Source organism: Hyperolius riggenbachi, chromosome 9, assembly GCF_040937935.1.
Source record: "Hyperolius riggenbachi isolate aHypRig1 chromosome 9, aHypRig1.pri, whole genome shotgun sequence".
NCBI lineage: Eukaryota > Metazoa > Chordata > Amphibia > Anura > Hyperoliidae > Hyperolius > Hyperolius riggenbachi.
Genome location: NC_090654.1, coordinates 41,047,227 through 41,169,122, shown reverse-complemented (window position 1 = coordinate 41,169,122; position 121,896 = coordinate 41,047,227). Strand labels below are relative to the sequence as shown.

The following is a 121,896-nucleotide window of genomic DNA, read 5'->3' as shown; positions in this document are numbered from 1 at the left end:
TTTTTTCGATTTTCCTTTTGATGTGCTATCTGCCACTGTTAAAATAAACCTACCATTGAAATGATACTGTTCTGAGACTTTTCATTTCTTTGTCATTGGACAAACTTACAAAATCAGTGAGGGGGTCAAATAATTATTTCCTCCACTGTATGTGCAGAGCACACATACTGGCTGCAATGTGCTGCTCATTATAGGCTGTCTGTTCCGTAGGTGTGAAAAAATGGGAAACTTGTCTCAGAAGCACAGCTCAGTAACTTTGCAAACAGCGTGCTGGGCAAGAATGACAGGCACTGTGATTGCAGGGCAATATGAATGATCCTCCTGCACTGCTCTAAACAGCTGCTCTTCACTTCTGGGAATGCTTTGGTGAATGCTTTCTTTCACTGTGCGACGTTTGCATTCAAAGTATACACATGAACATATAGGTGAAATATATGTAAAGCATATGATTGCAGCATGTGGGTATTGTGTGCAAACAAACATTTCTGCTCTCTGCTCGTCCCTCCTCCCTTCTCTGTCTACTCCCTGCCCTCTGTCCATCTTCTCCCCTTCTCTGTCCACCGCAGGGAAAGTCCTGTCCTGCTAGTCATTTCACCCCCGAATGCTTCTCTAGTAAAATGATCCGAGATTCGGATCAAAGATCCGGATCTTTTCAATGATCCGATTCGAATCATCCGGATCACTGAAAAGATCCGAACTTCCCATCTCTACTACCAACAACATGGACATTTCCACTTTGACGACATTTCCGGTGTAATATTTGCCTGAAGGCTCCCTTACGCACTGAGTATCATCACACATGCTCAGTGGGAAGTTAGAGATTAGTTTCCTGAATTATCTCCGCTTCCGCAGCACGTAGACTCCCGAAATTTTCATGGTAGTGAGGGGACCCCCAGATCTAGCTCTGTGTCGAATTGCAGCCCCGAGCCCCGCTAGTTCCCGAGATAGGTTTCCTGCAATCAGTCTCGGGAACCAGCGGGGCTCGGGGGCTGCAATTCGGCACAGCTTGATCTGGGGGTCCCCTCCCTACCCTGAAAATTTCGGGAGTCTACGTGCTGCGGAAGCCGAGATATTTAGGACGTTTTACGTGGCTGCACTATTAAATAGGACGCAAGCTCCTACTGCGCATGCGAGGCTGCCCAACCTGAGGGGCTGCTCATTCTGACACTACACCGGACATGGTGTAATGTCTGATTGTGCTGCTGCCCGGAAGCTTCCTGCATGCATGCTCAGTGTGAAGTTAATGATGCTGGAGGTAAAATATTAAATATCTTCACTTCCACACCTCTTACACTCCCCAAATTTGTAGGGTAGGGAGGGAACCCCCTGAACGATCTCTATACCAACTTGCACCCCCAGAGCCCTGCTGGTTCAAGAGACGGATTACAGAAACCTATCTCGGGAACAAGCAGGTCTTGGGGGCTGCAATTTGGCATAGAGGTCGTTCTGGTGGTTCCCTCCCTACCCTGAAAATTTGGGGAGTGTAAGAGGTGAGAGAGCGGAGATATTACTATTTTACCACTAGCAGCATAATTAAATAGGAAATGTGGCCGCACAGTCTCCTACTGCGCATGCGGGGCAGCGCAAATCAAACAGGCAGCGTAATCAGACACAACATCGAGAGTCGCACAGCACAGAAAACCACCTAGTACCTATGAAACCTAAGCGTACCCGTTAGAGTCCTGCGCTGTGACTGTCAGCTCGCTGCCCAATCACAGCTAAGGCGGAGTCCTGGGCTGGCTGAGACTGATAGTTCGCTGCCTAATTACAGCTGAGACTGTACTGCTAGGCGGAGTTCTGGGCTGTGACTGACACCTCGCTGCCCAATTAGAGCTGAGGCTGCTGTGCTAGGCGGAGTCCTGGGCTGTGACTGCCAGCTGCCCAATCAGAGCTGAGGCTGCAGTGCTAAGCGATGTCCTGGGCTTTCACTGACAGTTCGCTGCCCAATCAGAGCTGGGGCTGTAATGTTAGGCGGGGCCCTGGGCTGTGACTGACAGCTCGCGGCCCAATCAGAGCTGGGGCTGCGCTGTTGCTACTAGTGATGGTCTTGTGGAGGCTATGGCGGTGCCGGGTGGGGAGGTGATCACGCTGCAGCTTGGTCACTATGCCCACTCTGTGGGGGCGCACTGGTGGGGGCTGCAGGTAAGGGGGAGTAGAGAGGGGAGAAGAAGGCGCTCTTGTCATGTGGGTGAAGTGGAGGCCGCCATTGCTGGGATCTCCTGTCATGCTGATCCTGCAGAGGTGGATTGCCGTGGCAGATGAGCAGCCGCTGTCTGCCATGTGACTAGTCTCCTGTAATTTGTTGTTATCATTGTTTTTGAGTTACAAAGATTATAGATTTGCAGCAGATTCGACCATCAGATAGATTTCTGGCAGTAATGTCTAATCTGACAGGAATCTATCTGATGTGTGCCACACACTAGGAACAGATTTCCAATAGATTTCAGAGTGAAATCTATTGGAAAATGAGCTAAATGCATTATTGGACCATTAGATCCAATGCAACTCTATGGGCCATAAATCTGCTGCCAGCAGCAGATCGGTCAAAAGCAATCGAAATCGTCCGCAAATTGGATCGATCCGGGAATTTGATAGAATACATTTGATTGATCGATTCTATAGAATGGATCCATGGCTGAAATCGACCAGTGTATGGGCCCCTTTATGCCGGCTGCACTCTGTTTTTTTTTATTTATTTTTTTTAAATTGTTCCTGTAATTGCCCAGCATCAACAGATCGAATCTGCCAGAGATCGATGCCACAACGTGGCTGCCTGATCGTAGTTTTGATCTGACATGCTGGAAAGTTGTTGCTCGGTTGGGTGTGTGGCGATTGCGGCGTTCGATATCCGGATGATAGACCCCCTGGCCCGTCTCCCCCTTATGTGTAATATCTACCGCTAGCTCTGTGGCGTGTGTGGAAGTGATGCTCTCACCTGTCCGCTGTCCCCTCCAGGCTGAGCGCTTCCTTGCTGTCCTCTTCCACCACCTGGATTGTCTGGAATCTAGCCCCGAAAGCCCTCTTATGTGGGGCATTCTACTCGGCTGTCACGCTCCTATCGCTGGGAGTGTTTTGCACCTGCGCAGTGCTACGGTGCAGAACGCCTGCGATAGGGGAGCGCGTGGGGCCGAACTGCTTTGACTGGCTAACCTCAACTGGAGGACTTTCAGGGTCAGATTGCAGACGATCCAGTCTGAGGACGACCTGGGAACGATCAGCCTGGAGGAAGCCTTGGGTATGTATAATTTTTCCCTCCCCCGCAATCTCAGGTACACTTTAAACACTGGACAACTGAAGCAAAAAGAATATGTAGGCTGCCATATCTATTTCCTTTTGAGCAATACCAGTTACCTGGCAAGCCAGCTGATCCTCTTTCTATAACATTTTTAGCCATAGACCCTGAACAAGCATGCAGCAGATCAGGTGTTTCTGACGTCATTGTCAGATCTGACAAGATTAGCCACATGCTTGTTTCTGGTGTGATTCAAACACTGCTGCGGCCAAATAGATCCGCAGGGCTGCCAGGTAACTGGCATTGTTTAAAAGGAAATCAATATGGCAGCCTCCAAATCCTCCTTACAACTGAAGTAAGGCCTGGTGCACACCAAAAACCGCTAGCAGATCCGCAAAATGCTAGCAGATTGTGAAACGCTTTTTCTTATTTTTCTGTAACGTTTCTCCTAGCATTTTGCGGTTTTGTGAAGCGTTTTTGGTGTAGTAGATTTCATGTATTGTTACAGTAAAGCTGTTACTGAACAGCTACTGTAACAAAAACCGCCTGGCAAACCGCTCTGAAGTGCCATTTTTCAGAGGGGTTTGCGTTTTTCCTATACTTAACATTGAGGCAGAAACGCATCCACAATCCAAAATCTGCAGCAGCCCGGGAGTATGCGTTTCAGCAAAACGCCTCCCGCTCTGGTGTGCACCAGCCCATTGAAATACATTACCCTAGCGGATCCGCACCCGCAAGCGGATCGCAAACCGCAGCAGAACTGCTCTGGTGTGCACTAGGCCTAAGAGAGAGATATGGAGGCTGACATAACCAAGGTGAAGGAGGTTGAGGGTAACAGGCCTCAAGCCCACAGCTTCCCCCCCTTGCACCTCTGTCCCTCTCCATTCTCTCGTAATAGCAATCAGAAGCTGCTTCTGGGTCGGCCGGGTTGGCAGCAGAGTGCAAGCGATAGGCCTGTCATTGATCATGTGCCTGTGGCCTGGAGTGCTCTGCACATGCGCATTACTAGTCAGGATGAAGTATGCATGCGCAGAGCACCTCCAGCCTTGGGAGTGCGATCAGTGGTGCACACCGCTGGGCCTAGTGCTTGCGCACTACTGCCAACCCGGAAGCAGCTTCTGATTGCTCTTACGAGAGAATGAAGGGGAACTGGGGGAGCCGTGGGCATGAAGACTGCTCCCTGTACATGCCTGCCACCCTCAACCTTCTTCACCTCAGTTATCGTTTAATACCAGTTGCCTGGCTGGCCTGCTGATCCTCTGCCTCTAATACTTTTAGCCATAGACCCTGAACAAGCATGCAGCAGATTAGGTATTTCTGACTATATTTTCAGATTGGATAAGATTAGCTGCATGCTTGTTTCTGGTTTTATTCCGACACTGCTGCAGCCAAATAGACCAGCAGGACTGCTAGGCAACTGGTATAGTTTAAAAGGAATAAATATGGCAGCTTCCAATAGGTCTCACACCTCAGGTTTCTTTTAACCTCTTGCCGACCGCGTCACGCAGATGGGCGTGGCCGCGGCGGCAGCCCCGGGACCGCCTAATGCCGATTGGCGTAAAGTCCTGGGGCTCTGTTTTGCAGGAGATCGCGCGTGCATCTCCTGCTTGGTGGGCGGAGCCGAGCTCCGCCTTCAGTCTCCGAGCGGCCTTTGTCGCGTGTTTACTTGTACAGCGCTGCAATCAGCAGCAGCGCTGTACTGAAGACAGCCGTGTGACGCGGCTGTCCCCCTGGGGGACAAGAGAGCGATCGGTTCTCATAGGCAGAAGCCTATGACAGCCCATTACCGTGCTTGGTCGTCTGGGGGGAGGGAGGGGATTTGGTGGGAAAAAAAAATAGTAAATATTAAAAAAAAAAATTTATTTAAAAGAAAAATAAACGCGGGGGGGTGTTAGGGGGCGACCAGACCCCACCAACAGAGAGCTCTGTTGGTGGGGAGAAAAGGGGGGGGGGGGGGGATCACTTGTGTGCAGAGTTGTACGGCCCTGCAGCTTGGCCTTAAAGCTGCAGTGGCCAATTAAACAGAAAATAGCCTGGTCACTAGGGGGGTTTAACACCATGGTCCTCGAGGTTAAAAGGCAATAAATATGGTAGCCTCCGTATTCTTCTCACTTCACTTGTCTTTTAACTGTTTGCCGACTAGTCCACGCCGATTACCCTGAATGCGGCGGCAGCCACAGGACCGCTCCACACCGATTGGCGTGAAAGGCTTCCTATGGGGCTAGCAGGAGATTGTGTGCGCATCTCCGTTTGGTCTCCCAGCGGCAATCGCTGCTCGGAGACTGTTAGAGGCTGTACAGCGCTGCGATCTAAGGCAGTGCTGTACTGGGGACAGACTGAAGCCTATGACAGCCGATCACGCTGATAGGGTGGGCTGGGAACAAAAATGGGGGGGAGCAATTTTATTTTTAAAAAATCATAAAATAAATATTGATAAAAAGAATATATAAACAACTGAGGGGCAATCAGACCCCATCAACAGAGAGCTCTGTTGGTGGGGAGAAAAGGGGGGGGGGGGGAATCACTTGTCTGCTGAGTTGTGCGGCCCTGCAGCAACCCCTTAAAGCTGCAGTGGCCTATTTCATGAAAAATGGCCTGGTCTTTAGGGGGGGTTTAACACTGCGGTCCTCAAGTGGTTAAGAACAGCTTTCACACTTACCACGGGCCAAGGGGGTACACGATAAAGAGAAAGACCTGGGGAACCCAGCAGGCAGAGGTAACTGCACAAATGTCATGCAGAAATCTGTGTGCGCTACACTGGCAGCAATAGATCCCTCTCGGACTATCTGCGGACAGATCAACCATTGTTCCAAAAGCAATCTGTGATTTGATGCAATGATAAATATTGATTGGTCCTGCGCAGATCCTACTTTGGTCTTATATACTCGTCTGATCGTGTACTTTCTGGGAAATCGGTTGAATAGATTGATTTACTGAAAGATCGCCCTCAGATCCTTTCGTGTATGCTAGGCCTTTGTCTAACGTTTCATAAACAGATATGCACTGAGTGAGCAAATAATTAGACACCCTCTAATAACGAGTTGGTCCACCTCTGATCACAGCCGATATTCTTCTTGGTATGGACTCAACAAGATGCTGATACCATTGCTGAGAAATGTTGCCCATGCTAACATAATGGCAGCTCTAAGTCGGGTCAGATTGGATGGTGGCGTTTCCAAGCTTTGCAGTGATCTTTCCACTTCCTCCCACAAATGCTCAATAGTATTGAGGTCAGGAGATTGAGCTGGCCATGGAAGCAGGTTGAACGCTGATTGATGTTCCTCAGCCCAATCTGAGACTGACTGAGCACGGTGGCAATGGCCCACAACAGTCTTCCTATTTTTCTGTGATACCAAGGGCACTCTGGATGGTCTCCTACTGCTAAAGCCCATCCTTTGCAAAGTCCATCTTGTTGTGTGTTGGGATATGCTTTGTGATGCACCTGCCTTGAATTCAGCTATAATTGGTTGTGTTGTTGCCCTTGTGTTGCTGCAGACTATGCGTGCTACTCGCCTTTCACCTCTCTCGTTCCCCAGCCTTTTTCGACCAGAATAGTCCTTATCGCTTGAAGCTTTTTTCTCAAATGCCACTTTCTAAACACCCGATATAGTGCCGTGAAAGAAAATCCTAAAAGTCCTCTTACACATTTTGGCATTAACTTCCGTGATGACTACATCATCCAAAGCTGAGCGTTCCTTATATAAGCAGCTATGCATTGTTACGTCACTCCACGTCACTGTTGGACTGGTTTACTTTCAAATAAGGAGTGTCTCTAAATGTTTGCCCAATCAGTGTAAGTTTGTGTGGAAGGGTGATGTTTAAATTTGGCAGCAGAGCTTACAATCTGCTGAATGTTTTTCTCCCGTAGGAGTCGCAGTTTGGCCACTCGGACTCTGAGATACGCAGTGATGTACTATTTCGAACAGGGTTAACCCCGAATGGGGTGGAGACATACACGCCGCGCCTTATTGCCCTGGATACAAAAGGTGGGTGGAGACTTGTGATCGTCCTATGAGTGGCAGCTGTGTGATTATCCAATGACAGTCCATGTTACCTTCCAGGGAGTGCTACCGCAGCGAGGGCAGATGACGGCTTATACGAAGATGAAAGATCGGCAAATGCCATCCCAGCCTGGTGAGACTTTATTGCTATGAGTCAGAGCCGGCTCGTGGGACACCGGGGGGGGCAGTTACATACATCATATAGTTAAATCATAGTGGTGAATAGTTGTGTAATTTTTGAGTCTGTTCAGATAGCAGAACTTACAGTTTTGTACACTGTACAGAAGAAATGGCAGCGCATCTAAACCAAGCTGCACCTGACAGACTGGAGCTGCAAGGCCTCTTACAGACACAACTGCACTTGTTACAGCTGAAAAAGGTGCTCAACACCTACACTAATGGAGGATGTTCCCTTCCATAATAATAAAATCATTTTTGTACTAGACCCTTCCACCGTGATGAGGTCAACTATGGGAAGGGACCCTAACCCCTGTTTAAAAAGACCCAAAAACTGACATGCAAATATGAGTGTTAACCTGGGAGCAGCTAGCCACTAAAATGGAAGGAAATGTGCAACGAGGACTGGTTAGGGTCCCTTCCGATAGGATGACCTCATAGCAGTGGAAGAGACTAGAACGAAATCCTTTGCGTGCAAATTATTTTGGAAGCAAAAATCTACCATTGATGATTGGCCAATTCGATCATAATGATCCAACGTGTCAGGTTTCGATACTACCACCCGATTGATCGTTTAGTTCAATTACCGGATGAAAGGATATATTGGGCATGCTGGAAAACCTCGGTTGTAATGGCTTGATTGGGTACATAACGGTAATGGCGTTCAGTTTCCTGAAGATCGCTGGATGGTCTCTCCCCAACTGTGTGTGTGTGTGTATCCATGCTGATCTGTAGAGATTGGTGTGAATTGGGGTTGTTCTATTTCCTCTAGTTGGGGAACTTCTGATGGTGATCTTTGTCATAGTGTAGAGTGTAGGACGAAACAGGTACAGGACTCCACCAGTGTTGTTTAGGGAATATGCAGATTTTTGGTGGTGTGATGCTTTTCTATCAAGATGTCAGCAGCCAGATTATGGGACACTTTGTGATATTTTGCAGGACAGGAAATGTGACGAAGCATGAAGAGGAGTGGTCTCAGCGGAGCCCAGTGAGCAGCACTCAGGAGGTGATGTATGGTGGGGCATGTAAAGGGGCTAAAATACTCGGGGTTACTCAGGAATCAATTGGTTGGGGGAGTCATATAGAGGGGCCAGCACATGATTGGGAGATGTCTAGAGGGGCCAGCACATGATTGGGAGATGTCTAGAGGGGCCGGCACACGATTGGGAGATGTCTAGAGGGGCCGGCACACGATTGGGAGATGTCTAGAGGGGCCGGCACACGATTGGGAGATGTCTAGAGGGGCCGGCACACGATTGGGAGATGTCTAGAGGGGCCGGCACACGATTGGGAGATGTCTAGAGGGGCCGGCACACGATTGGGAGATGTCTAGAGGGGCCGGCACACGATTGGGAGATGTCTAGAGGGGCCGGCACACGATTGGGAGATGTCTAGAGGGGCCGGCACATGATTGGGAGATATGTTGTACGAGAGCTTACCTATGCTCATCTGTACAAAATCTGTTGGCCCCTCATACTACAGGAAGGTGATAAAATTGGTCAGTGTTTGGCCAGTCTAAATATGTGTATGAAAAGGGGGCCCAGCAAACCTGGGCTTTTTTTTTTTCTTTTTGTATTGCCTATTATGTAATTTGGATTTACACGACTTATCTGGGCCAAATCAGATCATAGGAGACGGGGGGGCTTCAAACAAGCATGTCTGTAGGCAAAGACTAGCATGGGAAATTCATTCTGTCATGAAATATATAAAATATATAGTGAAATATGGCCGGTCTCTGTTTTACCAGGGTGGAGTGGTTGATGAAGGTCCTGGGAGGAAGTCTGGTGAGTGATGTGTTTCTCCAGTGACTTGTGAGATATAGAGATGTTATAAGTTGTGGGCAAATACCAGCACCATTTCTTGTTCTCACTAGCTTCCTTCACCTATGTAACCCTCAATTCTGGTTCCCCCAAACCTTATTGGTTTCCTGCACCCATATAACCCTCAATTCTGTTCCCCCAACACCTTAACCACTTACCCTACCACAGGGTTTTCCCCTTAAAAACCAGAGCATTTGTCACCTGTCAGCACTCCTCCCATTCATTCCCCAATAATTTTATCACTACTAATCACAACTAAATGATCTATATCTTGTTTTTTTTCGCCACCAATTAGGCTTTTTGGTGGTAGTATTTGTTTTTAGTAATTACTTCATTTTCTATGCATTTTAAAGAGAAAAAAAATGAAGATACACTATTTCTCCATTTCCATCCATTATAGTTTTAAACTAAACAATGCTATCATGGGTAAAACCCACACATTTTATTTGTTTGGCCTGGTTATCCCAACATTTAAATTTTGTTCCTAGTACAATGTGTGGCGACAGTATATTATTTCAAAATAAAGGTGTATTTTTTTCTGTTAACTTTTTATGAATGATCACTGCCATTGGCTTTGGCAGCAATCATTCACTATTTTGGGCACTCTGGCTGGAGGGAAGAGCCCGGCGGGTGCCCATACGTGCGCACGCGTGCACGATCGCGCAATAAATGTACTTATTTATTATTTTTGATTGATCACAGCCATTGTCTTTGGCTGTGATCATCCTTTACTGGGGGGGGGGGGGGGGGGCCTTCACTGGCTTTAGGAAACACAGTTCCTGTCCACCAGCAGCTTGCCGGAGTTGTGGCCACGCTTGCGCACGCATGCGCGCTCTCAATCGCACCCGCGATCGCTACAAAAGCTTTTTGTATTTATTTTTATGGATGATCGCTGCCGCTCCCTTTGGTAGCGATCATCCTTTAGTGGGGGCACAAATAGACTTTTGGGAACAAAGTTCCCATTTCCCAACAGCTGGCCGACGAGACGGCCCCTCGTGCACGCGCGCGGTCGCCCGCACTGAAGAAAAATAGAGCGGTACGTATATACACGCCCCTGATCTGCAGGTGAACTTTACAGGGGCGTGTATATACGTACCAGAAATCCGGAAGTGGTTAATGTCTTCCTGCACCCATAAAACCCTCAATTTTGGTCCACCGACACCTGGACGGCTTCCTGCTCCTATGTAACCTGCAATTTTGGTCCCCCAAATCCTGATTGTCTTCCTGCACCCATAAAACCCTCAATTCTAGTCCCCCAACACCTTAATGTCTTCCTGCACCCATAAAACCCTCAATTCTAGTCCCCCAACACCTTAATGTCTTCCTGCACCCATATAACCCTCAATTATGGTCTCCCAACACCTTATTGGCTTCCTGCACCTATATAACCCTCAATTCCAGTCTCCCAACACCTTATTGGCTTCCTGCACCCTTATAACCCTATATAAAAAAATATTTGCTTCAGATTCTCTAACTCCTCCTTCGCTTATCCTGCCCAACCTCCTCTTGCAATACCCCAGCCATCCCCCAACTTTCTTATGCCTTCCTTCACACCCCCATACGTAGTGTGATGTTTGATGAAGCACACGTGGTGTTACTGATGGTGGTTGTTTGTGGTTACTCCTATAGATCTGCGTGGCAGGAGGACCACCCTGGAGAGCAGGCAGAAGACCTGTCAAGCTGTTGCACGTGATGGGGTGTGGTCAGATTATCTTAGCTCTCCCCTCCATCCAAAATCTTTGTGTTTGCTGAGTCATCGCAGCCATGGTGGGTGAGTGAGGGTCCTGGCTGGGAGCAAATGGCTCCATATGAGGGGGTTCTCATAATCTGTGGCATTCCATCAACTGAAGTCTGTATTCTGTGTGGTAGGAACACGGGTGGTCTGGAATCCTTCAGTCAAGGGGAATCTCTGCTCAAGGCATCATCTCATCTGGATGAGGTGGAAGACCGCCTCCATTTCTTCTCTGAAGAGTGTGACTACCTGCAGGTTAGCCATGTGGCAGATGGGGTAATAGCTGAGGTTTCTGTTGGGGGAGGAGCTAGGACTGGGGTATTTGCTGGGCTTGGGAAGGTGTCTGAATCGGTACCCTTTTTTCCTCTTCAGGGGTTCCACATTCTCTGTGACATACATAGTGGCTTCTCCGGAGCAGGCGCCAGAATAGCAGAACTGTTACATGACGAGTTTCCTGGGCGTGGCATCCTGAGCTTTGGAACATGTCCAGTCCCACCGGAGGAGAGGGTGAGTTGTGGAGCTGCACCATCCAACTTGTGCTTGTTGATACAAAATGAATTCACTTCAGATATAAATCTGGCAGCATTTCCTTCTTGGGATAATTACTCAGCAGGGGGTGATGGGTAGTGAACAGCCAGCTGTCCACTTTCACCATCCAATCAGGTACCAAGAAATGTAAATATTCTGTGGCTTGCACCATTGGATGTGTGAGTTGATGGTGGTGAAATGTTATTGCTCCTCACTCTCACTAAAAAACAAAGTTCTGTTTGTTTGGTTATTGCCCATGTGAAGGGCTAACTGGAGGGAAGGTTAAGTGGTGTCGATGTGAGAATAAGTATTCAGATCTTCTGTTCCTCATTGTTGTGGCCACCTGGCTGTGGATTCGATTTTGTCCTCCAGTTTGGACTTCTGATGCTGGATCGTTGGGGGTTTAGAAAGAAGTGACTATGAGTTGTTGGAAGGGGACACTTTTGAAGGGGAGAATCTAAATGTAACCCCTCAGTGTCCTTCCCTCTGAAATATCCCTTTGCTTCAACTGACCCTTTCTGTTATCTTGTTCCAACTCTCCGTCCACGTCACCCATGTATAAAATGTGCGTTCTGGTGTGGTGGGCTTCTCTATCTCTGACTGGAAGCAGTCACCATCCTTTTTCCTCATCTTCTTTCCCCCTTTAGAATTTGCAAACCAGCACCTACCAGCTCATGAACTGTGTCCTGTCCCTGGTGCCCCTAACCAATCACAGCTCCATCTTCTCTCCATTGTCTGTCAACTCCAGTTTAGGACGAAGACCTGGATCACCAACACATTTCCCCCAATTGCTGTATGATGTAAGTAATCATCATTGCTTTATAGCTAGCCCCTAATGTGTTTCTGTAGACCCAAATAATTCCCTGTACACCCTTCAAGCCTGTCTCTGGACTCCTGGCTCCCAACTGGTATCTCATCAGGACTGTCAGTGGCTCCTATTTCTCCAAGGTGTGGTCCTGATAACTCTGTAGTCCTGTTCATACTTGTATCCGAAGACAACACCAAACGTTGTTTAGGTGAATGCTTTAATGACCAACTACAAGATTTCTAAGCTTTTGAAACTGCCTGAAGAAGAAACTTAGTTTTGAAAGCTTAGAAATTTTGTACAGTTAGTCATTAAAGGTATCACCTAAACAACTTTTATATCCTTGGATTCTCTCCATGACTAACACCGGACCACACGCAACTGGCTTCATTCGTGTAAGAATCTCCTGTGTGGACTTTTTATAGCCTTCTAAATGTATCTGGCCCCTTACTTCATTTGACCTTTTCATGGCTTCCAGTACTCCCAGTCCTTACCCTGGTAATCCAGTAGCTCTGATTGACACACGTCCATCCTCTAGGTGACTCTTAACATATTCTTCATTGCAGGCCTCTTGGGCTTATCACAGCAGTGCAGTTCTGGCATTAGCACTAGACACGCTGACCACGCCTTACCGCATGTCATCTTCCAGTTTGTCTCTGTCACATCTCGCAGAGACCCTGAGCTTCGGCGGAAGGAAGGTGGGTGTTCTAAAAACGTGGTGTATACTACACATTGGTGGGTTATGTAGTTCAGCAGCTTTCACATGACTTCTGTCCCCTCAGGTGATGACTGTGTCCTGTGACATCCCTTTTCCACTTGGCTCCTCCTCCTTCCTCCCCGATACTCTCCTTTCTGACCACTCCTCCCCTCCATGGAGGTCTCTGTCTGCCTGCACAGGTCAAGCCCCCATCTTCTCGCAATCTGTCGTACTGAGAGGAATTCCCAAAGGGCGACAGAGCAGGTAATACCGAATATGTGCCTGTTCATCCTCTGTTGTGGTATATTAACCATTTAGGCCTTTTGGACGTAGCTGCTACGTCCAAAAGGCTGCTGCGCACTACCGCACCGCCGCCTGTTAGCCCAGAGATCAATTAATGGGAACGCATTTCCCATTCTTTGATCTAAGTCCCCCTTACAACGATCGCTGGCTTCGATGGGACATCCCAAGTTAAAGAATACCTTAACGCTCTGAGAAATTAAAAAAAAACGGGGGGAGCAAGTTGTAAGATGTTCTCCTCCGTCCCCATCAGTTACATTTAATAGCCACCAGAAGCTACTTCCAGGTCGGGTGGGTTGGTGAGCATAGCGCTGGCGCTGCCCGGCAATGCGCATCCTTGATCATGCGCCCACGGCCAGGATTGCTCTGCGCATGTGCACTACCCGTTTGTGACCTCCTGTGCATGCACAAAGAGCGCTCCTGGCCGTGGGTGCACTATTAAGGATGCGCGCCACTTGGCAGCGCCTGCACACTGCTCACTGACTCTCCTGACTAGGGAGTAGCTTCGGGGGGGGGCTAATAAAACGTGACAGAGGAGAATGGGGGGAGCGGTGGGCATGAGAGCAATCCTATACATGCCTCCCCCCCCCCCCCCCCCCCACACACACACACACACCAATTTTTACATTTGTCAGAGCACTAGGGGATATCCTTTGAATGCCAGGGTCTTGGACACAAAGGAATACATTATCTTGTGTAGTCACATACGTTTCTCAGAGGCTCTCCGTTGTTTGTATGTTTCCTAATTCTGGCCCTATTTGCTCTGTGTGTTCTAGGATCAGGGTTAGGACACATGAATAATGGGAAACTTCTACTCGGCGTATGTGACTAGAATGTGTTCTTTTGTAACCAAGATCCTAGCTTTAAACTTGGCTGTAGAGATAGCAGCGGTTCCTGCGTGATTTGCTGCGAGTGTGTACAGGGCTAATTGACTTTGCTGTTTTAGTTGCCACACCTCCTTTAGCACAAGGCACTGTGCAGGAGGAATCTATTCACCTCATGTCCATATACAGTGTGAGGTTTTTAAGTTGGATGAACCGCTTGGCCTTCTTCGAGATGACAATCCAAAGATGAACACAAGTCACTGGAAGGTAATCTTACCTGAGGAGAAACTTGGCTTTACTTTGAGATGTCCTATTTCCTGTCCAAGAGGATTTATGGGAGCAGTACTCAGGTGTATTTTGTATCTGGTATCGTGACTGTCTGTGTGCTAGACTATTTGAATTTAGGTTACAAAATCCAGTTTGCAGGATGACTTGTAAGCTCCATTCCAGAAAAACCTTTGTAAATCAGGTCCAGAGTGAATCAGTGTTGATGCAAAGATCTGCTCCAGGATGGTTCAATGTCATGATTGGGAAATTTAGCCAGGTAAAAATGCTTTTTTGCTGATGTTTTCTCGTCTTCTCTTCCACCAACAGCCACCTTCCAGGTGGGAGGCCGCCGCCGTCTCCTCTCCACGCCTGCACCAGCGGCACGGACGTCCTGCAGTGCTACCTGTCCTCTGTCTATCCCGGCAGCCCTAGGTGCGTGGTAGGGAAACAGGACATGTCTCCTTACACTAGGAGAATGGGGGGAGGAGTTGATAGTTACCCACTCACTTCCACCAATATATATAACCAGACTTACCTGCTCCCAACAGTCATGTAAGATTTATGTCCCAGAGGAGGGCTCACAAGACTACCCGTGTCTGAAATTAGAGCTGTCTTGCTGCAGAAGTTGTGGGGTGACAGACAGCTGGTGTAGACTGTGGCTTGACAACACAAGTGATCCACCAAATATTGGACCATAGATGGGGCAGCATGGTGGCGCAGTGGTTATCACTCTGAGTTCCCAATTCGTATCCCAGCTGGGGCACTAGCTGCACAGAGTTTGTATGTTCTCCCCGTGTCTGTGAGGGTTTTCTTCTGGTACTCCGGTTTCCTCCCACATCGCAAAAGCAGACAGATGTTAATTGGCTTCCCCCTAAATTGGCCCCAGACTACGATGGACATATAAACATAATGGGCATATGTATATGGTAGGGAATAGATTGTGAACTGACAAGACTATATACGCTGTAAAGCAGGGGTCCCCAAATATTTTGGGTAGATGGCCGGGTCAACATACTTCAGACTGCTGGGGGGCCGGAGTATACATAAAATGATGTAGAAGTCTTTGCGGGCCAGACAGTGAAACATACCCATGTGACAACCGGCAGTCCAATTGGATAGCTGTGTCACCTGATGTAGAATGTGATTGGAAACCAGCAAATTACTGCTTTCTGGCTTCCATGTGGATGGGTGGTGCCAGCACTGCTATTCTATATGCGGACCACCAATACTTAAAAATGTAGCAGACTGCATCTATAAGTAATGCATGTTGTGTGTGGAGGGTCGGTAAAAAAGCCTCGGGGGCGCATTCGGCCCGCGGGCCTTAGTTTAAAGACCACTGCTGTAAAGCATTGTGGCGCTATATAAATACTAAATAATAATGCTTCCCATGTCCTCCTGGCCCCCGCCATGGGCAGACCCCCAGAACATATCCAACAAGATATGTTAAGTGGTCACTCCCCTCTTCATGTACAAGCACATCTGTACTGCGCCTGCACGAGTATGTCCACAGGAGTGGCTGTACTTGTGCAGGCACTGTACGGCTGCGCTCATGCATGAAGCAAAGCATGGTCCAAATCTTCAAGAGGGTCCTGAGCAGTGCTGGTGGTCTGGAGGACATGGGCAACCTTTGGAGAATCCTCCCTTGTTAGGCAAGTAGGTTATTTTGGTTATTCCCGCCTCGAGTTTACTTGATGACCACGTTTGTTGAAATCTATGCCGTTTGGGAGCTGTTATCCCTGGCAGGACATGGATTTCACGTTCCTTACCGATCGCACCGCTCTCTCATTGCTGTAGCCCAATTGTCCTGCTTCTGTCGGTTAAGCTCTGTGAGCCGGTCAGGAGCCGATTTAATTGGCTCCTGACCCCCGTGAGCCAATCGCATTGGCTCACATGGATTATAGGGGCAGGAGCCAATATAGTGACGGCAGAGCGATTGAGCTTCTGTGGTGGGTGAACGGCGCGATCGGTAGTAGCGGCAACATGTCTGCCTGATCTGATTTGGTTTTAGGCTAAAACGGTCGAATGCGTCGATTGGACATGCTGGAAAGATCTCAGTCGAAAGTGCTCTATCCGGTGGGTGGCGGTAGTGTAAAATGTTTCCGCCCGTGCAGTGTAAAATCTGTTGTCCCACTGCTTCAACTCTTGGCCACATCCGTTGTTACCCCCGTGTGGCATCAAGCGTGTGTGACACATGGTGCTTGGGGGTGAAAGGAGGAGACCAGGATTCTCGGCAGTGGTACAGGTGAGATTGCAACGGGGCAGGGGGTATTTACACTTGGTGCGGAGGTGGCGTTGCTAGGCCGATTACCGATAAGATGTCATGCTGAAATCTATCAGGAATCGGCCTGCGGTGTATGGACAGGTAATGGATATCTCTGTGATCAGATCTTGGTCGATCTCCCCATACATTGCTAGATGTACGGGCACCTTAACCAGTTCACCCCCAAGGGTTTTTACTCTAACGGACCAGAGCAATTTTCACTTGTCAGTGCTCCTCCCTTTTATTCCCTAATAACTTTATTACTACTTATCACAAGAAAATGATCTATACCTCGTTTTTTTTCACCACCAATTAGGCTTTCTGTGGGTAGTACATTTTGCTAAGAATGTTTTTTATTCTAAATGCATTTTAATGAGAAAAAAACAAAAAAATAGAAAAAAAATCATTATTTCTCAGTTTTCAGCCATTATAGTTTTAAAATTCAACATTCTCCTGTGGATAAAACAAACACATTGTATTTGCCCAGTTGTCCCGATTATTAAACCATTTAAATTATGTCCCTATCACAATGTATGGCGACAGTATATTATTTTGAAATATATACAAGCCGAATTTTTGACCCCCAAAAAGGGGGCCAAAAGTTGGGGGGTCGGCTTGTATGCGAGTCGTGGGTGGTGGTCTGCGCCCTCCGCCCGCCTGCTTGCTCGCCCCCTCCCTCCGCGGCCGCTGCTGCTATTACCTGCTTCAGCGGCCGCTTCCTAATCCGGGTTCCCCTCTTTATCCTGCGGACTCCGTAAGTGTATCACAGCAGCGCGCCCGGCGCTGCTGCTGTGACGATGCAGGGGGCAGGAAAGAGCGGTTCCCCTGGTAACGGCGCATCGCCGTTACCAGGGGAACCGCTCTTTCCTGGCCCCTGCATCGTCACAGCAGCAGCGCCGGGCGCGCTGCTGTGATACACTTACGGAGTCCGCAGGATGAAGAGGGGAACCCGGATTAGGAAGCGGCCGCTGAAGCAAGTAATAGCAGCAGCAGCGGCCGCGGAGGGAGGGAGGGAGCGTGTGGGACAGTGCGGGGCAGGGCACTATACTAGCTATACTGAGCACTATACTAGCTAAACTGGGGCACTATACTAGCTAAACTGGGGCACTATACTAGCTAAACTGAGCACTATACTAGCTATACTGGGCACTATACTAGCTATACTGAGCACTATACTAGCTATACTGAGCACTATACTAGCTAAACTGGGGCACTATACTAGCTAAACTGAGCACTATACTAGCTATACTGGGCACTATACTAGCTATACTGAGCACTATACTAGCTATACTGAGCACTATACTAGCTATACTGAGCACTATACTAGCTAAACTGGGGCACTATACTAGCTAAACTGGGGCACTATACTAGCTATACTGAGCACTATACTAGCTATACTGGGCACTATACTAGCTATACTGAGCACTATACTAGCTATACTGAGCACTATACTAGCTATACTGAGCACTATACTAGCTATACTGAGCACTATACTAGCTATACTGAGCATTATACTAGCTATACTGAGCACTATACTAGCTATACTGAGCACTATACTAGCTATACTGAGCACTATACTAGCTATACTGAGCACTATACTAGCTATACTGAGCACTTTACTAGCTAAACTGGGGCACTATACTAGCTAAACTGGGGCACTATACTAGCTATACTGAGCACTATACTAGCTATACTGAGCACTATACTAGCTATACTGGGGCACTACCTACCCATACTGGGCACTTTACTAGCTATACTGGGACACACTAGGGGAATAAGGCGGCCAGCATTTCCTACCCCCGGCTTATATGGGGGTCAATCATTTTCCCCTGTTTTTTCAGGTAAAAGTTGGGGGGTCGGCTTATATGCGAGTATATACGGTAGGTGTTATTTTTCTGTTCTGTTCTTTTTTGTTCTGGCCATAATTACAAGCCCCAATGTAATAAATTAAAAATAATTGTCCCCCATAAAATATAGATTAAAAAAAGCTGAGTCCCTAAGGCAAGTATTTATTTATTTATTTTAAGCTGATTTTTTTTTTTTTTTACAAGTGTTTTCTTTTGGAGGGGGAGTGTTGGAAGTGGAATTTTATTACTCATGTGTATGTACTTGTAAATGTATGTATTTTGTACGTGTCATATACTTTTTGGCCACAAGATGGCGCTAGTGAACACTCGTTATAGTAAGTGTTCACTTTTTTTTTTTTACACTTTATTTAATTGTTACATTTTCTGTTTTTGTGAATGGACGTAGCTGCTGTTCGCGGTCACGTCCATTCACTCCAGGCACTGCGATTGGGTAGAGGACCATTTGGTCCTCTTCCCCAATCCCTCAGCACGGGATCCTGACGGAAACGGCGGCCGTAGCGGCGCGCACACGGCGGGAACGCGCGACTTATTAATACGTCATGTTGCCGTTAATAGGGTAAAGCATGACGAATTAATGCGTTAGGATGCCACTAAATGGTTAAAGGGAACCTTAACGCAAAAAAAAAGTTTTACTTACCTGGGGGATCCACCAGCCCCCTGCAGCCATCCTGTGCCCTCGCAGTCACTCATGGCTCCTCTGGTCCCCTGCTGCCAGCTAGTTTCGTTGTATGTTGTACAAATGTACTTGTTGATGCACCAGCAGGAATGCGTAAAAACGTATGCATGGCGGCTGGCCGACTCCAAGTCGGCAAAAACGAAACTAGCTGGCAGCGGGGGACCAGAGGAGCCATGAGTAACTGTGAGGGCAGAGGATGGCTGCATGGGGCTGGTAGATGCCCCAGGTAAGTGAAACTCCTTTTTTTTATTTATTATTTTAGAGTTAAGGTTCCCTTTAATGCTGTACTTCTATGTGGTGGTCATGTTATGGAAACAAGTGCGTAGCCATTGCAGCAGCTATTGGGCCCTGGAGCATAGGGGGCCCAGGTGGTACTTAATGTATTCACCATTAACTTGTGTTCTCCACCCTCAAACTTTGTCTCAGTGCTCACAAACTATGTGCATTGTTGAACTGCTGAGAATGTAAATTGCTCAATTAACTCATCCATGGGGTAGGGACAGGTGACATTGCTTAAGAGTGGCTACATCTGAGGGCCCCATGAAAGTTTTGCTATCGGGCCCCATGATCAATAGCTACGTCACTGTATGGAAGTACATGCAGTGAAATGGGAGTTGATGAATTATCAGATGTGGGATCATGATATTGGGCAGAGGATGACCTCTTGTGGTTGATAGAGAAATGGCAGCATGATTGTACTAATGAGGAGGAGGCTTGTCATTTCAGCATAATGATGGTATATTTTCTCTCACACAGCATTTCTCACCTGCTGAGTACACCCTGCAGACCAGGCCCCACATTTCCTCAGTTCTTCTCTCGTTACATCACCAAAGATGGTTGGACGGTGGAGGAGCCGCAGGCGGAGGCACCAGGTGAGCCAGGAGGAAACTATATATTGTCACCATAGTAACCAGTGTGCCATCTGCATCAGGACACTGGCTACTGTGGTTGTCGGCCTGGAGTTCTAACTTATAAGTGGTTTCTGTATAGTATGTGCTATTTATATTGGGGTGGAGGCTACCAACCTCCTGTGTAACTTAACTCTTTGTAATCCGTGCGTGTGTGTAGGGGGACATAGGTAATTACTGGGGGCTAAGCAGTGGGGATCCGGTAGGGTTACTACTGCATCTCACTATAGTAAGAGGAGGTGAACTGGTGAAGGTGGCCACTTGTTTGCTGTAGCTTCACCCCTCCCCCCCCCCCAATTGCACGTGTTCGAGCCTAATTACTCGGCGCAGTCTGGTGAGGGCAATTAAAGTTTTGATCCAATTAGCCTGACATTGTGACAGACTAGATCACTCTCCCCTAGAGGCGAGCCCAAATGTGTGGTGATGCGGCCAAGTATACCCAAGGCTTCATGTGATAAAGAGATAAATGTCTATCTACAGTGCAAAAGATATTAATAACCAGGCTGTTTTAGTGTTTTGGGGTTTTTTTATATTTTGCGGTCTGAAAGAGTTAAAGGGGTTCTCTTACATATATAAAAGAAACAAAAACTGACACTTCCCTGGAGCTTCTATCGGCCCCCTGCAGCTGTAATGTCCCGCGCCATCCTACGATCTTCCGTTCCCCACTGCCGGGACCGGTCTAATTTTTTGTTTAACTAGACAAATAGAACTGCAGCAGCGCGGCCACGTCATCGGGAGCTTACTGTGCAGGCGCAGTACAAGAAAACTTCGTACTGCGCAGTAAGCTCCCGATGACGCGTGGGAGTGTGCACGCGCGGCAGCAGTTCTATTCATCTAGTTAAACAAATAATACCGGCGGTGGGGAACGGAAGATCATAGGAGGACGGAGCAGGACATGATAGCTGCAGGGGGCCAATAGAAACCCCAGGCAAGTGTCAGTTTTTTGTTTGTTTTTTTTATATATAGTGGGATGCGAAGGTTTGGGCAACCTTGTTAATCGTCATGATTTTCCTGTATAAATCATTGGTTGTTACGATAAAAAAGTCAGTTAAATACAGTGGTGTGAAAAACTATTTGCCCCCTTCCTGATTTCTTATTCTTTTGCTTGTTTGTCACACTTAAATGTTTCTGCTCATCAAAAACCGTTAACTATTAGTCAAAGATAACATAATTGAACACAAAATGCAGTTTTAAATGATGGTTTTTATTATTTAGTGAGAAAAAAAAACTCCAAATCTACATGGCCCTGTGTGCAATAACTTAGCAGCAATAACTGCAATCAAGCGTTTGCGATAACTTGCAACGAGTCTTTTACAGCGCTCTGGAGGAATTTTGGCCCACTCATTTTTGCAGAATTGTTGTAATTCAGCTTTATTTGAGGGTTTTCTAGCATGAACCGCCTTTTTAAAGTCATGCCACATCTCAATAGGATTCAGGTCAGGACTTTGACTAGGCCACTCCAAAGTCTTCATTTTGTTTTTCTTCAGCCATTCAGAGGTGGATTTCCTGGTGTGTTTTGGGTCATTGGCCTCGATTCATAAAGCATTACCTCATGCGGTAATGCTGAAAACAGCAGACTCTACCGACCACTTAGCAAAATGTCAATTCATAAAGGCTGTTACCGCATGAAAAGCTGACATTACCGACCAGGGAGATAAATTACCGACTTGGCTGCAGTTACCGACAACACATGTCAGTAAATTGTCAGCAAATGTCAATTCATAAAGCCTTCAACAAGCGGTAAGCCTGGCGGTAGTTACCGACACCTCTGGTGAGGTCTTAACAAGTTACCGACAGCTCTGATTAATGCAAAGTGCAGAGAGCCGAAAGTCTGTTTGATTCATCTGTGAAGAGAGCCAGAAGCCGTCTGTGTGAATCATTTCAGCAGGCAGGGAAAGACTGTGTGACTCATCTGTCTGAGTCATCAGTAGAAAGAGCCGTCTGTGTGAGTAATTTCTGCAGGCAGGGAAAGACTGTGACTCATCTGTCTGAGTCATCAGTGAGAGAGCCAGAGAGAACCGTCTGTGTGATTCATTTCTGCAGGGCAAAAAGGGAATCGGAACACTGCTCTACTCTACCGCTCAATGGGCTGCGGTAATTTACCGACCTCCAAGGGCAGCTGGGGAAATCTTTATGAATTAGCACACAGACCGGGGAAATACCGAGTGCGGTATTTTCCCGACAAGATTTTTTTTATCGCACTGCTGTTTATGAATCGAGGCCAATGTCCTGCTGCAGCACCCAAGATCGCTTCAGCTTGACTTGATGAACAGATGGCCGGACCTTCTCCTTCAGGATTTTTTGGTAGACAGTAGAATTCATGGTTCCATCTATCACAGCAAGCCTTTCAGGTCTTGAAGCAGCAAAACAACTTCAGACCATCACACTACCACCACCATATTTTATTGTTGGTATGATGTTCATTTGCTGAAATGCTGTGTTACTTCTACGCCAGATGTAACGGGACACACACCTTCCAAAAAGTTCAACTTTTGTCTCGTCGGTCCACAAGGTATTTTCCCAAAAGTCTTGGCAATCATTGAGATGTTTTTTCGCAAAATTGAGACGAGCCTTAATGTTCTTTTTGCTTAAAAGTGGTTTGCGCCTTGGATATCTGCCATGCAGGCCATTTTTGCCCAGTCTCTTTCTTATGGTGGAGTCGTGAACACTGACCTTAATTGAGGCAAGTGAGGCCTGCAGTTCTTTAGATGTTGTCCTGGGGTCTTTTGTGGCCTCTCGGATGAGTTTTCTCTGCGCTCTTGGGGTAATTTTGGTCGGCCGGCCACTCCTGGGAAGGTTCATCACTGTTCCATGTTTTTGCCATTTGTGGATAATGAGACTCACTGTGGTTTGCTGGAGTCCCAAAGCTTTAGAAATGGCTTTATAACCTTTACCAGACTGATAGATCTCAATTACTTTTGTTCTCATTCGTTCCTGAATTTCTTTGGAACTTGGCATGATGTCTAGCTTTTGAGGTGCTTTTGGTCTACTTCTCTGTGTCAGATAGTTCCTATTTAAGTGATTTCTTGATTGAAACAGGTGTGGCAGTAATCAGGCCTGGGGTTACAGAAATTGAACTCAGGTGTGATAAACCCTAGTTAAGTTAATTTTTAACGGGGAGGGGGGTGTGATCACTTTTTCACACAGGGCCATGTAGATTTTGAGTTTTTTTTTTCTCACTAAATAATAAAAACCATCATTTAAAACTGCATTTTGTGTTCAATTATGTTATCTTTGATTAATAGTTAACGGTTTTTGATGAGCAGAAACATTTAAGTGTGACAAATATGCAAAAGAATAAGAAACCTGGAAGGGGGTAAATAGTTTTTCACATCACTGTAGTTAACTATTTTTCTGGTCCCTTGACATAGGAACATTTGTTTATAATACTTTTTATGTGGATAAATTTTATGCAGGGTACTGTATAGCTGAGGTGTGCACTCAATAACTGGTCCTTGGTTCAGATGCTGTTTTCTTTCAGTTGTAGGTCAGATCCCGGTACTGGCTGCCCTGCAAGCATCAAGCTCACTCCAGCAGAGTCTGCGTGGCTTGTGTGATGAGGTCACCACCATAGACATCAGACGATGGGCCAATTTTTCCACAGCCGGTGTGGAAGAGGAGGACTTCAGGGAGGCTGTTAATGAGCTGCGCTGCCTTTCCCAGTGTTACCGCGTGCGTGATGGCGAGGACAGTGACGACAATAGTGATTAATCTGTGATATTCTAACAATGGACTGCAGTAAAACCATCCCTGGAGCAGCCAGAGAGTGTCTCCCTGCAACACATACCAACCAACAGCTAAGCCTGTCTGTAATCTCTCCATCTGTGATCTGACTTTACTGCATAGCCAAACCTGAAACTGAACAAAAGGTGTCAGTGCAATCATGTAGATTGAAAAATATTACCTTTGCACATAAACATTTCCCATTGTAAAAATGTGCACCTATTTGTACAGGCTTAAAGCACACCTGAACTGAGAAGTATATGGATGCTGCCATATTTATTTCCTTTTAGACAGTACCAGCTGCCTGGCAGTCCTGTTATGCATCTGTAGTGTCTGAATCACATGCCAGAAAGGGTACAGTATGTGCAGCCCCAACATCCTCAGGTGACTTATTTCCTTCTCTGGGTACCCTGTCCTCTAAAGTGTAAGCGGCTGCCTATGTTTACTAAAGGAAGAAAATAAAGAGCAGGTACCATAGGATCTAATGTTGCCTCCTGTATAAGTTTTCCCTGCCGCTAGGGCTTACTTTTGGGGAGGCCTTGTGCTGGAGTATGCATCAAATTACTACTGGGGCTTACTTTGGGGGGAGGGCTTATGCTGGAGTATGCATCAAATTCCTGATGGGGCTTATTTTTGGGGGAGAGCTTATGCTGGCGCATGCCCCAAATTCCCGCTGGGGCTTACTTTTGGGGGAGAGCTTATGCTGGCGCATGCCCCAAATTCCTGCTGGGGCTTACTTTTGGGGGAAACACTGTACGTGTTGCATTTTTGAATACTATTCCCTTAGGAGGTGTGGTGAATTAGTATTGCGTGTTTTAAAGGAAACACATATTACAAATAATGACCTCTTACTTACATCTTCCAGCCCCAGCATTCTTACAGGTCCCCCGCTTTCCTCCTGGTCATCTAGTTCATCCATGCATCCCAGTAAAGTGCACAAAGGAGGGGAGGGAGAATTGCTGCGGAGGGGGGGGGGCTTCTAGCTCCCCCCCCCCACCCCCCCCCGCTGAACGAAAATAGCCGGCGGCGATCAGACCCCCCCCCCAGCAGGATATCTCCTTAGTGGGGAAAAAAGGGGGGAAAGTCTGGTCGCCCTGGCTGCCTGCTGATTTGTGCTGTGGGCTGGAGAGTCCACGCTGCACAGATCAGCGCAAACAAGCCCGGTCCTTAAGTGGTTAAAGATGCATACCTTTCTGTACCTTGTGCTCTCCTCTTTCATTTTATGCCTGAATCGCCGTTCTACACCAAATAGTTTTCTTTCAATTTCAGTTTAAAAATCATGGCTACCATCTTGGCTATGTTATAACTTCCGGATCACTCCTGTCTTCTCTGTTAGAGAAGTGCATCACTGAATGAAGCAGGAAGAGGAAGTGACATGCATGGCCATTGGAAGAAGCTCCTCCAGAGGGATCATAACATGACTTTGTTGGAAGTCATCTGTCTTAAAGGCATGCCTATGAGAGGTGCTCGGAGTCCCTTTAAAGAGAAACCATAACCAAGAATTGAACTTTATCCCAATCAGTAGCTGATACCGCCTTTCCCATGAGAAATATTTTCCTTTTCACAAACGGATTATCAGGGGTGGTTTGTATGGCTAATTGTGGTGAAACCCTTGTGATTGTCAGGACCATGGTCCTGACTGTTTCTTGTCTGTGAACCTCATTGCATTGTGGGAAATACCTGTTTACAACTGCCAATAAAGCTAGCAACATCTCCTTCCACTGCCAGCAGTAAAAATGTCACCATGTGATGAATGTCAAAATATAAATCAGGGAGAGAAAAGATTTTACAATGGGCAAACAATGAATAAATCATTTATGCATAATTGAATACATAAATGAAAGCACTTTATTACATTATTTTCACTGGAGTTCCTCTTTAAAGAGTGCAAAATAAAGTCAAGTTTTATATTTACCTGGGGCTTCCACCAGCCCCTTGAGGTCACTCCTAATCCCCTTTAGATGACTCAGTACTCTCGCAGAGTTGCTAATGCGCAGATTACTCCTAGCCATGGAGGGAGTGCGCGCAGCCTGGCCAAAGTACCAGGCCGTCCAGCGGGGAACAGGAACAGCCTCAAGGAGTTAGAAGAAGCACTTAAGACTTCTCAAATTCTCTTAAACTTCAGTTAGAAAGAAGAGCACATTTTCAAATAAATAATACACAGCTAGCAATTTTTCATTTATGATAGTTTTATTATTTTGGGTGTCCCTTTGCAGAGTGACCTCTCTCCTCGGCCGGCAGGAAAGCATGACGCCCGGGTCTTGCTGGTGGAGGGGTGAGAGACTTTCCATCATTCCAACTATAATAAATATTTAATCACTAATTTCTAGAAACGGGATAAAATCGCCTCTAGCAGAGACGAGCGCTTCCAGCAACAGCTGCTGGATAGAATACCACAAAACGAGTACCCGCCCAACACACACAACTAATATAACAGTATGTACACAAACAGCCTAAAACAATCTGTACAAAGTGCAAGTATTTATCTGCCTAATCCTCCTCCTCGGACAGGACAGGTTCCGGATCAGACATGTTCTCCTCTGTGATCCCGGCACCTTCATCTTCTTCCTCATCCGAGCTGGTGACGCAGCCAGTCTGGAAGAGAGTGACGAGTTCCCGGAAACGCTGCGCCACCTGGTGGGGAAAACAAGTAGTGCCTCAGTAAATCCTCATTTCTACCAAGGCCCACTCAGACAGCTCATAATGACCCAGATCCACATGGAGCGAGACAGCAAATTGCAGGACAGTGCTACACCGATTATTTGGGAACCACCATAGGCTGTAATGCGAATTATAATTATATTGGTGCTCTGTGACTAATTTGGGCACCGGCATTTGCTGGAGCTAAAATTAGGAAAAAAAAAAAAAAGATAATTTGTTCACCGACAATAGCTAGTGCCCAAATTATGTCAAGCCCATCATATAGAGCCATATCAATCCATGCCATGCACTGATGAGGACCAATAAGGGTTAGTTCATACTTGGGCACTTTTCAATGCTTTGCTGCTCCCCACCGATCAGCAAAAGCGCTGTTGCTTATGTATCCTTAAGAGATCTCTCTTACTGCAGCGTTTGTGTTTTGCATAAATCGCAAACGTGCTGCATGCAGCGCTTTGGGGTGATCATGTGATTCTCATGCTATTGAACAAAAATCACAATGCAAATTGCGGCAAAATTGCAACATCGCGATTCGCATTCTGAATGTCAACTAGCCTTAAGGGCTCTTTCACACTAGAGGCAGCAGTAGAAAAGGCTAAAACACTGGCTTTTGCTGTCAGCGTTTTGGTGCTCTTTGAAGGCGTTAAAGAGACTCTGAAGCGAGAATAAATCTCGCTTCAGAGCTTATATTCAGCAGGGGCACGTGTGCCCCTGCTAAACCGCCGCTATCCCGCGGCTAAACGGGGGTCCCTTACCTCCCAAATCCCCTCGTGGAGTCCCGGGGATCTCTTCCGCATAGAGGCAGGGCTAACCGCCGTTAGCCCTGCCTCACACGCGTCTATCAGCGCGTATCTCCGCCTCTCCCCCGCCCCTCTCAGTCTTCCTTCGCTGAGAGGCAGCGATGCGCCGCTGATGGACAGCGCTGAGAGGTAGGGCTGCATCAGATGGGGGAAGGGATCAGAGGTGCCAGTATGGGGGGGGGGGGGGGGCACATGCAAGCCAGCTCACATCAGATGGTGGAAGGGATCAGAGGGTACTGAGGTGCCAGTATGGGGGGGCACATCAGATGGGGAAGGGATCAGAGGGTACTGAGGTGCCAGTATGGGGGGGGGGCACATCAGATGGGGAAGGGATCAGAGGGTACTGAGGTGCCAGTATGGGGGGGCACATCAGATGGGGGAAGGGATCAGAGGGTACTGAGGTGCCAGTATGGGGGGGCACATCAGATGGGGAAGGGATCAGAGGGTACTGAGGTGCCAGTATGGGGGGGGCACATCAGATGGGAGAAGGGATCAGAGGGTACTGAGGTGCCAGTATGGGGGGGCACATCAGATGGGGAAGGGATCAGAGGGTACTGAGGTGCCAGTATGGGGGGGGGCACATCAGATGGGGGAAGGGATCAGAGGGTACTGAGGTGCCAGTATGGGGGGGGGCACATGCCCTGAAGCTCACCTCAGATGGGCTCTTATTCCCCAGCTGTGCAGAGATGTCAGCGAATGTCTTGTCTTGGGCTCCGCTCTCCTGGCACATGGTGAGGATGACACGGTCGGCCTCCCTGCAGGAAAAGGCAGTGATGTCACAATGTGTACACAGGACACTTACAAGATAATGGTGAGAGTACAGCAGAACACAGAATCCTGATGACAGTCGCTGAGTGCTGGAACCCATAGTGACTTGGCACTGGCTGGAATTTCCAGGCTCGCCAAACTTCAAAATGGATGCCTGAAGAAGCTCCTGCTTTATTCCATGGTTTGCACACAAAAAAAAAATTATCTGGGATTTAAACTAAATAGAGAAATGGGAGGCTGCCACTGCAATTGATTTTTTTATATAGGGAAAAAGATGCCTGCTGTGACAACAGGATTCCTGTAAATACTGCTGGTGTAGGGGTCCAATGGATCTCTCACTAGCAGGTTATCAGTCACTGCTGATGGGGGGCGGGATTTGGGGGAACTTACCATTACTTACCTGCAGGGTGCTGCTCTGCTCCCCCCTCCCCATCTTCCCTTCACACTGGCCAGTTTGCATCTCCTGGCAGTGTTGTGAACGTGTGCGTACCGTAATGCATGCTGGGACATGTAGTCTGGGAGTACTGGGAATGTACTTGTAACTACTGACTACATCTCCCGGCATGCACTGAGGTGTGCGCACACTGAACAACGCCGGGGGATAAAACGGAGGCTAAGTCTTAAATACAGGATTCGTTAGATTCCAGAAAATTGAGAATCTGATTTGGATTCTAGGGAATTTGGGATTTATCCCATCTCTAGTAATACTCATGTTTATATGAGAAGGCGGGACTTGACAATCAAAAAGGAAGTAGGAGGTGACTACTACTAAGACCTCTAACTAAAAAGTGAAGTGGAATATACAGTGGGATGTGAACGTTTGGGCAACCTTGTTTATTGTCATGATTTTCCAGTAAAAATCGGTTGTTAGGATGAAAAATGTCAGTTAGATATATCATATAGGAGACACACACAGTGATATGAGAAGTGAAATGCAGTTTATTGGATTTATAGAAACTGCACAATAATTGTTTAAACAAAATTAGGCAGGTGCATAAATTTAGGCACCACAAAAAAGAAATGAAATCAATATTTAATATATCCTCCTTTGCAGAAATTACAGCCTCTTAACGCTTCCTGTAGGTTCCAATGAGAGTCTGGATTCTGGTTGAAGATATTTTGGACCATTCCTCTTTACAAAACATCTCTAGTTCATCCAGGTTTGATGTCTTCAGAGCATGGACAGCTCTCTTTAACTCACCCCACAGATTTTCAATTATATTCAGGTCTGGGGACTGAGGTGGCCATTCCAGAACGTTGTACTTGTTCCTCTGCATGAATGCCTTAGTGGATTTTGAATGGTGTTTAGGGTCGTTGTCTTGTTGAAAGATCCAGCCCCGGCACAGCTTCAGCTTTGTCACCGATTCCTGGACATTGGTCTTCAGAATCTGCTGATACGGAGTTAAATCCATGCGTTTCTCAACTTTGATAAGACTGGCCACACAACCCCACAGCATGATGTAACCACCACCATATTTTACTGTAGGTAGCAGGTGTTTTTCTTGGAATGTGGTGTTTTTTCCTCCATGCATAAAGCCCCTTGTTATGCCCAAAAAACTCAATTTTAGTTTCATCAAAGCGGGTCTGTTTGTGCTGTGGGCGGAGAAAGGGCTTCCTCTGCATCACTCTCGCATACAGCATCTCCTTGTGTAAAGTGCGCTGAATGGTTGAACAATGCACAGTGACTCAATCTGCAGCAAGACGTTGTTGTAGGTCTTTGGTGCTGGTCTGTGGGTTGACTGACTGTTCTCACCATTCATCGCTTCTGTCTGAGATTTTTCTTGGTCTGCCACTTCGAGCCTTAACCACCCTGGCGTTCTGATTAAATCGCCAGGGTGGCTGCGGGAGGGTTTTTTTTAAATAAAAAAAAAACTATTTCATGCAGCCAACTGAAAGTTGGCTGCATGAAAGCCCACTAGAGGGCGCTCCGGAGGCGATCTTCCGATCGCCTCCGGCGCCCAGAATAAACAAGGAAGGCCGCAATGAGCGGCCTTCCTTGTTTTGCTTATATCGTCGCCATAGCGACGAGCGGAGTGACGTCATCGACGTCAGCCGACGTCGTGACGTCAGCCGCCTCCGATCCAGCCCTTAGCGCTGGCCGGAACTTTTTGTTCCGGCTACGCTGGGCTCAGGCGGCTGGGGGGACCCTCTTTCGCCGCTACTCGCGGCGAATCGCCGCAGAGCGGCGGCGATCAGGCAGCACACGCGGCTGGCAAAGTGCCGGCTGCGTGTGCTGCTTTTTATTTCATTAAAATCGGCCCAGCAGGGCCTGAGCGGCTGGACGAGCTGAGCTCGTCCAGACCGCTCAGCTGGTTAACTTGAACTGAGCTTGTGGTCTTCCATTTCCTCAATATGTTCCTAACTGTGGGAACAGACAGCTGAAATCTCAGACAACTTTCCGTATCCTTCCTCTAAACCATGATGGTGAACAATCTTTGTCTTCAAGTCATTTGAGACCTCCATGTTGCTACTCTTCAGAGAAAATTAAGAGGATGGAAACTTACAATCGACCCCCTTAAATACTCTCTCATAATTGGATTCACCTCTGTATGTAGGTCAGGGGTCACTGAGCTTACCAATCCAATTGGAATTCTAATAATTAGTTCTAAAGGTTTTGTAATCAATAAAATGACAACAGTGCCCAAATTTATGCACCTGCCTAATTTTACTTAAATAATTATTGCGTAGTTTCTGTAAATCCAATAAACTTCATTTCACTTCTCAAATATCACTGTGTGTGTCTCCTATATGATATTTAACTGATTTTTTTTTATCATAACAACCAACGATTTATACAGGAAAATCATGACAATTAACAAGGTTGCTCAAACTTTCCCATCCCACTGTAATTTTGCCTTCGTAAAACAGAAGGTATTTGTTTTAACCACTTGCCGACCGCGCACTCATAACGCGCGTCGGCAAAGTGGTAGCTGCAGGACTAGCGACGCACATCTGCGTCGCCGGCTGCAGGCTAATTAATCAGGAAATAGCCGCTTACGCAAGCGGCTGCTTCCTGTCAATTCACAGCGGGGGGCTCCGTGAATAGCCTGCGGGCCGCCGATCGCGGCTCGCAGGCTAAATGTAAACACAAGCAGAAATAATCCGCTTTGTTTACATTTTTACAACGCTGCTAACAGTAGCAGCGTTGTACTAGATCAGCGATCCCCGGCCAATCAACGGCTGGGGATCGCTGTCACATGACAGGCAGGAGCCTGTTAAGAGGCTGCACAGGACAGATCCGTTCCTGTGCAGCCTCCGATCTCCGGGGCAGGGAGGGAGAAGAGGGAGAGGGGGAATCCTGCCGTGGAGGGGGCTTTGAGGTGCCCCCCCGGCACCCACACGCATGTAGGAGCGATCAGCACATCATCCCCCTAGTGGGGAAAAAAGGGGGCGATCTGCCTGTTTGATCTGTGCTGGGGGCTGAGCCCACCCAGCACAGATCTTCTAAATCAGCGCTGGTCCTTAAGGGGGGGTAAAGGCTGAGTCCTGAAGTGGTTAAGAAGGCAAAATTATAGTCTGCACAGGTACAGCAAAGCAGAGATATAGAATGGGTTCAAAAGTTAAAATTTAGAACATTCATATAACCAACATGTCTGCTATACAAATTTAGTTTCTTCAGTTCTGGGGTTAACTGGTAAATAAAGGACAACTGAAGCAAGAGTGATATTGAAGCTGCCATATATATTTCCTTTTAAAGGAAATGTCCAAGCAAAATAAAAAAAATGAGTTTCACTTACCTGGGGCTTCTCCCAGCCCCATGCAGCCATCCTGTGCCCTCATAGTCACTCACTGCTGCTCCAGTCCCCCCCTGGCAGCTTGGCGACCTCGGAGGTCGGCGGGACGCATTGCGTACATTTTTACGCATTCCCGCTAGTGCAGGAACATTAACACATACATTTTTACGCATTACTGGTTCATTGCGTAAAAATTTACGCATTGAACCAGTAACGCGTAAAAATGCATGTGTTAATGTTCCTGCACTAGTGGGAATGCGTAAAAATGTACGCAATGCGTCCCGCCGACCTCCGAGGTCGCCAAGCTGCCAGCGGGGGACTGGAGCAGCAGTGAGTGACTACGAGGGCACAGGATGGCTGCATGGGGCTGGGAGAATCCCCAGGTAAGTGAAACTCATTTTTTTATTTTGCTTGAACCTTCCCTTTAAGCCATAACAGTTACCCGGCAATACTGCTGATCCTCTGCCTCTAATACTTTTAGCTACAGACCCTGAACTTGCATGCAGCAGTTCAGGTGTTTCTGACATTGTCAGATCTGACAAGATTAGCTGCATGCTGGTTTCTGGTGTGTGCGCGCCAGACACAACTGCAGCCAAATAGATCAGCAGGGCTGCCAGGCAACTGGTATTGTTTAGAAGGAAATAAATATGACAGCCTCTATATTCTTCTCACTACAGTTGTACTTTAAAGTAAATGCGAGACTGGGGGGATGAGAGGATTTATACTTACCTGGGGCTTCTTTCAGCCTTTCTAACCAATCCCCCCCCCCCCCCCCCCCCCCCGTAGTCCATCAGCACCCTCAGTGTCTATTATCCGATCCCCTCCATCAGCCCTGGCAGTCACGGACTACTGAGTATGCATGGCCCCAGCCGCGTGCCTCCTCGATCATGCTTCCATTGCCAGCAGCATTCTGCGTCTGAGCAGTTAATAAGGGCTTGAAATTGCGCAGGCACAGAGCACTCCCGGTCACAGGAACGGGATCAAGGACGTGCGCAGCCCAGTCTGTGCAGTAGTCCAAACGGAACAAAGTCGCTGACTTTACTACATCACAACCAGAGCTGTGCAATCTGTACAAAAATCATCCGATTCAGTTTAACCACTGACTCAGTCTCCAGGTACCCAAAATTGCTCTGACTCCACAGCCTTGGGCACAACAGAGGGAACCAGACGGACACTGAGGGAGACCTCTGACTACAGGGAGCTGGTAAAAGGCCCAAGTATGTATAAATCCTCGTCGTCCCTTCATGACAGGTACACTTTAAAGTTTAGAAAAACTCCATAGAGCCAGGAACTAGAACTACTGTCTACAACATGAATGGTGTCCAACGTGTACAGGAACTAAAATGACACGACATACCTGGTCCATAACACAACCTTCTCCCCGCTGGAACTGACTTTGATGTTCTTGGCACGCAGTAGTTGCTCCTCCCGTTCGCTGCCTTGAAGGGTGGAGCTCTCCTCATCCTGGTCGCACTGCGGGATGGCGACTGCTGGTGTGTGGGGCTGAGTGGAGCCCTCTATTGGAGCGTCAGGGTTCTCCGTAATGCTTGGTGTGGTGGGACTGGAAGGGGATCGTGGTAAATGGTCACTTTCTTTCTCAGTCAGTGGCAGGGACAAGTCCTTTATTGTTTGCAGTCTCCGGGCTCCTCGCAGGGCACAGCGAGTGCTCTCCTTAGACTGCGCTCTTTGCTTGCTGGCGATAGCACTGTCAATTCCACAAAGACCACGTGTGTGCAAGGCTGTGCGAGATCTCTGTGCAGAGCTGGCACTTGTCCGATCTTCTATGGTGCTCCGCGAGAGAGGATACCTGCCGTCACCTGGAGCAGAGGACAAGCTGTCACCATACTGCCCTGACTTGGATAGGCAGGGGGTCTGTAGGGGTATTATTGGGTCGGATTGAAGGAATGAGGGCAAAAGCTGGTTATACCGCTAGGGGTGGCGTCACTTTACTGCTACTGTGGCCACTATATGGTTACCGGGGTGTATTCTGGGGATGACATCAATGTAAAGTTTTGGGGGTGAATTCTGGGGAATGAGGGTCATGCTAGCAGGGTTAGTACTGTGCAAATCTATGGGGTCCGTGCACTGTTCAAATTAATTGAAAGTCTTTTTATTGATACATAAAGTATCATCCGATCAACAAAAATAAGTTTGAGGGCATTGCAGAGTCCCATTTGTTGAGGTATAGTACAGAACGATACATACTAACAATGTGAGACAGCTATAAATGTGATTCCCCATATAAAGCCACACCTCCTCATTAATTGCCAAATCCCTGCCAAGGTTTAATTGAATGGACTGAGTAAAATGCTTTGACATGGTACCCTAAGTTGTAAACCTGATAAATCTGGCACAAAAGTGCCTCTAAATTTGACCCCCAAATGGTTCCCCCACTTTGCACTATGTCTGGCCCACTCTAGACCACCAGGGAAACTATAATGGGGGCGAAGCAAATGATCACCAGGTGCACTGTATTTTTTTTGAGGGGGGGGGTAGAGGGTAAGCATTAGACAAAAAAAACTGTATAGGGGAGGGGGACCACTAGACAACAGGGAACTTTTTGGGGGTGGGAGGGGGCGTACATTCGTTGTGGGCACCCGTCATTTTGGCGCAGGGTGAGCCAAATGACGGCTCACCCGGCTGCCTCACAAATTCCAGGCAGCGCTGATTACTATTCCCCCTCCAAGTCGTAGCAACTTGGGAGAATTAAATCGGGGGTCCAGCAATAGTTGGGTCCCCGAGAAGCCCTGCCTCATTAGAGGGGAACCATTAAACACCAGATATTTGTATAGGGGAGGGAGGCAGCCACTAGACATTGAGGTTGGCCTGTGACTTGGTCCCAGTGTTCAATTTCGGCCGACTTTGTATAATGCTGGGAATACAGGATACATTTTTGCAGCAGATAGATGGGTTCCATAGACAACTTTCCGACATGTCCGATCGTTTTGCCGCTCAATTTCTGATATAAGTGAATGGAAAAAGATAAGAAAAAAAAACAATCGATCTAGAATGACTCACTGATGCAATGCAGTCCATTGTTGTATAAGCTAATCATTTGGTGAATTAATTTGTTAATTAACCCTTGGTCGGACTTTGGCAATTAAGGAGGAGGTGTGGCTTTATTTAGGGGATCACATTTATACCGGTCTCACATAGTGTGTATCGTTCTGGCCTATACCTACAACGATTGCTGGTGATCAGATGATGCATCAATAAAACTTTTGATTGAATTAAACTGCGGACCCCATGGATTTGCATTGTACTTGACGATTGGTCTAGCATAGAGGTGGGCAAACTTTTTCTGCTGCGGCCCGCATGCCCCTCCTCTTCTCTCCCTGCAGTTGCAAGCTGTGCATTGGTAGGTGTAACTCACCCAATTGCACTTTCCACTAGCGATCTCCATGTCGACCTCATGTAACACACTAATATGTACTGACGGTGGGCCGCAGAGATCGCCACTGGAGTTAAACCTACCACTGCAGTCAACTTTGCAGGGAGGGAAGAGAGGAATCTGGCCCTTTATCGGCAGGCCAGATTCAAAACACCGGATATGGCCCACAGGGTTGTAGTTTGCCCATCGCTTTGAGACTTGGAGGGTGGGTGGCCACACATCTGCATTCTACAGTCAGTGCTGGGTGGAAGTGATCATCATCAGAGAATACCACCCACCTGCTGATCCATGCCGGAAGGCCGTCTGTGAACCCGCAGCCTCTGCTGACCTCTGCGCTCGACTCTCGCAGGACTGAACATGAGACAGGAGTCAGTAACCAGCGACATAAACATACACAGCTAAGCCATTTACCAGAGTATGACCAACCTTACTGCTGCAGTGACTGCACAGCCTCCTCTTACAGCGCTTCAGCCTCTGCTCCGAGCCTCCATCATGACAAGAGCAAGGGCAATCCTTCCCACCATCCAGCCAGTCCAGGTCCTGCAGAAAGCACATATTACAGACACGTCCTCCGACTGTCCTACCATACCGCTCAGGCTTTACAGAGAACCTTCACCCTTCAACAGATTATAAACCCCACCATTGTTCCAGAGACAAGCCACACATTCCCCAGCATCATCCTTCAACACAGATTACAAACCCCACCCCAGTTCCAGAGACAGGCCACACCCTACCCACATCATCCTTCACCACAGATTATAAACCCCACCCACCCAGGTTCCAGTGACAAGCCACACCCTCCCCAGCTTCATCTTTCAACACAGAATATAAACCCCACCACCCTGGTTCCAGTAACAAGCCACACCCTCCCCAGCTTCATCCTTCAACACAGATTATAAACCCTGCACCAACCTGGTTCCAGAGACAAGGCACACCCTCCCCAGCCTCCCAGAAGGCCACAGCTTCATCCTTCAACACAGATTATATTCCCATAATCTCCCCAGCCTTGTCTGCCAAAACTCAGGCTATACTCTCATACCATTCCCAGCCTCACATAAAGCCACAGCTTCATCCTTTAGCACAGGTTATAATCCCACATCCTCCCCAGCCTTATTGTTCACCACTTTTGGTTCCTGGATTAAGTCTCACGTCCTAATTAGTTATACTACATGTTCCTGGACGTGAGACTAGCATCCAGCACTAAAAACTGCCGCGATTGTACATGTGCACATGACCCCACTTTGCTCATGCACGTGCAATGATCCCCATTGTGGATGACTGCTGCTAGCAGCAGTCATTCAAATCAAGTTAGAGATTTTTTTTTTTTTATTAAAGTGACAAGGTTTTTTTGCATGACGTTTTAACCCTTACCAAAACTACCAGTAATTAAACCCTTTTGTCACCTATACTAAGCCTTAAGATTAATGGACACCTGTAATGGCTGCCACCCATAGCAATCGGATGAGATTACTATGGCGACAGCTCGGGTACCCAACAATGTATAGATGCAACGGAATGTTGTTGCCTAGCAATGAGACTATACAGCACTGGGGTCCCGCTACAGATACACAGGCTGGTGATAATGGTAGGGTACAGGCCCAACTAGTGATGAAATATGGCATATATTTTATTTTAACCAGGTCAAGCTTAATAATGTATTTTGAGGCGTTTTAAAACTGTGGCAACACAAAAAAATGTGTAATTTTTGCGTTTATGTCTATTTTTTCACAATAAATTGACTGAAGTTAAATAATACTTGGAAAAATTATTACCTAAAGAAAGCAATACTTTGTTCTGAAAAAAAAAATATGTATCACTTTAAAGGGACTCCGAGCAGTGCAGAAACTATGGAAAGATGCACATCATTTTAAAGCTCTCTTTCTCCTCTTTCCAATGATATATAAACCGCCACCCTACGCCTTTTAGCTTTCGCTATTTTCGCGATTGAAATTGCCGCGACCGCGATTTCGATCGCGAAAATAGAGAAAACTAAAAGGCGTAGGGCAACGATGTAGGTGTCGTCAGAAAGAGGAGAAAGAGAGCTTTAAAATGATATCCATCAAGCCATAGTTATATTGTATTACACAGGACGACACTTTCCCCAGTGTCAGCAGCTCCATTCTGCTGAATGCAGCTGCTGACTTTGACAAAACGTCGCCCTGTGTAATACAATATAACTATGGCTTGATGGATATCATTTTAAAGCTCTCTTTCTCCTCTTTCTGACGACACCTAAATCTTTGCCCTACGCCTTTTAGTTTTCTCTATTTTCGCGATCGAAATCGCGGTCGCGGCAATTTCAATCGCGAAAATAGCGAAAACTAAAAGACGTAGGGTGGTGGTTTATATATCATTGGAAAGAGGAGAAAGAGAGCTTTAAAATGATATGCATCTTTCCATAGTTTCTGCACTGCTCGGAGTCCCTTTAAGGGCATAGGTAATAAGTTATTGCTGTATCAAAAGCAACAAAGCTGATATATCTACCCCAGCTGACTGCTACAAGCCAATAGTTACAGAAGGCATAAATTGCCAGTATAGACAGACTGTGGGCTGAAATGATCAGAAGCAATGTTTTCATCTGGCAGAAGTTGAATGTCTGATTGAGGCCTAAATCTTCAGAGGCGTCTATCTCACCTTCTCTTGGCCAGCACTGGCTTCTTTCCTCCTCTTACTCCTCTGTGAGAGGGTCACTTTACTCTGCTCCTCCTCTTCATCTACCTCCGGTAAAGTCACCTCTTCAAAGCCATCAAACTGCAAAGAAACAACATATACAAACCTTATAAAAGCTAGAAGAAGAAGAAGATGATCCACAGGCTCAAACGAATATTAAAACCAGCATCTTTAATGGAAAACAGATGGACACAAGAACTCAATACATGCACAAGAACAACTAAATGATTTTAGTATTCATTTGCGCATGCTGATCACCTTCTTGTAATGTCGATAAATGTAAATTCTTGCACCTTGGGCTATGCCAATGGTAGAGCAACATATAAATACAGCTGGGAATATCAGACTTGGAGAAGGACTTGGGAATACTGGTTGATAACAAATTTAACACCCGTATTCAGTGCCAAGTAGCAGCAGCTAAAGCAAACAAAGTTCTGCAATGCATAAAACCGCAAAAAAACTCACAGGTGCTAGTATACTACTCCCTTTGTATGAATTACTTTTGAGGCCACATTTGGAGTAGTTTTAACTAGAGTACAGGCTAGTTAAAGTAGTGGCTAAGCTGCATGGGCATGAAGCAGAGCCTGTGACAGAGAGCACAGCAGGACCAGGCAGATAAAGCATACACACGGACTCACTGTATACAGACTGTATACAGCACAGTTCTGTTAAAGCCAGTCTAGCTGTCCGTTTACACAGACAGCTCTAGCTGCAATCTGATCTTTGTCATTACTGGTGTCACTGCCCATATATTGCTATCTGATGGGATGTGAAGCTTAAGGGGCCCATACACTGAGCCGATTTTCAGGCCGACGATTGAAAATCGGTTGGCCAATTGACCGATCGATGGCCGATTTCGATGGATTTCTGTCGAACTGGCAGGTTGGAAAATTTAGGTCGATCTGATGAGATTGCTTATCATTTTGCATTGGCCTTAATGGAAATCTGATGGCAAAAAAATGCCATCAGATCGAATTTCAATAGATTTCAAACTGAAATCTATTGGAATTCTATCCTGGTAAAAAATGTTCTAAAAACGCATCAGATAGATCATCAGATGCATTTCTTATCTATCTGCTGCCAATCTGACGAGTGTATGGGCACCTTAAGGATCCTGCCCTTTTGACCTCAAATTGCCAGCAAAGCTCATTACAGCTAAGAGCTGTCTGTAAACGGACAGCTAGAGTGGCTTTAGCAGGACGCTGCGCTGTGTGCTGTATACAGCCTGCGTGTGGTCTAAAGGTGCCCATACACTCGTCAGATTGGCAGCAGATAAATAAGAAATGCATCTGATGATCTATCTGATGCGTTTTTAGAACATTTTTTACCAGGATAGAATTCCAATAGATTTCAGTTTGAAATCTATTGAAATTCGATCTGATGGCTTTTTTTGCCATCAGATTTCCATTAAGGCCAATGCAAACTGATAAGCAATCTCATCAGATCGACCTAAATTTTCCACCCTGCAAGTTCGATGGAAATCCATCGAAATCGATCGAAATCGGCCGTCGATCGGTCGATTGGCCAACCGATTTGCAATCGATTGAACGATCGATCGGGATCGATCGGTCGGCCAGAAAATCGGCTGAGTGTATGGGCTGCTTAACTCTCTCTGCCACTGTTCTCTGGTCCCGCTGTGCAAGAGAGCCTGGGTGACTGTGCCGTGGATCGGAGAAAACCATGCGTGCTTCACCGCAGCCAAGGCAGCTAAAGGAAGAGAGAGCTGGCCGTGCATTCCTTGATTCAGTGCCTCACTCCTCCTTCTGGCCGGAAGAAGGAAGCGCACCTCAGTAACAAGCCGGAAATGTTCGCGTGCAATGCTGGGGACAGCATTGAATGCGGAAATACAGCCGCAATGAAAAAAAAAAAAACATCGCCACTCTGACAATACTGAAATCGTGATGATGCACATTGCGATTTCGATTAAAAAACGATATATCGTGCAGCCCTATTAGGCATCACACTATATGAAGGATCTTTACATACTAGAACAGGTACAAAGAATGGCAACTACATTAATCAGCGGAATGAAAGGTCTCACCAAAAAAAGATTGGACAAACAGATTTATGTAGCTTTGAAAAAGATGGCTAAGGGGTGACCAGATTAACATGTACAGTACAAATATATCAGAGGGTAATACAAAAAGCTTGGCAGATTAGCATTTTATCAATAGCTTGGACAAGGGAAACCGGAGTGACCAGAGGAAATCCATGCAGACCCGAGGAGAACATACAAACTCCGTGCAGATAGTACCCTGGCTTGGATGCAAACCGGGGACCCGGAAATACAAGGCAAGGGTGCTATACAGTATTCACTACGCCACCATGCTGCCCATATGTGCAGGTGCAGGACAGAAAGGTAGCTAATGTTTATTTATTATTCTGGTTGGACTTTATGGACAGATGTCTTTTTTCAACCAAACTAACTTTTCATTCATAACTAGGTATTTTCCTAATCTACTCTCACCTTGTGTTCCTTCTCTGTTCACTTCATGACGTTCTTTTAGTTCATAAACGACAGGCCCACTTTTAAAGGATACCCGAACTGACATGTGATATGATGAGATAGACATGTGTATGTACAGTGCCTAGCACACAAATAACTATGCTGTGTTCCTTTTTTTCTTTCTCTGCCTGAAAGAGTTAAATATCAGGTATGTAAGTGGCTGACTCAGTCCTGATTCAGACAGGAAGTGACTACAGTGTGACCCTTACTGATAAGAAATTCCCCTTTTTATCGCTTTCTTGCTTTTAGAAGTCATTTTCTTCTAGGAAAGTGTTTTATAGTTGGAATTCCTTATCAGTGAGGGTCACACTGTAGTCACTTCCTGTCTGAGTCAGGACTGAGTGAGCCACTTACATACCTGATATTTAACTCTTTCAGGCAGAGAAAGGAAAAAAAGGCATACAGCATAGTTATTTGTGTGCTAGGCACTGTACATACACGTCTATCTCATCATGTCACATGTCAGTTCGGGTATCCTTTAACCTTCCTGGCGGTAAGCCGCGCAGGAGGTTTTCTCAGGCCCTGCTGGGCCAGTTTGCACAATTTTTTTTTCGCTGCACGCAGCTAGCACTTTGTTAGCTGCGTGAGCACACCGATCACCGTCCATTAGACCCCTTGCGCAGCCTGGCCTATCAGTCGGTGACGTCATCCCGCCCCATCGCCATTGCGACAGGGGAAGCCCTCCAGTAAATCCCGTTCTTTGAACGGGATTTCCTGATCGCCGATCGCCAGAGGCGATCGAAGAGGGTAGGGGGATGCCGCTGCACAGCGGCTATCATGTAGCGAGCCCTAGGCTCGCTACATGATTTAAAAAAAAAATAATTACAAAAAGACGGCTGCGCTGCCCCCTGGCGGTTTTTAATAGACCGCCAGGAGGGTTAAGTCAGAAAACCATCTGCTCGCTGTCATCTACACCTTTGTATTCCTTGTCCTATTTCTAGCTCATGTCATTTGAGTCCCCATCCCAACTATTCACTCAAAATAAGGTGCGTTTTCTGTCATCTACTCGCCTTGTATTCTTTGTCCTCAGTCCAGTTCATGACCTCAAAGTCCTCCATGCGGCTGGCTGGAGGCCGAAGCTGGTCGAAGAAGAGGGAGAATTCTTCCTGCAAGTGGTGGTGGCCTCTTAGCAGCTGCCACATCTGAGTTTTCAGCTGCAGGAAAACACAGAGAACAGTGAGAACCCTCCCAAGGTTGAGGGGCCACCTGCAGATGTATCCTGTGTGGCACCCACCTTCCCAATCTCCTGCAGGGGGCACTCTGCACAGCTCTGCAGCAGTTTGATGATCTTCTGGTGGTGGGCTGGGTTCTCCAGGAAACAGATCTCCAACTGCCGCAGAAAGCGGCGGCTCTTGTCAAAGGCTTGCTGCTCTTCAAACTATGAGGACAAGAAAAAAATGGAGCCAATTAAAAGGAACCCCCCCACTTCACAACACAGGAATGTCTAGAGAATTGCTGGCCACAAGAGCAAAGGGTGACCGCAGCTGCCACTCTCAAGGTTTAAACTGTTACTAAGGGTGTGTACACACATGAGTAGTGTTATCTGCTAGGATCAGGTCTCAATCCTCAGGCAAAAGTGCTGTCCTTAGGTTACAGAGAAACTCCGACCAAGAATTGAACTTTATCCCAATCAGTAGCTGATACCCCCTTTTACATGAGAAATCTGTTCCTTTTCACAAACTGCCCATCAGGGGTCGCTGTATGACTGATATTGTGGTGAAACCCCTCCCACAAGTAACTCTGAGGACTGTGGTACTCCTGGCAGTTTCCTGTCTGTGAACCTTGTTGCATTGTGGGAAATAGCGGTTTACAGCTGTTTCCAACTGCCCAAAAAAATGCAGCAGCTATATCACCTGCCAACAGTAAAAATGTCACCATGTGATAAATGTCAGAATGTAAATCAGAGATTTAAAATATTTTATGTATGAACCAAGTAATAGAAAACACATACAAAACTGATGGAAAACTGACAGGACCAGACTGGAAACGTATAGATTTATGTGTGAACCAAGTCATAGAAACTCATACAAAACTGTTGCTAACTGTCAACAACTGACAGGACTGAACTCCTTTATGTGCGAGCCCAGCCTAAGGGTCCTTTAAATGTAAAAAGGCAACTGTAGTGAGAAGAATATGGAGGCTGTCATATTTATTTCCTTTTAAATAATACCAGTTATGTTGCCTGGCAACCATTCTGGTCTATCTGGCTGCAGTAGTGCCTGAATTACACCAGAAACAAGCATGCAGCTAATCTTGTCAGATCTGACAATGTCAGAATCACCTGATCTGCTGCATGCTTGTTCAGGGTCTATGGCTAACAGTATTAGAGGCAGAGGATCAGCAGGATAGCCAGGCAACTGGTATTGCTCAAAAGTAAATAAATATGGCAGCCTCCATATACCTCTCGCTACAGTTGTCGTTTAAAGGGGCACTATTGCTAATTTCGACTTTTTTAGTCCCCTTAACATACGTATGTCTTATTGGAGTTACGCTGTTGCTCAGTATATAGTCGTATCAAAATGTAATTTTACACTTGCAATAGACATTTACAGCCAGGCAGTCACGTCAGTAGTTACACCTTCAGAATAAACCATTCTGTAATAGGAAGGCATCTGTTACTGATCCTTGAGCTGCCATTATTTTCAACCCTTCTGGCCAGCTCATTTATTCTGTTCCATGTTGTAACTACACTAATGTGCAGTTACTGAGCTCACAGCAACCGCCGTAAAGTGCAGGACGCAGCCTCCTTCGTACAGTGCGGGATGTACCTGTACGGCTGTGTGATGATATGCTGCCCAGCTGCCAAGGACCCCTTTTGTGAAGCTGGCAATAAAATGAACACCTATTGTTGTCCGTTTCCATGGTAACCCGACTGGCTTCTGAAGTGTGCTAGGCAGCAGCGACGGCGGCATCAAAGAGCAGACAGCAACAGCTGTGTCCTGCTTGGTATGTTGCCATAGTCATGTTGCCGGTCAGGTTACCATGAAAACGGACAGCAATAAGTGTCCATTTCATTGCCAGCTTTACAAAAGGGGTCCTTGGCAGCTGGGCAGCATATCATCACACAGCCGTACAGGTACATCCTGCACTGTACGAAGGAGGCTGCGTCCTGCACTTTACGGCGGTTGCTGTGAGCTCAGTAACTGCACATTAGTGTAGTTACAACACGGAACAGAATAAATGAGCTGGCCAGAGGTGTTGAAAATAACGGCAGCTCAGTGATCAGTAACAGATGACTTCCTATTACAGAATGGTTTATTCTGAACTGGCGTCGGAAAGGTATAACTACTGGCGTGACTGCCTGGCTCTAAATGTCTATTGCAAGTGTAAAATTACATTTTGATACGACTATATACTGAGCAACAGCGTAACTCCAATAAGACATACGTATGTTAGGGGGACTAAAAAAAAGACGAAATTAGCAATCGTGTCCCTTGAAAGGACCACTATCGTGGAAAAAAGTAGGCAGTTAAAAATCGGACAGTGTCAAATATATAACATTGCATTCTTTCCTTATTTCATTAATTTTTATCTTTTGATTTTCTTTTAGGTCAGACTCAAAATTACTGTTGAAATAATAATCAGTTTTTGTATAACCAGTTTTGTATGTAATGATGTGAATTATTCTCATTTATTCCCACGCGGAGAATGACCTAACCAATAGCTGAAATATTTTAGCAAGCACATTAGCTAATACTTGGCAGAGGTCTCCTAGTATGACTCATAGGTTAGAAAGAGAAACTGAAAGCAGATTACATTCCAGAAATTATTTCTGATGATGTAATTTGCTATGGCATACGCATATGTTAATTAGCAGGAGGAGTTAGTTTCATTTTCTGTTTAACACTATAAAGATAGAGGTAACAACAAGACAGTAGTAATAGGAATTCCGGCTCTTCTCGGAGAATCGGCTCGTCTGAATCGGCTCCCAGTAAAGAGCCGGCTCTTACGGCTCTGAATCGGCTCTTCATTAAATATCACTAAAAATCTGAGTAGAAGCCCCGTCCCCGTCTCCATGACGTCTCCAGACTGCTTCCCTGACTGGGGCAATCCCTCCTGCTACTGCTCCACCCCACCCCACACACTCCTACAAGCTGCAAGAGGAAGACTACATCTTCCAGCATGCCTCAGCGCCCTTTATTACAGAGCAAATCAGAGCTCTGTGGGGCGGCTGAGGCATCGGCTCTTTTAAAACTGAGAACCGGCTCTCGTCGTTCGCAGCATCGTTTGCGAACGACCCATCACTACAAGACAGAACTCTATGCTGTTGCTCTGCTACGGGGTATACGCTCTTAGGAACTGGTATGTATTTCATGCAATATATTTTGGTGGACATTATATGTTAGCAGATATCTTAGCAATAGGTATCTTAATCATATCCTTTTTATATGTAATTTTTGTATCTGTACATTATCACAAGAATACATTATATTTAGTGTTAATTCTCTTGTCTGCGTGTTCTATTTATTTCAATCTGGGATATACTGAAACAAATCTATATGCAAGCTTTCAGTGGCTTAACACCGATTGATATTAACAGTTGGAAGTTGTAACGCTAAATTATGAGTTGCGCTTCTTATCTGTTAGTAATCCTTTATAAAGTATAGGAGCTGGCAACAGAACTGACAGGTTTTGGGCCAGTCCATCTCCTCATGGGGGATTCCCAGGGCTTTTTTTGTTTTCAACAGTATTTCCTGAACAGCAGTTTAACTGCCAACATAGTAAGATACCAGCCACCCTCTCTAGTCACTTGCACACTATTTTGTCAGTTAGACTTTGCAACTGCTGTTCAGGAACTGCTTTTGAAAACAAAGACGACCCTGAGAATCCCCCATGAAGAGATGGACTGGCCAAAAACCTGTCGGTTCTTTCAGATTTTAAACTACCTACTTTTTTTCACGAAAGTAATCCTTTAGCGTGTTGGAGTGTTAGTATACCAACATGGGTTTTTTTTTCCCCTCCATAGAAGTGCATTGTGAAAACGCATATAGTTTAAAGAGACACTGAAGCGAGACTAAATCTCGCTTCAGGTCTTATATATAGCAGGGGCACGTGTGCCCCTGCTAAAACGCCGCTATCCCGCGGCTTAACGGGGGTCCCTTCACCCCCAACCCACCCCCCGCAAATGTTGGTCGGAAAATGGTCGCTGGAGATATCCTTCCTGGAGGCAAGGGCTAACGGCTGCAGCCCTGCCTCCCAGCGCGTCTATCAGACGCGCATCGCCGCCTCTCCCCCGCCCCTCTCAGTGAAGGAAGACTGAGAGGGGGGGGGAGAGGCGGAGATACGCGTCTGACAGACGCGCATGGGGCAGGGCTGCGGCGGTTAGCCCTGCCCCAACCAGGAAGCGCTCCCCCGCTGCACGGAGGGGGTTTGGGGGGACAGGGACCCCCGTTAAGCCGCGCTATAGCGGCGTTTTAGCAGGGGCACGCATGCCCCTGCTAGCTATGAGGTCTGAAGCAAGATCTATTCTTGCTTCAGACTCTCTTTAAACTGAGCCATAGGAAACCATGGATATTACTTTGAAAATCTGTTTTCTTTCAGTAATTACTGAGAGCAAACGATAAAGTGTAAAAGGACCCTAAGGGAAGACTCTACACTAACTAGTTCACACTAGACCTGGAAACGTATCTGTGGCTCCGTTTTCAAAACTGGAGCCACGGATAGCAATGTTAAAAATAGCAGTTGCCTTTATCCAACAAAAAAAAAAACGGATCCATCTGCGTATGTGGGGGCCCGTTTTTAAAACCGTCCCGGAAGGTCCGGATCTGCTGCATTTTCACGCAACGGATCTGGAACCTGATACACGCAGGGGTAGTGGCAGGCAATGGAAAAACGGATCCCTCTCTACACAGGCAGATTTGGACACAGAAACGGATCTGTTTCTGTGTCACAGCCTGCAGGGGGAAGAGGGGGCCGCCATGCCGGAGGGGTATAGCAGGCAGGACGGGGGTGGCGGCGGGGAGGGGGGACGTTTCCACCCCTTCCCTCACCTGGGTCCCCCGTCCCTGCTGCCCCCTCCAACACATGCCACAAAAATGTAATGTATAGCAGCGGCGAGCAGGGAGCTTAACTTATCCTCCTACTTCCTCCGCTCGCCGCATCACTGCCTGCAATGCCACCCTCCGAAGTATAGAGGGCGGCATTGCAGGCAGGAGGAAGTAGTAGGAGGAGGAGGTAAGCTCCCCACTCACTGCTGCTATATATTTTAAATTTTTGCGGCATGTAGCTGGAGGGGGTATTGGGGGCGGGGGACCCAGGTGATCGGAGAGGGGGGACGTCCCTGTCCCCGCTGCCACCCCCGCCTTGCCTGCTACCCACTAGGCAACCAAAAAAAAACACGCAAACGAATCGAAAATGTATGCTGCAAAAAGGCAGCATTGATCTGTTTGCATTCCCTTGGCTAGGATCACGGGCCGCAGGCTCCTTCCTGCAACAGTGCCTAGTGTGGACCTAGCCTTACACAGGATACTCACCATACAGCATACTGCTAGCATTATGCAGGTGTCATGTGAGATCTATACTGCATGTGGGTGAGACACCCAACTATGCGGCGGTCTGTGTGGGATCTATGCTGTATCTACGTTATATACGGGCGTTTCGTATGAGACCTATGCTGCATGCTGGTGACCTGTGTGAGACCTATGTTGTATATGGGTGTCCATGTGTGAAATGTATGCTGTATAGGTTTTCTGTATGTGGGTGTTATGTATGAGATGGATGCTGCATGTGGGTATCCCCACCCCACCACTGACCAGGCCACATTCCAGAGCTTGCTCCGGAAGCAGAAATGCTGCAAAGTCCTTCAGAAGCTGTGGCCAATCCTGAAGAAGATGGCGGAGACGATCGTACAGTTCCACCGCTGATTTCTTATCCCTGCTCGACTCAAATTCATAGATGATGTTTAGAAACTGTTCGTATGTTCCTGGCACAGACTGAAGAGCTTCTCGCACCTGCAGGAAAGGAAACTTTAGCCAATCACACCCATGTACTCCGCAAAAACTTGCAATAAGGCATCCAGGCACCACACGCAACTCAGATCCTATGTAGTTTCATAATCTAAATAGGCGATCCAGTCATCTCCGGTACAATAGGATAGTTTGCTACAAGACAGTAGGGTGCCTTTTGCAACTGAGGCAGCCCTATACACAGGGGTTTAACCTTGATCAGGTAGCTCTTGCCATCTTGTTATATAGAAGTCTCATCCTGGTGTGTCAGCTCTGGGAAGCTTGGTATACAGGGGTCTGCCCAAGATGAGGTAGCTTTGGGCACCTTGTTATATTTAAGTCTTATCATGGTAAGATATCTCTGGGCAGCCACATAAAGGGGACTCACCCAGATGAGGTAGCTCTGGGTACCTCTCGTTATATAGAAGTCCCATCCTGGTGAGATGACTCTGGTCAGCTTAGTATATAGAAGTCTCATCCTGGTGAGATGGCTCTGGGCAGCTTATTATATAGAAGTCTCATCCTGGTGAGATGGCTCTGGGCAGTTTGGTGTATAGAAGTCTCATCCTGGTGAGATGGCTCTAGTCAGCTTAGTATATAGAAGTCTCAACCTGGTGAGATGGCTCTGGGCAGTTTGGTATACAGGAGACTCACCCAGATGAGGTAGCTCTGGGTACCTCTCGTTATATAGAAGTCTAATCCTGTTAAGATGGCTTTGGGCAGTATGGTGGTACACAGGGATTTCACCCTGATGAGGTAAGCTCTGGGTACCTCGTTATATTGAAGTCTCATGCTGGTGAGATGGCTCTGGGCAGTATGGTGGTACACAGGGATCTCACCGATGAGGTAAGCTCTGGGTACCTCGTTATATAGAATTCTCATCCTAGTGAGATGGCTCTGGTGAGCTTGGTGGTACACAGGGATCTCACCCTGATGAGGTCACCTCTTTTAAAAGGAGTCTCATTTTGGTGAGATAGGATTGGACAACTCATTAAAGAGAAGTCTCACACTAGTGAGGAAGAACTTGGCAATTCATTTTATAAAGGATGAAGGTGGCTTATCCTTGTGAGGAAGCCCTGGAAACATTATCATAAGGGGATCTTGCTCTGGCGAAGTAGTACTAAGCACCACATTATGCAGGAGGCTCACCCTGGTAAGGTAGGACTGGGCATATGCCATGTCTTTCTGCTCTCGCAGCGGGTCTTTCTGCAGGATCTTCTCATCATACAGCAGAAGCAGTTTGGAGGCATCTTTGCTGGCTCGCGTGCGCCCCCTTCTGTTCCTAACACGATGGGAGCTCTGACTCTTTGCACCGCTGCGTCTCCTCTCTCCTGAAGAAAAATAAGCAAATAGACTCCTGTTATACTCAGCCGCTATACGACATGCTCAGGCTATGGACTACCATTAGATTTTCAATGTTGGAGCGTGAGTAGAGATGACAGTTTGTGATTGTCTCATGCACAAATCTACAGTCTATACAGCTGTCCAAGAATGCCGTGCAGTGGTTGGTCATCACAGGTTGTCAAACAACAAGTATTATTGTTTCGTATTGTTCTCCCTGCGAAAGGGTAGCGGTCATCATTGCACCTCTTTCTCTCAACACTGAGAAGGCAATATGTAATATTGTAGAATGGAGAGAGCCATGAGGCACTGAAATTGTAAACAATTCACTCAGCATAGTGGGATGGAATACGAAGAGAAGCGTGAAGCACTCACCAGCTGGTGTAGCACTTGTCTCCACAGGGGCAGGAGACGGCACTCGGTGGTGAGGATCCTCCAGTTTCTCACTCTCTTCGCCTGTTTCATCAGTCATGCCTTCTGGTTTGTGTGCGGCTCCTTCTGCAGCATCTTCCTCTTCCTCCTCCTCCGTGTTCTCCTCCTGGGAGTTCTCCTCAGAGTCCCCCTCCTGACTAAGCCGCCTCTCTGAGGCCAACCACGTCAGCTTCTCCATCGTTTCCTGACAACAGAGAGGAGAAGCTGTTACAGACACACCACCTCAGCTTCTCCATCACCCCTGACAACACACAACACCACCTCAGCTTCTCCATCACCCCTGACTGTTACCAACACACCACCTCAGCTTCTCCATCACCCCTGACAACACAGAGCAGCAGCTGTTACCAACACACCACCTCAGCTTCTCCATCACCCCTGACAACACACAACACCACCTCAGCTTCTCCATCACCCCTGACTGTTACCAACACACCACCTCAGCTTCTCCATCACCCCTGACAACACAGAGCAGCAGCTGTTACCAACACACCAACTTAGCTTCTCCATCACCCCTGACAACACAGAGTAGCGGCTGTTACCAACACACCACCTCAGCTTCTCCATCACCCCTGACAACACAGAGCAGCGGCTGTTACCAACACACCACCTCAGCTTCTCCCTCACCCCTGACAACACAGAGAAGCAGCTGTTACCAACACACCGCCTCAGCTTCTCCATCACCCCTGACAACACAGAGCAGCGGCTGTTACCAACACACCACCTCAGCTTCTCCATCACCCCTGACAACACAGAGCAGCGGCTGTTACCAACACACCACCTCAGCTTCTCCATCACCCCTGACAACACAGAGCAGCGGCTGTTACCAACACACCACCTCAGCTTCTCCCTCACCCCTGACAACACAGAGCAGCAGCTGTTACCAACACACCACCTCATCTTCTCCACCACCCCTGACAACACACAGCACCGGCTGTTACCAACACACCACCTCAGCTTCTCCATCACCCCTGACAACACACAGCAGCGGCTGTTACCAACACACCACCTCAGCTTCTCCATCACCCCTGACAACACACAGCACCGGCTGTTACCAACACACCACCTCATCTTCTCCACCACCCCTGACAACACACAGCACCGGCTGTTACCAACACACCACCTCAGCTTCTCCATCACCCCTGACAACACACAGCAGCGGCTGTTACCAACACACCACCTCAGCTTCTCCATCACCCCTGACAACACACAGCACCGGCTGTTACCAACACACCACCTCAGCTTCTCCATCACCCCTGACAACACACAGCAGCGGCTGTTACCAACACACCACCTCAGCTTCTCCATCACCCCTGAAAACACAGAGCAGCAGCTGTTACTGACACAACATCCATGACCAGATCTGTGGGCAGGTCACATAGGCTGTGGCCTTAAAGAAGAACTCCAGTGAAAATGTAATTTAAAAAAGTGCTTCATTTTTACAATAATTATGTACAAACGATTTAGTCAGTGTTTGCCCATTGTATTATCTTTCCTCTCCCTGATTTACATTCTGAAATTTATCACAGGGTGGCATTTTTACTGCTGGCAGGTGATGTCAGTGGAAGTAGCTGCTGTTAACTGTTTACAGCCGTTTCCAACTGCCAAAAAAGCAATTTTCCACAATGCAATGAGGTTCACAGACAGGAAACTGCCAGGGCCATGGTCCTCACAGTTTCCTGTGGGAGGGGTTTCACCACAATATCAGCCATACGGAGCCCCCTGATGATCAGTTTGTGAAAAGAAATGGATTTCTCGTGTAAAAGGGGGTATCAGCTACTGATTGGGATGAAGTTCAATTCTTGGTCACGGTTTCTCTATAAATAGAGCTCGTGGTGGGTTCTAAGAATGCTATAATACACAGAGCCTGGGTCTGCATATACTGCCCAGCCTGTTGCTATACTGTGCCCCCCACAGGCCCCCCTGCGCTCTGCTTGCCCCCCATAAATCGTACGCAGAGCTGATTGGAGGGAAGGGACGCGGGCGGTGACCGGAGCTATGGAGGAGGCGGGTGGAGTGGCGAGACTGACAGATGCAGAGGTAAATAGCCGGCTGCGACACGCTGTGTGTCGACAGCTCGGCGTCTGATTTATGGGGGGCAAGCAGAGCGCGGGGGGGGGGGGGGGCGGGGCGGACGGTATAGCAACAGAGGCTGGACAGTATATGCAGACCCAGCCTCTGTGTGCGGATAGCATTCTTAGAACCCACCTCGGGTTCTCTAAGTAGCAGATTGGCTGGGGCACCATTGCAGCTGATCACACTTTGTGTGTGGTGTTCTTCCACTGTCATCCACTGCCTGCCCACTTATCTCGCCTCGTCTGCACGATGTTAATGGGAGCCATGATCTCCTCCACAAAAGATCCCCTCGCTCGCTGCACTGCATATGTAGATCAGCGTTCAGAGTAGGTGCAGCGGCGCAACAATGATTCCTAAAAATCCAGCATGTCGGATCTTTAGCAATGCCCGGATTAAGCGATCGCATTGTTCTCGCCATTCACGCGCGCACTCATTGTCCCTTTGTACTCCCCACAGGAACATACACGTCAGCTAGAAGTTGATGATGCCTATGAACAGCGTCTTTAGTGCTATGTCGGCCTACAGGGATCGGTACCCCAGCTCTTGGGCGACAGAGATCCAGTAGACATTCTCCAGGTGAGTATGTAGCTTAACTGCCTAATGACTGCCCCACGGCAATTGGCATGAGCAGCGCGGCAGCCCCATGGCCACTCCAAGCCAATTAGCGTGAAGTGCTGAGGGCGGAGATTGCAGGGGATCGCACGCGTGCATCCTTGCTTGAATGACAAGAGCTTTGTTCCGCCATCAGCCTCCAATCAGAGATCGCCGCTAGGGACTGTTAGATGGCTAATAACACTGTACAGCGCTGCGATCTAAGGCAGCGCTGTACTGGCCTGGGACGCACTAAAGTGATTCGCTGTGATAGGCTGAAGCCTATTACAGCCGATCACTGTAATTGGCTGGCAGGGGGAGGAAGGGAGGGAGCAGTAAAAAAAATAAATAAAATAAGTTTATTTATTGTAAAACAAAATTAGATTAAATATTTACAAAAAAAAAAACCAAACAAGCATCCTAGCCCAACAGAAAGCACTGCTGGTGGGCAGAAATGGGGGGGCGTGTTCGAAATCACTTGTGTGCCGAGCTGTACAGCCCTGCAGCGAGCCCTTAAAGCTGCAGTGGCCTATTTTGTAAAAGATGGCCTGGTCACTAGGTTAAGACCACGGTCCTCAAGAGGTTATAAAATGTATCTGAAGCGATATGTGACATGAGATAAATGTGTATGCACAGTACAAAACATATCTATAACCAGGCTGCTTTACCTGTTATATTTTGCTGCCCGAGAGAGATAATTGCTAGGCATGGTAGTGACAGCTTCCGTCTTGTTGGTACCTTGTCAGGAATATAGTAAACATCACTGATGATCAAATTGAAACCTATACGTGGGCATGTGTGACGTGACACCCGCTCATGTTATACCGGCAACCACATGGGGCACGTGTATGTGCACGGAGGATGGAGTGCGGAGCCAGTGGCGGATACTGGCAGATAAAATATACTGTACGGGGCACATTTTACACGGGGGGGGGGGGGGGGGGATGGGGGACAGTGCCGGGAGTGCCATCGCTTTTCAGCCATAAAAGTTTTCCTGGCAGAGTACTACTTCTGATGGCAGGGAGAGATAAAATACATGAACTATTGACCTTTTTCTAACTCTGGGACACTTAATAGGCTGCCACTGATTAGAGACAGTAAAACATCCAACCTACTTTGTGGTTGTTTAAATATAAAAGAAAACCATGGGATACTATTTTTATTTTTAGGAGTAGGAGGATAAATATAATTGTTTATATTATACTAGCAGACCCAAGCCCTTTTAAAAACAGGCTCTAGGTCTGTGTTTCTCGCCGCATGTTTCTGCGCATCCGGCCGCCTGCTCGGTTCCCTGGCCCTGTCCTCCTGTCTCTCTGAGGCTGGGTCCGCGCAGTAGCAAAAAGCATGGACCCAGCTACACAGGGACAGCGTGACGCAGGGACACGGGGGTGTTTTATTATAGAGCATAATATATTATATAATTGTTTACTACTTTAAAGGTGACATCTTTAGCTGTGTAGTTGGTCTACAAATCCCCACTGCTGCTACGTATCAGCCAATTAGGAAGGTACAAGAAACAACTGTACCAAGTAAGCTGTGTAAGCAAGAACTCACTGCACACAGTGAAGGGTGATTGGCTGCTTAGAACTATGTCACTTCAGGTAAAACAAGTGATGACCTCACCTGAAGCTCAGGAACAGACAGAACCGATTCCTCCGAAGCTGATGACATTTCATCCTCATCTTGGGTCAGATCATCAAAGTCTTCTTCCTCTTCCTCCTCTGGGCCGTCCTTGTCATTGGATGCCTCTTGTCCATCAGGAGGACTGGCCAAGTCTTGCTGAGCCACAGTAGGGCTGCTCATATCGCCATTCGTGGAGGAGTCTGCCATCCCAGTGTTCTCCTGGTTCTGCAGCTCATTCCCATCTGCATTACTGTCCTCAGGGTTGTCCTCTGCATCTTCCACATCCATCGGGTCTGGATCAGATGTGTTCTGGGGCTGAGACTCTTCCACCAGCTGCTCCCCCCTTTCCGGTGCTCCTCCAGCAGCATTGCTGCAAGGGTTGTCCATACTGGTTTCAGAACCTGCAGCATCAACGCTAGGCAGTTGTATGACTGTCCTCTCATTGGCTGTGCTCACGTTGCCTTGGTGAGAAACCTGGTTTGGCTCTTGTAGCGGTTTCTGTTCTGGCGGAGACTGCTCTCCAGTGTCCTCCTGTTTAATTTCAACATTTGGATTCCACTGACAAGCACATGGTGGCTTCTCTTCTTCCTTCACCTGGACAGTGACACAGATAATTTCATCATCGCTCTCTTCCTTAATTGTCACCATCTCTGTCTTGACCGATTTATACTCAGAGCCTGCAGCATTTTCTCCTTGACATTGCTCTCCAGCGTTCTCCTGTTTGAATGCCCAATCTGGACTTCCCACCCTGGAACAAACTGGGCTGTCCTCTTCCTTCACCTGCACAGTGATAAAGTCAAGCTCATCCTCCTCCGTCATTGACACACTTTCCCCAGCTTCACTCTGGGAAAAGCAATGACTTGTGCTTACCTCGGTGGTCACAGGTATGAAGGTCTGCTTTATGGGCGGAGGTATAAGTGTCTGGCTCAGTGGCATGTGGGGGGAATTGAGGAGCACGGTTGTGAGAGGAACACCACCACCACTGACCGGCTGTAGGACACTGCATTGAGCCCCCAGATTCACTAGATTCAGAGCTCCATTAGGCACGGCAAAAAGGATGGGGGCTGAATGAACAAGAGGTGAAGCCTTCATAGCAGTTGGACGAAGCACGGTCTTTCTTTTAGGAATACCACCCAGCAGTGGTTTTCTGAATCTGGGGTTGGATGAGGCAGGTATCATCACCTTAGCCTGGGTGACAGGGATGTGAGCAACAGGAGCAGAAGTAGGATTTGGAGCCATATGCAGCGGCCTTTTATTAGAAGAGACTGGAATACAGAAGTCTGAAGGCTTACGGGCCACCGGTACTCCGACTTGCTGAAGGTTGACGATGCTCTGTATTGGCACAGTAGGCTGCATTAGAGGAGGCACCTGGCTGATAATTCCGATGGGGAGAGTCTGGGGTCCAGGTGGTTTAGCAAGTGGTTTTGGAACACAGATGGTGCTGGGATTAGGACGGATCAGAAGCGGCTTCAGAACAGAAGGCCTCTTCTGGCACCATGACTTGCGGTAGAAGCGTCTTGGAAGGGGTTTGAGGGTCAGTGTTATGGAGGGTGGAAGTATTAGAGGGTATTTGGAATCTGGCGATTTGGCATCTTTCTCCACGTAGGACTCAATGGTGCTCAGATTAGCCTGTATGAAAAAAAAAGGGTGGGCGGGGGGGGGGGGTGGGGGGGGGGGGTGGGGGAATCAAATTACGGGGCAGGAATATGATTATTATTGCTATTATCACAAATCGTATTATTACTTTTACTAACACTGTTATATAGCAATATGATATATAGAAAACACAGACTAGAATGATAATCATTGCTGTTCAGAATGATAAGTAAGGTCAAGGTGAACATATTGATGGTGACAGCACTGTGGTCATTTTGTTTTTTGAAATAGTAATTTGTTTAAAGAGACTCTGAAGTCTCTAAAAAAACGTTTTTTATTTCATAAATATGTTTAATGCTTTATCCCTAACTAAACCGCCGCATCCCCGTCGCAGTACGCTATCTAAATCCCCCCAAACTCCCCGGGGGGCAATCCAGGCAGCGCTTCCGTGTAAGGCAGGGCTATGGGCTGCAGCCCTGCCTCTCAGCGCGTCTGTCAGCAGCGAATCTCCGCCTCTCCCCCGCCCCTCTCAGTCTTCCTTCGTTGAGAGGGGCGGGGGAGAGGCGGAGATCCGTCGCTGACAGACGCGTGTAAGGCAGGGCTGCAGCCCATAGCCCTGCCTCACACAGAAACGCACAGGGCAGCAAAATCGACAACCAAGAAAGTCGTGGATTTTGCGGGGGAGAGGGAGGGGGTAGTTTGGGGGAATTTAGATAGCGTACTGCGGCGGGGTTGGGGCAGTTTAGTTACGGATAAAGTATTAAACATATTTATTACATAAAAAAAAAACGTTTTTTTAGAGACTTCAGAGTCTCTTTAAATAAAGCAACATGTTCATTACTAGATGCCCCAGAGAAATATCTGTGCTGCAATGTTCACTGTGAGAATGGAGATCCCAGAGCATGCCAACAGGCAGAGGTGCAGAGTGCACAGACAGCAGATAGCCCAGAGAAGGCTAACAGTCAGTGGTGCAGAGAGCCCAGAGAAGGCTAACAGTCAGTGGTGCAGAGTGCACAGACAGCAGAGACCCCAGAGCATGCCAACAGGCAGAGGTGCAGAGTGCACAGACAGCAGATAGCCCAGAGAAGGATAACAGTCAGTGGTGCAGAGTGCACAGACAGCAGAGACCCCAGAGAAGGATAACAGTCAGTGGTGCAGAGTGCACAGACAGCAGAGACCCCAGAGAAGGATAGCAGTCAGTGGTGCAGAGTGCACAGACAGCAGAGACCCCAGAGAAGGATAACAGTCAGTGGTGCAGAGTGCACAGACAGCAGAAAGCATAGAGAAGACTCTATAATACACTGCACTATACCTTAATCCAATAGGGCAGCCTGTGTTTCTCCCTTTCCACTGGAGGGCGCACATCCTGTGGGGCGACATCTTCACAAAATCTGCTGAGAGGTGGCAACGTCTTGGTCTTCTTGTAATACTGCCAGAAAGAGTAAATCTAGTAGTTGGCAAGAAGATCATTTACAAAGAACAGATGGGGAGCCCAGAATCACCAATAAAACTGCAGCCATTTAGTGATCTGCCAGAGCACCACATTCATTCAACAAGAAATACCGTCTGAACTGCCTATCATGTGACTTGCTTGTGCATGGCTGCACTGCTACAGTATCATCCAGGCTGCACAGAAATGTGGACAGAGGAGCACACTACAAGTACTGTACCTGCCTTAACTGGTGAGACCTATGCTTCCTGTATAAGCTGCTGCCTGATTACTGAGGGAATTGCCTGTCATAAGTGACTTGCCAGTCAAAACAATGTGTAGCAAGCACCTATGGAGGACCGAGGACAACGTGAGACGTGCTCTCCACTCCAGTCACCTGTGCACTGCAGGTGTCTTCACAAATAGACGTTTCCAATGAGTCAGCACCGTCTTCCATAAAGCTCTTTTATTGGTATCAAAGCATAACAGCAAGGAGATCAAGCAATCAGCAGCGACAGCTCCGCTGTTTCGGGCATCTGCCCTTTCTCAAGCTGTTAAAGCACGTGCTTTAACAGCTTGAGAAAGGGCAGATGCCCGAAACAGCGGAGCTGTCGCTGCTGATTGCTTGATCTCCTTGCTGTTATGCTTTGATACCAATAAAAGAGCTTTTATGGAAGACGGTGCTGACTCATTGGAAACGTCTATAAGTGACTTGCCAGTGCATGGCTGCAACATTATCCAGGCTGCACAGAAATGTGGACAAAGCATCACACTATCAGTACTATACCTGAATTAACCGGTGAGAACTATGCTTGCTGTGCAAACTGTTGTGTGATTATTGCATGAAAAACCCTGCATTAAAGGGGCACTATGGCAAAAAAAAATGTAAAATTTAAAATATGTGCAAACATAGACAAATAGGAAGTATGTTTTTTCCAGAGTAAAATGAGCCATAACTTACTTTTCTCCTATGTTGCTGTCACTTACAGTAGGTAGTAGAAATCTGACAGAAGCGACAGGTTTTGGACTAGTCCATCTCTTCATAGGGGATTCTCAGGGATTTATTTATTTTCAAATGCACTTAGTGAGTGGCAATTGCTCTGTCCAACTACCAAAAAAACTGTGTAGGGAGCAGGGAAGCTGGCCAGCATCATTGTTTAAATCCTTTTAGGGAATATCTTTATAAAGAATAAAAACCTTGCTGAGAATCCCCTATGAAGAGATGGACTAGTCCAAACCTGTCGCATCTGTCAAATTTCCACTACCTACTATAAGTGACAGCAACATAGGAGAAAAGTAATTTATGGCTCATTTTACTCTGGAAAAAATGTACTTCTTATTTGTAAATGTTTGCACATTTACATTTTTTTTTGCCATAGTGCCCCTTTAAGAAAAAAATGACTTCCGATTATTGACTGAATGAAGATCCAGTACTATAGCATACTTCATGAGCTCCAGTGTGACAATTTCTGATACAGTAAACCTCTGATATAGTAAATGGCTTTGCCCAGTCCCATGGAATTTACTACAAAGGGATTCTACTGTATATGCAGCTGTAGCCACAAGTCTATGTGCTGCTTCAACTACCCACAATTCTAACCACCATATGCAGCAGCCCCACTCATCCATGTAGAGCCCCCCACTTTTCCATGTGCATCCTGAGAGGGCAACCATTCCCCTCTTCATGTCTGGCTCTTCCATTTTATCCCCCTCTTCCATGTGCAGCTTGCCCAAGTTCCGTCTCCAACCATAGACACAGCTGTCCTAAGCCGTGGCCTATGAGACATAGGCAGAAATCTAGCCCTCTTCCCGAGGACATGTCCATTCCCAGGAGGCTAACCTTTATAATGTTGTCCGGTGCTTTCCCGATAGTCAGGTTTTTCATCCGCACCGTCAGTTGTTGAGCTGTTTTTGCTGTTAAGAGGTATTTGCTGATCAGCTGCTTGCAGTATTCTGTCCCTTCAAAGTGCTTCAGGCCCAGTGCCAACAAGCTGGGAGGAGACACAGAAGAGACAATCGTCAGGTGCTAGACAGTCACACCAAAGAAGACGAGACACTCATCAAATGTGCTACAGGGGGCGCCATCCACACCAGAGAAGACGAGGCACTCATCCAATGTGCTACAGGGGGCGCCATCCACACCAGAGAAGGAGAAAAAGCCATCATGTGCTACAGGGGGCACCATCCACACCAAAGAAGAGGAGACACTCATCCAATGTGCTACAGGTGGCGCCATCCACACCAGAGAAGACGAGACACTCATAAAATGAGCTACAGGGGGCGCCATCCACAGCAGATAAGGAGAAACATCCATTATGTGCTACAGGGGGCGCCATCCACACCAAGGAAGGAGAAACAGTTATGTGCTTCAGGAGGCACTATCCAGACAAGATACGAAAAAGTTGAATGTGCTGTAGGGGGCGCTGTGTACACCAAAGAAGGATCACTACTAAGATGAGTCACCCACACCAGAGATGAACTTACTTGTCCTCAGCCTTAGAGAAGAAGACCCTGTCTCTGGGGGTGGGGGCTCTCATGGCACACACGGGCAGCAGCTCCGGGTAGATGAAGACAGGCCGGGTAGCCATGACCCAGGCTATGTGTTTCGGCAGGCCAGTCACCTCAGTAACTGCACAAAGCATAAGAGACCACATACATGTTCAATACAGACTGACAGGTAAACCAGATTTAGCTGATAAAACATCTACGACAAACAAGTCAGTTCTTTTATACAATGAGCACACATTCATCTTCCTTTTCTAACCTACTCCTAACACCTCACCACCAAATCACTCACCCTTTCACACTACATCAGTTGTGTTGCAGAATAATTCTACATGCCAACTCACTGCCCATTCAAGTGTATTGTGCTGTTCACACTTCTTGCTTGCTGCATGCAGGTTTTATAGTGAAGTCTATATCCAGGGTCCACTGCAGTTCGCAGTCATTATAATGCATGCAAAAAGAAGAGAAAGCCGGCACTGCCAATATATACCCAAATACAAGTCGACCTCGTGTATAAGTCGACTCCTATATTCATCCCTCTTAAGCTGGAATTTTTTATTGACTCTAGTATAAGGCTACCCAGCAAAATTAACAGCTGCACTTGGGGCCCAGGAGGGGTTATTGACTGCACTGCATACAGTATTGCAGCCATTAACCCCTCCTGTCCCTTAAGTGCAGTCAATACCTCCTCCAGGCCCCCAATGCTGCAATTATTCACTTCCCTTTTATGCAGCCCAGTATTTCCCCCCCTGCCCCATTCCTTGTTAATTGTTGTGGTCAGGACTTTCGCACCTGTATTTTCTTGGCATTTCCTTTCCTCAAAAGTATCACTTACCACAGGGTAAATTGCTGCAAATGGGAACGACACTATTACTACACAGACTACTCAGTGCGCTCAGTGCTGCCCGTGACTTGTGTATAAATCGACCCCTATACTTTTATGAAGTGTATCAAACCTTAATTTCTAGACTTATACTCGAGTTTATACAGTGATGTGAAAAACTATTTGCCCCCTTCCTGATTTCTTATTCTTTTGCATGTTTGTCACACTTAAATGTTTCTGCTCATCAAAAACCGTTAACTGTTAGTCAAAGATAACATAACTGAACTCAAAATGCAGTTTTAAATAATGGTTTTTATTATTTAGTGAGAAAAAAAACTCCAAATCTACATGGCCCTGTGTGAAAAAGTGATTGTCCCCCTTGTTAAAAAATAACAACTGTGGTTTATCACACCTGAGTTCAATTTCTGTAGTCACCCCCAGGCCTGATTACTGCCACACCTGTTTCAATCAAGAAATCACCTAAATAGGAGCTATCTGACACAGAGAAGTAGACCAAAAGCACCTCAAAAGCTAGACATCATGCCAAGGTCCAAAGAAATTCAGGAACAAATGAGAACAAAAGTAATTGAGATCTATCAGTCTGGTAAAGGTTATAAAGCCATTTCTAAAGCTTTGGGACTCCAGCGAACCACAGTGAGAGCCATTATCCACAAATGGCAAAAACATGGAACAGTGATGAACCTTCCCAGGAGTGGCCGGCCGGCCTACATTACCCCAAAAGCGCAGAGAAAACTCATCCGAGAGGCCACAAAAGACCCCAGGACAACATCTAAAGAACTGCAGGCCTCACTTGCCTTAATTAAGGTCAGTGTTCAGGACTCCACCATAAGAAAGAGACTGGGCAAAAATGGCCTGCATGGCAGATATCCAAGACGCAAACCACTTTTAAGCAGAAAGAACATTAAGGCTCGTCTCAATTTTGCTAAAAAACATCTCAATGATTGCCAAGACTTTTGGGAAAATACCTTGTGGACCGACGAGACAAAAGTTGAACTTTTTGGAAGGTGCGTGTCCCGTTACATCTGGCGTAGAAGTAACAGCATTTCAGCAAAAGAACATCATACCAACAGTAAAATATGGCAGTGGTAGTGTGAGGGTCTGGGGTTGTTTTGCTGCTTCAGGACCTGGAAGGCTTGCTGTGATAGATGGAACCATGAATTCTACTGTCTACCAAAAAATCCTGAAGGAGAATGTCCGGCCATATGTTCGTCAACTCAAGCTGAAGCGATCTTGGGTGCTGCAGCAGGACAATGACCCAAAACACACCAGCAAATCAACCTCTGAATGGACAAAATAAAGACTTTGGAGTGGCCTAGTCAAAGTCCTGACCTGAATCCTATTGAGATGTTGTGGCATGACCTTAAAAAGGCGGTTCATGCTGGAAAACCCTCAAATAAAGCTGATTTACAACAATTCTGCAAAGATGAGTAGGCCAAAATTCCTCCAGAGCGCTGTAAAAGACTCATTGCAAGTTATCGCAAACGCTTGATTGCAGTTATTGCTGCTAAGGGTGGCCCAACCAGTTATTAGGTTCAGGGGGCAATTTCTTTTTCACACAGGGCCATGTAGGTTTTGAGGTTTTTTTTCTCACTAAATAATAGAAACCATCATTTAATACTCCTTTTTGTGTTCAATTATGTTATCTTTGACTAATAGTTAACGGTTTTTGATGAGCAGAAACATTTAAGTGTGACAAACATGCAAAAGAATAAGAAATCAGGAAGGGGCAAATAGTTTTTCACATCACTGTACAGTAAACTGCTTTAATCCATTATTAATACATCGCATGTGCAAACAAGCTAAGTGCAAAATCTAAATTTCACATACCAGAAAGCGTGTCAAGGTTCTGTGGCGGTGGGTGCTGGGCACTGAAGCCTTACAGCCATGTTCCGCTGTGAGCGCTTCTACGGAGGCTGCCTATATTATAATGCATGCAAAGCACACACTGCGAATCTAGCCTTAGCAATGTGCAAGTGGAAGCTAGTGTGTGACTTGTTGCTAAGGATAACAGACTCAAGCCTGTCGTATCACTCCTGCAGAACTAGATCATTCACAAACACTGTGCTAGCATACCAGTCTTTATTGCTGGTTTGGGGGGTTCGGGGTCCTCGGGGACCTGGCTGTGAACCATGGGGATCAGCTGTAATGCCACCTTCAGGTTGCAGGATTGGAATGCGCTTTGAAAGTTAGGACAGTGTGAATTGGATACAGCGGAGCTCTCGGCAAAGCTGGACAGTTCCACCTACAGATATAGGAAAAAAACAATACTGGATTTAGCTGAACCACATGGGGAGGGGGGCATAATCCAGTTATAAAATAACTGAGGTTAAGAAAGCAGTCAAGCATAAAAGAGAAAAGTCCCAATAGCAATACTGTTTAAAATATACCTGTGGTGAAAATACAGTCTTCATTTAAGTCATAGTCACAAGTTTTACACAGTTGACATCTTCTGTCCTCGCTCCTGCAGACTCTTTCACAAGCTGTCCCTGTCCCTCCCCTCAACTTACACATAGTTCACCCGCCTTGTCCCCCCCCCTTCCGGCCTACACCTTTATATCATTCACCCTCCTGGTCACTCCCTCTGACCGTCACCTTCATATGGTTCACCCTACTGGTCACTCCCCCTGACCTACACCTTTATATGGTTCACCCTACTGGTCACTCTCCCTGACCTACACCTTCATATGGTTCACCCTACTGGTCACTCCCCCTGACCTACACGTTCATATGGTTCACGTTCACCCTCCTGGTCACTCCCTCTGACCGTCACCTTCATATGGTTCACCCTACTGGTCACTCCCCCTGACCTACACCTTTATATGGTTCACCCTACTGGTCACTCCCCCTGACCTACACCTTTATATGGTTCACCCTACTGGTCACTCTCCCTGACCTACACCTTTATATGGTTCACCCTACTGGTCACTCTCCCTGACCTACACCTTCATATGGTTCACTCTCCTGGTCACTCCTCCTGACCTACACCTTCACATGGTTCACTCTCCTGGTCACTCCTCCTGACCTACACCTTCACATGATTCACTCTCCTGGTCTCTCCTCCTGATCTACACCTTCACATGGTTCACGCTTCTGGTCACTGACCTACACCTTCACATGGTTCACGCTCCTGGTCACTCCTCCTGACCTACACCTTCACATGGTTCACTTTCCTGGTCTCTCCTCCTAACCTACACCTTCACATGATTCACTCTCCTGGTCTCTCCCCCTGACCTACACCTTCGCATGGTTCACTCTCCTGGTCTCTTCTCCTGACCTACACCTTCACATGGTTCAGTCTTCTGGTGTCTCCTCCTGACCTACACCTTCACATGATTGTCTCTCCTCCTGATCTACACCTTCACATGGTTCAGTCTTCTGGTGTCTCCTCCTGACCTACACCTTCACATGGTTCACCCTTCTCTGTTCCTCCCCCTAGCCTGCTTCTTTACTTGATTCACCCTCTGTCCCTCCCCTGGGCCTGCTTAATTACATGATTCACCTCTGTCCCTCCCCCTGGCCTGCTTCTTTACATGGGTCACCCTCTGTCCCCTACCCCTGGCCTGCTTCTTTACATGGGTCACCCTTTGTCCCTCTTCCTGGCCTGCTTCTTTACATGATTCACCTTCTCTGCCCCCCCCCCCCCGGCATGCTTCTTTACATGGCACAACTTTGTCCCTCCCCCTAGCCTGCTTCTTTACATGATTCACCTTCTCTGTCCCTTCCCCTAGCCTGCTTCTTTACATAATTCACCTTCTCTGTCCCTCCGCCTGGCCTGCTTCTTTACATGGGTCACCTTCTCTGTCCCTCACCCTAGCCTTCTTCTTTACATGGGTCACCTTCTCTGTCCCTCTTTACATGGCACACCTTTGTCCCTTCCCCTAGCCTGCTTCTTAACATGATTCACCTTCTCTGTCCCTCCCCCTAGCCTGCTTCTTTACATAATTCACCTCTGTCCCTCCCCCTGGCCTGCTTTTTTACATAATTCACCTTCTCTGTCCCTCCCCCTAGCCTGCTTCTTTACATGATTCACCTTCTCTGTCCCTCCCCCTAGCCTGCTTCTTTACATGGGTCACCTTCTCTGTCCCTCCCCCTAGCCTGCTTCTTTACATGGGTCACCTTCTCTGTACCTCCCCCTAGCCTGCTTCATTACATTATTCACCTTCTCTGTCCCTCCCCCTGGCCTGCTTCTTTACATGTTCACCCTGTCTCTCCCCCTAGCCTGCTTCTTTACATGGGTCACCTTCTCTATCCCTCCCCCTAGCCTGCTTCTTTACATTATTCACCTTCTCTGTCCCTCCCCCTGGCCTGCTTCTTTACATGTTCACCTTGTCTCTCCCCCTGGCCTGCTTCTTTACATGGGTCACCTTCTCTGTCCCTCCCCCTAGCCTGCTTCTTTATATGGTTCACCCTCTGTCCCTCTCCCTGGCCTGCTTCTTTACATGGGTCACCTTCTGTCCCAAACCTGGCCCGCTCTCCATCCCTGTCCATTATCGACAATATTGTACATGATGCAACATGCATGCTCCTCAAATAGTGCTCTGTCCTTACCCTTCCTTAACTCTCCCAGTCGCTCCCTTGTCTGTTATTTCATATGATGCACCTCCCCTGCACAGTGCGAATTCAGCAGGGTACATTTCACAATACAGCTTCAAGAGACTGGCTGCTGCAATAACCTGTGATTACTAGAGAGTCCCTCCCCCCTCCCAATATTCCACCCACTGCCGGCCTTACCAAGAACAGGCGCGCAGTCTCGGCTTCCATGCTGAGCCAGGGAGTTCGGAAGGTCAGGAGATGGAGCTGAGTCAGGAGTTGGACATGCTGTGAGAAAAAATATGGAGGGTGAGACAACGGACTTACTGATAACTACAGCTAAAGACTGTGTGCTGAGGTCTCACCGCCTGCATCTGCTGCTGCAGCCTCTTTCTCACCGCTGCATCCATTGTCATGACTGGGGGAGGTTTAGGGGCAGCAGTTGGTTTGGGCAACTCGGGCTCTGGAGGTGGAGATTTCTCCCCATCTGTCTTCACCATGGACTTCCTCATACGCAGATACTCAAGCTGAGCTTTTACTGTACGATGCTGCTCCGTCAGAAGGTTGGCCAGGGGCTCCTCAAACCTGCACAGAATGGAGGACAAGATGATCGACTGCTGTGATAAGAAGGCTCCAGTGATGGCATGATGCACTATTAAAGTGTACCCGAGGCAATTCAGGTAAAAAAGCACCAGGAGGGAAGCCTGTGGATGTACTGGAGGCTTCCTGTCTCCTCCTCGCCGCTGCCACCGGGACCCATCCGGAAGACCACTTCATGCACGAGCGCAACTGTGCTGCACCTGCGCCATCATGGAGCCGCTTGTGCATGAGCTGCTCCAGGTTACTCTGCAGGCGCTCCATTCTCTTATCTTCCGCTCGTTTTTCTTATCCTTTTCCATTCCCTTCTATGAGAAATCAGGGGTAAAACGACCGAGAGTATTCTCGGACATGACGGAATTTATCAAACGCATCTATCAAGTGGAAAACCGTAACGTGTGTACCTAGCATTATAAGATAAGGTAAAATGAAAGGGTTTTTTTTAAATAATAAACCACATTTTTAGAATGCAGTTTTAATTTTGCTATAGAGCTGCCCTGGGAGTTAAAAATGATGTTCGGTTCGCTTTAAGAATGATTCTCAGCCGTCATGTCATTCTTCATTCCTCTTCATTCCTCATTCAAGTGCAGCCGAACCTCGGATCAATAGTTAAATAAATACTTACCTAACAAAAAGGGAAGCTTCAGGATCCTATACATGCTTCCCACGCCGCCCTTTATTTCCCATTGCCGAGCATGAATCCCCCCCCCCCCCCCCCAAAGGAATCTGACAAGAGCTTGTAGGATGGCAAGCTCGCAACAGTTCTTCCCTTCAAGCACAAGCGTAAGCCGGAGCTGTTCTCGGGCAAGAAGAGCGCAGCCACAATGTCCTTTTTTTGCTTCTCTATTCCCCCTCAGACTTAAATAATGCAGCCTGATTGGCTGAAGCCTCTTTCCCTCCTGTTTTCTCCTGCCACACCTCTGTTCCTCTCTGATTGGCCAATACTTCTCATGCTGAGACAATGAACTTTCTATAGTGAAGGACGGGCAAATCAGGCAGAGGAGAGTAAGGGAGGAAATGACATCAGGATTGGCTTCAAAATAGCCACACTTAAAGAGTAACTGTTGGGCATGAAAAACAAAATCAATTCTCTATTTCTATCTGTTGATCATACAAAATGGATGCTAAAAAGGCAATGCATAACTTTAAAATCAATCTTACTTTTTTATTGCAGAGATTAATCCTCATGTCCCCAGCTCCGTAGTACGCAGCCAGTAATCAGCCGCAAAAGAGAAGTTGCAGTGCAGGCGGGGGGAGTTCCTGCACAGACACAGCTAGTTCAGCCTGATTGGCTGTAGCCTGAGTCACTCTCACTCATTTTTCTCTCATTGGCTGCCTCCCATGACAGTCCATGTCTGCCCCCCTCCCCACACTCCAGCCCGACAGGCATCTCCGCTGATTCTTGTGGGCAGTGGCTGCCACCACCGCATCGCATCCACGGGGACCCCTTCCCTGCTACCATTTCCTTAGGGATTCCCTGCATTTACAATGAACGCTCGCTACTGGTGTGGGGAGGAGGGGGGAGTAAGGGAGGAAATTACCTCACCATTGGCTTCAGCTGGAGGGAGTAAACATGGACCCTGCCAGCGAAGAGAATTCTCTCCATTTACTTTTTTTATTTTTTAAAGTTCACTGAAATCAACACTTGGACCGTGCAATACACGTTATGCAAGTAGAGCTAGTATTTATCTACTTATATGTGTCATTTTTTTAACTGGCATAGTATGGCTGTCAGCTCCTCTTTAAAATGGGAAATTCTACGAAGGATTTTCTCTTTTTTTTTTACTGTAGAAAAATCACTAAAATTAAACCGCGGACAGTGCAATACATCTGTTATGTAAGCAGAGCAAGTATTTATCTATATATACATATAAAATCGTGTGCGTGCGTGCGTGTGTGTGTGTGTGTCACGCGAAAACGGCTTGACCGATCATCAAGCCAGAGTCCCCACACATGGCACAGTTGGTCACTTGGTGACCGAGGTTACTAATCCATGAAAAGTGGGCGGAGCATAAAACTGCCAATCAAATTTCAGCCATTCATTTAAATGGGAAAATGTAAACTGCAGCCATTCTTAGACTGTTAATCGCAGGGTTCTCAAACTTGCCACACTTGGTTACTGGGTGAATACGATTAAGATTCAAGAAAATGGGTGGAGCCTACAACAGCCAATCAAAATTCACCTATTGATTTTCAAGGGGAATATTTAAACTGCTGCTATTCTTACACTTTTAATGGCAGAGGCTTCAAACCTGCTACAGTCGGTCATTGGGTGACTGGGGTCCAAATTCACCAAAGGGGCGGGGCCACATACAGCCAATCAGATTTCCTTGGTGAATAAACTGCTGCCATTCACATATTTTTTTATGCCAGGAACCTGAAAGCTCACAAACTTGGTCATTGAGTGACTGTGTGTGTCAAGGTTACAAAAAGTGGGCGGAGCAAAAAAACTTTTATTGGGAAAATATAAACTGCAGCCATTTTTACACCGTTAATGGCAGGGTTCTCAAACTTTGAACTGTTGGTCACTGGGTGACTGAGATTAAGATTTTGGAAGGTGGGTGGAGCCTACAACAGCCAATAAAAATTCACCTTTTGATTTTCAAAGGGAATATTTCATCTGCTACCATTCTCTTATACTGTGAAAAGCAGATTCCTCAAACCTGGTACAGTTGGTCGCTGGGTGACTGGGGTCCAAATTCGGAAAGGGGGCGGAGCCACAAACAGCCAGATTTGTTTATTTTTCAATGGGAATATACAAAGTATTGATACCAAGGACCCCAAAGCCGATAAACTTGATAACTGAGTGACTGTATGTCAAGGTTAGAAAAAGTGGACGGTGCCAACAACTACATTTTTAACATGGCAGGGTTCCCAAACTTTACACAATTGGCCACTGGGTGACTGGGATGAATATTCAGAAATGTGGGTGGAGCCTACAACAGCCAATCAAAATGTACCTATTGATTTTAAAGGGGAATATTCCCATTGCTACCATTCTCATACTGTTAGTGGCAGAGGCCTCAAACCTGATACAGTCAGTCATTGAGTGACTAGGGTCCAAATTTACTAAAGGGGTGGAGCCACAAACAGCCAATCAGATTTGTTAGATTGATTTCAGCCATTCTGTTATTGGCAGGGTTCTCAAACGTGACACAGTTGGCCACTGGGTGACTGGGACTAATATTCAGAAAAGTGGGTGGAGCCTACAGCAGCCAATCAAAATTCACCTTTTGATTTTCAAGGGGAATATTTACATGGCTGCCATTCATGCACTCTTAACCTCCTTGCCGTTCTAAAAAATCCGGCAAGGAGGCAGCGCTGCACTTTTTTTTTTATATTTTTATTTTTTTAAAATCATGTAGCGAGCCCAGGGCTCGCTACATGATAGCAGCTGAGCGGCGGCATCCCCCCATCCACTCCGGCGATCAGAGTATGCAGGGAATCCCGTTGAGAACGGGATTTCCTGCAGGGCTTCCCCGGTCGCCATGGCGACCGGGCGGGATGACGTCAACGTCAGAGGAAATCCCGATTCGCCCCTTAGCGCTGCCTGGCACTGATTGGCCAGGCTGCGCAGGGGTCTGGGGCGGGGGGGGGCGGCTCGGCGAATCGGCGGCGAGCGGCGGCGATCGCGTACTACACGCAGCTAGCAAAGTGCTAGCTGCGTGTAGGAAAAAAAAATTATGCAAATCGGCCCAGCGGGGCCTGAGAAATCCTCCTGCGCAGGTTACCCCGAACTGTGTTCGGGATAACCGGCAAGGAGGTTAATGGCAGAAACCTAAAATCTGCTACAGTCAGTCACTGGGAGACTGGGGTTTAAATTCAGAAGGGATCAGGCCAAAAACAGCCAATTAGATTTGTTTAATTTCAATGGTAAAATGCAAAAATAATCAAATTCAGTAAAGGTGCGGAGCCAAAAACAGACAGATTTCTTTGCTGGATAAACTGCTTCCATTAGCACAATTTTGATGCCACGAACCCAAAAGCTCACAAACTTGGTCATTGAGTAGTGACTGTGTGTCCAGGTTACAAAAAGTGGGTGGAGTTAAAAACAGATTTTTCTGGGAAATTGTAAACTGCAGCCCTTCTTCACTGTTAATGGCAGGGTTCTTAAACTTAGCATAGCTGGTTACTGGGTGACTGGGATTAATATTCAGAAAGGTGGGAGGAGCCTAAAAATGGCAATCAAAAATCACATGTCACTTTTCAAGGAGAATATTAAAATTGCTGCCATTCTTGCACTGTTAATGGCACAAGCCTCAAACCTGGTACAGTTGGTCATTGGGTCACTGGGGTTCAAATTCAGAAAAGGGGACAGAGCCACAAACGGTGAATCAGATTTGTTTCATTTCATGGGAAAATACAAATTATTGATGCCAAGGACCCCAGAGCTCACAAACTTGGTCATTGAGTAGTGAATTTGTGTCCAGGTTACAAAAAGTGGGCGGAGCCAAAAACAAATTTCACTGGGAAAGTGTAAACTGCAGCCCTTCTTACACTGTTTATGGCAGGGTTCACAAACTTTGCCCAGATGGTCACTGAGTGACTGAGATTAATATTCAGGGAAGTTGGTGGAGCCTATAATAGCCAATCAAAATTTACCTGTTGATTTTTAAGTGGAATATTTAAATTGCTGCCATTTTTACACTGTTAATAGCAGATGCCTCAAACCTGCTACAGTTGGTCATTGGGTGACTGGGGTTCAAATGCTGGAGAGGGGCGGAGCCACAAACGGCCTATCTGATTTGTTTAATTTCTATGGGAATATACAAATTATTGATGCCAAGGACCCCAAATCTCACAAACTTAGTCATTGAGTGTTTGTGCGTTAGGGTTAGAAAGTGGGCGGAGCCCACACCAGTCAAATACATACCCGGGCAACGCCGGGTCATCAGTGGGTGGAGACAAATACAAATTTGACTGGGAAACTGTAAACTGCAGCCATTCTTACATTGTTAATGGCAGGGTTTTTAAACTTTGCACAGTTGGTCACTGGGTGACAGATTAATATTCAGAAAAGTGGGTGGAGCCTACAAAATTAGGCTCCACCTATTGCTTTTCAAGGGGAATATTTAATTGCTACCATTCTTGAACTGTTAATGGCACAGGCCTCAAACCTGGTACAGTTGGTTATTGGGTGACTGGGGTTCAAATTCAGAAAAGGGTGTGGAGCCACACACAGCCTATTAGATTTGTTTCATTTCAATGCAAATTATTGATACCAAAGACAGCAAAGCTCACAAACCTGGTCATTAAGTAATTGTGTGTTAGGGTTAGAAAAAGTACGCAGAGCCAACACCAGCCAAATACATACCCGGGCAATGCCGGGCAACCAGCTAGTCTACTTATATATGTGGGGGGTTTTCTGAGATAGTATGGCTGACCGCTCCTTTTAAAGTCTATTAGTCTCTGAAAGTGATTTCAGAGAACAGGAGGGGACAACACAAGTCTCAGAGGAGACGAGGACAAACGCCCATTAGATTCCTGGTACTGATGCAATTAGTACCCAACTAAGAATATATAAAAACAGAGATAAACACAAAAAAAATACTACATCTGTAGGCATCTTAAGGACCCCCTGAACAGCACAGGTCTAGTGAAGAGGGGATGCCAGATACCCAAGTGTTTCTCTACCTCCTTTCCCAAACAGATCCAGCTCTGTCTGTAGCTGTTCTGCCCCATAAAAAGGAGGTGCTCAACGATCGCAGTCCCGAACCCATCTCACCTCATTGCTTGTGGAGTGTTGAAATCTGGAGCTGCATTGCTATCGTCCTCATCCGGCCCCTCATCTTCCACTTGCGAGAGCACCACCTCATCCTGAAACTGGAAGACAAATACTATCATTACACTACTAGAAGGGAGTGCGGGGAGTTGGGGTACACAGAGCTGCAGGAGAGTGTGAAACTTGGGGTACACTGGGAAGCAGAGGAGAGTGTAGAAGTTGGGGTACACACAGCTGAAAAGAAAATGAGGTGATGGGCTACACAGAGCTGCATAAGAGTGTGTGGGAGTTGGTGTATAGTGGGCATTAGCAGAAAGTTTGAGGGTTGGGGTACAGAAAGCTGCAGAAGAAAATGTGAGGGTTGGTGTAGAGAGGGCATTAGTCAAAAATGCAATGGTAGAGTGTTGGGGCCGGGCTACACAGAGCTAAAGATATTATTGGGGCCGGGCTACACAGAGCTAAAGATATAATTGGGGCCGGGCTACACAGTAGGCCTGAAAGATAAATCGAATTTAAATCGAAATCATGATCACCAAGATCACAATTTCGGAATCGTTAAAGCGGCAATTATCTTGATCACGTCATTTTCACATGGGGGGGAAGTTTGAAGAAGTGTGCTTGGCAAAACTCCGGGTTCCTGTATGTCACATGACATACAGGAAGTATTCCGTGCATTAGAAGCTATGTCCAGAACTGATGCAACTTGGGGGACAGAGGAGGCACAGAGAGACACAGAGAGAAAGAGCGGGCATAGAGACAAAAAGGGGGCAAGAGAGAGACCCAGAGGAGGCATACAGAGGCAAAGGGGGCACAAAGAGAGACAGAGGAGGGAACAACTAGGCAAAGAGGGGGAACAAAGCTTGATTGGAAGGAAACCGTGCATCGAATCGAAATCGCAATTTCAGACAGAAATCGCTCAATTAAATTTTTTCTTAAAATCGTTCAGGCCTACTACACAGAGCTAAAGAAAGATATTATTGGGGCCGGGCTACACAGACCTAAAGATAGCGCGGGGGTCGGGCTACACAGACCTAAAGATAGCGCGGGGGTCGGGCTACACAGACCTAAAGATAGCGCGGGGGTCGGGCTACACAGACCTAAAGATAGCGCGGGGGTCGGGCTACACAGACCTAAAGATAGCGCGGGGGTCGGGCTACACAGACCTAAAGATAGCGCGGGGGTCGGGCTACACAGACCTAAAGATAGCGCGGGGGTCGGGCTACACAGACCTAAAGATAGCGCGGGGGTCGGGCTACACAGACCTAAAGATAGCGCGGGGGTCGGGCTACACAGACCTAAAGATAGCGCGGGGGTCGGGCTACACAGACCTAAAGATAGCGCGGGGGTCGGGCTACACAGACCTAAAGATAGCGCGGGGGTCGGGCTACACAGACCTAAAGATAGCGCGGGGGTCGGGCTACACAGACCTAAAGATAGCGCGGGGGTCGGGCTACACAGACCTAAAGATAGCGCGGGGGTCGGGCTACACAGACCTAAAGATAGCGCGGGGGCCGGGCTACACAGAGCTAAAGATAGCGCGGGGGCCGGGCTACACAGAGCTAAAGATAGCGCGGGGGCCGGGCTACACAGAGCTAAAGATAGCGCGGGGGTCGGGCTACACAGACCTAAAGATAGCGCGGGGGTCGGGCTACACAGACCTAAAGATAGCGCGGGGGTCGGGCTACACAGACCTAAAGATAGCGCGGGGGTCGGGCTACACAGAGCTAAAGATAGCGCGGGGCCGGGCTACACAGAGCTAAAGATAGCGCGGGGGCCGGGCTACACAGAGCTAAAGATAGCGCGGGGGCCGGGCTACACAGAGCTAAAGAGCAAATGGGGGCCGGGCTACACAGAGCTGAAGACAGTGTGGGGGCTGGGCTACACAGAGCTGAAGACAGTGTGGGGGATGGGCTACACAGAGCTGAAGACAGTGTGGGGGCTGGGCTACACAGAGCTGAAGACAGTGTGGGGGCTGGGCTACACAGAGTTGAAGACAGTGTGGGGGCTGGGCTACACAGAGCTGAAGACAGTGTGGGGGCTGGGCTACACAGAGCTGAAGACAGTGTGGGGGCTGGGCTACACAGAGCTGAAGACAGTGTGGGGGCTGGGCTACACAGAGCTGAAGACAGTGTGGGGGCTGGGCTACACAGAGCTGAAGACAGTGTGGGGGCTGGGCTACACAGAGCTGAAGACAGTGTGGGGGCTGGGCTACACAGAGCTGAAGACAGTGTGGGGGCTGGGCTACACAGAGCTGAAGACAGTGTGGGGGCTGGGCTACACAGAGCTGAAGACAGTGTGGGGGCTGGGCTACACAGAGCTGAAGACAGTGTGGGGGCTGGGCTACACAGAGCTGAAGACAGTGTGGGGGCTGGGCTACACAGAGCTGAAGACAGCGTGGGGGCTGGGCTACACAGAGCTGAAGACAGCGCGGGGGCTGGGCTACACAGAGCTGAAGACAGCGCGGGGGCTGGGCTACACAGAGCTGAAGACAGCGCGGGGGCTGGGCTACACAGAGCTGAAGACAGCGCGGGGGCCGGGCTACACAGAGCTAAAGACAGCGCAGGGGCAGGGCTACACAGAGCTGAAGACAGTGTGGGGGCTGGGCTACACAGAGCTAATCACAGTGTAGAGGCTGGGCTACACAGAGCTAATCACAGTGTAGAGGTTGGGCTACACAGAGCTAAAAACAGCATATGGATTGGGCTACACAGAGCTAAAGACAGTGTGAGGGCTGGGCTACACAGAACTAATCACAGTGTAGGGGCTGGGCTGCACAAAGCTGAAGACAGTGCACGGTCAGGGTGCAAGGCTGTGGTATACAAGCACAGTGCACGGTCAGGGTGCCAGGCTGAGGTATACAAGCACAGTGCAGGGACGGGATGCAAGGCTGAGGTATACAAGCACAGTGCAGGGACGGGATGAAAGGCTGGGGTATACAAGCACAGTGCAGGGTCAGGATGCCAGGCTGGGGTATACAAGCACAGTGCAGGAACAGGATGCAAGGCTGGGGTATACAAGCACAGTGCAGGGACAGGATGCCAAGCTGGGGTATACAAGCACAGTGCAGGGGACAGGATGTAAGGCTGGGGTATACAAGCATAGTGCAGGGTCAGGGAACAAAGCTGGGGTATACAAGCATAGTGCAGGGACAGGATGCAAGGCTGGGGTATACAAGCATAGTGCAGGGACAGGATGCAAGGCTGGGGTATACAAGCATAGTGCAGGGACAGGATGCAAGGCTGAGGTATACAAGCACAGTGCAGGGACAGGATGCAAGGCTGAGGTATACAAGCACAGTGCAGGGACAGGATGCAAGGCTGAGGTATACAAGCACAGTGCAGGGACAGGATGCAAGGCTGAGGTATACAAGCACAGTGCAGGGACAGGATGCAAGGCTGTGGTATACAAGCACAGTGCAGGGACAGGATGCAAGGCTGTGGTATACAAGCATAGTGCAGGGACAGGATGCAAGGCTGGGGTATACAAGCATAGTGCAGGGACAGGATGCAAGGCTGAGGTATACAAGCACAGTGCAGGGACAGGATGCAAGGCTGAGGTATACAAGCACAGTGCAGGGACAGGATGCAAGGCTGAGGTATACAAGCACAGTGCAGGGACAGGATGCAAGGCTGAGGTATACAAGCACAGTGCAGGGACAGGATGCAAGGCTGTGGTATACAAGCATAGTGCAGGGACAGGATGCAAGGCTGAGGTATACAAGCACAGTGCAGGGACAGGATGCAAGGCTGAGGTATACAAGCATAGTGCAGGGTCAGGGAACAAGGCTGGGGTATACATGCACAGTGCAGTGACAAGATGCAAGGCGGAGGTATACAAGCATAGTGCAGGGTCAGGGAACAAGGCTGGGGTATACAAGCATAGTGCAGGGTCAGGGAACAAGGCTGGGGTATACAAGCATACTGCAGGGTCAGGAACAAGGCTGGGGTATACAAGCATAGTGCAGGGTCAGGGAACAAGGCTGGGGTATACAAGCATAGTGCAGGGTCAGGGAACAAGGCTGGGGGTATACAAGCACAGTGCAGTGACAGGATGCAAGGCTGTGGTATACAAGCACAGTGCAGGGACAGGATGCAAGGCTGGGGTATACAAGCACAGTGCAGTGACAGGATGCAAGGCTGGGGTATACAAGCACAGTGCAGTGACAGGATGCAAGGCTGAGGTATACAAGCACAGTGCAGGGACAGGATGCAAGGCTGTGGTATACAAGCACAGTGCAGCGACAGGATGCAAGGCTGGGGGTATACAGGCACAGTGCAGTGACAGGATGCAAGGCTGTGGTATACAAGCACAGTGCAGGGACAGGATGCAAGGCTGGGGTATACAAGCACAGTGCAGGGTCAGGGTGCAAGGCTGGGGTATACAAGCACAGTGCAGCGACAGGATGCAAGGCTGGGGTATACAAGCACAGTGCAGTGACAGGATGCAAGGCTGAGGTATACAAGCACAGTGCAGGGACAGGAAGCACAGACCATCACAGCAAGCTGCAGAGCTGTAATTCACAGCGTTATGGAGAAGCTGAATGGATCTGGTATACACGGTTACAGAAGAGAATGCAGGGAGGGGTTCTAGCAGCGAGAATAAGGAAACAACATGCACACAGAACTCACCGTCTCAAACAGTTCCTCCATCAGTTCATTCACCTCCTTTTCTGAAAATCACAGAGAGAAGCAGAGAGTGAATCTCATACAGCCTCCCCCCCTCTGACATATGCCACCCCCACCGCTGGCTTACACTCAATGAGATGCAAATGGTTTCTAGTTGCGTGCCATTTGCATATAAACTCGGAAATGGGCTAATCAGACTCAGCTGCTGCAGCGTTTGATTAGCTCCCGTGTTATTTGCATGTGTACCCGGAATATTTGCCTCTCGTTGATCATCTCTAGCTCACGCGTCAGTACATCTGCTGCGGCCGCTCCCCCCCCTCCCCTCCTCCTGGCGGCTTATGTAGATGATCAATGAGATGCTAATTTTTATGACTTGGATGTAAATTTAATGCAAATTTTATGCGGGTTAGAATTGGGATTTGGATTGGCCCGATTCCAAGCTGCATAAAATCTGCATTAAGCGTGTGTCTGAGCAGGGGACACGACCATCTCATTGACCACCGCCAGCGCCTTATAAATCGCACAGGTGCTGACAGCCAGCGTAGCAGACATATTATTTTTAGTATTTCTATAGTGTTGACATTTCCACAGCATTGAACAGAGTATATTGTCACTTAATGGGACCCTGAGCAGGACCCGAAAATGGACAAATGAACTTACCTGGGGCTTCCTTCAGCCCCTTGTAGTCCGCGAGGTGCCTCTGTTCTTTCCCCGGCAGCTTCGTCAGCCCGGCAACTTTGTGAGGAGTCATGTGCCCGTCTCATGGTTCTGGAAAGAATGAAACTCGTGTGCGCAGAATGCACACGAGGGAGGGGCAATGCATGTGCAGGACTCCTCGGGAAGAGTCGCCAGGGGAAGAACAGAGGCAGCCCAGAGGACGCCGAGGGCTCTCACAGACTATGATGGGCTGGAGGAAGCCCCAGGTAAGTTCATTTGGCCATTTTCAGGTCCTGCTCAGAGTCCCTTTAATTGTCCCTCAGAGAGTCTCTCAATTTAATCCCTACCATAGTCATATGTCTATGTATGTATTGTGTGGTGTATGTATCGCAGTCTAAGGACAACTTTAGGGGGAAGCCAGTTAACTTATCTGTGTTTTTGGGATGTAGTAGGAAACTGGATTGGCTGGAGGAAAGCCCCAAAAAACCCAGGGAGTGCATACAAACTCTGTGCAAATAGTGCCCAGGCTGGGATTCAAACCTGGGTGCCAGCGCAGCAAGCAGGGCTGTGGAGTCGGAGCAATTTTGGGTACCTGGAGTCGGATTTTTGTGCCAAATCCACAGCCCTGGTAAGTATTGACTTGAGGAGTCTGAGTCGAGGAGACGGAGCAATTTAGGGTACCTGGAGTCAGAGGTTTCATAAACTGAGGAGTCGGATGATTTTTGTACCTAATCCACAGCCCTGGCTGCAAGGCGAGAGTGCTATTCACTACGCTGCAGTGCTGCCCATATGTGAGAACTACACGAAGGACACAAGGCGCCCCCATCATGGCAGCACGCCTAGAGCAGCAGGAATCATGTTTCCAGAGAAGAGAAGACGCCGGCACTTACTTGTGATGCGAACGGCCCTGTCATTGCGCATGTCCTCAGTGTCCGGCTCATCCCAGTCCTCCAGGATGTTGTATTCCGGGTCATCGTCATCATCATCTAGATCTTAAACAAGAGGGTACATGTAAGAGATAGCATGGCGTGCATCACAAACCAGAGATGAAGCCAATCCCTCTCTGGAGCGAAGTATCTACATTTTTGAATTTTAAAACTCCCAGATTTACTTTAAAGTGAACCTCCGGACTAAAAATCTACTCAGCAGAACTGAAAAGGCTTGGTGTTTAATAGTTTCACAGCATCAGAACTTTATTTTTCTTACCAAAGCATCATTTTTAGCTGCATTTTTAGCTAAGCTCCACCCATCAAAGAAAAAAAGCCCGGGCGTTTTTATCCCTGATGCTGTGCAGGGCATGATGGGATTTCCTATGTTGTTATTCACATTGCCTAGCAACTGGGAGAGGTGCTCAGGGCACAGGACAGTTGGAACTGTGTCTCATACTCCCTGTCACCTCCTCCCAACCAAAAAGATGGCTGCCATCATGAAATCAAACATTTGTCTGTTCATTTAAAACAGTGTGAGTAATAGATTATATTACCTATCTATTTTAATTAACACAACTAATGTAACTTAATGACAGTATGTTTGTTTAGGCTGGAGTTCCTCTTTGAGGTGTAACTCTATTGTTATCAAAAGTACCTTTTCATCTCAATATGCAGCCAGCAAAAACTTTCTAAAATAGCCAGTAAGGGCAAATGTCACTTCTCTGCAAGGTTTCAAGTACCCAAAACACTCCCATGTTCCCATCTGCCTGAAGGTTTAAAGGAAACCTGAGATGAAAGGGTATAAAAGTTTTATACATACCTGGGGCTTCTTCCAGCACCCTCCACGCTGATCGCTCCCTCACCGTCCTCCTCCGCCTCCTGGATTGTCCGGTTGAAGCCCCGCTAGCTTCGCCAGTCGGGAGGCGGAGGACGGTGAGGGAGCAATCAGTGTGGAGGGAGCTGGAGGAAGCCTCAGGTATGTATAAACCTTTTATACCCCTCATTTCAGGTACACTTTAAAGTTTGTTGTAGAGCTGGAAGTACATTTTATCATCCCTAGACTTACTGAGGTCAAATGTTGCTTTTTCTGTACATTCAGAAAGGTATGAATAACACCTTTTCTGTTTTGCAACTCAACTCTGGAACCAATCAAGCAGACAGAATTTTTTTACATTAATTAGAAGCTCTCGTTATTGGTGTATGGACATTAGAAGGACATGAGGACCCGGAATACTATTTAAAAAATCTTAGCACGAGATGAATTGAGAAGAATGCTTCCTATTAAGCAATTGTGTAGTTTTAACCACTTAAGGACCGGGCTAATTTTCTGTGATCTGTGCTGGGTGGGCTCTTCAGCCCACAGCACAGATCAAGTTGCAAGCAGGGCGATCAGACTTCCCCCCCTTTTTTCCCCACTAGGGGGATGTCCTGCTGGGGGAGTCTGATTTAGCCTGCGAGCCGCGATTAGAGGCTCGCAGGCTGTTCACGGAGATACCCTCCGTGAACTGACAGTTTTCCATAGAAACCCACTTACGACCAGCCGCGCCTATTGGCGTTAGGTGGTCGTTAAGCGGTTAATATAACCTCTCCCAGAAATGTTCTTTAATAAAAAGGACCTGCTTGCGGGTTATACTCACCCTCATTTCCTACATCATCCTGCATGAGACTGCAAAGCCACTTCTTCCAGTCTTCATCTTCCGCTGTATTGTGGTCGTACATGTCTGGGGTGATGTCGGGGGCCTTGAGCTCGGCCTCCAGCCGCCCAATGGGCACATTCTTCAGTGGCCGCTTAGAACGAGTGCGGAAAGCGATAAGGCTCTCATCCAAGGACTAGGAGAAGAAGAGACGTCTGTCAACATCTGTTTTCAGACAGCATCATGTACATCACAAATGGACGATAGCTCACCTGAAAAGAGTCCATACTTGCAGAGCTCCGATCAAGTTCTTCATCCACTGCATTAAGTGTCTCTATGAAGGTGACATCATAGATGTGTTTGGTTTTAGGAGGTGGTGGTGGTGGACCCATAGGTATGGACTCCGTGCCAGAAGGAAAAGCACTCTGAGAAGTCATAAGATGAGAACATTACTAACATCTCACTGGCGTAAGTAGAATCTTTAGCAATGCCAGCAATGAGATTACCTGTGCGGTCTCTTCTTCCTGTATCTCAGCCACATACTGCAGTCTGGGGCGCTTGTGTCCACGAGGTGAAGATGCGGTGCTCTCCACATCACTCTCTAGTAGACTCTAATAAGTGAAGAGACCAACAGTGTCAATTCTGAACTCCAATGACAGGTATACTTACCAGCATCCACACAAAGCTCTAATAATGTTAGTTTCAGGTGGAATGGTCTTTTAGAACAGGGCTTCCCAACCCTGTCCCTCAAGTACCACCAACAGTGCAGGTTTTGTGGAAATCCACAGAGGCTGTTAATCAGCTCTGCTGAGACACTAATTATCTCACATGTGAATGTTTGTGGTTTTCTGGAGAACTTGCATGGTTGGTGGTACTTGAGGACTCAGGACCGGGTTGGAAAGCCATGTTTTAAAACACCTTTAGACATTTTCTTGACAGCATACAGGTCATATTTGGAAAGTTGACACACAGGTTCATCACTTCCCATACCAATACCTACCTCTTCAGCCGTCTCATCCTCTTCCTCCTCCTCAGGCCGATATTCCTCATCAGACGAGTCTTCTTCTTCCAGTTGGATGTCCACAAACTGGGGTGCCTGGAAGAGACAGAAGTGGGTAGAACGTTAGAGGAGTTTGCAGGACAAGCTTTACAGTACCGTCTGTGTCCAACGTAACTATCCAGAAGAACATAGAACTTTGAACACCAAAACAACGATTCTTCAAATCTGATCAGAGGAATCTACTGCTGCCACACATCTGCACACCGATTTCCAACAGATTTCAGCATGAACTCTATTGCTTTCTAATAATGAAAGCAAAAAGTAATGTTTAACAATGATCATAGACTTCCTAGTAACCCAGAAAAGAGTATAGCACCCTCATGTAGCCAAAATAAAAATCCATTTAAAAAAAACAAACAATAATAATAATATACCGGTAGTTATTAATCCCTTTCTAAATCCAGCCGCCTCTCCCATAGATACAAAACAGAAATACTTGTGAAAAAAAAAATACATACATAGGGACTTAGGTATTCGTTATTTTAACAAGTATGTCATGAGGGTATATTACTATTATTTTAGCAAATAAGGGTTTGTAATAATTGATAGGGTACAAAAAACACAAAACAGAAAAATACACCTCTATTTGCAAAGAACGTGTGTGTGTGTGTGTGTGTGTGTGTGTGTGTGTGTGTGTGTGTGTGTGTGTGTGTGTGTGTGTGTGTGTGTGTGTGTGTGTGTGTGTGTGTGTGTGTGTGTGTGTGTGTGTGTGTGTGTGTGTGTGTGTGTGTGTGTGTGTGTGTGTGTGTGTGTGTGTGTGTGTGTGTGTATATATATATATGCTGTACATTGTACTAGAAACATAGTTTAAATGTTGTGTTAGCGGGGACAAACGGGCTAATAAAATGTGTGGGTTTTATCTACGGTAGCATTGTTTATTTTAAAGTGGACCTGAACTCTTGCACAAGAAAATATTGAGAAATGCACCCTATACGTATTTATAGAGTTTAACCTGTCTAATTACTCCTCATCTATGTCTAATCAATAGTTGTAATTTGATCTCTCCCCTGTGTCACATGACTGCCACAGCAGAGATGGCAGATAAGCTCATTTGCAATCACAGCCTGTTAACAATATGTCTGCTTCCATGAATCAGGAAGTAGAAACAGTGCTGATATTTTTTAGGATTTGTATCAGCTTTAACAAAAATGTTTTTTGTTTAATTTCTGTAGTAGTATTGACGGTTATACACGTCAATACAAAACATGCTGTGAACACTATTGACGTGCATACACGTCAATACTCTCCTGCACTGTATACTAGACCCTTGCTTGACACATTTTGGAGAGTTACAGGTGAAAAAAAAGGTTATGAAAATTAATTGGATCACTTTTTGCACAGAAATCCTAAGAAATTGAATGCCAGGGAGGTTAAAGGTTATTATGCTGTTGTTCTGAGTTCAGGTCCGCTTTGAAACTATAGGGGATGGAATTGGAGAAATAGTGTATTTTTTTCCCTATTAAATGCATAGAAAATAATTAAAAAACAAGTATCACCCGCAAAAAGCCTAATTAGGGGGCCAAAAAAAACCAAGATAGATTATTTAGGTGTGATAAACAGTGAGAAAGTTATGGCCAAATGAATGGGAGGAGTGCTGACAGGCGAAAATGGCTCTTGGTGGGAAAAGCCAAAATAGCCTGGGGGTGAAGCGGATAAATGTAATTCTAAGGGAGACAGGGAGCCAGCAAAGGGACTTGCGCAGAGGAGAGGGGGAGTAGTGCATGAGGCTGACTGCTGCCTTCATAAATAGGTTGCAGGGGTCGGAGTCTGGTCTCAGGAAGCAATTCCAGGTATAGCAGCAAAGCCGTGAGAAAAAAAGAAGTGGGGATAACATATGGACGTGGGAAGGACAGTGTTTCCAGAATTGGCAGCACAGTAGTATTCAGGAAAGAGGAGTATGAGGAGTGAATTATGGAAAACATAGGAGGACTGTATTTGCAGTGCCAGCTGCACAGCAGTGAGAACAGATAAGGGAAAGGAGGAGGTAACACATGAAAGAAGCGGGGAGGACAGGGTCTTCATAGTGCAGCATCGAGGAGAAACAGGCATACTTGGCACTCCATGTACTCAAAAGAAAAAAAGAGGTGTGGCTTATACCAGGAATCACCTGACTTACAGGAGTACTGTGGGGGGGGGGGGGGGGGGGGGGTAAGGGAAAAAAGTTGAACTGCTGGAGGTGTTTTTGTTTGTTTTTAAGTAAAAATGCTATCCCCCCCCCCCCCCCCCCCCCCCCCTCAGCCAATCAGGGCGATCCTCTCTCATAGGCTTCAGCCTACGAGAGGGTATCGCGATCGGAACCTCTCCAGGGGACAGCCGAGTGACACGGCTGACCCCGGTACATCGCTGCAGTAGATCGCAGCGCTGTACAATGTAAATAGATGGCGGTTTCGCCATCCAACAGTCTCCTAGCGGTGACTGCCACTGGTAGACTGACGGAGCTCTTGCGGGCATGCGTGCGCGATCCCCTGTACAACCCTGCCCCAGGACTTGCAGTCCTGGGGCTGCCACCTTCCCGACGCCTATCAGCGTTAGACGTCAGGAAGGGGTTAAACTGGCTGCCAAAATGTTGTGCATGTCCAATGTAAATATTGACAAGTTTAAAGAAACACAGCAAATACTTGGCACTCCGCACTACTCACCTGCAGTTTGCTACTCTTCTTGATTGGAGAGAGGTTCCACGTAGGGATTACCTGATTTAGATAGGCACACATTACATACAACATGGTTGTGTTAAAAAAAAAATGGCACGGCACATTTACAGTTGAATAACACTCCAAATTCATTTTTGCTCTAAAACATTAAACACAATAAAAAAATGAATATATAAAACAACTAGGTCATTTAAATGCATTATTACACCTAACTGAAGTGGCCAGCAAACATTGCAGGACAAATTATCAGAGAGACGTAATTAAGTAGTTAAGAGCAAACAAAGAAGAAAAAGTTCTCAGCTTCCTCCCTGGATGCAGCAGAAATGTTTCTACCTAGTTTACACAGCCTAGTATACTTCAAACACAATCTGGTAATACCAATTAGCAGCTAAATGAGTGAATAGCTTGAGTGTTAACCCTCCATGTACCTCTGAAACCACTCAAATGGTTTTAGCTGTTGATGTTATGCTATGTTTAATGCTTTAGAGCATAACTTAAATTTGAGTGTAATCCTACTTTAATAAATGGGGCAGTAATACTCACCACTCCCTTCTCTACCACCTCTTTCAGCTTAGACCGTGTCATTTTTGGCTCCTGGGAAACAAAAACGGAGGAAATGCAGTGAAAACTATGGATAGACTGCTTGTATCCATACATTCATACAAGATATAAAGGTGTGTGTATTACACACTGTTATAAAGGAATATGAGGCACCACAAAAGCCATGTTACTTACAAATGGTGGGAGACCTTCTGTCTCAGTAATAGCTGCTTTCATCATGGCCACGACATGTTCATTGGTGATGACTTCCTGCACACACACAGAATATCTTTCTTTATATTGAGTATCTTTCTTTATATCCACCTCTTCTAACCAGATTTCTACACATCCCTCTAGCCAACCCCATTCAACAAAAACCACCCTCCCACCTGGGTACATAATCCACCTGATACATGCTCACCCCTTCCCTCCTCTCACATGACCCACCCAAGACCTGCACATCCCTCCTACGGTCCTACCGCTTCTACAACACCCAAGAAATAACCTACAAATTCCCCAGCACAACCCACCCGAGATCTGTACATCCCTCCTACCGCTTCTACAACACCCAAGAAATAACCTACACATCCCCTGCACAACCCGAGACCTGCACATCCCACTTCTACAACACCCAACAGATGACCTATACAGCCCCTGCACATCCCACAGTTTTACTCTGGCTCCTACACAATCCACCCAGTAACCATGTGCTCCACAACAGGTTCCTACATCACGTATCTCATACATCCCAATTCCCCAGTACCTCTGTAACACACCTAATATACCTCTTTCACAGCTCATACATAAAACCCCTTTTCCTCCAAAGCCCATCCACAACTCCAACAAAATGTCCATCTAAAACGCACTTGGTTACTTTGTAAGAATGTTATTCTACTGGAAATTGGGCAGCAGCTCAGCTACTCACGTGCAGAATGTTGCGGACATTCACCACAGTGAGGTTATGTTGCTTGGCTCCGTCCTCCAGAGCTCGGTCCAGTTCTTGGTCCAAGTCACAGGACACTGAAGCTTCATCTGCGTCAATCTTGTTCTCTTTCTTCTTCTTCCCTGGAAGCTTTTTTTTTCTTTTATCATCTGAGTGTGGCTCATCTGTCAGTAGCACAGGACATAATGGAAGTCACCAATATGTGAAGCATCAGACACAGAACGTGGACAACATTTTTTGGTACCCGTCCATGAAAAAAAGAACTAACTGAAATAACTCAAAACTGACTAAATTGAATTCCATCATTGCTTATTTAATTCCAAAAGTACCCCTGAACCAGGGACAAACCTAGTGAAGGAAGACCATGGTGGACAAGATTACAGTTTGGTGAGTTTCCTAGCACTGCTTGATGTACTCACCACTCTTGGTGACTGCCGTCCGAGAGGTTTGTTCTCTCCACTTACCCCGCCCACCGCATGATATTGCTCCCAAACTGCTCCCCCCCCCCCCCCCCAATATGAGAACAAACACATCACTAGCCTACAGGCTAGTGACATCTGGACAGCCTCACCTCTGCAATGTCACCCAAAGGATCAGGTGCCGATCTCCATCAGGCGGAATGCCTCATGTGTGTACAAGGCTTTAAACCTACCGATTACAGAAGAGTAGAGCTACCTGGCTTCAGCTGCACAGTGCGACAATGAGGTCAGTGACTGCAGACACTTACCCAGTGTAATATAAAGCTCTGAATCATCTTCACGTTCGTCCTCCTCACACGTACTGACTTTAGGTTTTCCACTGTTCCCTGGTGGCTGACGGTCTGCTGCAATCACAATAGGTTAGATTCCCACAAACGAAGGCTAAAGACAATACTGCTGGTTCTTATAGCACTTACCGTCCACTTTGTCTGTGTTCTTGTCATGCTTCTGCACAGCTGGCAGCTCTGAATCTGGCTGGGTGATCTTGCTGTAGACTTGAGCCCCACCAGAACCAACAGCCAACCTTCTACCATCTTCTGACTCACAAACACCCTCAGGCTGGGCAAGACCCGACTCTGACTGATTTTGGACTTTGCACTGGTGAGCAGAAGATTTGGCCTGGGGTTTTAGATGCTTCCTTTCAGTTTTCTGAGATTTAAAATGAGATCTCACATTACTGCTGTCAGGAGATGTAGTGTTTGATCTCAAATGACTGGTGTCAGTTCTGGGAACAGACTGGGATGTAGATGTTGATTGATTAGCATCAGTTCTCGGAGCAGACTGGGATGGAGGTATTGACTGACAGGCTTCAGTTCTGGGAGCAGACTGGGATAAAAGTGGCGTTTGACTGGCGTTAGTTCTTGATGCAGACCTGTATGGAGGTCTCTGCTCGTGGTTTTCAGCTTTTGGAGTAGAATGGCATGGGTAACTTTGCGAATTTGTGTCAGCTCTTGGAGGAGATGTAGCAGTGGTTATCTGCAAAGACTGGATTGGTGGTTTTGATTGACTAAGGTCAACTTTCAGACAAAGTGGATTCAAAACCCTTGACTGACTGATATTACTTGTAATAACAGTCGGCATATGGTGCTTCTGCTCAGGAGAGGAACCTGCTCTCCCAAAAGTCTTCTGGTTGCTGTGGCCAGAGGTTCCACCACCTACAGAACTCTGTACAGTCTGCGTATTATGGGAATGTTGGTTGGCCGGTGGTTGCCGCTTGTGGTCTGAAGGTTCGGCCCCAGCAAGCGTTTCATTATGCACAAGAGGAGGAGGTTCGGGTCTTGATGCCCTCTGCATGCATACAGTAGGACCAGTCCTTGGTCCTGATTGGTCAGCAACTGCAGCACCCCTAACACAGGCTAGAACAGTCTTAGACGTCCTCTGAACAGGAGGTTCCGACCTGGGAGGCGTTGGTACCGGAGCTACAAGCACATGTTTTCCCGTGTTAGTTACTCTGTGTGAGATTTGCTTGGTTTCATCACCGACTACTTTTGGTAGTACGGTGGTACTGTCAGACTTGGCTGCTTTCTGGGCCATGATGGGATCAGTAGATCTGAAAAGTGAATGGGATGACATCTGTGTCTCATCACTGATTATCCCCTGTGCCCCTTTTCCAGATACTTTCTCCATCAGCACTGAGGTCTATGTGAACGTGTACCATGAGTATAAGGTAAAGTCCTCTCCAGGTTGGGAGAACGTAGGATGCTTCATCCTAGGGCAGAGGAGAGACAGGTATCATTAACAGCACTAAACATTAAGGCTAGAAACCCACTAGGAGAGCTTTTCTGAGCGCTTTGTGATTTGAAAAGCTCTAGCTAATGTAATGCTATGGGTGTGATCCCACTTGAGTGATGTGATTTTATAAAAATCCCCCATAGCATTACATTACCAAGAGCTTTTTCAAATCACTCATGCCTACAAAGCGCTCCCAGTGGGTTTCTGGCCTAACATCTAAGTCAACACTGCAGAGAGCCAAAAGATCCTACATGTCATTTGGTTCATACAACATCTGGCAAAACATGTACACTGGAGCTGGAAACAACTAAGCTATACAAGTGAAGTACAAAAAAGCCAACCAAATAAATACAGGTTTTTAAGTCATACCTAAAGATCCAGCCAGGGAACACATACATCCTCTCAGAGTTTAATACTTATCTGCTCCGACGTAATCGGGACTCAGGTGCTGCTCCGCCCCCTCCTCAGGAAACCATTTGCGGCCATGTTTCCTACATCTGCCAAAGCTCTTTGGAAACCTCCGCCTGCATTGTCATGGCCCGCCCCCAGCTCAGCAGCCACCAATTAAGCCGTGGCTGTCAAGCTGGAGGTGGGCCGCGGAAACGCAGATGGGGGTAGCCAGAGCATTGGTAGAAATGCGACGGAAAAGAAGGCACCACGGCCGCAATTCAAGGGGGGGGGGGGGGGAGGCTATTACCTGCCAGGATGATTTACATCAGATCAGGTAAGTATTTAACACAGAGGCCCCTCCCCCGAGTTCTATATCATTAGGACAGAGCCTGGCATGATAGATCTGACTGGTTCCAGCCTTGCTGAAGCAATCTGAAATCATCACTGGTCCTACACCATATGTTACAGTTGGTGCAAGACACTGTGGGTTGGGTGCTTCTCTAGATCTGATTCTAACCATTGTGCTGGGTACACACTAAAAGATTTTCTAGCCGATTTACTGTGTCAGATCGATTATTTCCAACATGTCCGATTTGCTTTCTGATCGATTTCCTATTAAAGTGAGCGGAAATCGATTGGAAAATGCTCGGTCGATCGGAAAGCAGATCGGACATGTTGGAAATAATCGATCTGACAGTAAATCGGCCAGAAAATCTCATAGTTTGTACCCAGCATTAGACAACTAGAAAATTGGACTCATCAGAGAAGATGACCTTACTCTAATCTTCTACAGTCCAATTACTGTGGTCCTTAGTAAACCTCAGGCCGACTCTTCTTTACTTCTCACTGATGAAGAGCTTTGTTGTGGCTTTGCGGGACTTCAGCCCTGCCTGCATGAACCTGTTTTGAACTGTTCCTGCCACGCACTTCACCCCAGTCTCAGTGTGTCACTGTAGTTGAAGGTCACTTGATATCAGCATATGGTTCCCGAGTGACATTCAAATGAGTTTGCCATCACCCCTCTCAGAGTGGATTCATTTCCTCCCTCTACCAGGCTACAGTGCCTGACTGGTGCCTGTTGCCTGACTTTATTCTTGTGTACTGTAATCTTTAACATTTGAAAGAACAACTGTACTGAGAGGGATATGGAGGCTGCCATATGTATTTCCTTTTAAGCAATACCAGTTGCCTGGCTGTCCTGCTGATCCTCTGCAGCTAATACTTTCAGCCATAGACCCTGAACAAGCATGCAGCAGATCAGATGTTTCTCAGAACTGTCAAGATTGGTGGCATGCTTGTTTCTGGTCTGATTCATACACTACTGCAGCCAAATAGATCAGCAGGATTGCCAAGCAACTGGCATTGTTTAAAAGGAAATAAATGTGGCATCCTCCATACACCTCTCACCTCTGGCTCCTTTTAAGGATAAATGCAAACTGACGCTCACTGTATCCTTGTGTCAGTAAAGCCAGGATGCGCCCTTCTTGTCACCTGTTTCAGCATGGAAAATAGCTATTTTTAAATCCCCAATTACCGCTTAGACCTATTAACAGCAGTATTTTGCCACCAGTTTTTAATACTTTTCCTCATTAAATAATTGATTTAGGTGAGTACACACACTCGCAGCTCGCATATACACACAGTCATACTCAGAAAGAGAGAGAGAGCGAGAGCCAGACACACACAGTGAGAGAGAGAGAGAGAGAGAGAGAGAGAGAGAGAGAGCGAGAGCCAGACACACACAGTGAGAGAGAGAGAGAGAGAGAGAGAGAGAGAGAGAGAGCGAGAGCCAGACACACACAGTGAGAGAGAGAGAGAGAGAGAGAGAGAGAGAGAGAGAGAGAGAGAGTCATACTGAGAGAGAGAGACAGTCATACTGAGAGAGGGGGAGAGAGAGAGAGAGAGAGAGAGAGCGCGAGAGAGAGAGAGAGAGACAGTCATACTGAGAGAGGGAGAGAGAGAAAGAGAGCGAGAGGGAGAGCGAGAGAGAGAGAGAGTCATACTGAGAGAGAGAGACAGTCATACTGAGAGAGGGAGAGAGAGAGAGAGAGACAGACAGAGACAGACACAGAGTCATACTCAGAAAGAGAGAGAGACAGAAACACACGAATGTAAGCCTCGGTTAGTTATGCATGGTCTTGGTCATGTGACAGTTTTATAATTGGAACAGAATACAGATGAGCAGGAAAGATCAACGAGGTGCTGTTATTTCCGAGTTGATGCAATTTTTTTTGTCATTTTTATGCAAATGTATGCAGCTTGGCATAGGTCCAAATATAGTAGCTGATGATTTTGACTAGTCCAATTCCAAGCTGCATACATTTGCATACAATTAACATAAATCAGATTGCAAGCATCTCTCTGACATCCCTCGAGCAGATTGGAGCAGCCACATCTCCTGGAAAGCATCTAGCAAGAGCCGAGAGGCTGGAGATGACCTCTGCAACATCTTCTCTCTCTGCCAGAACCTGGGTGACAATAAGATACCATCACCTGCATATTTCTATGGATTTATACTGAACAAACACCTTCTGCAGCACTTTACAGAGTACATAGTCACGTCACTGACTGTCCTCAGAAGAACCCCACAATGTAATCCCTGTCACAGTCTAGTATGCGTACGAATGCAAGCGTCGCCGGTGAGTTGGGCGCGGGGTGAGCCAAATGACGGCTCTCCCTGCTGCCGCAAAACTCCCGGTTGTCACAACTCAGAGGGAGATATAAGTCGGGGTCCAGCACCCGCCAGAGCCCCAAATCACCCTTACACGCCCTGCGCACAGCATTATATTGCTGCTATGGGGCGCCTAGTATCAACGCTGAGCACCGAAACAACCTGCTTCATCTAGTATACCTACCATATTATCATGCATCTATATAGCACTGACATCTTCTGCAGCACTTTACAGAGTCATGACACTGACCTATTACTGACTCAGATATAATACCTGGCCCATTTCCACCAGCAGTTGAACTGTGTGCTCAGCAAGCAGTTGCCAGGCCGCAGCAAGCAGTTGCCAGGCCGCAGCAAGCAGTTGCCAGGCCGCAGCAAGAAGTTGCCAGGCCGCAGCAAGCAGTTGCCAGGCCGCAGCAAGCAGTTGCCAGGCCGCAGCAAGCAGTTGCCAGGCCGCAGCAAGCAGTTGCCAGGCCGCAGCAAGCAGTTGCCAGGCCGCAGCAAGTATTAGCCAGGCAGCAGCAAGCAGTTGCCAGGCCGCACCAAGCAGCTGTGAGAGTTTGAGAGGTTTTTCACTGCCTATCAACTGCCCGTGGAAAAAAGCCCTAAGAAATTCAGAGACATCAAATTAATCATACCTGCTATAAGTGACAGGTAGAACAAATAATATTTTAACCTCTTACACAATTCAGGCCACTGCAGCTTTAAGGGCTTGCCGCAGGGCCGTACAACTCAGCACACAAATGATTACCCCCCTTTTTTTCTGCCCACCTTTCTGCTGGTGGGCTCAGTGGGCTGTGCTCATTGCTGTAATGTTCATTTTTTGTTTGTTTTTCCTAAATAAATGTCGCTATTTTTTATTTATAATTCTCCCCTCCCTCTCTCCACCAGCCAATCACAGCGATCGACTCTCAGACAGCAGCCTATGAGAGCCGATCGCTCTCTGAACCTCCCAGGGGGACAGCCGAGTGTCACAGCTGTCCCCAGTACAGTGCTGCTGTGGATCGCAGTGCTGTACACAGTAAATAGACGGCGGTTTCGCCATCTAACAGCCTGTCAGCGGTGATCGCCGCTGGCAGACTGATGACGGAGCAGAGCTCCATCATAGAAGTGGGGATGCGCAATCGCCTGCAATCTCCGCCCTCAAGACTTAACGCTAAATGGCATTACGCAGACCTGGGGAGCCGCCCCATTCACGCCAATTGGCGTGAGGCGTTCGGCAAGCAGTTAAGGGGCAAATGTACATCTTATGTGTACAAATGTTATAGGTTACCGTTTTCCGTCACAGGGACCCTTTGAGGCTCCCCGGCCACCTGTCTGCTGGGTAGAGATATTAAACGACATGCTACTTTTCAATGGAAATGATATGCAGCTTCGAATTGGGCTTCCTGCTGATTTGGATTGGCCCAGTTCCAGGTTGCACATTATTTACATTAAATTTGCATGTGAGTCGGAAAAAATGGAGCATCTTATTTACCATCTCTACTCCTGGAGCCATTCTTCCTTCTCGCTATCAGGTTTCTAAGGCAACAGCAATACCCAGAAGCCAATAGGGAAGTCCTGCTGCTGCCCTCTCTGCTGAAGTGTGGTTGGCTACAGCAGCGGGTATCACTGTGTTTCTGCAGACACCAGGGAAGATTTATCACTGCATGTTTAACACACAACGATAGCCCCCAGCAACCAATTAGATGGTAGCTGTTACATGAAACAAGCAATATGATTGGTTACTCTGAGCAACAGCTGTAGTTTTGCTTCACTCTTCTACTTGCGCTTGTCTTGATATATCTGCCACGTTGCTCTGCAGGGCGGGAGTGGGCAAACATTTGCTGCTGCAGACCGCATTTCTCTTCTCCCTCTGCAGTGCGCAACAATAGGTTTAAAGGACAACTGAGAGGTATATGGAGGCTGCCATATTTATTTCCTTTTAAACAATACCAGTTGCCTGGCAGCCCTGCTGGTCTATTTGGCTGCAGTAGTGACTGAATCAAACCAGAAACAAACATGCAGCTTATCTTGTCAGATCTGACAATAACGTCAAAAACACCAGAACTGCTGCATGCTTGTTCAGGGGCTATGGCTAAAAGTATTAGAGACAGAATCAGCAGGACAACCAGGCAACTGGTATTGCTTAAAAGGAAATAAATATGGCAGCCTCCATATCCCTCTCGCTTCAGTTGTCCTTTAACTCACCCAGTCATACATTCCAGCAGCGATCTCCATGGCCAAGGCTCAATTTCAAACAGACTTCATTTATCACTTTCTGGGGAAAAAAAATCCAGGTTGCAACACGCTTCGGAGGAAGCAGCCAGCTTCATCAGGCAAAAAGAGAGCATCTTAGCTGAGACTCCAGTGTGCTGGGCGCCATTTTTTTTTTTATTATTCATACTTTTTCCCAGAGGTGCCCTGTACACTGGAGTCCCAGCTAAGATACTCCCATTTTGCCTGGTGAAGCATTGCGGTTTTTTCCTTACAAGTGATTACCAGAAAGAGGATCGAGGCCGTGCGCAAGCTGTGCAGGTACAACTGTGTCTGCACAGTAAGGCGGAGCCACTCATGCATGGGGGCAGCATGGCCATGCTCGTGCCTAAAGAGGGGTGTGGCCTTAATCTTCCAGAGGATCCTGGCAAGCGGCATCCAGAGACTTGCCTTTCCCAAAACGCTGCAGTGATCCCTGCCATAGACACAAGTGTGATCCCTGCCATAGACACAACTTTTGCTGATTGACCCCGAGTACAATAAACCAAATAACAGCCTAGTATAATAAACCTAATAGATTTTCTAAAACAGGTTCTGTATGAACTAAACCATGCATCAAAACTGGTGTCGCAGCAAAATGGGGACATGGCAACAGCAGATTGCAGGTAGGGCATATAAGAGTCATACTAAAAGTATTTTTAAGGACAAATGAAGTGAAAGGGTATGGAGGCTGCCATAATTATTTCCTTTTAAACAATACCAGTTGCCTGTCTGTCCTGCTGATCCTCTGCCTCTAATACTTTTAGCCATAGACCCGGAACAAGCATGCAGCACATCAGGTGTTTCTGACATTGTCAGATCTGACAAGATTAGCTGCATGCTTGTTTCTGGTGTGATTCAGACACAACCGCAGCCAAATAGATCAGCATGACAGCCAGGCAGCTGGAATAGTTTAAAGGGAAATAAATATGGCCGCCTCCATATTCTTCTCGCTTCAGTTGTCCTTTAACCTCCTGGGCGTTACGCCGCTCAGGAGATTGTGTAGCCTCATAGTCCCCCAGGTGAAACCTATTAGACCAAATGCGATCAGAACCGATTAGCTAGCACTAGGCTAGCCAGAATAGGTGGTCGGCCGGCCTTATATTGCCCAGAATTCCCCCGATCCAGCCACTTATACATTACCCAGCCTGGCTCCAGCGATCGCCGCAGCCTCCCGCACACCTCCGCTCTTCTCTATGGGGACGATCGTACATGACGTCATGCACAGTCCCGATCCTCCCCATAGAGAAGAGAAGAGCTGTGCGGGAGGCTGCGGCGATCGCTGGATAATGTATAAGCAGCGGGATCAGGGGATTCTGGGCAATCGGGGGGGTGCACCTAGTGCTAGCTAATATGTTTACATTTAATCTACGGTAATAGGTTTCAACTGGGGGACTCCTGAGGCTATTAAGACCCTGTCCTCAAGGCCCACCAACAGTACATGTTTTGCAGGAAACAACAAACATGCACAGGTGGGTCAATCAGTGCCTCAGCAGACGTGATTACCTGTGTGGATATCTACAAAACATGCACTGTTGGTGGGCCTTGAGGACAGGGACACTGCTTTAAAGGATACCACAGCCAAAGGACTCTGGTTAATCCAGCATATGTTGTGGTATAAGTAGATACCACACTTACCGGCGTCGTCCGTTCCTCCCTGTCACCCCTGCCGCGTACGCTCCACTGTACTGCAGTACATGATGTGGAGACATGCTGGCTGGAACGCGGGTGCGAGCCTGCCTGTTACATCACTGAGCACGGGCGAGCAAAATGGACATACTGCACATGCGTAGTGCTGCATTTCTGCACTGAGATGCCTGGGACTGCGAGCTGACTGGGGTCTGGTGTAGGAGAGCAGCGGGTGATGGAGAGGAACAGAAGGCACAGTTAGTATCTACTTATACCACACCACCCACAACATATGCTGGATTAACAAGACCTGAAGAGAGAAATACATGGAGGCTGCCATATTTATTTATTTTTAAACAAGAGCAGTTGCCAGACAGCCCTGCTGGTCTATTTGGCTGCAGTGGTGCCTGAACCACAAAAACTGAAACAAGCATGCAGCTAATCTTGTCAGATTTCTGTCATAAAACAGCTGATCTGCTGCATGCTTGTTCCGGGTCTATGGCTAAATGTATTAGAGGCAGAGGACCAGCAGGACAGCCAGGGAACTGGTATTGTTTAAAAGGAAATAAAATAAATAAAAAATAAATATGGTGCCTCCATACACCTCACTTCAGGTTCCCTTTAAGAAAACAATTCATGCAAATCCTAATCTTATGCATTGATATGCAAATAATACTAACAGCAGGCAGATATAAATGATATGTCTTTATCTGAAGGACAGGAAGATTACAGTGATATCCACATAACAACAAGGAGAAAGCAATGTCCAACAAATATCAAATGACAAGCTATTTTCAACAATAAACATTATTAGACAGAGTACCACCACCAAACATAAGAGAAGCCCCCAAATAGCAATATTTAGCATGCTTCCAATGTCACAAAAATACAGGCCCCCTAAATAGCAATATACAATACAATAATGCAAAATGGCTCCAAAACAATAAGGCAGAGCCCCACCTCGCTCCAAACAGGCACAGTGCCCCCCAAATAAGTTACCCAATGCACCTTAAAGTCCACCCCAAAAAACAATTGGGCAGAAGCCCCCCCCAACATTGGTGCTCAATAAGGCACAATGGCTCCAAGACAATAAGGCAGAGCCCCGCCCCCTCCAAACAGGCAGAGTGCCCCCCAAATAAGTTACTCAATGCCCCTTAAAGTCCTCCCCATATAGAATTTGGGCAGAAGGCCCACCAAGCATTGGTGCTCAGTGGCTCCTTCAAATAATTAAAAAAAATGAAAGACATCGTACTCACTGCCAGGAAACCTGTCTCCCACAGAAGAAGCAGCACCAATCCTCCTGGCCAGAACTACGACCCACCATGAGCTGGTCTCTAATCCATATGCCAACCATAAGCGCTGGCAGAGCAATAAGGAACAATATTTCCAGCCAGGAAGATCAGATCAGTACTGGCATTGTGAGGGACTCAGAGGCAAGCTAGGCCCTAGTCTAGTTTAGGAGACCTAGCAGGACACCTCATAGGTAAATTTCACTAAGGTGAATGGATGGATGGATGGCACCCTCTCGAACGCTAGGTTTCAGATAAAGTAGTAAACTACACCCATACTATTCGGCCAATCACAATGCCTAGTGCTGTAGATGGTGCTGTGATTGGTGAACTGTTTCCTATGAGGTTTCCTGCTGGGTCCCTAAACGAGACTATTGCTGCCAGCTGTTTCCAGAGAGTATGTTCGTCTTTTCTGCAGGAATCCTGAACATCACAGCACAGTTGCCGCCTGCAGTCCACAACTAGTACTTTTAAAAGTGTTCAGGAGCCATTAAAACAAGGCTCTGTGGGCCGCATTTGGCCTATGGCCTCTAGTATGGAAACCAATGGTCTGATGGCACATATACATGCTCAAGACATCTACTGGCCGAATCAACAATTAGTAGATCAGGTTGGCAGCACTTATTAAAATTGTTCTACTGTTAAGCCCAATCTACACGATACGATTCTTTTTGCAATTCGATTACGATCCTATTTACAATCCGATTAAATCCGACATGTCCGATCGGGATTCGATTTGCCATTGCAAAACAATGACAAATCGAATTGAATCGAATCCCGGTCGGACATGTCGGATTTAATCGGATCGTAAATAGAATCGCACAAAGAATCGTATTGTGTAGATGGGGCTTAAAACCATCCAGTTGAGAAACAATCAAAGATCAGATCATTCTCTTCCCAGGAGAGAGTGGCCACCTAATGCTTGTCCACATTGCCAGGCATTCGTCTGCGTATACATAGCTTTAGGCCCCTTTCACCCTTTTTTTGTGCGACAGGACAGGTTGCTGTAAGGGCCTGTACACACTGCAATCGCAAGCCTTCATGAGAATAGAGAAAGCGCATCGCACCAGTGTGTACAGGTCCTCACGATTTTCATGATTTTTAAAAAGACCTTGCGATTAAAGTGTAACTGTCGGGCATAAAATAAAAAAATCAATTCTTTATTTTTATCTGGTAAACAATACAGATGCTAACCAGGCAATCCAAAAGTTAAAATCTCTATTACTTTACTTGTTTATAAATGATCATTCCCCAGTTTACCTGACTCTTATTTGGTACGTTGCCACACAAAGAAAGTTGCAGGGCATGCTGGGTTGTCTTTTTTTTTTTGCTTCTTTATTTCCCCTCAGACTTAACTAATGTACAGAAGCAAAAAAAAAGACAACCCAGAATGCCCTGCAACTTCCTTTGAGTGGCAACGTACCAAATAAGAGTCAGGTAAACTGGGGAATGATCATTTATAAACAAGAAAAGTAATAGAGATTTTAACTTTTGGATTGCCTGGTTAGCATCCTTATTACTTGTTTACCAGATAAAAAGCAAGAAATGATTTTTGATTTTATGCCCGACAGTTACACTTTAAAAAACGCATGCAGTTTGAAAAATGAAGCAGTGTGTACAGGCCAATAGTGTGAAAGGGCCTTTAGGATTCACGCAGTATTGCTGCATGTGAACACACTAACCATATGGGCCGATTCAAAATACAGCGATTAGAGGGTGATTCCCGCGCTTTTTAAACCGCTAGTACAATAATAACTATATGGCAGACGACTGCGGGCGTTTCGCGATTAGCAGCAATCGCAAACATGTTACATGCAGAATTTTGCCGCAATTCTGGAGCGATCACAGTACAGTGCTTAAAGCAGTAAAATCAACCGCGCAAAATGGTAGCGCTAAGTGCTACCGGTTTGCCAATTTCAAGTGTGAATGGGCCCTAACGTTGTATGAACACGCTCACATGCAGCAACATGCTGTAACGGACAATGTTATTCTAATACAACCGCTACAGCATGGATAGGATATGTATTAACACGCATGTTACATAGCAGTTTGTCATGCTATGAAAAATGATGTGCAAAAAATTAATATTGCAGAATGTGCATTATACTGCTGCACAAGATGCAGAGCGTGAATTTGAACTTGACCTTCAACTTTTCATTTGAATGGGCAGAGCCCCTCTCAAAAGGTCCCTTTCCCATGTGTGTGCTGCTTGCAACCTGGGAGGTAGTGTCATGTATAGCAATGCATGGCACTTGTGTAGCTCTACGATGGGATGCAGATCAAATTCTTTATAACAAATGGGATTACACAGCGTTGTGTGCAAAAATGCATGCAACCACAAGCTGCGTTATCATGCATTAGTGGAAACTTCAAATGCACTCCTGGATATCAGAAGTGCATAGACAGAACTTCTGTCTATGTACTTCTGATATCCGTGCAAATCGCACACAGGGCTGGTGTACACCAGAGCGGTTCTGGAGCGTTTTTAAAAACACTTGGGGATAGAAAACCGCTTGGGTATTAAAAAAAAAAACGCTTGGGTAATGTATTTCAATGGGCTCGTGCACACCAGAGCGGTTCATTTATTCCACAAACGCAAACCCGGGGGCTGCAGCATTTTTTAGATTTGTGAGGCGTTTCTGCCTTAATGTTAAAGTATAGGAAAGTGGAAAAACGCTCTGAAAAATGCTAGATCAGAGCGGTTTTCCAGGCGTTTTTGTTACAGAAACTGTTCAGTAACAGCTTTACTGTAACAATATTTGAAATCTGCTACACAAAACACTATGCATGTTTAGAAAACCTCTCTAAGGGTCTGTTCACATCTAAAACCGCAAAGTTTTGAGGGAGTGATTTTTCCGCGATAAATGCGGAAAAATCATTGGACACTGCAGCGGTTTGGGAGCAATCGCGATTAGCTGTGCTATGCACGCTAATCGCAATTGTTAACCGCAAATCACCTGCAAACCGCTGCATGTAACACATTTGAGGTTAACGCTAACCGCGAGAGTGAGAACACTGCCATAGTGTTACACGTGCAAGCGTTTTTTAAAAACCGCTAGCGGGTTTGTCTTGAGCGGGAATCATGCGATTCCCGCTCAAATGAGAACAGACCCTAAACATGCCTAGAATCCCTCTGCTTCAAAAACCTCTAGCGTTAGCAGATCTGCTAAAGGATTTTGGTGTGCACTGGCCCACAGTGTGTGTAAGAAATCACAACATGCAACACACAAGCGAGGAAGTAGAAAACTTAGTTGCGACCACTAATTTGTAAGAAATAGGGGCTCCAACAGGAATACTATCCATATCACCAAGCGAATAGATTAAGTAAAGCTGCACCAAGCACTATGATCAAAGACTGTGGGTGAGGGTCCTGGTATGCAATTTTATTATTTATTTATAGTGTTTCTCGCTGGGTACAAGTACTCACAGGAAGAGAGATTGTGAAAATCTGCAGTCAAAACAATCATTCCACAATCTATCTTTCATCATCAGGAGTGGCGTGATGCGAACGATGGGACGTGATAAACAATTGCTCAAACAATTATTCTGTCCATTAATTTTGAACAATCGTTTCCGATGTGATCCATCATGGCCGTCTTTCAAAACAATCATCCTGATTCATCAACTCTCTCTAACTGTCCAAATTTTTTGTAAACACACCATGAAATTTCAAAACACACCATGCAATTTCAGCTTGACGGGTCAAACCAATCATTTCCAACCAACTTCCGATCAATTTTGTACAGAAGTGATCAGAAAAATCGATCAAAAAGAAAAAAAAAAGAAAAAGGGAGGACCAGAGATCAGATCGGACCTATCTGAAAGTATCGCTTTGACCCATTGAACAGACAGGCAATTGCATGGTGTGCACCAGGCACATTTGTGGTCACAACCAATTTGCCAGAAGCAGGAAGTGGATGGGGGTCCCCCCTCCGGAGTAGTGCTTTTTAGCACAGCTATATTTGGGTGCAGTTGGCGCCACGATAGACTATAATGGGAATCAGTCTATAGCAGCGCTCAGTAAGTAACGTTGGCGCCGTCAGAAGACGGAGCCGAAGTTGCTTAAAAAAAACACAATAATTCGGCCTCCAGCAATCGCTGGAAGCTGAATTATATCATTCCCCCGCTATCCATGGCGGCCCCTGACTTGTGCAGCTGCAGGATCAGCCATATAACGGCAGTATCCTGCGCCCAAGTCTACCGGCGCAGATTTCAAATGTACGCCCCCCCCTCAACTGGACTAGCTCGGAAGACGTTAGCACCTCAGAAAGCAATGATAACATCTATAGAGAGATAGGGCAGCACGGTGGCGTAGTGGTTTGTGCTCACACCTTGCACCACTGGGTCCCCATTAGAATCCCAGCCAGGGCACTATCTGCAAGGAGTTTGTATGTTCTCCCCGTGCAATAACAATACTATTTGTATGTGTTTGCATGTTCTCCCCGTGCAATAACAATAATAAATAGATCAGCCCTGGCTTCTGCACTAATGCATCCAAATGCAATGTAAGCCACGCCCCCTGCAGGACTGCGCTATGGGAATAAGCACTCGTGCAGTAACGATGAGAGGGTCCCCTATGTTACCCCCACCATGCATACAGACACCACACACAATGCACCGCGCGGAGGGGGCGGACACCAGGCACTACAGGCCTCTGCCAGGGGAACAGGGAGAGAGGTGAAAATAACACAACACACCGGACACAGGCAGTTGTCTTCGTTTCCCGCTATCAGGTGGCCGCCATCTTCTCACCGGAATCATCATCACGCCTCCCGGGCCCGCCTTTCCGCCAAACCACGCCCCCGCCTGTGCACGGCTGCGCGCGCGTTCCCGCCTCATCCAAGCCACGCCACGCTCCGAATCGCGGTCACGCGCTCGCGATTAGGTCACGTGACCGTCTCTGTGCAGTGTGCAGTGTACTGTCTTCTCGTAATAATCCATACTATAGCTCCCAGCTGTCCCTCTTTTGGAGGGACAGTCCCTCTTTGGGAGCCCTGTACCTCAGTCCCGCTTTCCTCCTCATTTATCCCTCTTTTACGGCTTTGTCCCTCTTTTTATGTAAATATATATATTTATCCACTAAAAAAAATGTGTTTGACTCTAAACTTTATTCCCATCCTTTAAATTGATATATTACTAATTTTAAAATGTTAATATGAAGGAAAATAAATCAGTAGGATCAGTGTGGTTTGAATTATAAAACAACATATTTTTCTCATTACCGGGCTTTAAAAACACACGCTCAACCAAAGTGCCCTATTGTCATCTGACTTTAGTCTGTTTTAGACTGTTGGACGATAAGCAGGCATGTGTACGCGTGCAAACACTTGACGAGCGTTTTGACTGATCCAACTGTTGGATCTATACGACTTTTGATCTGATATCATGCAGGTGATGCATGTGTACAAGACGTTTGAATGATTCATAAATGACTTGTACTTGTTTTCAATGTGCAGTCCATTGTTCAGGCGCAGTATGTAAATGAGTTGGTTGTTTATCCGTCCAGACATACAGGTCGCGCGGTGCAAGTGGTCGTGTGCACTTAAGTTGGTTGTTTATCCGTCCGGACATACAGGTCGCGCGGTGCAAGTGGTCGTGTGCACTTGTTGGACATGTGTATGTAGCTTTAAAACGCAGCGGATCAGCAGGACAGCCAGGCAATTTGTATTGCTTACAATTAAATAGGTCAGCCTCCACATCCCTCTCACTTCAGAGTTCCTTTAACCTCCTGCCGCCCGCGTCACGCCAGTAGGCGTGGCCGCGGCAGCAGCCCCAGGACCGCCTAACACCAATTGGCGTAAAGTCCCGGGGCTGTTTTGCATGAGATCGCGTGCATGGTGCGCGCGCATCTCATGCTCGGAGGGCGGAGCTCCGCCCCGCCTTCAGTCTCCGAGCGGCTATTGCCGCTCGGGAGACTGTTAGACGGCGATCACGCCGTCTATTTACTAGGTGCAGCGCTGCGATGAGCAGCAGCGCTGCACTGGGGACAGCCGTGTGACACGGCTGTCCCCATGGGGGACAAGAGAGCGATCGGCTCTCATAGGCAGAAGCCTATGACAGCCGATCGCCATAATTGGCTGGCTTTGGGTAGGGAGGGAGGGAATAAACTTAAAGAAACAGGGGTTTTTAACAAAAAAAACAAAACAATAATATTTATTTTAAAAAAAATAAACATGGGGGGAGCGATCAGACCCCACCAACAGAGAGCTCTGTTGGTGGGGAGAAAAGGGGGGGGGGGGATCACTTGTGTGCTGAGTTGGCCTTAAAGCTGCAGTGGCCAATTTAGCTAAAAATTGCCTGGTCACTAGGGGGGTTTAGCCCTGCAGTCCTCAAGTGGTTAAAGGAAAAACAAAAAAGGCAGAGAGCTATAGAGGCGATTGTTACCTCATTTTAGTCGTTAGAGTTGACTGCTCAGGTATCCCACAACACCATATAGAGATCAGCCATGATGGATCACTAAACGACTGATGCAGTTAATCACTATTACTTGGCACTTTCCTCTCTTCCTCCTGCTCCTCCTCCTCCAAAGCAACTTGAAAATAGACCAATCAGCTGAAGCCAAGGTAGGATTGGATTGGTCCATTTTCACACTGCATAACAATCAGCTGAAGCCAAGGTAGGATTGGATTGGTCCATTTTCACACTGCATACCAATCAGCTGAAGCCAAGGTAGGATTGGATTGGTCCATTTTCACACTGCAGACCAATCAGCTGAAGCCAAGGTGGGATTGGATTGGTTCATTTCCAAGCTGCATATACTTGCATTCAGAATTTATTTGCATAATCCTCCATAATTATTTGCATCTCATTGACTATCCCTAGTAGGAAGATGGGAATCATAAGCAAAGCCGGTTAGTGAGATGCTAGTAATTTGAGCTTGCATGCAAACCTATTGCAAATATTATGCAGCTTTGAATTAGTCCAATCAAAATCTGCAGAAAGCACATTTGATTGGCCCGTGCCAATCTGCTCACAATTTGCTTTAATATTACATGCAAGCTGGAATTGTGAACATCTCTATGACCTTCTTTAATTACAAAAGTTACATACACACATCCAATTTTGATTGGCTCATCATCACTGACCGATTCTACCAACTCCAGGTGTTATGAGGACCAGCAGACTTTCAATACTATGTAGGTAAGCTCTCATACTAAATGGTGGTGGTAAAAGTGACCAATCATTGACCAATCAAAATTGGATGTCTGTACCAGGCTTAAAGCTTGGTACACATCTTCAGTTTTGATTGGCCAATTTTACCACCTATGTATGAGTGTAAACAGATCTTGAATACTATGAACACTTTGTGAAGGTAAGCGATCATACTACATGGAGGCCAATCGCTACAGTGATTCGCCAATCAAAACTGAAGGTGTGTACCAGGCTTAAGGACGTGGCTCGGGCACTAGTCTAGTTCAGGGGACCCAACAGGAAACCTCACAGAGAAATTCTGCTAACGTGATTGGGTGGACGGCACCCTCTCCAGCTTCTAAGTTTCACATAGGTTGTAGTAAACTATGGCCATTGCAAAGCTTTGTGCTGAAGAGGGTGCTGTGATTGGAGAACTGCTCCCTATGAGGTTTCCTGCTGGGTCCCTTAAACTAGATCAGCGCCATCTCAAGGCCCATACACACCCTAGATTGATGTCGCCCAACTGGGATTGGGAACCAATCCTCGGGCAACATTGCCGGGCTGAGGCTCTATATGGCATATAGGCTGACTACGTGTTCTGTTGCAATGTGAGGGGGCAGGGCCAATGGAGCAGATGTGATGTCACATAGCTATTGGTCGTCGCTCGGCCAAGTTGATCCACCTGCCGGATCGCTAGCTCTGTGGAGGTCAGGGGCAGCTGCACACTGACCAGATCATCAGCAGAGGTGAACGTTATGGGCCTCTAGCATGTGTATGGGCCTTAAAGGTACCCATACATATAGCGACTTGGCAGCTGATCGACCATCCGGTTCTATAATTATTATGAATCGGATTAAAATCGGTGCCACTAAGTGCATGCCCGAATGATAATGTAACCAATTTCGGGGACCAGCATGGCGATCAGACATGCTGCAGGATGTTGGGCATTCATGGTTGATTGTGTACATGGCAGTAATGGTGAGCAATACCGGGATGAGCGACAAACGTGGAGAAACCCCTGACACTGTTCCCCCCCCCCCCCCCCCCAGTGTACAAATGTGGATGTATGTGTGCATTTATACATTACCTGTCCTGTGTCGCGGTGCTCATCCGTCTTCTGAATCTGCCTCTCTTCCATTAGCCCCATACATGCCACCGGCGCATAGCACATTAGCGAGCGTGTGATGTCACACATGCGTCCCCCCCAGCTGCACGTATGGGCCTAAAGGAAGAGCAGCAAAATCGGAAGACAGATGAGCACCGTGGCACAGGACAGGTAATGTACGTTTATATGCTGTGGGACAGCCATTCTGTCACTCCAGGCGAGAAAACCGGTGGCGTAATAAAATAATCGTAATGTGGAAATCTTTCACCAGAAAATAATCATAATGCAGCAATGTTTCATCATAAAAAAGTCGTAATGCGGCAATCCTTGACAAGGAAATAATCGTAATATGGGAAGCGTTTCACCAGAAAAGAATGGCCAATTGTAAAAAAAAACCTAAAACATTTACTCACCTGCAGAAGACTCCTCCCTCGGTGCGCAGCTTTCCGATCACCGCCTTGCAGCCAGCAGCTACAAAACTCCCGCCCCGCTGACATGTAGAGAGCAGGGCTACGGGAACATGCCGCCTGAAGCCCTGTACTGGAGACACAAATAGTCTCCAGTGCAGGGCTTCGGACGCCATCTTCCCGTAGCCCTGCTCTGCCTGCCGGAAGACTCCGCAGGCTGGAGAGGTGAGCTGCGGGGAGTGAATTGGCATGGTGGCACGGTTCCCCCCCCTTGCGGCAGCGCCCCCCGCACGGTGCACCAGGCGCCCCTTCTGTGGGAACAGCAGCTAGGGGACGAACCCGGCGAAATTTAATGCTGAAATCGATCGGGAACTGGCCTGCTATGGGCAGCTGACAGATCTCTCTTTAAAAAAAGAGTCAAGTAGTGTTGCGCATGTACTAATATGCTGCAAATACTGTTAAAGGGATCCCACTTCCTTAGATAATTTCAGAGTACAATATACAAATAACAGACTGCGCTTAAAAATATTGATGACCTTTAATAGGTGAAGTGCTAATTTAATCAGGGATAATTTCCCTCCAAAAATCTAAAAAGTCCATAAAAACAAAGTAAAATAGCATAAAAATAAATATAAGGTGCTTGGGCTGAATAAAGTGTGGATTAGTTTCTTCTCATAGGCGTCAATGTCCCACAATAATTATGTCAAAATATATTGCTGCCTGTTTGGCCAAAGAGTAGTTTCACAAGCTGCGTAATTCATGTTAAAACTCGCTATGGAGTGTAAAGTCTAATGCCTCCTAGTTGGAGCAATTGATTGCAAGTGGTAGAGATGCAAACAATTCGAACGGGTGAGAAGTATCTAATACGAATTGTATGCTTCTCTACCACTACGCTCTTGTACTTTCCTTTAGGCCTTAACTGTATATTCCATCTGATGAAGTCCCGGCTATCTGGAACTCAGGCATCTGGGAGTCTCAACCAACCAGTATGGGGGTGTAGCAGAGCAGCACACACTGGAAACAATTTACAAATCCTCCAGGCGCTGGTCCTCTTCACCCCTGCAGCTGACGGCTGCAATCTCGTATGGCTCCTGGCATGTCACATGATCCGATCACATGCACACGTCAGGAGCCGTCTGAAGATGCAGCAGAGTGAAGAGGACCGGCGCCTGGAGGTTTAGTAAATTGCTTTCGCTGAGCAGTGCATTTAATTTCTGGGGGAAGCAAGTATTAGGGCCTGTTTCCACTGGAGCGGTTTTGGCTCCGAATCCGCAGTTTCCCCGCAGGCAAATCACTTGGGGAAACTTTGCCGTAGGAAATTATGGCGCCGTCGGCCGAATTGCTTACCCTAGCGATTTGGCCAACTCTGCCCACAGTTTTCACGCGGGAGGGTGCGAATCCCATAGCCGTGCATGGCACGGCTTCTGGGATTCGCCTGCGTTCCCGCAGACCCGGAAGTGCTGACGCATGCGGCAGAAGAGGAAACAGGTCCTTAATCTTACGCCTGGTTACTTGAATTCTCAAGCAACCAGCACACAAACAAATCAGGCAATCCCTGCCTGTGCTGGCTAATAGGAACTTAACTAAGTATTTACTAATAAAACATTATCTCAACTCTCGGTAAAATAATAATTACCATATTTGTCAGCATATAAGACGCACTTTTTCTCCCCCAAAATTCAACAAAAAATGCCAAATACAGGGAGTCCCCGACTTACAAACGCCAGCCGATATGAACTGCTGGGATGTCGGGGACTACCGGTATTGCGTCCTCCGTTGCCTCCCCTGAATAATGTAAAGCAGTGGCAGCACAGCTCAGTGGGCTCACCTAATCCACTGCCTCCAACAGCAATCAGAGACCTCTCTTCTTCCTCAAGGCTCCCCTAGTTCCGGCTTCTGCTGATCACATCATCAGCAGAAGCTGGTACTAAGGGAGTCGTGAGGGATAGGAGAGGTCTCTGGTTGCCGCTGGAACCAATTGATTTGGTGAGCCCACTGAACCATGCTGCCACTGCTTTACATTATTCAGGGTGAGCATAGGAGGACAATAGGGGGGAGCGGGAGACTAAAGGGGTCACAATAATAGGGGAGAACATCTTCAAGACACTCCTGGACCATGGGCGCAAAAGGTTTAGTACAGTATATATAGTATTTTTCCCTGGTTTTTGCCCTCTAAACCAAGGTCCGTCTTGTTTGCCGTAAAATATAGCTCAGTATGGCAGGAACAAAATGTACACTGGCAAACTTGTAATGCAACTGACAGAGGCGGTCAAAGGAACAGACAACACAGAGACAGGACAAAAGGGCTTTTTTGTTGTTGTTTTGAATAAGAAAAATCTACATCAAGTGAAAAAAAAGCAGAAGATACAGAAGAAATACCATTTCCCAGATTTCCAGTTCTCATCATGACGCAAGGGTGGTGGTGCTTTACACTGAAAATAGTGCTCCAGAATATTCGGAATCACCGTTTCAGAGATAAACCGTACGATTTTGGCAAAAAAAATATCTGGAATGGAAACTAAGGTGTGGTCTGAACCTGATAAGGCCCGGCGGTCTTAAGATTCATCCTCCGAACAAGCTGGGGAGTGGACCACCCTGTAGAGGCCACTACTGAAATACACACCTAGAATATAGTACCACTGGCAGTCTGATAGGTAATGTCCAGTTCTCTCTAGGAGACCTGACAGATCGCAAGGCCTGCAGCAAGCAATGCACACACCAAGCTATAAAATTTCTATTTGATCCTTGGCCGGCTATATGTAGAAAAAAAAACAACTTTATGGGGTTTAAGCAGGGCCGGCCCGCTCATGAGGCGGGGTGAAACATTTGCCTCAGGTGGACGATCTGGGGGGGCGGCACCCACCTGTCCATGGATGCTGGGTGCCACCCGCCGAACTGGAGGGGTAGCTGACAGAAAGGGGGTATTGGGCCTAGCGGTGGGGAGGGGGGTCGGACCCCCCCCCCCTCCCCTGGGTCCCCCGATCACTTCCGGCAATGCCGCCCACTGTATTGTAAGTGGACAGCCTTGCAGGAAGTGACGTCAGTGGAGCGCACGATGGAACGTGGAAGAGGTGAGTGATTCCCCCGCCCGTTGCCTCTTCATCTTTATGCACGCTGGTTACTTAACACTGGAGGAGGAGCGCAGATCGGGGGACCCAGGCAAAGAAGGGGGGGGGTCCGACATGATAATGCACTGAAGAAAAGCCCCTTCAATGTAGCTGAAGGTTCCAGTTGTGGGCACTTATGTAAAATATCCTTATTACCTTCTTTGTAAAGACTGCTGAAAAGAGAAAAAAACGCAATAATAATAAAAAAAATTACAGGTTCAACCAAGCACATATGTTTTGTCTCAAAATAACAATAAAAATATTCTCATCCTGTGGGGAATTTGGAATGAAGGTAAATGCTGCGTACATTTTTTCCACCGAGGTTAACATGACAGACATTCACCGATATCCTTACTCTGCACCTATATGCAAGCCCCTCCCTCGGCGCTTTACTTCCCCGCCCCCGCGGGGCAGCAATGCAGAAATCCAGGAGCAAAAATGAGTGCGTCACATCCACTGTTCACACATGGTTATTGAAACTGCAAAAAAAAAAAATACAAAAAACAATATATGGAGTGAAAAACAAATGTTAAATTTACAATCCATGTTTCCTGTAAAGTCTGCAACAAAATAATACATTTGCATTTCAACTTTAAAACTGAGATTCCTTTTCTTCCCACTCTAATCATCTTGTTTTTGAAGATTAACATTTACCTTGAGGCCGGGCGCACACATGGCAAAAACGCTTGCGGATCGGGAAATGCTGCGTTTTATGCAGCAATGTTAGTCTATGGGACGCAGAAGTACCAGCATTGCACTTGTGATTTACAGTAAGCGTTCTGCAATTGCTAATAGTGTTGCATAATATGCAGGCTGGCTGCCAAAACGCAAATAATGAAAGTCTATGGTAACGCATACGTGACAGTTAAAAATGGCGCACAGCGCCAGGGGAACGAAAACGGCGCCGCACAGACTTAGATTATATAACGCTATTTAGCGTTATAAGTGTTAAAAAATGGCACAGGCAGTGTGCCTTACACTTATAATGCTAAATAGCGTTATAAATCTTAAAAAATGCACAGGCCAGAGGGGGTCGGTGAGTAGAGAGGCAGCGGGCACGGGAGGGAATAGGCATCCGGGAAGGATGTGTGTAATATGCATACATTACCTTGTCCTGGGACGCCGATCGCTCCTTCCCTCCGCTCCTGCACTTCTTCCATTAGTTTACTGTAGCCGGCCAATCACCATGTGGTTTCAGTCCCCGCATGGTGATTGGCTGGCTGCAGGACTGCAAGCACACAAATGGAAGACGTGCAGGAGCGGAGGGAAGGAGCGATCGGCGGACAAGGTAATGTATGCATATTACACACATCCTCCCCCCGATGCCTATTCCCTCCAGTGTCCGCTGTCTCTGTCCCCCCAACCCCCGCTGCCTATACTAGCCAGCCCCCTGCATTCTTTAATGGCGCACCGTTCCACAATAAATGTATTATAAAACGCTATTTACCATTTTAATGTATTTACATTAAATCGGTAAACTGCGTTTTATGATAAATTTATCGGCAGAACGGTGCGCCATTTTTCTCCCTGCGCCATTTTTAGATGGACGCAACGCATATGCATTGCAATTTTCATTAAAAAGTAAAGATCTGTGATGTGCTTCCGCTTCCTGTTGTCTTCCTAGTGATTTACATACATTTTAAAACAAACTGCATATGCGTTTTCCATTAGCAAACCGCAAACGCATTAAAACGCACGCAAAATGCATGAAAAATACATCTGCGTAAAAAAATGCAAACGCACCAAAAACATGGTAAAAACGCAATAGCTAAACGCAAACGCACCATCCTAAAACGCTTCTTTCTCACGCTATGTCATGTGAACCCAGCCTCAAACTTTTGACAGTCTCAGACACATTATGGCAGCTCCCATACAGACACATCTTGCTCTATTGAACTTGTTATCTGTTCCCTGCACTCTGTTGTGTTTTAATCATCCACCTAGAATTTTACCACCCTAATTGGTTATCAGAGAGAGTTATGCTACAGTTCTGTAGTACATCTGAACCAGGGGAACACTTGACTTTTACTTACTAGTGGCGCCTTTATTTACCTGTCCGGACACTGGATCGGCTCCTCCTTTTCCTCCACCCATAGCAATCTCCACACCCCCTTCTGGATCCCAATCACATGATAGGACATTGCAGCATCGCAGTGTTGGAAAAGGGGTAGTGGAAGAATCTTCCATCACCGAGCCGCGCTGCAATGCTGACACCATCCTCAGGGTCCTGATCACATGTCATATCATGTGATTGGGGTTCCAGAATGGGATGTTCTCATTACAGCGGATGCTCGGGGAAGGAAGGGGAGAGCGGATTCAGTGTCCGCACAGGTAAATCTGAAACCAGGGATGCTCTCAACTTTGAATTCGTATGAAATTCGAATAGGGTTATTCGAATTTCATCCTGCTAATTACTGCAGCTGTGCGGGTGGCCCAGGGGGGGGGGGGGGGGGGGGGGGTGTAAATCTTACCCATCAGGCTTCTTCTTGCTCCGTCCCTCCCACGATGCGTTCCAATCCGGCGTCACGTGATTACATACACTTCCTCCTTCCGGGTTGAAGGAGGAAGTGTATAGTCACATGACCGCCGGATTAGAACGCAGCGTGGGAGGTGCCGAGGGACGGAGCAAGAAGAAGCCTGATGGGTAAGATTAACCCCCCCTCTGCCACCCGCACAGCTGCTATAATTAGCAGGATGAAATTCTAATAACCCTATTCGAATTTCATACGAATTCGAAGTTGAGAGCACCCCTGTATGAAGCTGCTCCCTGCACTGGGCTGCGTTAGGGGAGAGGCAGAGGAAAAAAATGCGGCCCTGCAATACACATATAGTTTTCCATATGTGGCTGCTAAAGGGTTAATTGGGGTGACAGCAAAACAGGGGAACCCGGGGGGCATCAAGGGACCTCAGACTGGGTTGAGCGGTAAGAAGCCCCGGGCAAATCCAAATCTACCTCCTCCCCATTTCTGGTGTACTTTAATGCCATGGATTCTTAACCCTTACAGTGACAAAAAGTAAAGGAACACTGCTAGCTCTGTGTAAGATTGGAACTGTAAATATGCGTCTCTCTCCTGTCACATCACTTCAGGTACCATAGAACAGAGGTTCTTTTTTGTAATAAAACTTTTTATTGAAAGAATTTTTTCCATAGAGACAAAACATTAAAAGCACACATACAGATTCTGGAGAACAGTCAGCAGTTTTAACATATTCAAGTATACGTTCTATACTACTAGCTGCTTATTGAAAAAGTATAGAAAAAAACATGTTTAACCAATATGACCTTATTGCAATTTTTCTTATTATATCAGTGTTAATTCTCCAGAAGTTAAAGTAAAAGGAAGAGAAAAAGAGGTAGAGGGTGAAACAAGAGAAGAAAAAGAATAGGAAAGAGAAAACGAGTGTAGAAAGGGGAGGTCTCCCGTAGGAAAACCTCTAGAAAAAGGCATAGATAGACAAAGTTGCCCATGATTTACACCAATTCCGTAATATTCATATCAGATGACTAATTGGGTCAAGTTTTATATTAGGTAGAGCTATGATGGCATGATCATAAGAAGTATAGGGGGTTGTAACCTCGATTTAGAACAGGTATACCCTGAGGAGGGTAATCTGGAGCTATCGTGTTAAAGCTTGGCTCTAAGGTGAAACCCCAAGAACAGAGGTTCTTAAAGTGTGTGGATACCTGTATATTCTTAATGTCCTCAGACATTTGCGGGAGCGTGGAGTGGCCAGTACGGGGGATGCAGTGGCAGCATGGAGGTGAGGACGGCAACAGGAAGGGGCCGCAAAGCGTCAGAGGATATGCATTTATCGCAGGTTTACTTTAATCTGGCCATAGACACAATACTGTAAAATCTGCAGAGAAGCCTCCACACATTGTACAGCATTGTCTGCTGACCTAAGAGAATCTCGGGAGATCATGGTCTCAGCAGAGATGATAGCTCAGGCAGCATATGGACATGACAGCTAGCAGATGACCGGAGTGGCCTGGGGAGATGGCGAGGGAGCGCACAGCCTGAAGGGAGCCCCAGGTAAGTATAAATGTTTTGCATCCACTCTTCTCAGGTACACTATAAGGGCCCTTTCACACTATGGCCCCGATTCACTTACCATTTCTACTGAGATTTCATGCAGGACTCGTTTTTATCTAATCTGCAAAATAGGTTTTCAGCTCCTTTCAAATGAAAAAATACTATAAAGTATGTAATAAAAAAAATCATACCAAACTCAAGGAGATGGACAATTTATTCTGAGCATTTTTTGCTTGCTGGCAGTTAGAAGAATATTTCCCTGATGAGGTCTAAAAACATCTGTGAGAAACCACAGCTGGAAAGGTAACTGAATCAGAGTCTATGAACATAGACCAGGGTGTGCCATGTCAAAAACACATCGCCTGCAGGTTTTTTTTCTACAAAAAATTTTCTTTAGGAAAGGCTTTTATTTATTGATGGATTATTGATTGATTGCATATTACACAGTGCTGAGCACGTGGCATTATCACTAGTCAGTAAACACACGTGTCAAGAGGAATGCAGATTAGACGAGTGAGTTGTCACCCTCTCCTGCACCACAAACCAGATGAATTATGCCGGGTATCTCCTCTGCTCAGATTGTCTCCTCATAGGAGAGGATCTCCTGAGAGGACAGACAGTAATAAAACCCCATAAGGTTCTGAGCCATTTCCACACAATCCACAACGGAATTCCTCTGGCTGAAGCTGGACTAATGCTGGGAACACACAATGCAATTTCTCACCTGATCGACGGGTGATCGAACGGGAAGTTGTAACATGTGTAGATGCCCAACGTGCACCCGATTAATAATGCAATCGATTTTCCAATTATATTTGTGCAAAATCGACCACTTTATTGATCGGGAGCCAATCGGACATGTCGGAAATAATCACAGCTTCCTGCCTCTCGGGCGAGAAATTGCATCGTGTGTACCCAGCATAACAGGTGACACGCATCTGGCAGGAATGACTTGACGTTTGGCCCTGTGCAAAAAGCATGCCGTTCCACTACAGTGCATGATGTACATGTGAAGACTCCTGGTAATGGGCGGCTGATGGTAAATAATGGGGTGCCCAGGTACCTCCCCCCTTTCTGACCAGCTGTTTCTGGCCCTTTACGGTGGATATCCAGCCTGTAAGGCCTTGTTCACATCTAAAGTTGCAATCGCTGACGCCAGCGTTTTGCGATTTTGTGAGTGATTTTCTTTAGCTCCTCCCAGCACGGTACGATTTTTTGTAAAGCACTTTTCTAAGCGCTTTTACAGAGCGATGCAAGTCAGGAAATGAACTCTATGACCTGGAAAATAATACAGACAATGTATTTATTCTTAAAAGCGCCGGGGAAAATCGCTATACAAAGCACTTTTTTAAGCGTTTTGCGATTTCCCTATACCTTCCATTGAGGCAAATCGTCCCAAAAATGGCACAGGCAGCGATTTGGTGAGCGGATCGGAAACAAACTGCGCAGATGTGAACACTCTCATAGGGAATCATAGCACAAACGCCTTTAGGGCGATTTTGCAAATCGCTGATGCTTAAAAAAAAAAGTCAAAACGCCTTAGGTGTGATATATTGAACAGATATCTTCTCCTGTAAAGTTATAATGACCTGTGGGGTCTCCTTGTTAGGAGTCAGTCCCGGGGTTCCATGTCCGCCAGTTTCCAGCGTGTAGCCCCGGCCCGTTCTCTCTACTCAAGTTAGAGGAAACAATGGAGTTTTTCACCAAGGAAGACGGCAGACAGGAAGCCCGGGACGGATTCACAACAAGAAGACCTGGAAGGTAATTATAGCTTTCCAGAAGAGGATCTGTTCAATATGTATTAGGGCCTGTTTACACTACAAGAGCTTTTTAAGTGCTAGTGATTTGAAAAGCTTTTGCTAATGCAATGCTATAGGGATTTTTACAAAATCACATTGTTACAGTGTGAACACTCACATAGGCTAACATTAGCAAAAACTTTTATAATCACAAAGCGCTTAGAAAAGCTCTTGTAGTGTGAACACGCCCTTACAGGCTGGGGATCTGCTTTAAAGGGACTCCGAGCAGTGCAGAAACTATGGAAAGATGCATATCATTTTAAAGCTCTCTTTCTCCTCCTTCCAATGATATATAAAACACCGCCCTACGCCTTTTAGTTTTCGCTATCTTCGCGATTGAAATTGAAAATAGAGAAAACTAAAAAGCGTAGGGTGCCGATTTAGGTGTCGCCAGAAAGAGGAGAAAGAGAGCTTTAAAATGATATCCATCTTTCCATAGTTACATTGTATAACACAGGGCGACTTTTTCCTAAAGTCAGCAGCTCCATTCTGCTGAATGGAGCTGCTGACACTGGGGTAAGTGTCGCCCTGTGTAATACAAGTAACTATGGAAAGATGTCATGCATGCGCAGTATAGAGCCACTGGGTACATGAGTGCTTCCAAAGCCTCCCGAGGCTGCAAATTAAATGTGTGTGACAGCGCAAGGAGTTCAGATGCAAAAGAAACCGGCAAAGCTGGCACTCAAAGCAGGCAATGTATAGCAAAGCTTGCGATCCACAGACCTGTACTCTCGGTGAGGATTAGTATCCAATTGGTCCAGTAAACAGAAGCTGGGCAAAGCAGAGCCGCCCGCTGCCCTCTACAAAGGCAATCCATATACGTTTTAACAATAAATTAAGCTCCAGTAATATATACAGGATCTTCTCAAAAAATTAGCATATTGTGATAAAGTTCATTATTTTCTGTAATGTACTGATAAACATTAGACTTTCATATATTTTAGATTCAAATACACACAACTGAAGTAGTTCAAGCCTTTTATTGTTTTAATATTGATGATTTTGGCATACAGCTCATGAAAACCCAAATTTCCTATCTCAAAAAATTAGCATATTTCATCCGACCAATAAAAGAAAAATGTTTTTAAAACAAAAAAAGTCAACCTTCAAATAATTATGTTCAGTTATGCACTCAATACTCAAAATGAAATCTTCATCTCCATAAAGCTTTTCAGCAGATGGAAGCATGAACCCACTTTTGAACCAGAAACAGCGGCAGAAGCGCCTGACCTGGGCTACAGAGAAGCAGCACTGGACTGTTGCTCAGTGGTCCACAGTACTTTTTTTCGGATGAAAGCAACTTTTACATGTCATTCGGAAATCAAGGTGCCAGAGTCTGAAGGAAGACTGCGGAGAGGGAAATGCCAAAATGCCTGAAGTCCAGTGTCAAGTACCCACAGTCAGTGATGGTCTGGGGTGCCATGTCAGCTGCTGGTGTTGGTCCACTGTGTTTTATCAAGGGCAGGGTCAATGCAGCTAGCTATCAGGAGATTTTGGAGCACTTCATGCTTCCATCTGCTGAAAAGCTTTATGGAGATGAAGATTTCATTTTTCAGCACGACCTGGCACCTGCTCAAAGTGTCAAAACCACTGGTAAATGGTTTACTGACCATGGTATTACTGTGCTCAATTGGCCTGCCAACTCCCCTGACCTGAACCCCATAGAGAATCTGTGGGATATTGTGAAGAGAAAGCTGAGAGACGCAAGACCCAACACTCTGGATGAGCTTAAGGCCGCTATCGAAGCATCCTGGGCCTCCATAACACCTGAGCAGTGCCACAGGCTGATTGCCTCCATGCCACGCCGCATTGAAGCAGTCATTTCTGCAAAAGGATTCCCGACCAAGTATTGAGTGCATAACTGAACATAATTATTTGAAGGTTGACTTTTTTTGTTTTAAAAACCCTTTTCTTTTATTAGTCGGATGAAATATGCTATTTTTTTGAGATAGGAATTTTGGGTTTTCATGAGCTGTATGCCAAAATCATCAATATTAAAACAATAAAAGGCTTGAACTACTTCAGTTGTGTGTAATAAATCTAAAATATATGAAAGTCTAATGTTTATCAGTACATTAAAGAAAATAATGAACTTTATCACAATATGCTAATTTTTTTAGAAGATCCTGTATACCCTTATAGACCTCTTAGAAGGTAAAAGTGAATTTATAAGTAAAAGAAATGGGCAAATGGTACGTATACACTAATACATTGCAGTATACAATCTTACCACAAGATGGCATACTAGTCAATATAGAGAATACAGAACATATTTCAAATCAGAATTCACATCTAGCAGGTCACGCATGGCCAATAAAAATTGTCAGCGAGTGGCCTGCCTCAGGGAACTTAGAAACAGCGGTTCACAAAGTGGAATCAGCCCTTTTAAAGGGGCCGCAACCCAGCTATAAAAGCTGGCTATAGTACATATGATTGGCAGATTATGCAATAAGCAATAAAAATACAGACATATGTCACACCTCATCCAGATCCCCCCTCCCCCCCCCCCCTTTGTTCCCCCTCACCGTTGGAGATGCATATTAAGAATATCACAACTTAGAGGTGCTTGGGACCAGGTTAATTAACTATTGCTGATATAGCAATTTAGGTCGATATCAATCACACCAAACATCCCATCTTGTGTATTCATTGTGTTTCCAACCTTGACACCTCGCATTTGCGAATACAACCCCTCCAATTTGCCTTGACCCTCTGGTCTCCACACAACTTAAGACCATCTACACACCTAGCATGGTGGGAAGAAAAGTGTCTCGAGACACTATGCTGCTGGTAACCCTTCCCAATTTTGTAAATATGTTCACCCCATCTCTTATGAAGCGCCCTGGTGGTTCTTACTATATATTGGAGTCCCCAGCCACATGACAACAAGTAGATGGCATATGCCGTTTTACAAGTTATGAATTCCCTAATTTTATAAGTTCTCCCATTAGCACCAGAGACGACCTCAGAAATCCTAGAGGTAAGGCCTTCACGACAGGCCCGGCAATCCCTACAGGGATAGAAACCATCCGTTTGCCATGAGATAGTAGGAGGTCGTGGAGGATCCACACACCTGGGTGCCAGGAAATCTTTCAGACAGTCAGGTATGTGAGGTCCAAGAGTTGGATCTCGCTGCAGGATATTCCAGTGTCTTCTGAAAATGGCTGCAACCTGTCTAGATTGTCGACTGTACCCAGACAGGAAACTGAAGTCCATGCTTCACTCTCCCCGTGGACGTGGGGCAAGTGTATGACCTCTCTCCATCCCCGCCACCAATTTCTTTTGAGAGTATACTGTGTCAGGGTCATAGCCCTTTTCAATGAACCTCCCTGCTAGCATTTTGGATTGAGAGTGGTAATCTTCCAAATGGGAACAGTTCCTCCGCAGACTGAGGGATTGGCCCGTGGGGACCCCCTAAGCCAATTAAGGTGATGGCAACTCCCAATAGGGATGTGGCCATTTCATTCAGTACCCTTAAAATGGGTTCTAGTCCATAGGGTCTCCCCTTCCTTCAATATTTCCAAGTCAAGAAACACAACTGAATCAGGGCTGCTGGTGGCTGGTAATATTATCAAACTCTGAACTAGTCCCCTCCCATGATATTAGCAAATCATCTATGTAATGGGACCATTTCAGAACACACCGAGACATAGGTCTACTGAGAACCTCCTCCTCCCACACAGTCATGAAGATATTGGCAAAGCTATGAGCGTACCCTGCGCCCATCGCGCAACCACGCCTTTGCACATAGTACGCTCTTGCATGCCAGAAATAATAGTGTGTTCAGGCAAATTCCAGGTTGGCCAGGACAAATTTGCACTGTTTGGGCTTCATATCAGTTTTCTGCAAGTAACATCCAGCAGCCCGCAGTCCGTAATCATAGGAGATAATGGTGTACAGGGATGACACGTCAGCCGTGCCAAGCAAAGTGCTCTCCGTAACACCAACCCCCTGAAGGACCTGCAGGGTATGCTTGGTGTCCCTAAGCAGATTGGGGATAAGTGCCACAGCAGGCTGCAGCAAATCATCTAGGTATTGACCCAACCGATGCATAATGGGCCACATCCCACTGATGATTGGTCTACCCGGTGGTTCAGTCAAACTTTTGTGAATTTTGGGGGTCTGATATAATATGACTGGGATACGTGGTGCACTCAGCAGCAGATATTCGTATTACCTGTCATTCAAGAGCCCCTCACGTAATCCCACCTTCAGCAGTTCTTTCAATTTGTCAGTGTAACGTCTGGTAGGATCCCCAGACAGTTTTAAAGGGGAACTGAAGAGAGAGGTATATGGAGGCTGTCATGTTTATTTCCTTTTAGACAATACCAGTTGCCTGGCAGCCCTGCTGATCCTCTGCCTCTAATACTATTAGCCATAGCCCCTGAACAAGCATGCAGCAGATCAGGTGTTTCAGTGGTTCAGACTTATAAGTCTGATCTGACAAGACTAGCTGAATGCTTGTTTCTGGTTTTAATCAGATACTACTGCAGAGAAATAGACCAGCAGGGCTGCCAGGCAACTGGTATTGATTAAAAGGAAATAAACATGACAGCCTCCATATACCTCTCTCTTCAGTTCCCCTTTAAAAAGGTCTGCTGATCCCCTATCAATCTATTCAACTCATCGTTATATTGGTTTTTGTTAAGGACAACTACCCTGTCCCCTTTGTCAGCGGGGCGGATAACTAGCGGTTTCTCATCCAGTAACTCTTTAACCATGGATTTTAAATTATTGTTGTTCCTCTGAACTGGAAGGATGTTCAGATCATGAAGTACCATTCCCTTAAACATATCAACCGTACTGGACTGTATTGCACCGCTCATGTGTAGGACAGTAGTTGCCCCACTCACGTGATGGACTGTATTGCACTGCTCAATGTAAGGGACTGTATTGCACTGCTCATGTAAAGGACTGTATTGCACTGCTCATATGATGGACTGTATTACACTGCCCATGTGATAGACTGTATTGCTCATGTGACGAACTATTGCGCTGCACATGCGATGGACTGTTTTTGCACTGACACAGTTTGTACAGTCTTTGCACTGCACACAGGATGGTCTGTATTGCATTGCCCTTGTCTCCCATGTTGCCTGCAGCGACATCACTGCACTACGCCCTTTGTGGCGGTGAGGCGGCACTTACATCCATGGCTCCAGCATCACTCCTTCCCCCTCGCACCTCCTTCACCAGGTCGCAGCTCCTCAAATGGGAAAATGCAGACCTGCCCCCAGTGGGCAGGCTCCTGTATGAGTCTGTCTGGAACCATATCCAGGAAATCATTCCCTCTGCGTGTGGGCCCAGCAAGGGCCAGCGGAGAAGAGGATGTCGGGTGGGCGTCAGGGTGAGACTGCAGAGTAAGGCCCCGTTCAGACTGCAGAACGCGGACCGCAACGCATGCGGACCGCAACGCGTACGAACGCACGCCATCCGCGTTCGTATGCGTTGCGTGGCTGATCCCATCACTGAAAAGTGAATGGGACAGCCACGCGTTTTTACAAAAAATGCGTGCAGCATGCGTTCCCGGACCGCACAGGTCCGGAACGCATGCAGTGTGAACATCAGACATTGCACTCTATGCAATGTCTGATGTCGTGCGTGTCGGCCACCTGCACGCGTTTCCAAAACGCGGCTGGAAACGCGTGCAGTGTGAACGGGGCGTAAAGGTCTGCGGTCAGCCATCCCCGCAATCCTTCTAGCAAACGTCTGTTACCTCCCCAACAAGCTGGACGAACTGCAGCTCCTCATTGATAAGAGAGAACTTGGCAACAACACACCAGTTCTTTGCTTCACAGAAACGTGGCTTCACAACGACATCCCCGATAGCGCCCTTCAACTCCCAGGATTTAGCCTTATCTGAGCAGACCGCGACAGCACCCTCTCTGGGAAAAGGAAAGGTGGAGGTATCTGTTTTTACATCAGCCCCACCTGGTGCTCCAACACCTCCATACTTGCCAAAGTATGCTCCCCGGAACTTGAGCTTCTCCTCATAAACTGCAGACCACAATACTCGCCCAGGGAGTTCTCTTCCTATGTCCTTGTTGGCGCATACATCCCTCCGGATGCTGATGTCATATCTGCCCTGCACATTCTCAGCGACACTGTCACGCAGTGGGAGACATCCCTCCCAGACTCTCTGTTCATTATAATGGGGGATTTCAATAGGGCAAAGCTCCACCAAGAGCTACCACGCTTCCATCAGCACATTACCTGCCCCACCAGGAACACTAACACCCTTGATCACTGCTACACGGTCCTGAAAGGTGCATATAAGGCCGTTCCGTGGGCAGCACTAGGCTCATCTGATCACTGTCTCATCCACCTGATACCAACCTACAAGAGGCGCCTGGAAACTGCAAAACCAGTCCTGAAGTCCACCAAAGTATGGTCAAGTGAGGCTAAGCTACAACTTCAAGCCTGCTTCGACTGCACGGACTAGGAGGCCCTGGAATCACCAAACCTTGATGAGTGGGCGGACAACGTATCATCATATATTAGCTTCTGTGAGGACCAGTGTATACCAACAAAAACTTTTAAACTTTATCCAAACGACAAACTATGGTTCACCAAAAAACTACGACATCTGCGATAATGCAAGGAAGCTGCACACAGGGCTGGTAACCAGGAAGACTACAGAAGGGCAAAAAAACACCTAAACAGGGAACTGAGAGGGGCCAAAAAGAGCTATGCGGAAAAGCTGAGACAGAAACTCTCCTCTAACGACTCCCAAGCTGTATGGAAGGGACTCAGGGTTTCCACCAACTATAAGCCCCCCCCCCAACATGCAATTCTCAGCACTGAGCTTGTTGAGAACCTCAGCGACTTCTACTGTAGATTTGAGAACCAAACAGCAGGTGCAAGTCTACCGGAGCCACCTGCTCCTCCCTCCACCTCACCTGCTTCATGCCCAAACTCACCCTCTCTGACTGCGAATGAGGGCGACATCCTGAGGCATCTGTCAAGGCTAAATACTAGAAAAGCCTCGGGCCCAGACGGTGTGTCACCAACATGCCTGAAAACCGCAGCACAACAGCTAGCTCCTATTCTCTCTGCCATCTTTACCAGATCCCTCCAGGAAGGCAAAGTTCCTGCTTGTTTCAAGAGGTCGACCATCATCCCTGTACCCAAAAAGCTGGGAGTCACCGACCTCAACAACTTCAGACCTGTGGCTCTCACATCCGTCATTATAAAACTTTTGAGAGCATGGTCATGCCCCTTCTAAAAGTCTCAACAGAGCCCCTGCTAGACCCACACCAGTTTGCATACAGAGCGAACAGGTCCACCGACGACGCCATCAACATTTGCCTGGAGTCAGTCTACGAGCACCTGGACAGAACGAACTCATACGCCAGGATCCTCCTCCTTGACTTTAGTTCGGTGTTTAACACCATCAGCCCTAAAATACTTCAGGAGAACCTTGCTGCGCTCAATGTCCACCCCTCCCTGCTCCTGTGTATCACAGACTTCCTCACAAACAGATCCCAGGTCGTCAAGCTCGGTACCATCCTCTCTCAGCCAAGGACCACCAACACAGGGGCTCCACAAGGCTGCGTCCTGTCACCGATCCTGTTCTCCCTGTATACAAACAACTGCGAATCCACTGAAAGCTCCGTCAAAGTTATCAAATTTGCGGACGACACCACCATTGTGGGACTCATCACCAACAACGATGAGGAGGCTTACCGTCACCAGGTCGAAAGTATCTGCAACTGGTGTAAGGTGAATGGGCTGGTCCTCAACACCGCAAAAACTGTTGAGCTGATCATAGACTTTAGAAAACGCACCCCCACCCCACCCCCAATCCATATAGAAGGTACGGAAGTCTCACGACTCCCCTGCGCTCGTCTCCTGGGCACAACCATCTCCAACGACCTGAGGTGGAAGGCAAACACCACCTCCATCCAGAAGAAAGCCCAGCAGAGACTATTCTTCCTCCGCCAACTGAGGAAGTTCGGTATGGACCAGAAACTTCTGACAAGCTTCTACTCACAATTGAATCTGTCCTGTGCTCTTCTATACTGGTCTGGTACGCTGGCTCCTCTGCCAGTGACAGACACAAGCTACAGAGGGTCTTCAGATCAGCGGAAAGAATCATTGGAAAACTTCTTCCCCCTCTAGACCTCCTCTACAACACCAGACTGTGCTCCAAAGCTATGCGGATCGCTGACGATCCCTCACACCCAGGCTCTCGCTACTTCAGTCACCTCTGTTCGGGTCAGAGGTATCAGTCCATCTACACCAGGCCCTCAAGGCACAGGAACAGTTTCTTCCCCTCAGCAGTCAAATCACTGAACTCTCTAGACTCTCGCTCATCCCCCTCCGCCACTGCACCGTCCTCCCATCAGCCTGTTCTTCCCCAACTAACCAGAACCGTTCTTCCCCAATTAGCCAGAACTGTCCATTAAGCATGTCTGCACAGCAGATCTCCTTATTTACTGTGAACAAGGGGTTTCTCTGTTGTCATACATTATGTTTGATGTATGCTTCCTGTTATCTCTGTTGCCTGTCTTTTCCTGTACCTGCTTTGTGCCAAGGCCAATTCCGGGCACGACCCAAGTTGTGCTTGGCGATAAATAAATGATTCTGATTCTGATACTACCCACTTCATTGTCTTGAGGATTAAATAAAGATCTATTCCTTAAATTTGTGTGCCTATAGGTCTCTGGAGGGTTAATTCTAGTACTTGGTCCCTCTTTTTTCAAGAAGTACTTCTTAATGTTAACCTTCCGCATATATTTGTGGACATCAATGTCGAACTTATTTAGTGAGCAAGGAGGAGCATATTTGAGGCCTTGGTCTATTCATTTCAACTGATCTTTAGAGCGTGGGCAGCCACTTATATTAAATATACCCTGTCCGATTAAGTTCTTAGCTTTTTCCCTTCTCCCCCCTCTGCATCCTCTTCTGTGCTTCATTTGTTTGACCCTATTGGGGAAACCCTGCGGCGAAATCCAACTCTTGGACCGCATGCCAGGAATGTGAAAGGTTTCCTGGCACCCAGTTCTGTGGATCCTCAACGACCTTATTATATGTACTATAGCCAGCTTTTGTAGCTGGGTTGTGGCCCCTTTAACTACTTAGCGACCATGGCGGCAGCCCCAGGACCGCCTAACGCCAATTGGCGTCAAGTCCTGGGGCTCCGCTGCGCGCGCATCTCATGCACGGAGTGCGGAGCTCCGCCCCTCTTCAGTCTCCGAGTGGCTATTGCCGCTCGGGAGACTGTTAGACGGCGTGATCGCCGTGTATTTACTTGTACAGCGCTGCAATCAGCAGCAGCGCTGTACTGGGGACAGCCGTGTGACACGGCTGTCCCACTGGGGGACAAGAGAGCGATCGGCTCTCATAGGCAGAAGCCAATGACAGCCAATCGCGTGATTGGCTGGCTGGGGGGAGGGAGGGGTTTTGTTAAGAAAAAAAAAGAGTTAGTAAAAAAAAAATAAAAGAGACGCAACATAAATATTTATTAAAACATAAGTAAACACAAGGGGGGCGATTAGACCCCACCAACAGAGAGCTCTGTTGGTGGGGAGAAAAGGGGGGGGGGGAATCGCTTGTGTGCTGAGTTGTACGGGCCTGCAGCTATGCGCTGCAGTGGCCCATTTCGTTAAAATTGCTCTGGTCTTTAGGGGGGTTTTCCACTGCAGTCCTCACGTGGTTAAAAGTTCGCTGCAGGCCACTCGCTGACAATTTTTATTGGCTGCCTGTGCGTGACCTGCTAGATCAGTGATGGCTAACCTTGGCACTCCAGCTGTGACAAAATTACAAATCCCATCATGCCTCTGCCTCCCCAGTTATGCTTAGAGCTGTCAGAGTATTGCAATGCTGGACTTAACTGGAGCTTAATTTATTGTTAAAACTTTTATGGATTGCCTTTGTAGAGGGCAGCGGGAGGTTCTGCTTTGCGCATGACAGCCTAGCAAGCGATTCTATAAAGCACGCCGCATCCAAGGCACCGTAGCCCCTGATGAGTTACTATAGTAACGAAAGGCGTAGGGAGGAGCGGCGCTGCGTGTGACGTCACCAGACGCGGCAACTGTCGGAATACAGACCTTTTTATCAGTAGCAGCGGTGTTGCTGGGGTAAGGGCTAAGGCGGCTAATTTCTAATGCTGACACGCTTAATCAGAGATGCGCGTCTCCCCAAATTTGCATACCCGTATGTACCTACTGGAAGCTATCTTTGTTTTTATTAGATTTTTTTTAAATAAAAGTGGGAATCATTCCCTTGCACCTTTACGCTATGTGAAGCGTCTGTTTTTAGAGGTGATGCTCC

At 47.0% G+C, this 121,896-nt stretch overlaps 2 protein-coding genes across 3 annotated transcripts; one reads left to right on the top strand and one right to left on the bottom strand.

The window, feature by feature from the left end:
• Window positions 1-2,024: 2,024 nt before the first annotated feature.
• On the top strand, window positions 2,025-25,545 carry MSTO1 (misato mitochondrial distribution and morphology regulator 1). The gene is made up of 14 exons (XM_068252583.1): window positions 2,025-2,142; window positions 7,101-7,218; window positions 7,294-7,366; window positions 8,350-8,416; window positions 9,158-9,194; window positions 10,860-11,001; window positions 11,100-11,217; window positions 11,335-11,469; window positions 12,138-12,290; window positions 12,862-12,993; window positions 13,078-13,256; window positions 14,711-14,815; window positions 19,944-20,059; window positions 23,577-25,545. Exons 1-14 carry the CDS (start codon window positions 2,059-2,061, stop codon window positions 23,804-23,806), a joined length of 1,689 nt encoding a protein of 562 aa, XP_068108684.1. The 5' UTR covers window positions 2,025-2,058; the 3' UTR covers window positions 23,807-25,545.
• Window positions 25,546-25,989: 444 nt separating this feature from the next.
• Window positions 25,990-98,842, bottom strand: LOC137532263 (GON-4-like protein). Of its 2 annotated transcripts, none has more exons than XM_068252581.1 (32): window positions 98,736-98,842; window positions 84,510-85,801; window positions 84,342-84,437; window positions 83,597-83,778; window positions 82,867-82,941; window positions 82,675-82,725; window positions 82,120-82,170; window positions 79,421-79,516; window positions 78,927-79,031; window positions 78,693-78,845; window positions 78,424-78,616; window positions 76,748-76,849; window positions 75,204-75,244; window positions 70,579-70,676; window positions 64,622-64,841; window positions 64,458-64,544; window positions 61,800-61,968; window positions 58,862-59,006; window positions 58,218-58,368; window positions 56,261-56,377; window positions 53,353-54,981; window positions 49,006-49,246; window positions 48,439-48,620; window positions 47,098-47,295; window positions 41,580-41,723; window positions 41,356-41,499; window positions 37,804-37,920; window positions 35,596-35,709; window positions 35,448-35,520; window positions 33,136-33,595; window positions 27,929-28,031; window positions 25,990-26,452 (listed from the first exon to the last, which is right to left on the bottom strand). In XM_068252581.1, the coding sequence occupies exons 2-32, from the start codon at window positions 85,717-85,719 to the stop codon at window positions 26,309-26,311; spliced, it is 6,891 nt and encodes a 2,296-aa protein (XP_068108682.1). In that variant the 5' UTR covers window positions 85,720-85,801; window positions 98,736-98,842; the 3' UTR covers window positions 25,990-26,308. The 2 variants fall into 2 exon arrangements, with proteins under 2 accessions (XP_068108682.1, XP_068108683.1); XM_068252582.1 differs by having other exon boundaries at window positions 84,342-84,434.
• Window positions 98,843-121,896: the final 23,054 nt, after the last annotated feature.

Bases quoted from the DNA above. Each gene is read 5' to 3' on its own strand.
- MSTO1 (XM_068252583.1), top strand. From the start codon at position 2,059: ATGGCGGTGCCGGGTGGGGAGGTGATCACGCTGCAGCTTGGTCACTAT. The intron at 11,002-11,099 runs GTGAGTGAGGGT...TCTGTGTGGTAG, and splicing joins AGTCATCGCAGCCATGGTGG to GAACACGGGTGGTCTGGAAT. The intron at 12,291-12,861 runs GTAAGTAATCAT...TCTTCATTGCAG, and splicing joins TCCCCCAATTGCTGTATGAT to GCCTCTTGGGCTTATCACAG.
- LOC137532263 (XM_068252581.1), bottom strand. From the start codon at position 85,719: ATGGAGAAAGTATCTGGAAAAGGGGCACAGGGGATAATCAGTGATGAG. The intron at 37,921-41,355 runs GCGAGTAGATGA...GTTTCTTTGCAG, and splicing joins CTGAGGACAAAGAATACAAG to TTTGATGGCTTTGAAGAGGT. The intron at 35,521-35,595 runs GTTGGTCATACT...TCTCATGTTCAG, and splicing joins GCAGTCACTGCAGCAGTAAG to TCCTGCGAGAGTCGAGCGCA.